Here is a 129,216-nt window from a genome sequence, read left to right as displayed (position 1 = left end):
TATGTTTATTAAGATATTTAATTTGGCCAGGGAGCAGTGCAGTCTTAGACAGGTGTCTGGAGAGGTTAGGGATCTTCACAAGTAAAAGTTTACAAAACTTGGCTCATCAAAGCCATGGCCAGCCTGGTCTAGTCTTGGAGACTACCTCACTGCAGACAGTACAATCTGTTGGAGGTTGCACTGGAGCCTCCAGAGGTCTGTTCCAACCGCGCTTGTGTGTTCTTCTCACCAGGATTTTGTTCCTTGCTCTGGATTTTCTCTGTTAAAATTCTCATGTTGGCCTTCTGAGCATCAGAGGGACTCCTTCCATCTAACCTCCAGATATCAGCATCCTCACAGACGTTTGTGTCCTTGCATAGTGCCCTATCCAGGCAACTCGATACTCTTGCCTTGCTTTCCCCTGTCTGTTTTATCTAAATTCAAATCATTACACTCAAACTGAGGAGATTAGGGAAGTTTTCAAGTTGCACTATAAAATCAGTCCACATGATCCAATTGCTTCTTCTAGCTGTATAATGTGCTAGTTCAGGATTTTCCAGATGGTTCAGGATTTTCACTACTGCCCATTTTAGATCCTCTACCAAGTACAGTTACAATCTCACTGACAATCTTCTTGATAAATCTACCAGAACTCTACACATAGATATAAGTTTACAATGACTCATTGTTATAGACAAGCTAATATTGTCTGGTTGCTTTTATAAGCATTTCCTTCCAGGCCTGGTATGTCCTACTTTTCAGTTTACCATTCTGTTCTAGATCCTCCTTTCATTGTACCGAAACATCCAGCAACACATTCTCTATCCCCAAAAAGAACCGATAAGGAAGAGGATCACTCTTTGTGATTAAAAGTCATTTGATATCCAGCCATTATTTTGGTCTACTTGATCTCTTTCCTCTGTGCTTGATACAAGCATCTAAATTTTATTGTTCCCTTCAGAATCAGTACTTTGAAACTCAACTTAGATTTCCAACCACATCCAGACCATGCGTGGTGCTTCTCAGTGCCAGGGCTTTGCAAGAAGCAGCATGTTTTTGAAGACTTGCTAGTGTGGAATGTTGCTGGCTACTTAATAATTCTACTACTTCATGACTAGAGAAAGAGCTTTTATATGTACAATGAGTGTATTTTGTTCCATTTAGGATTTTTCTAACTTCAAAAATGCAAATGGAATTTATCACAAGTTGCAACTCTTCCTACCCAGGGCATAATTTTGGACATGGTCCTTTCTTAATCACGGTGTCTTGTGTTCTTGCTCCTCTTGTCAGTAATGCAAATCCGTTTGTGTCACTTCTCTTTCATGACATTCAACAAAATATGGATCTTCCTCAGATCTCGGTGATACCCTTAACATTAGTAATGAGCTTTTGTTCCAGCACAGAGCTACAGGTATCTGAATCACTGTTAGGAGAGTGAAGACAACCACCTCACTGCCATGTACTCTTGGCACTGTGCTCCACATTGGTCCTTGTGAGCTAAGAGGAGATAATCAAAGTCCTGATGTAGGAAACATCTCAGAATATTAAGGAAAGGACTTTGCTGACCTGTGATAAGTTTGGAATTAACTGTGTCAAGGAGGTGTTCGTGGCAAGAGCTGCATTGGTGGCACACTTTGGATTTGCAGATGTCTGACAAGTGTGCTACCTTCAAGTCAGATTATATCTGGTAAGGACAGAGAAGAGAGGGAAGCAGAGAGTTTGCAGGAAGTCTGCAGTAAATCAGGGAACTGATCTCGGTTTGGTCTGAGTACGCTGAACTCAACTCATTGCTGACAGAGTTGCTGACAAGGCTATTGGCTCAACAGGACCTCAGGTTCTCCCTAGGCTTGTTGCAGGGGCTAAAACCTATAATTTGTCTCTGGTCTTCAGCAATTGGGACTCACAGTTCAATTTAGTAACTGAGACCATGAAAAAGCTGCCAAGAAGACAGACCTTGCAGAGCATGGGGGAAACTATCCAGTTGTCTGAGGTAGGGGAAGCAGCTCCAGGTTTCCCTTGGCATTTGCAAACCATGGAAGCTCTGCAACATGTGCTGTGCCGTCAGCCTGGAGCTCCAGATAGAGCACTTGATAAATGTTTAAAGCTGTCTGGATCACACGGAAATAAATCAGATGTAGCAGAGAGCATTTCATGAAAAAAAGATCTAAAGAGGACATAGCAGCTTTTCTTGATGCTCTTTGAATTCAAGAGCAATATCTCAGTGTCACAAGCCATTGGGTTGCATTAGGTGTTCAGCAGAAACATTCTGGGGACTCAGCATCTTTCTTCCATCCTCTGCACTGGGGACTCAGAAACTCACTTTTGGGCTCTAGCTATCTCAATGTTATTTCAAATTCCTGAGCTGACTTTAAAGTTGTTACACATTGTATTCTCGTGTCCCTCTATGTGTGCCGCTTAGTAATTTAAGGGCATCTTACAAAAGAATAGCTGACAATTTTTGTTTAAGGTTAATAAGAAGTAATGTTGAATTATCTGAAGCCCGTCTTGCACTACAGCTCAAACCAAGCTCTTCTAACCCTGTCCAAGCCTGATTTACTCTCTTTGCTGCCCCTGTTAGGGCAGAAGAGGACTTGTTAAGGCAGAAGTAACAGCAAAGATCCAGGCCATCAGAGCTTTCCCTATGTATGAGTCCTGAGGACAAGAAAAAAAAAATCCTCCATCCAAAGCCAGATGAAACTGTGTAATGTGGCCCCTAAATCTTACCCTTTTACCCCAAGAGTGAGGAATTAATTTCTATTGGCTCTGACAGCTCTTCCAGAAAGGCACATTTCAGATTTCTTGTAGAAGATCTGCAGCAAGTGCCGGCCATTTGTCCCATTCTTTGAAACTTGTGCCTTTGCATTTTGCTGGTCTGAATTCCCATTCACCAGGCATTGTCCTGCCCTCTTTTGCTGGACAGAAAGTCTTAATCTTCCCCCTTTTCTCACTGTAACTAAATAATCTCTCAGAAGTCTTTCCAATAGGCTAATCAAACTGTCAACATAAGGCACTGCCTCAGCTCACCACTCTTTTGTCCCCTTTCCATGTTTAACGTCCTATTTAGAGCAGGGAGGAGGCTTGCAATACTCCAGTTTCTGGAGTAACGGCTGCAGTGTCCTGTGTCCTTTACTGGGTAAGACAGCCATCGGACATTCTTGGCCAGAATTTGGTGAAGGCAACAGAAGCACAAAAATATCCTTAACATGTCCAAAAGAGAAGTTGTATGCAACCTTCAGAGACTAGGAGCCAAGTAATCCAATTTCGCAAACACGATATTATATCCTTCCCCTTTCAATATCTTATTTAACTTTGTGGATGGTCCAAGGAGATGGCTATACTCCCAAGGAGACACAGTTATACTTGGGTATGGCTCAAAGCCTACAGGAGCTTCATTAAAGCATTGAGCTGTCTACAGCATGGGGTAAGATTGCTGTCAAGTAAGTCACATTTGTGATCAGGCTTCAATATACCTCAACAGTACATGGCCATCATAACTTTGAGTAGATGGAGTAAACTTTAGATCACTGCAGGTATACACAAACTGATAATACACAAACAAGTGTCCTTTCCTAAAAGCTGTTCCAGCAGTGTCCCTCAGCTACTGCCCATGGGTTTTGTTAGTGCTAGGGAATCACGACGCCCTGGACCCCATTTCTGTTTCTCTGCTGGTGCTAGTGGTGGCCAATTTCTATCTGATTTTGTCCTACTTACATACTGAGAACAGAGGCATTGCCACGGCAAAGGGAGAGCAGAGTGCCCCAGAGTTACATGAGCAGTCCAAGGTTGTAGTGACCATCAGGTCACTGCTGAAGAATATCTTGCCAATATTACTGTTGAGTGTCCTTAGTTTTTTTTATGGCTGAATATGACTTCTACGTAGGGTGAAGGTGCATCAAAGCCAGTCTAAACTTTTTGCCTCTCAGAACTAGACAGACCAGCTGTCCCCACTCTCTTCCTTCTGTTACCACCTGCCCTCCCCGCCATGCACTCTCAGTCACTCACTTGTGTCAGGCCCAGCATTTCTTTAGATGGAGACCAGAGACTATTTAATTCCCTAAAGCATCAGAAAACCTACTCAGCTAAATCAAAACTAGAGGCAGTAGCGGGGAAAACATCAGAATTTGGGGAAAGAGCAGAAGGAGGAGAAAGGGCACGTGAGACATTCTGTTTTATTCTTATTGCTCAGATGCAGTCTGTACTATGAGAACTATGCAAAAAATAGTGGCAGAGGCAGTGCAAGATGTGGATAGTATCTGGGAAGTTCATACACAAAAGTGCATCACATTCCATGTCCACAGGAAAAAAAAGACAGTAACAAAAAACGAATTAAACAATGAGATTGAGCTTATCTGATGTGGCAGAAATCTCATCGCAAAGCTTCACTGGGGTCAGCCCTTGGAGGTCACTATTCTCTGTGGCTGGTCTCCAACCTATAAAGAGTATGTGCCTCTCTGGTCCTCAAGGAAAGACCTAACTGGAGAGGTACTTCCCTAGTGCCTCATGGAGTCAGAGAAGTTAATCTGGAGTGTGATTCCTCTCCTCCTGCAGTAACTCTGCACAGACTAGATCAGCTGTGCTCTGACAGTACCTATTTTTCTCCAGCAGCTGCCCAGGAAGTCTGAATACAGACACCTGGTGCTTAAAATAAAGGTGTGAACCTGGTCCCGATGTTAGAGAGGTCAGAACATCACCACTGTTTGATGTCAGACCCAGGTTAGAGGGAAACATGAAGAAATTAATATTTTCCAAAACTCTGAGTTTGGCTAACACCACTCAACATGTCCTGACCTTTTCACCTATCTCATCCCTTAGATGAATCTTCACACAACTAATATATTTCTGGTCTTAGTCTGGACCTGTCTGTACTGCAAATATTTGCATTTGCCTAAAACCTTTCACATCAAAGAACTTCTGGAAGCCGGTAGTGATCCCTGCGAGGCACTAGGCCCCCTCCCAGGCCCACAGAGCTGATAGTTCCCTGCCAGACCAGACCGCACAGCGCACAAGTGGCAGCAGCGAAGCTCAGCTGTGTTCAAGCTAACTGCAGCATCCTCCTTGCTCAGAGCTGGGCGTTAATTCTCTGCCTGAAGAAAGATGCTTCTCACAAAGGAGAGCTGCCATCTCCAGCCCATTGGAGAGCACAAGATGTGAAGAGGTCTTCACAAATAGATCGGCAGGTGAACAACCTGAGATTGTTTTTCCTCTTTCAAAATACGGTCAATTGTTTTGCCTTGGCATCAAACACAGGGAGAAGGCAGTTGCCACTGAAATGCTGACTTAAGGCAAGATCTCACCCTGATTATTTTGGGGTTATTTGTTCATTATCCTGTGCTTTTGTACAGCCATGTAGGGTTACGTAGCGTTCAGCCTTCTCCCAGGAGCTGTGCTCTCTCATTATTCTCCTCAGTCTATGTCTCCAGGTCTTCATGTAGCCTCTGCCAGCACATTCCTGCATCACTCCCAGAGATGACATCCCTGCCATACCAAAATTCTTTGCCATACCAATTCTTTACCATACTGAAATTCTTCCCCTTCTGCCCCCGTATCGGAACCAATTACACCAAATGGCAGAAATGCTAGTGGGGATATTCGTGGGTCTCTAGCTCAACCTCCTCCAGAGCCGGATCAACCCCAGCACAAGCCCAAGGCAGCCAGGGCTTCATCCAGCTGAGTTCTGACAGGCTGCAAAGATGGAGAACCATCCAGTTTAGAGAGGCCTCTAAAACTAGATCTTAAATGTCTGATCTTAAAATAAAAGTATATCTGTTAGCTGAACTGCTTCCTTCAGTTCAGGGAACATACTGGCCAAACTTTGTACACTGGTCACATAACCTTATCATTAAGTGTCTTCTCCTCATCTTGGGCTGGAAATAATATTTGGCATTTCTCTGTGAACAGGGCAGGTGAGTTTAACTAGAGGACGCAGGTACCTTCTAGAAAAGTTTGGTTCTGTGGTTCTCCCATTTCTCACCAGTTGGTGCAATGTAACAATGTGTCCCTGCACAACATGAGGGGCAACCACCCCTGGCCTTTGGAAGGATCTCCAATGGACCTGCCCAGGCACTGGGAATCTCTCTCTGTCCTGCAGTTCCCTCTTCCTTGGAGAAAGGATTAAAATTTTCTAGAAGAGCGTGTTGGAGGTGTCTGCACAGCTGGAGATAACAAGACCCTAGAGGAGGTTTTCAAGGATGATAAATAAAAATCACACAGAACTTGGAGGAGTCGACATGCCCTGAAATGTCCCTCTAGGATAGCTCCCAGAGAGATAGTTAGCCTATTTCTAAGCAGTCCCAGGTTTGGGAGTGCTTCCTAGATTAACTTCTATGTTTGTGAAGGTTCTAGAAAGGCTCCTGACCCTCAGGTCTGATTAAATTAAGGCAGAGTCTTAACTGACGAGAATCTGGCCTTGTGGGTTGCTGAATTTTGAGCAGCTCATGCAGCACTTCACACAAACTGCATACTGAGGTAATTTGCAAAAACACCAACTTGAAGAAAACCTCTCTTGTTCCAGAGTTCACCTCACACTGGTATGTAAAGTCCCCAGTGTATCTCAAGGGCAGAAGTGCAGATTAGTAGAGCAGATCTCTCTGCAGAAGTACAGCAGCTCTCATGCTAATGGGACTCATCTGGTTTGGGGGAATCAGCCTCTAATGCTTGCTTAGGCAGTTCAATCTCTTATTTTTAATGAAGTTCCTGTTCGTTTCCTAGAGCCCACCACTGCCTGCAACCTAGTGGAGAGCCTGTGGTGACGGTGACATCTCGTGTCAAGAACACAAATGCCTGGTCTACGGAAAAAACTCAAAATTCAAGACATGCTCTGTAGGGATTAAGTAATGGGTGGTTTATGAGCAAAGGCATGGGATTCATTAATAAACCCCAATTCCCTAGTAAATTGTTATGCTTTTTTCTTCTGTATGTGAATTATGCTGTCTTCTTGTGCAATCTGCATATTCAGTCAAGACCTGGCATATCTCAAGCTCATATGTGCATACATATTGAATGCTTTTACTTGCAAAAATATCCTTATGGGGCTCTTGATCTTCAGAGAAACCCCAAAATTTGTGTTTTACCCTGCTCACAAAAGACTATAGTCAGCAAATTGCAAGAATTAAAAAAAAATATGAATATTATTCCAGATATAATATCACCTCTAAGGTCAGGCAGCAGAACAGAGTGAGCAGCTGGAGGCAGTTGTCTGCAATGACACCTCTGTCAAAAGTATTAGCTGAGGTGAGATTCGTGATCTCTAATGTTAGAATGAACATCTGCTAGGTAAAAAAGCACTTGGAACATTGACATCAGGCTGAACTACCCAGACAGTTTGAAAGTACCAAACAAAGCAAAACAGTGTTTAGTTCTCTGTCTGAAAGACCTGTGCTTGAAATGCACCTCTGCCAGCAATGATTCTGTACAGCTTTTTCTTACTTGAAAAGCAACTAAATGATGGTGATGGCAAGGCTGTCAGGTTGGGATAAAGTCTTGGCAGGCTTTATCCTTTAAAGATGAGATAAATTTTGCAGGTAGGAAATGCTCAATGCTAAATACGGAGAAAAAGCCAGCATAAAGACAACTGCTTCCCCATGTGCATTTCAACCCTGGGCCAGCGAGCGCTGCGAAACAGCGGCATAGCAGCCTGTGCAGTTGTCTATTTTCAGCAGAACGTGGCCCAGAACTAGCAAATGCTGAATACATCTGAAAATAGAACACTGAGAAATTGTTCAGGCAGGGAGAGGTTTGCCCCGGTATAGCTGGTGGCAAATGAAATCTTAGTGGTGACCTGCTTTTTGTGCTACCGACTCGTAGTTTCCCCAATGCATTATAAATAGTGCACAGATCAATATGGGGCATTGTCTTAGAAGACGCAGGCAGAACTGGCTTTTGCCCCGCAACATTCTGCTGCAGGGATATGAGTTGCCGTGGGAGGAATGACAGTGGTTTAAAATAGCCTCATTGCTGCAGATTCCTTGGTGTCCTTACAGAGTGTTTCCAGATATGGCTCTCCAAGCATTTAAGAGAAGAACTTGTTGTTTCACTGATGGTGAAACGGAGGGAAGAGGCTGGAGGCTGTGCCCCAGCCTCCAGCACTCGCACAGCAGAGCCCTGACCTGAGCTAACTCGTTACACACGTCAGCTCCAGCTCCAGGCAAGAGGGAATCAGAAATCTGTGTCTCTGAGGACACGGCACTTCCTGGCCTATGTGTCACATAGGCATGGTGACTGCTGTGACGCCCTTCGTCACCAGAGTCTAACCTCATCACCGCCACCAGCATCATTTGTTCTATGCTCATAGTCATGTATTTCTGCAAGGGTTTTATGTCCTGTGCCCCAACACATTTGGGCTAGGAGGTTCCCAAGATGAAAATATAAGCACTTTTTGAGTTAGTCAAGGGGAATAGCTACAGGATCCATAGGCAGCATGCCTACATTTGCCCTTTACATTGGAGATTTCTTGAAGGAGGCAAAGAAAAGTTGCAATGTGAAGAATGTTTAAAGCTCCATGGGAAAAGACATATCCTTGGAGACATGCACTTCTACAACCCAAACTTTCCTACCCAGCTGGCCACAGGACTGGTGAGGACCAGGAAGAGAAGCAAAAATTGCTCTGCTGATTTGTCCACTTTCAGCTGCTGAGTTTGAGGCAAGAGCTCACTCCTTCATCGGCACGTCCAGGAAGTTTTCCCCCTGCATCTCAAGTTAAAGGATGCATCAATGGCCTCAGACACTCACAACAAGCAGAGATGCTGCACAGTTTTAGAGCTTGCCAGAGGTTGTAATGCATTCTTCGTGCAAATGTCAATATGTTCCAGTACAAAGAAAGGAAAAACAGCCAGGCTGCCAGAACTCATTAAATATGGCAACAGTTTTATGGGATTGCAGAAGAAAGAGGAAAGTTGGGAGACCAGAGTAGATAGTTTGTAGGGATCTAGGGATTCTACCCTAGATTGTTCTGTGGTGCACTGTGCCGCCTTGTCCAAAGTACTCCAAGCACTGCCACCTCCAGTCTCTTGCAGAGAAAAAACAAAAGGGTTCATATCCCAAAAGCTCTTGCCTTCATCAAATCTTTTTTGGTATTCATCATAAAACTTTTTATGCATTTTGGCATAGTTCTGACCAGGCCAAATCCTGCTGATTTCAAATAGTATTTGCTCCAACTTCTCTTGACACTGAGTGTCCTTGCTATTGATGGCCCAAATAGAAAAAGACAAGTTTGCAGCCATCTCTCCAGGAGGAATGCATTTGAGAGGGAAGGTGGGCACAATTCTTCCACACTGAGGCAGTACAAGGACCCAGTTGGTGGAGCACATCTTGAAATCCCTGCATTTGCTCCAGGTCAGCTACCCTAGTAAGAGCAGCCATGTGGAGATCAATCATTTGCCTATAGATTCACAGGTTCAGCTTCTCCCTCAGCTAGCCCCAGAAAGGCTGCAACTAATTGAAACTGGAGATGGATGATCGGCACCAGGCAATTTCCTCCCAGGGCTTTGAAAGCTCATTCCAGACCAACGTGATCTGTGGAAGATCAGCCGGAGGCTGCAGGATTCCCAGCTCTGCTATGACTAGTGCTACTGGATGGGAACAAAAGGAGTTACTGGCCTGACAGACCATGTTGGAACTCTTGAGAGATTTAGGGGATTAAGCAGAAAAAGAGAAAAGGGATTTCCCACACAACTGGCATGTGCACTTGTGTCATGCACTACATTTGCACACATACACACAAAACCCTACCTTTGTGTGCACAGATGTCTGCTCACACTTAAACACATAGAGGTGAAAGGGACTGTCCTGTCCAGATAGAGCTAAGTGGCTTTTATGGCTCTTGTCCTAGAGCACGGTTGTGAGTTGGTGCTGGGAAAACATCTGTCAGATCCTGCAAAAACATCTGTCAGATCCTGCAAGGAAAGCTGGGGATCAGGGTTGTGAAACATGGGCCAGAAGAAGGGAAGCTGACAGGACAAGCAAGGCGGGTTGCCTGGCATTGAAAAGAAGTTTGGGGTCTGGACATTGTGCAGCTGTGTTTTCCATTTTCAGAATTGTCCATTCCTCTTATCTATCCAAAATTACTCTTGTTATACTTCTTCCTTGATGAATGCACTTACTTTCCTCCTTGAGTTTTTCTCATTCTGCATTAGAGCCACGCAGAGCCAGGACATGCCCTTCGGATCTTGGATCTGGATTTCAAATAGGTTTTGATTAATCTTCACAGATTGGTGTCTTCACAGCAGACACCACATAGGGAATCATAGGTCCCTGGGACCCTGGAGGTCAGAGCAGAGCTGCAGTACTTTAGCCACAGTGCCCTGACACATGTGCTTTTCCAGAACTTGTGTATATAATGGGATGATGGATCAAGAGGAATTAGAAGGTTTTGATATCTCTCTGTGAAGGATCAGCAGACTGAGCTGAATAGAAGGTGCTTTCAATAACAATCAATGGGAAAAGTAAAGAACAGACTCAGGAATCATGGAGAGCTTCCAAAAGAAGAAGAAATGAAATAGCTGGGAAAGCTGATCAAAAACAAATGACCCATTCCAAGCCAGTTCTGCCAGAAAGTGAAAAAAAAAACAGAAGCAAGTTTACCAGCCCATATATGTGCGTAAGCAACCTCATGAGCTGCGTGAGTGACCGTATGCAACCAAGAGCAGTCTCTGTCCTTGCAAGGCGACATGCAGCATGTCCTTCCCTCTCCCATGCAACAGATCCCAAATCCCATCTCAAAGCAGACAGACCAACACTGGCTTCACACCTCCAGGTTGGCCTTCCGTGCAGGGAAGTTTGTGAAGACTTAACTCAGAGGAGCTTAAAGGGATGTGACAAAGTCTTTGGTGGAATGGGCAGGCGGTCCATTCCCTTCAGGAGGTCCCTAGGCCATTGTAAGGAGCTGCAGGTCTTACTCCTTTACAGTCATTACTCTTTTCTGGGATTTCCCTGAGGGACTGAACTGCTCATCCAAGCTAAGCCTTGGGACAGGTTTTACACCAGAGAGCTACCACATAAGCCTGCAGGAGTGGCATGATGGGGTGCTTACGGGAAGCACACCAGGCCAACCCTGTGTGACCATTACTGCAAGAAGCTGCAGGCAGAGCTACTGTAAGAAGCTGCAGGCATTAAATGTGACCTTCACTTCCACTGCTGTGCAAACCAAGGCAGGAGAAAGCATGTTTTGTGGTTGGTGGTGGAGGCATCTCCCCTGAGCTGGCTGAGCTGGTCACCTGGCATTCCCTGTACAACCTACAGCCTTTAAGATGCAATTAATTGAACTTTCAGCTTAACATCGTGCCTGCAACTCCGGACACCAGATTTCCCAGGGCTGTTTTGAGTGTCAAATTCTATCTGCAGCAAACAAGCTTCTCTACAATTCTGAGCCTACAGGAAGTTTGGAGATGGGGAATGAGATGGAGAACCTGCACTTTCTAGCTGGTGTATTCATCCTTCAAGGAGGAGGAAGACAGGGTGGGGAAGTCAAAAGCCCAGAGGAGACTCTCAGCTGGTTGGGGCAGAGACCCTCATTCTCTGTTTGTGCAACATCTGGCTGAGACACCTCTAGGGCAGTCCTGCTCTAGTGAGATGCTTCAGCATTGGAGCTGGGTACAAAGAAATGTTTGAATTTGTGCCACGGCCCATCTGGGCCCAACTGTGGAGTTATCTGGAAGTTCTCTGCAGCTGCCTGTCTGGCTCATGGCTGTGTCTAGAGATCACTTGCCATCAGCTGGATCCTGAGGTGGCTTCTGATGGGTACAATCCTCACAGGTGTCAAGGCAGCCTTGGCTGTGTGGCAGTGACAAACCTGATCCTAGCCCAACCACTGAATGGTCCAACTAGTGACTGACAATCTCACTACTGATGAACTTGGCGTGGGGCAGGACATGCCCTGCTCCAGCTGCAATTCAGGACGCCTCACATTGATGTTTGCTGACCCCTGAGGCACTCCATGAGACACTCCCATCTTCCAAAGGATAATGTTCATTGTAGATCGTTTGTCAGACCCACCAACTCCATGGGAATGTCTTGGACAATCCACAGTACCAAAAGTAGCTCTAGGTGTCTCCATTCACGTAGCTGAATTCCTCTGTGCCCACAGAGGAGAAGTTAACACATGCATTGCTGCAGGCCATGGTATCTCTGGGTGTAAAAGCCCTTTTCACTTCCATGCTATTTAATAGAAAGTCTCCTAATTTCTTATCAAATCCCTCCCTTTCTGTACTCTCATTGAACTTAAATGCTTGACTCATGAAATTCCCCCTGGGGAATTTTGCTGGGGCAGGAAGGATGGTGCCAACTGCTTTCCCAACCATCCCTCGCGCTGTTTTTTCTCCTTTGCAGGTCCCTTGCATTAGGCCAGCAGTACAGCTCCCTGGGGTCCCAGCCCATCCTTTGCGGCTCCATCCCTGGCCTTGTCCCCAAGCAGCTCCGCTTCTGCCGGAACTACATTGAAATCATGCCCAGTGTGGCTGAGGGGGTGAAGCTGGGCATCCAGGAGTGCCAGCACCAGTTCCGGGGCCGCCGCTGGAACTGCACCACCATTGATGACAGCCTGGCCATCTTTGGGCCAGTCCTGGACAAAGGTAAACAGCGACGCAGTCGGACGGCGGGGGGACAGCGTTGGCAGGGCGAGCATGTCCCCACTTGGCTTCTGGCTGTCACCCCAAATACCCCACCCCAATATGTGCTGTCAAGAGGAGTAACATGACAAGAGCCTATTCCCTTCCCAGAGGCTCAAGCAGATCCAGGAGAAAAGACATGGTTAGGGCCAAGAGCTGCCCCAGAAGCTGCATGATACCCAGGTCCATGGCAGAGGAGACTCCACCTCTTATGAGGAGTCTTCTAAGCCCTTCCTTAGGGTCAGGTAGGGCTTGCAGCACTGTCTACCCCTATAACCCCATGATCAGGGTTTTCCCCTGGCACTGAAAACCTGTCATTGAAGTCTGTGGTCCTGACTTGGCTCAGTCTGGATTTCAACGCAGCATTTTCCCAGATGTATTCCAAACAGAAGCTAGGAAACACTCCCCAAACACACAGGCCTGCCCCTCTCAGAATCACGGAATCACAGAATGATTGAGGCTGGAAGGGATCTCTAGAGATCATCTAGTCCAAACTCCCTGCTCAAGCATCCCTCCTCTCCACCACATCCTCATGAAAGGCCACTTTTCTAGATCCACTAGCAAGGATCAGGCCCACAAGAAGCACACTGATGAGGTGAGAAAAGTCTGGGAATTCCAACAATGCCCACTTTGGACATTACACTGAGAAAACTGAGTTAGTGGGCCCCGAGGCATCTTGGTACTGGTAACATCAGCTGGCAGCTGAATACTGGTTGCAGAGAGGGTGATGGAGGAACTAAGTGACAGATAACCTACCGCACATCTCACATAAGATCAGTTAGTAAGTCAAGACCTCAAATGAAATGGTATTCACATGAAACCGAATCATATGGCAGATAAAAACTTCCTCCATGCCCTTCCATCTTATCCCATGACTCTCACTGATGTGTGGAACCACCCAAGGATCACTCACCGATGGAGCTTTGCTCCAGTTGAAGGAATCTTCCCTGGAGATTTGATGTCTTGAGCTCTGCTGGCTCAGAAAGAAGTGCTGATAGCAACAGCTCGTACAGGGCATGGTCTACCATCCCCAAAAGCCTGCAGACCGTGTTGCCTGCAGAGTTTCTCCCATGCACAGTCTGGCACTGAACACAGATATTGTCCATGCCACAGCCATAGGTCTGAGGATCTCTTACTCCTCCCAATTTTCCTGTTCCCAGGAAAAAGGGGACGTGTTGCACATTCATGTGACTGTGCCAGCACCATGAGTCTCTGTTAGGATCAAACCAGAAACGCTTTGCTGTAGGCAGCTGCTCAAATGAAGGAGGGGAACTGATGGAAGCCAGGGTCTTCATCGCCTTTCACTGACTCCATACTCAGCACAAGTGACATCCCCAGACAATACTTTGGTTTCACAGTCTCATAAATACAACCAGTACCATTTCTGAAGCTTAGCAACACTGGTGTCAATACTCCCAGTCTCTGCAGTCCCATAAAGTCTTTCTTTTCAAATAAATTATTCTTGCCCTTGTTGCTACTTTGGAAGAGGGAATATACTGGTATGACCTTTTAAGAAATTAGAATGGTTTCCTAAGAGTGTCCTGGACTGTGCATATTTCCTGATGAGTCTTTCTTGCAAAACTACAACACTGTTCATACAAACAGTTCATGATATTTTTTGTTCAAGTTTCAGCCTTCCAAGAGTGGTAGTTTCCAGAGACATCAATAGTACCTTTTGGTAAATATTGCTTAATTGGGTTAAAGGCAAATTCATTGCTGAAATCAGGACTGTAAAGTCACACAGGTATGCTGAGATTCAGTTTGTTCTGCCTTGTCAGGGGGTGTTTCTGGACACCTCTTGTGTTTACAACCCAGTAGTTTGTCATCAGATCTTCTCATATTGCAACTTGCTGCCTAATAAACACGTGTCATAAACTTCAGCACTTACATGATGAGAAAGTTTTAATTCTTACAAAAGCAGCCATAAAAAACTTTTAAGTGCATTATGGAAGAACTGTTATAGCATTCAGACACTCAAAATCTCTCAACACCATTTCTGTCAGCATTAAAGGACTTAAAAATTGGATTAGACCCATTCTCTCTTAATGAGCAAACTGAACTTTGAATTTATGAAGAATATTTTAAGGTTATTTCAGCTGCAGGGAGTAGAGCAAAATCTCACATGCAGACATGCCTGAACATTTCCTTGCACTCTAGGCTGACAAATTAAAATATCATCCATAGCTCTGAAACTCTTCTGACATATGGAGGAAAATTATTGAGCACTTCTGTTACACTCCTTCCTTCACAATGACGTATCAATAGTCTAATGGATTGCATTGCCAGCTAATTAGCTTGAAAAAACTATTCATTCTCATGTCTAACTACTGAATGTGTGTGTAGAACACGTAAAATACACAGTATCATCCGCAAATGATGATACTTCTTCAAAATCCAACCATTTGATTGTGAACACTATTTACAATTTCAAATGTTGTTCATGTCTTTCTGCAGTGTCTTGAAAATTATTAAGCCAGAAAGGAACTGGACTCATCCCTGTAGCAATGAGTAACCATAGGAAATACGTAGCTATTCCTAAGATTTACAACATCCGGAGTTGCAAAGAAAAACATACCCTTTCCCGCCAAGTCTTTTCTCAGCTGATGAAAGAGCTAATGTTGGTAATAAAAATGTTACTATGCTACCAGGATAGATCATGTTTTTGTATCACGTGATGTCTCTGGAGAACAACAGTGCTTTTTCCTCCAAGAGGTCTTGGAGGTAGCTGTGGAGAGGGTTGCTGGACACTTCTGTCGCTTTCATAGCACCTTCTTCTTCCAGTCTGGAGTGCATCGCCCCTTAACTGCAGCAATAACAAAAATCGAGAGTTTTGCTCCTAAGAGCTGGAACCCATGTCCATGAGATCTCCGACTGCATGGTTTACACCTGTCTGGGCCCTGAGCATCTGCAAGTTCTTGTGGCAATTTCTGCTGTGTTCTCTTCTTGTTGGCTTCCAGGCAACCGCAGTCCTGGCCAGGGCTCACAAGAGGACATAACCCAACCAGCTAATAACTAATTAGTAGTAGAACTCAAAACTAAAGATCACAATCACTATTGCGGTTTGTACCATGCACAAGGTGAATAGACTTCACATACTGAGCCAAATATAGTTAGAATTTAAGCTATGGTAGATATCTAAATATATAAAAAAAAAAAGCAGCTCTAAGTATCAAAGGGTAGCATTTAGGTTACTCTGATTTAACTACTCCCTTAGTTTGATTCAAGTTGTTTTCAGAAAAAAAAAAGTTTGAAGATACCTTTTTCCCCACAGTAGCACTGAAATCATTTCTATTAATCTTACAAAGAAATTGAGGATGATTTAATATTAAAGGTGCTATAAAAGTATTAATCACAGGTGCAGTCAGTTAAGCAGAATTTAATTGAAAAAGCAAGGCAGAGTGTGAAAATGAGCAGAGAGCGGAGGCTGACTGTGCAGACCCTTCACACTGTTCAGGTGTTCAAGATGTGTCTTGGTTGCTCTTAGCTTCGCCTCTCTCTGGGCGTGTTGCTCCAGCTTGGAACGCTGCTGTCCATGTTGGATCACAGGGAATTGCTCCCTGCTGTCACTTAGGAGATTCCTGACCCTCGTGTCCATAACCTCCCATCCCATCTCCATCCCACAGAGAGCTCATTTCTTGTTCCACTCTCACTGTACATACGAACCTCATCTCTTCTTCCTCGTCTTCGGTTTTGCCAGGGTTATGGGACAAGCGAAACCCCCGGGGGCTGAAGTGTTCCTATTTATGAGCTGCTGAACGCCGACCTTTGCGGAGGGCTCTGCCTGGAAAGTCCTGATTCCCTCCCGTCTGCCCTTCCCAAAATTCAAATTCACAGGGTTTTTCTACCGTAAAATCCATAACAAGCATAGCTGGTGAGCCTTTAATTTCCTAGGGTCACTGTTTATCTTCCAGCTTTATTTTTGCATGTCTATTTTTTTCATTCTTTCTCTAATCTGGGCGACAACCAAGAAAAAAAAAAAAGCAATCTGGAATAAGATCATGTTTTTACAAGCAGATTCTCCAACATGATTTATACTGCAGGTGTGCAGTCTGGGGCAGCATTAGGACAAGGAGGGAGGAAAAACCTGCTTTCCTCTCTCTTCTGTCTCCCTTTACTTCATAAAACAAGGTCAGGGTTTATAAGAAGGTGACGTTTCTTCCAGCCATGTCTTACACCAAAGTCAATGTTGAGCCCAACAACCACATGACTCAAAGCTGCTCTGGGACGGTCACAGCAATTGTCATTCCTTGTGTTTATGATGAAATATGGGATTGCCTTCCAACTACAGGACCCCAAAAGTACCACTCATGAGCGCAAGGAGCAGGGATACACCAGAGACACTGAGAAAGGCGGCTGACACCTGGGGTGGAGAACAGGTCCCTGAGGAGCAGGCAGGACTGGATCTGCAGGGCTGCTTTTGGCAGGAGCCTCACCGTGCTCAGACATTCCCCTGCATGTTGATGAACCTGGGAACTGCTCCTCATCCTCCCTGCACGCACAGCAGCCGCCCTTCGCTGTGTCTGCTTCTCCAGGCAGAGGCCACCAGGTTCTCCAGGTCCTCCTCAAGCCGGGACGGGCTCCAGCCTCTCGCTGCCGCTCGGCTGCCCCGAGTGTGACAGCAGCAGGGCCAGGTGCAGAGGAGGCAGCTGGGCCTGGGCCGCCTCTGGGTTCCTTGTGTGCTTGGCTAAGCCCTTGACACGAGCTGTGAAAAGGCAGGAGCGCACCACGATAACCCATGGCTTTTCTCAGCCATGACACCCGCAGTCATTTGCATCTAAACAGGGGTGCGTGGGATCAGGGGCCGTCTTGATATAAACTCAGCAGCTTAAAGGCAGGGAGGGGGGAAGAGGGGGAGAGAAAAATAAGCTTATAGCGATGAGAAAGAGCTAAGCTTCCTCCCCTACTGTGAGGCAAGGCGAGTGATACGGGCCCGGCAGCGCAGTCGTTTCAAATCGCTGCACCATTCACACGCCCTTTAGCCATTCTGCGCCGGTGGCGGGGGGCTGGGGACAGCCATCAATAGGGATTTCCCAGCCAGGCTGGCGGCCTCGGAGGGTGACGGCAGGACAGGGGAACATTGCGCCGTTGCTACGCGGTGCTCCTGGGGAATGCCAGCGCTCTGTGCCGTGGGTACGCTGGCCGGCGGAAACATTCCGCATTATCCCGGTAATAGAGTGTGACACGGCGGGAACAATGGCAAATTGAGGGTCCCAGCAGGTAACGGGCCCGGCTGGGAGACGGTCGCGGCGGTGCACTGTCAAGAGCGCTCTAATCCGCCCTCGCCGGCCCCTCCTTGGTTCTGGGAACTCCGCTCCCGCCTTTCAGCTCTGGGAAATTCTCCCCACTCCTTGCCCGGAATCAGGGGAGAATTTCGAGGCAGACCAACGGGCGCTCGCGGCTCCAGCCCCTGACGCGCGCTGGCCCCGCTGGTGCTGTGCGCTCCACAGGACCCATGTCTGGCCTCTCTCGACCTGGCACGTGTGGCTCTAGCTCCAGCAACGGCCCTCCAGCAACGGCCCTCAGGAACCAAGTAAGGCCGGAGATCCAGCATGGATGTGGCCACCTTTGGAGCAGCCCCATGGGCTCCCATCAGAGGACACTGGACTCTCTTAAGTGTCATTTTCAAGCATGGAGTGGCTCTTAACTCTGTGCATCCCACTACTTTCCCCCTAAGGATGTTTTTCCATCCCCCTCAGGATGGAAAGCCAAGGCAGCAGCAAGGGGCTGTCCAGCCCCCTCCACCTCCAACCTGTCCTGGTTTGAGGCCAGAGGGGCTCCTGAGCTCATCTAATCTGATCTGCTTTATATCACAGGCCACCCAAATAGCCTTTGTCAGACTGAAAAACTCGGGTAGAGCAGTGATTTTTCAACCTGTGGCCTATAGCCCCCAGCAGACCCCTTTGAAATGGTTGACGGAAGGTAACTAAGTGAAACAATCCTGGATTTCTAGGTAGAGGCTGGATCTCCGGGGAATATTTGAGGCAGGGGAGTAAGGAGGCAGGAGTTTGGATTAAAAGAAAGTAGGAAATGCTGAGCAATCCCACTTGCAAAGGCAGCATTGAGCAGCCCTGATTTAGGGTCATTGGGCTTATAGATCTCACACCAGGAAGATGGTTTGGACAGAGGAGCTTTCAACCAATATGGCTGAAAGATGTTCCTGACTAGGAAATTAAGACTGAGATATTATTTCGGCAATGCCTCAGAAAGCTCAAAATCATCGTAATTGTACTGAAATCCATGGTCAAATTCTCATCAATTTCCAATCGACTGTCTGCTCTAAAAAATTCCAAGAAAGCTTTAAAAATACCCTGGACAGACGTATGTAGCTGAACAGTCAGGTCATTACTTGGAGAACACAGACTCCATGTCCAGAGACAAAAGCAAGTTCAGGTCACTGTGCTAAGCAGAAGAAGATGTTAAGATCCTAAAGGTCAATGTCCTAAAAATGGAGAAATTTCTAACCCATTCTGAGACAGTGTAGGACTTGCTTTCCGTCAGCCCCAGGAAGTCCTCAGAAGGAACAGAGCTTTAACATGGGCTGAAAATTGGAAGGAGTTTTGAAGAGCTGGAAGAGCCATTGGTGAAAGCACTGGGGCAAAGACTAGCTCAGTTCAGAGCTGTGGCTTCTCTAGGCCATTTCCCAATCTCTACAACAGTGTCTTGAAGAGTTAGCATACCCACACACATAGTCAGGAAGGGTCTTTTCCATTTGACAGCAGTGACAGCGTATTGTTCATCTACAGATAACCTGAGTGTAAAACTTCCGAGGACATGATATTAAACTCAGAGACATAATGGCAGGAATTCCATAGAATCATAGAATCCTTAAGGTTGGAAGGGACCTCTAGAGATCCAACTCCCCTGCACACACAGGGTCACCCAGAGCATGGGGCACAGGCTGCATCCAGGTGGGTTTGGAAGATCTCCAGAGAAGGAGACTCCACAGCCCCTCTGGGCAGCCTGTGCCAGGGCTCTGTCACTCTCACTGTTAAGAAACTTTTCCTTAAGTTGTTGTGGAACTTCTGGCCCTTCAGTTCGTGGCCATTTCCTCTAGTCCTGTCGCTGGCCACCACTGCAAAGAGGCCGCCCCCTCCTCCTCACTGCCTCCCGTGAGGTATCTATAGACACTGATCAGATCTCCCTCAGCCTTCTCTTCTCCAGGCTGAATATCTCACTGTATTAATTGGACCAGGCCACCCCGCTGTGCACACACCGATGTTTAGGTCTGCAGCTATTCTTATTCTCTCCCAGTTCTCCACGTTTGTTTTTTAGACTGCTATTCACTTTCACCTTCACTCATGTTGCACAAGGGGACAAGCGGATAGGGAAGTAAAGTTCATATTTACTTCTCCTTGTTCAAGTCCTGAGTGACCAAGAACCATCTAATTGGTGAAAGATTCTCCATTTCAGGTTTCCAAAAATGTTCCCTTACATAGAGGATCTGTAGTCCGGATCAGGAACTGCCAAAAAGGACTTCAATGGATCTGTTTTCCCTTATGGCATTGTTAGTTAGCATTTCATAACAATTTCATAACAATTCATAAGTTCTGTCTGATAGGAGAAGGTGAAGAAAGTCTGTCCAGATGGCTTCATCCCAGTCACTGCTTTGGATATACTATTCAGAACTGCTGCTCGTGCTGCCCAACCTGGTGTCTCCTACTCTTGAGGCCCAAGGGTGCACTGCAGTGCTGGACTTTGGTCGGTTCTACACCTAACAAGCCACTCTGAATAAGAGCTTCCTGTTTAGAGCCAGCTTGCAGTATCAGCCTGTCAATGAAAACAACTTTCTTTGCTGGCTTCTGAGACCTGTATGTCCTTTGGCTACTGTTGTCTAAAAGTCAGGTCATTCCTCTGTTAGGACCTCACACTTTAACCAGGGAAAGTGGAAGGGTGGAAGAGGAGGATTCCTGCTGGGAATTTAACCCTTTCTTGAGCCCTTGTAATTCAAAGATTACAGGGTTTTTTTCAGGTTTATTCTCCTGGGACTGCTAAAATTCATCCATTGCAATTCTGCACCCAGAGCAGGACAGACTCGAGTCTCATAGGCTTTGATTTCCTGTAGGACTCCTCCATGATTAATCAGCAACTGCAAGGTCATCCTCACACCGTAGGGTGGTTTTGGCCCACAGTGGAGCCAGGTGGGTGAATTAGATGCAGAGATGAAAGAGCAAGGAGATGAAGGTGGAGAGTCCAAAGGCTCTGCTGTCAACCTGGAGGGGCCTTTCAGCCTGCAGAGAGATTCTCACATGAAGTTCAATCAGAGGCGCCTCAACATCCCATCCTGAGCTCTCAGCCGCGCTCCCCTCAAGTTTACACTGTCTTTTTGTTTAAGCATGAACACCAGCATGAGATCAAAATCTGTGCCAAATACTACATTCGTGGTATGAGGAGCTGCAGTCATGCTGCTCTCCTACTCACTGCTCCTGCTTGCGTGCTTCGAAGGGCGATGCCAGCCCTCGCCACCTGACTCAGAAAGCGTTCACTGAAAAAGGATCAGATAGTTCTTATTTAAATAAATTTAGATGACATTGAAGGAGGTTGGTAAGGAAAACTAAGTGTGTTACCTTAGGAAATAATCCCCTGGGCTCTTTTTCTGCAGCCACACGAGAGTCCGCCTTTGTCCACGCCATTGCATCGGCAGGGGTGGCCTTTGCTGTAACCCGCTCCTGTGCCGAGGGCACCTCCACCATCTGCGGCTGCGATTCCCACCACAAAGGGCCTCCGGGAGACGGATGGAAATGGGGAGGATGCAGCGAGGATGCTGACTTCGGAGTGCTGGTGTCGCGGGAGTTCGCGGATGCGCGAGAGAACCGGCCAGACGCCCGTTCTGCCATGAACCGGCACAATAACGAGGCCGGCAGGACGGTGAGTGCTCAGCCGAGCAGCTCTGGTCACTGCGCGGGGTGGACGGCCCATTCTAGCTCCTGCTACAGCAACAGCCTCGTGCTGGTGTAACTGGACCGGGATAAAGCCCAGTCGGGAGCTTTCCGGGGTTATTCCCAGGTTACCAGCAAGTTTCCTCGCCATCTCTCTCCAAATAGATGCAGGGGAAGAGAAGCAGAAGGATGGCTAAAGCACAGCTTGTTTCCAGGGGAGACATCTCCCGAGACAGCACGGGTTTTCTCAGCTCATAGAAATGCAACTAACTTCCAAGATGCCCATAGAAACCCAGCGCTAACTTCTAAGGTGCCACGTCAATGGTGATCCAGGATTTCCTCCCAGGCAATTCCTTCCTAAACTCTCCCTGGGTGTTTAAGTGGCATCACACAGAGACGTAGGATGGAGCATGGGCAGGACCAGGGAGCTCCCCACTGCCCAGGCAGCCTCCAGGGGCTCTGCTGAGCAGCCGGCATCATACACAGGATGCCAGAACGTGCTCCAGGACCAGGGCTCGAGACACTCAAACACACCGGGCTATTCACTGCATTCCTGGTCGCACGTTATGGCCTTGTCCTATCTCATGATTCTTACTGAATCTATATCTTACTGAATCATGAGACAGGACAAGGCGACTTGTGAACTGAATGCACTTTAGACATGTTGCTTTTAAATAGTACTTAAACCAACCCCAAACCCCCAGGTAGGTATCACCTTTCCATAAACACTTGCAATAGAAGGGTCTTGAGAAAAGCATGCTACATGCTCTGCAATAACAATGCTCAACATTATTTACTGTGCTTGCAGCAGCAGGGTTCAGGTCTAACTTCCATGGTGGTCACCTGCCCTCTAGTTGACATTTCTAAGTGCTTGATGTGTTTGGAAAGCAATCGCAGAGCTGTCTCAGTTCAGGCAATGCATCCTGGAGGGAGAAAAGGCAACAGCAAGAGAATTTTGGCCTAAGTGGTGTGCCAAAGGGCATGGAGAGAGCCCATTGGTCAAGTTTGAGCAGAGCTAACACTCCTGAGGCTTGTTCTCATCCTGATGTTTCTCTAGAGCCTCATATCTGGCTAGGCTTGTTCCTATCATGTGCCATAGCTCTGGTGTGTGAGCTAGTCTACACACTCCAGACCAAGCTCAGATGAGACATCAATATCCCAGGAGCAAAGGGTAGATAAGCCAAGTGATAGGGGTGGTAATCCATTGCTGACTGCCTGCTTTTCCTCCTCCGGACAGACCATTCTGGATCACATGCACCTCAAGTGCAAGTGCCATGGCCTTTCGGGAAGCTGCGAGGTCAAGACGTGCTGGTGGGCCCAGCCAGACTTCCGGGCAATCGGGGACTACCTGAAGGATAAATACGACAGCGCCTCCGAGATGGTTGTGGAAAAGCATCGGGAATCTCGGGGATGGGTCGAAACTCTTAGGGCCAAGTACGCTCTTTTCAAGCCACCAACAGAGCGGGATCTGGTCTACTATGAGAACTCCCCCAACTTCTGCGAGCCCAACCCAGAGACGGGCTCCTTTGGGACCAGGGACAGGACATGCAACGTCACCTCCCATGGGATCGATGGCTGCGACCTGCTGTGCTGTGGTCGTGGCCACAACACCAGGACTGAGAAGCGGAAGGAGAAGTGTCACTGCATCTTCCACTGGTGCTGCTACGTGAGCTGCCAGGAGTGCATACGTGTCTATGACGTCCATACCTGCAAGTAACCATAGGCAGGTCTCCAAATAAGGGGAGGCCGCTCTAGAGACAGGCCAGGGGTTCATCGGCCCTGTGATCAGCATCCACACAGGGGCCTCACCCTTTCAGAGGATGACATAAATAATCCCAAAGCCTTTGGCCAGTTTGGCCAGGGCAAACACCCTCGTTACTGCCAGCCCCAGAGCTGCGGAGAAGACTCACACTATCACCAAGCCTCGGCCAAGCAAGGTGGTCTGAGACACTACGGACACTTAGATGTCGTATCACTTCTCTACTGACTTTTCTCACTTTATTTGGCCTGATGGAGGGACATCATGGGCCCAAGGGAGGCACCAGTGACCAGCCAGTGTGCCAGTAACAAGGCATGCCCAGGGCTTCCAGCTCGGTCCTCTGGAGATCTGCGCCATGTAGATGCTAATACAGGGTTTCAAGTGGCCATGAATTTAACACAGTGAAAGCAGAACAAATAGAGGTTCCCCTGCCTGCTTGCAGGGACTGGCCCAGTTTGAGCAGAGGGAGTATGAGAAGGAAGCAAAGGAGCCAGCTCCCCATGCCAGCCAGGCTCTTTCCTTCCAACTCCAAGGAGATGATTTCAGAGAAATAACTGGGTTTCAGGGAGCTTGCAAAGGGAGCCTGACAGCCAGTCTCTCCTTTCCCCATTCCTTTGGCCATCTCTGCTTCTTACCCTCTGAGATGACCTCTAATCCCACCGAGGAGGATGGCAGGAGGCCAGAGCTGATCCTCTGGCTTTTGGCACAGGCCTCAGCTAAGAGCGGGGGGAGGCTCACGAGGAGGCTGTGACCTCTTGTGTGAGCTGTATCACCACCCCCACCAGCCTCCCTCGTGTGTAACTGCTGAAAGGAGATCTTTAAGGTTTTGCTGCCATCTTTCCAGACAGTCCAAGATCAGAACCGGGCAGATCCACTCTGTTGATGCACCTTTCTGCCCTGCTTCCCTCAATATGATCTTTCATCACGAGATGAGCTCCTGGGATCTCTCTGGTAACAGGGACCCATGTCATCTTAGTTGCTACCCCCACTTTTAGTATCAGTAGCAGACCAGGCAAAAAGCCTTCTGTCTGAGCCTTCTCACTAGCATTTCTCCTGTCAGAATTGTTCAAGCCACCTTGTCCAGCAAGAGGTGCCAGGGCAGATGAGAAGGGTGTTCAGTGGTATCACAATTCCACCTTTCTTTCCCCTAGGATTATTTCTTGAGGTACTAGTGGTTCATTTATGAGGGCTTCAGCTCAAGCCTAGAAGCTCTAGAACAACAACAGAGTCAGGGACCACAGGTGTGGTCACACATGTCCAATAAAATATCTCAGTGAAGAGGAAGCCGTGATTGTCCCTCGTGCTGATCCCTGGTCTTCCTTGGCCACATTCCCCCTCTCCTGCTTGAGCTCTCATTTTCATGGTTTGTTGTCTCCTGAAATTTAAAAAAAAAAAAAAAAAAAAGTCATAATAAAACTCCCTGCATATGGAGCCCTGAACCTAGCCCGGCCACTCAAGGCTGCGAGTGGCAAAATTCAGACCTAAATTCTCAGTTCCTCCTCTGCAGAGCACGATGAAGAGCTACCGGATTCGAGCGGCCTTGGAAGCGTCGGCTTTCCGAAAGGAAAGATCACAGGAGAGCTAAGGAAAACTCTGTGTCTCCAAAATAAGCTGTCTTCTGATATGCATTCTATTTAAAAGTATATATTAAATCCTGTGTCTGCAAAGACTCCCAAGTACCTGACTTTAAACAAAATCCCTGTTTCTGTTTTGTTTTGTTTTTTAATCAAGAAAAGGTATTTAATATTAAATAGAACATTTATTGCCTTGTAATTATTTTACTGTAGCCAGGTATTCTAGCACTGAATGGAAGATCTTTTTCCATCAATCTGCTGTATCCAAAGTTTTGTATAAAGTTGTAGAGGTTGATTTTTTTTATTTTATATTCAGAAAATTTCTCTTTTTATAAGCATTATTTATTATACAATGTATATACTTGAGTTAACTAAGATTATATATTATATAAATATATATATTTGGAGAAAAAATATATTTCAACTTGCATTTTTTGTGGTAAGTCATTAAAAAGAAGGTAAAAAATGACCAAAAATATGCACTTGCCAGCTTGTGTGGTTTGACTTTTAAAGCTCTTTGAGCTGAGTACTGAAGAACATGTATGGGAGCAGGGGTGCTTCATCCAGTTACTCAGGCAAGGAGACAGTCAATGCAAGCCACTGATAGTAATGTGAATGGTGATGGTAACGTGAAGACATTTTACAGCTAAAAAAGTAACAAAAATGTGCTGTCAGTTTTGAATCATAGAATCCTTAAGGTTGCAAGGGACCTCAGAGGTCATCTAGTGCAACCCCCTGCACACGCAGGGTCACCCAGAGCACGGGGCACAGGGCTGCGGCCAAGCGAGTTTGAAACATCTCCAGAGAAGGAGACTCCACAACCTCTCTGGGCAGCCTGTGCCAGGGCTCTGGCACCCTCACTGTCTAGAAGTGTTTTCCTAAGTTCCTGTGGAACTTTTGGTGCCTCAGCTTGTGGCCGTTCCCTCTAGTCCTATCACTGGCCACCACTGAAAAGAGGCCGCCCCCTCCTCCTCACTGCCTCCCTTGAGGTATCTATAGACACTGATCAGGTCCCCCCTCAGCCTTCTCTTCTCCAGGCTGAACAGGCCCAGCTCTCTCAGCCTTTGCTCAYAKGGCAGATGTTCCAGGCCYCTGATCATCCTYGTAGCCCTGTGCTGGACTCTCTCCAGCAGCTCCACATCCCTCTTGTCCTGGSCAGCCCAGAACTGGACACAGTCTCCAGATGTGGTCTCCCCAGGGCTGTGTAGAGGGGCACGATCACCTCCCTCGACCTGCTGGAGACGCTCTTCTTAATGCACCCCAGGATCCCGTTGGCCTTCTTGGCCACCAGGGCACACTGCTGCCTCATGGTCAACTTGTCGTCCACCACGATGCCCAGGTCCCTCTCTGCGGGGCTGCTCTCCAGCAGGTCCACCCCTAATCTGTCCTGGTGTCCGGGGTTATTCCTCCCCACGTGCAGGACCCTGCACTTGCCCCCGTTGAACCTCATGACGTTTCTCACCGCCCAGTCCTCCAGTCTGTCCAGGTCCCTCTGGACGGCAGCGCAGCCTCAGGGCCATCAGCTGCTCCTGCCAGTTCCCAGCTCTCAGTATCAGCTGCTCCTCCCAGGTCGGTACCATCAGCAAACCAAGATTTTGACTTTTATAGAGTGCAGTGTCACAGTGTACACACATTGCTACATTATTGAACTAAACCCTTACACAACAAGTTCTCCTCCTAAAACAGCACTTACATGCTACCCCTGAATCACCTTTTGATTGTATGGACAGACAGAGACCCAAAATTTCTCCCTTAAAGACATCTTCTCCCAGTCATCAGTAATTCTGTGGGTGTTTCTGTAGCCTCTCCCATACATTAATACACAGTTTCCCACAACAGTGGCCTAAAATGAGGCCAGATGCAGGGTAAATTAATTAAATTTACTTTCTATTCCCTGTAGCCCAACCATGCTGCACACTACACACTTCTGCCAGTGTCATCTCCTACTGCAGGGCAGCAGTGACACCTGAACACTCTGCAAACACAGGTAATGTTTGGCTGAGCAATCCGGGTGACTGGCAGCTCTGCCCCTGCAGCTGTTTTTGTGCCTAGCAAAACTCTTCAGCATATTTTCCTTTGGAAGCCTTGTGCATGTCTTGTCCATCATTCCACCAGCTTCCCCACCCACCCCAGAACCCAACATATTCAAACTCACTTGACTTTGGCCAACAATTCTATTTACAAGATAGTTACATTTCTGTAAAGTTCAGTAAAAAGCAGCAACAAGATAAAGAAGGGAGGAAAAAAAATGTCCATTATTGTTTATAGTGATGTAAAACGGATCTTGTCAAGGTGCAGTGTCTTAGAGGTAATATGACAGAAAGGAGCTGAGAGGGGTCATTCCCCTGTCATCTCCCAGCTGCAGTTAACCAACTGGACAGAAAGTCACAGGAGACAGTGGAATGGGTGGGATGTTACACTAGTCAGTTGGTTTTGGCCTTCCCGAGAGTGCTGCATCATCTCCCCTCATCTTCTGAACTTCCCCAGCACTGCAGGGTCCAAGAAACTCTGCAATGGAGTGGACCAGAGCTCTTCTGAGCCAGCTTTCTTAGACTATCTACATTCAAGCTACCCCTGCTCAGGTTCAAACAGCTTAGCAGCCTTCTAGCTTTCAACAGCCTGGGAAGCAGTTTGCTACCTTCTCATGCCACACAGCAGCACCCCAAACACACATCTGCTCAACCACCTGCACAAACACAGCTGTCTCCCAGATCACCACAAGGAGTTGTGCTTTTTATTGAATCCATCAATGTGCAATTGAATGAGATATTTATTCATCAATATAGCTCTGGACAAAGACACAATAAGGTTTACATCATTTACTCTGAAAAATAAGTTAACGTGTGCTGTTGTCACTAGGACGAGCAGAGGAAAGAAGAAGACAAATAAAGTCACAAGATCATACACAAAATGAAAAGGAGTAATAACCACTGGGACTCGCAATGTTATCACAATACAACAGCACTGCCAAAGGAAAAGGAACCAGAGTGGAGTGGTTAAAATACTCTGATTGCTTTAAGTCTGCAAAATAAGGACTAGAGAACCTTCACCTTCAGACCTAAAGAATGTGAAGCAACCTCCTCTCTGCAGGAACATCTCTTTCAGTATAAAGCTGCTTAGTCCTTACAGCGTGTCTAGTCAAGTTTCAGAACCCACACTGACTAAGATCTCAAATGGCTTTGATTTTTTGCCCCACCAAACTGAGGTATGTTCTATGAACCTTATTAAACAGGTGGAGTCAATGAAACCGAGGGGAGTTTCTTCATGCAGTCATTGACAGCAGCATCTCCTTGATGCGAGATGACTCTTGGGCAAGGACCATGTAGCAAAGTTTGATACATTCCTGTGCTTTAGTGCAAAACGGTGGCAACGTACACCTCATAACAACGTACATCTCATGGGTGCCTGAGAGCTTGGCTTCCTCTCTCAAAGGAGGATTTCAACCTTTGGTAACATGGCAAAGAAAAGGAATATAATCAGCCTGGCTTACGCCAAAACTACCTTCCACACTGCACTCATGAAGAGCTTTCGGGTTGGAACCAGCATCTCTCAACTGTTTTTGAATTAACAGCAACTTCTGAAGCTTTAAATACTGGATTTGAAAGTTTTCTCTATTCTGATCAGCATATTTTTCTGCCTTTTTCCTATCACTAATGCCAATAGCCAGTCTCTTCCCCATAAGATCACAACAATGGGTATTAAATAAATAAAAAAGGTACTAACATCTAAAAAATTCTAGATTATCGTGGTCGCTGTCTTTAAGGATATCTGCCTGACTTTATAATTCAATGAGGCATATGACAACATAACTGAACAAGAAGGTATTCTTCAGATCAGAATAACACAGAATAGTACTTTAAATAAGGCTTCCCCAAGGACTATCAGATTTTCTCAGAAGTCACGTTTTCTTTCCTATCATAGCAACCGGATGCTGGACACAAGTGAGCAGTAGCTTCAAAACTTACATTTCTCCCATGCTAAAATCAAATGAGAACATAGCCTTGCCTGCACAGAGACAGAAGCACAGTGTTCTAGAAGACACTTCCACGTGACATCAGTATAGTAAAGACAAAGGATAAAGATACTGTATTGCACTAAACATGCAAATTCCACATTGGGTTCTTGGAAACAGGGAAGCATTTCACTTTGTCCAGTGTGTTGAACACAGAAGAGTAAAGATCCTAGTGCATATTCTCCAGATTGGTCACTTCTCCAGCTGTCCATCTTGTGCTTGGTCCATCTTCAGTCTAGGGAACTCCTGCAACGGAAGCCAAAGCCATCAGAAAAACACACACATATAAAAGCATTAAATACTAACATGTAGCAAGATGGACAGTGTCGTCAACTTCCCCAGGGTTAAGTGCTGCCATACATGGATTACAAGGACTTCTTCTAGGAGGTATCACAGTCAAGACTGAGCCTAACTATTCCCTGTGATACCTACAGGGCAAAGAGCTGGACAACCTTTACTCACACAGGAGAAAAACAAGAAGAACAGATTTTAGATAAATAGCTATTTAACTCTAGTGGAATCTCTTCTGATCCACTTTAGTTAAACAAAGTTGTCCAATATCTCATTAATGTTTTAAAAGTAAATAAAGAAAGCAGAAAGCTCAGACATGCCAGTCCTCAACAAGTCTTCAGGACCCCTCGCCTGTAAAAATCATAAGTAGAACTGATTTGATGTATAGGTTTTCATGTACAGGAGGACAATTTTCCCTCAGAGGGAAGTTGCTGCTTTGTTTCTCGACTCCAGAAGAGAATTTTGAACAACCTTTTACAACAAAAATACTTACGTTCCTTCTTCTCTCAGAAGAGCCAGGAATTTTTTCACCCGATACTCAGGATCCATCTATATACCAGACAAAACAGATCTCCATTAACACGTGGTGCAATCTCCTAAACAGCACAACAGTAAAAGGAGGCCACAGCCACAAAGCTTGCTTGAAGAACCCACGTGTTTGCTGTGGCCATGCTCTGATCTGGCCGGAGACAAATCTGCTTGTCCAAGTCCACAGCTAACCAACGCAGTGGACGCAACACTGCAGCACAACACAAAGCTCAGTGGCACCAGCACAGTATGTTCTCCGAGCCACAAGGAAAGACAGCTTAGAAATACAATTGTTTCTATCAAATATTTCTGCTTTAATTCACACTAGCATCATCCCACAGTGCCCCTTCTAGGCTGGATCTGCACAAACTAGTCCCATTGCACCTCATTCTCCCCGACCCTTTCCATAGCTGGGTGAGCATAAATTGTACAGTCAGGAGCAGAGAGGGTTCAAGCCCCCGCTCCATTTCTCCTCTCTGTTCTTTCCCTCTTACACACTCTAAATAAAGGAATAAATAAGGCTACTTTACCACCTAAGTTAGTATTCGAAGTGCTCATATAAAGGTACTAAAAGCAACTGTTATGCCATGTCCCAGGAGACCAGAGATGACTTCTCTTCTGAATTTCTGTATGTGCTGGGAACAGCTAGTACTTGGTCAAGGTGTGAACACAACGCCAGGTGGCCACGTAGAGTGTCCTATAGTGACACACAAGCTAGATTAGAGGGCAGTGCAGTAGAATGAACCCGGCTAAACTGCTAGGCCAAAAGGGTCTGCTCTACCCATCACATACTTAGGGAGAAGTTTGAAGTACAGCCATCTGTTGAGCTAGAAGATAGGCAGATGGCTGGCCACAACGGCCTAAATCTTCCTTGCTTCTGATGACACAACCACCATGAAATATGTCCTCTTCCTAGATGCCAGAAGGGATTCAGATGCAGGAGTTTAAAGACCCCCCAAGGAACACATTAGCACCAGATTTGAGTTCTGTGCTAAGAAACTGGCTGAGGGACAGAGCATTACGTCAAAATCAATCATCTCAGAAATCTGTGGACAGTGTAGGAACACAGAGACCTAATCAAATGGTTGACAGGATATTGGATAGATTTCTACAGAACTAAGGGAAATCCTAACCTCCTCCTATTTCAAGAGGTCCTACAGAGCAAACGAGGTCAGATGATACTGAAGCTGGAAAGACCGTTGAGCTGAACCTGATTTTCAGCATACAGAGCACATATATTCCGTGTCTTAGTGCTCTCAGTAAGACTCACACAAAGAGCAGGTCACAGCAGAGAACCAGACACCACCTGCAGTTTGAGACCGAGTCGGGAGCTGGATGAAGTTGCCAGTGCAGCTCCTGGACACGAGGTTCCAAAGTGATCAAAAATTCAAATTATGCAGCAAGCCTGCAAACCAAACCTGCCAAAGCCAAGTAGAAGCAAAAAACCATTACCTCTGCTCCATCTCTCCATACATTGAAGAAAGGGATTTGAGACAAAGGACCTCTCTTCTTTTTATTGCTAAAACATGTGTGCTGAGCCTACCAGCTGCAATGAATGCTGCCAATGCTGGCATTCCATTTCCCAGGTCAAAGATCCTGCCTCCTCGCTAGGAGGCATGCAAGCAGCTATAGTTGTAATAGTTGGTTCACAATCTGCCCTCATAGACATCCTACAGACCATAACAGCATCTGTCTGCAGCCAGAGTATCTTGTGCAAGATGCCAAAGCAGAAAGACCACATATCCACGAGCAGGGTAGTACTTCTGTAAACCTGCCATCAACCCCCAAGTGTCTTAGTTAAACATAAGTTACTGCTTCAAGATAAAAAAAGAAATATTACACAATGATCTTTCAAACTAACTTCCCATGCACATGAAAAGACATCCCACACAGCAGCTAAGGTTAACAGCTTTATTTATGCTGAACAAAAGCTAGCGGATCAGAAAATAGCAGAGATGAAAAAAGGGCTTCCCAGGAAGTTGTCTGGCTTAGTTTCCCAAGGAGAGAGACCAGACAATCAAATCAAGATCAGCCAGCTAGGCAGGCAAGAAGCTGCAGACAGAACTAGTCTGCCAGCTATGGAACAAGGAGGCTCCTAAGTCCAGCAGCATCCCAGGACAGAGGTGCTTTGTAGGCAAGGGTGAACTGGAGTGGCACCTAATAATACTGGGAGGTGTCCATGTACTGTAATTAAACTTAGTTTTAAACTCAGCCTTTCTAGCTTCTTTCTAGATATGGCAGATTATGAGTGTGTCCACTTTGATTTTGCTACTGAGGTTCGTTCAGCAAGACTTATTCTAAGACAAAGTGATTTATCAGCCTAAAAACATTGCCATAGAGAAAAAGACTTCCCTAGACAGGTGTGCATTTTTTTTCCAAAAAACTAGCTTACTATGGAATCCAATCACCTGAATTTTAAAAGACAAATCCATCACTTGAAATTCCTAAGGGATTTGAGACTTCTGATCCAGTCTCCTTTCGAAAGCTGTGCTCTAGTTCAGTTCGGAGAGGAAAAAAAAAAAAAAAAACCAAGAATAAAAATAGATTTTGCACTTTTTGCAACCTCACAAGGCTCAGAAAAAGGGAAATGACAAGTCCTTCACCCAGGGAGGAAAGACCTGATGCACCACTACATGCTGCAGACCAACCAGCTGGAAAACAGCTATGCAGAGAAGGACCTGGGAGTCATGGGGGACACCGAGTTGAAGAAGGGCCACCAAGGCACCCTTGGGGCAAAGGTAGCCAAGAGCATCCAGGACAGCAGTAGGATGAGCATTGCCAGCAGGCTAGAGGTGGATCCTTCCCCTCTGCTCAGCACCGGTGAGACACACACCTGGAACACTGTCCAAAACTGGATTCCTCGAGGCAGGAAAGCCAGATACCTCTGGAGAAAGTCTAGTGAATGGCCACAAAGATGATTAAGAGACGGGAGGATCTCTCACGCACGGAGACAGTTGGGACCGCTTAGCCAGAAGAGAAGGCTCCACAGGGCTAATCCCACCTAGGTGTATCAATATCCAATGGGAGAGAAACGGGAGAGAGTAAAAACAATGGGGCCAGGCTCTTCTCAGTGGTGCCCAGTCACAGGATAAGAGGCAGTGGACACATACTGCAAGACAGGAAAGTCCATCTAAACACCAGAAAACCCTTCTTTGCTGTGCAATTGGTTCCATATTAGAACAGGTTGTCCAGAAGGCTTGTAGAGCCTCCATCATTAAAGCTATTCAAAACCTGACTAAACACAGTGCGGTGGCAGCTGCTTTAGGTGACTCTGCTTGAGTAGCTGGGGTTGGACCAGATGAGCAACAGAGGTCCCTTCTAACCCCAACTATTCTGCAATTCCACATATTCAGTGTAATAACACATAAGGTGCATTGCTACCAACCATCCATATACAGTAGCTCAGAGAGGTGTTTACAATATTAGCAGCAGCAATCCTTCATTTTGTGCTTCTCCAACTGGCAGGAAATGGCATGAACCAAGCCAGAGCACTGCCTCTCTTCTCTCAGTTTGATCAGCTATGTATTGCTTAAAAACCAGTTGGTTTTGGTTAAAGAAAATGCACAAGTTTGTAGATAGCCCAGAACAGCATCGGGGCTGCATGCATGAAGATCCCCTAGCTAGGGCATTATAAGTGTGAAACCAAGGGACAACACTGTGAACCCAAATCTGGGCTATGTATCATGATCAAAATTCACAACTGCCCCCAATTTACATGGTCCTCACCTTCAGCTTGGAAAAGAATGAATAGTTAATACTTTGGGTCAAAGCAGTAAAAGAAAATGTCCTGTATGTGAAGAAGGAATCCATTGCCGAGGCTAAGTGAAATGGACTGCGACTGAGCCCGGCAGTCCCCGAAGGGCCTGCACCCTTTAAATACATTTAATACGTGTGAGCACTGACTTACTGACTTGCCTGTAGGTATGGAATTAAAAGCCAAGGAAGAAGAGGAAAAGTAATCTAGATAAATGACTTTATTCCCCGAGGTGACATCCAGTCAGAGCATATCCTTAGTCCTGTGCAAGTTTTAACAGAATTGTGAATAGTGAACAGAGGGATACATGACTTATATGCTGCTAAACTACATGCCTCTTAGCTTATGCCCAGCCTCTCCTAGGAAGATCTAAGGACAGTTCACTCAGCTGCACTAAACCCATTTGATGTGAAAGGAGAGCGTGCGTGGAGGGGGAGCTCGGGAGGGCGCCGCGATGTCAGGCGCGGATTAGGGCGGCCGCTGCGGCGCGCTCCCTGCCCGCCTGCACCTCCTGCTCGCTGGCGGCTGCCTCGCAGGCACGGCCGGGAACGGCCCACGGCCACATATTTCCACCCGCTGCAATTATTTTCTTTCAAGTGCTGAAAGTGGAAAATAAAGAGAGGAGCAGCTGAACAGCCTGACAGATTTATCTTCTGGAGGGAAAGAGCACATACACCTGCGCAGGTACCTTTTTCTTCAGAAAAAAAAAAACACCCTAAATGATCACTATCTGCAATCTTAACATGCTGTGTGCAGAGCAGAAGTTTCACTGAAGGTAAGGTAATCCAATCTCTCTGGCTGCCAGACGCCCTTCTCTGAAGTGCAGCTCTAAACAGCCCATAGGCACTGTGGTTTGTAAAGAGCTCTCCACAGACCAAGACCTGGCAATTTCTTTGTTTGGAAAACTTCTTCCTTTTTTTTTTTTTTTTGTCAGTTAAATCTATTCAAAGGCTTCCACAACACAGTCAAACTAAGAGTCTGCAGACAAGTGGGAGCCTCTGAGTGTCTTCTATGAGCCCCAGTCCTTCTTGGACCAGAAAAGTTCTTACTTGTAATGACATTTCTATGAGCATCAGCAGCTTCTTGATACCAATCCAGACGGATCTCCCTTTGACATTCTGGGCAATGGTGCTGCGTTCCTTGTCTTTGAAGTTACCCAGGAGCTGCAGGAGATACAGAAAAGAAAAATATCAAGGGACTGTCCATAGGAGAAATGCTACCTAACCCAAGGCCAAGAAAATGAGAAGCTCGTTTTCTAGCTTGGAAAGACAACTATTTGTTGTAAGATACCCAAACGAGGCAAAATACTTACAAGACTCTTTAACTGCATGATGTTTCTTTTCATAGCATTTCTAAACAGTTACTTGCTCACTCAGTCTTACGACCCATTCTAGGTTTTCTCCAGATTGAAGTCCAAAAGGAACACAGTGGCTTATGCTACAACTCATTTTCAAACCTGTCGCAAAAGCTGTAAAATCTTTCAGGCTTTTGTGTTTTTTACCATTGTGACAACACTGCAAGGTTCTGCCTGTTAAATTTATCTTAAAAATTGTTCATACGTGCTACAAATTCCAACACGGCACAGCATAAGAAGCCTTGGGAGCCTCCATTTATAAAGAACCTATAATCCCACCAAGCACTTCCATTTGATGTTGTTCCAGCTAATGAGCGCTCAGCACCCTCCGGGCACATTTCAGTTTAAGTGTCCCAATTATATAACTTTACCCACTTCCATGCCCTCTGAACTTTTCAATCCACTCCCTGAACTTTTTGCCTAGATCTTGTTTTCCCTTAATTCATCAGATCACAAAATAATGCAGGGAAAGCCTCACAATTGCTGTTAGGTCAAAATCATTCATTTTCAGTAATTTTCGAGCAGTTTCTTCATTCCTTAACTTTTCCTCACCTCCAACGCCTCCATCAGCTGCTCTCCTGTTGCAATGTTTGGCACATGAATAGTGGTACTGAAGGCGTTCAGCATTTCCATTTCCTGCAGGACATCCTTGCGACTGGTGGTTCCAATGATGAGAAGCTTGCGGCCCTGCCCACACAACAGAGAAAGTGTCAGGAAAGGAAGAACAGAGTGAGCCGAACCAGACTTGGGAAGCTCCAGCTAGCTACAGAGAAAATGACCACTAAAAAACAAAATTAAGTGAAATGAGCATTAACAGTAAGCATGCAAGACTAGAACCAGATGGCAGAAGTCAGAATAATAGCAAAGGGACCAAAAACTATGGTACACAAGAGACCCACCTGTACTCACTGCTTTCCTAACCTCTCTTTTCCACTAAATTCACTATTACAAATTGAAGCATTATTAGATTTAAAAGCATAAACCACTCCAAAAGCTACCTTACAGCGGATTTCTCACAATAACACTCTCCTTTTAGAAAAAGGTTGCCTGACATATGTGGAAGGATCAGGTTTAGGAGGTCTCTGGCTGACCCAGGATCCTCCTTATTTGCTGTACAGGAGTCTTGCTGATGCTCAAAGAACAAAGTTCTAGACTCAGCCTTTGCAACACAAAACCTCAATGCATCCCCGAAAACCACAAAACCCTTCCCCACGGGGCAGGCAGAATTCATTTTATGAATGCTTTGCATTCCTCTAATGAAGAATGAAAACCTCCTTAAACATAACACACTTCTGATGAAGATGATGCATCTTCACAATCCCACGTATGTTTTTTCCCCTGGTTGTTGTTGATTTGCTGACTTTATACTGGAGTATGCTCCATTCCTGCTCTGAGTGATGACCGATGAGAAGGCACCAGACTTGCTTCGGGTTTATTTTTAGCCTAAGAGAGCCCAAGGAAGTTCTGTCCAGCAAGCTGAACCCAAGCGCACCCCAGGCCATGAGCCTCCCTCAGGGGCATAGCCAGGACAACCCTGGCTAACACTTCTGGGCATTAATCACTGTCTGCTGCCCAGGAGGCACCATGCGCAGGAGATCGGCTCTCCTTGAGGGGGCTTCCCAAGAAACCCAGAGGGAAATTTAACAAGAAAAAAAAAAAAATCAAGGGCAGGAAAGTTCCATCAAGTGCTTGGGTTCAGCTAAAGCACTAACTGACTGAAAAAAATAAATGATGCTCAACAATAGATAGACTTTTTGCCTACCCAAACACAGAACTTCAGTTGTCTTCAACTCTGGCTAAAACACAGGTTTAACGTAGGCTTGGAATTATTGGGAAATCAATCCTCCAAAGAGCCTCAGCTGCCACAAACCACAAAAGTGCAGATCCTCCAGAGCACCACTGACATTCGCCCTCGAGCTACCACCCAACTCGCTAAGACGCTGCTGGGCTAGCAGCTTGCAGAATACAGTTGGCCTTGCTGACCTGGAAGGTCTTTTCCAACCATGATGATTCTATGGCAAAACTGGGGCCTGCTTAAGGTCTTCCACATGAGGAAGACAGAGATGGAGACCATCAGCAGACTTGATGGAGGCAGTTTCATCTGCATCCTGACCTACAATGCTTTTTGGTTGTCCTTTATTTCCCAATATGCAGTCATCAGTGTGATTTTGTTCAAAGTATCAGTATTATCCCTATATCTGATACTGTATATGCTCTAACAACTCAGTTAAAATTACAATCTCATAAGGAGAAAACAAGCTTTCTTCTTATAGGGATAAGGAGATTGAAGGACGTCAAAGACAACCAAGATCTCCAAATCCCATGTACCACCCCTGTCCCACAAGCACAAGTCTGATAAACTTCTACCACACTAGGCCAGTTGCCTCCTCCCAAAGAAGCTGCCTCCACTCTGCACTCCCACAACCAACTACATTCTGCACAACCACACTAGTTTCAGGCAACCGAACTGCTGGCAGCCACACTTGGTCAGATGAACCCAAAATCTGCTGTAAATGAGGCCAGCAGACAATTACCGTACCCACAAAGATGACTCCAAAATGAGTTATTATCATAAAGATGACTCCAAAATGAGTTATTACCATGTAAGCAAGCCATGAGAGTCGGTCACTGTAGCAAGTCCTCTGAAAATACCAGCTTAGCGCTGAGCGTTGTGCAAAACAAGCAATTTAGATATTTTTAGACTTGGGAAAAGAGTAAAACAGAAGATGTTGTTCTGCTGCATGAATGCAGGGTGCTTTTTCGAAGATGCTGTGCAATCCTAGCAATTGCAAGTACAATTTTGAATACAAGATTCCTCTAAAGGAAGCAGAGGACAGCAACAGGGACAGTGAGAACTATGGACTGATTTCCCCAAATAGACTCTTGGCAAATGGGTTGGGGGTATCAGAGAAGTCTTTAAATTGTCTATTATCTATAAAGTCCATACATTGCTTCGTGTAGAAGCATATTGGAAATGCTTTTTCTCAGAATAAAAACCACAAGGTAAGACATGAAATTGCCAAGCATCCGGTTTAAACCAAAGCAAAGGACGCAGGCCTTCACACAAAGTTGAGCTGAGCTCACACAGCACAACGCCAAGAATGACAAAATCTGACCAAGGTTCAAAGTTAACAGGACAAGTTAGCAGACGACAGGTCCATCAAGAACTTTTAGAAATGATGCTTTGGATCCACGCTCAAGATGCCAAACAATTGATGACTTAAAGTCAGAAAACTCATCAGAGCAGATGGTTACATTGGAAAACACTGCCTAAATATTTTATGTGCTGCACCCAAAATGAATGGGTTCTTCCCTATTTTTTTCAAAACAAACTATGCCCTTCAACCCACTTTAACCTGCATCCACTGGAAAATCAGTTACCACAATATAAGCGTAATCCCTACTGTATCAATTACTAAAAGAAAACGAAAAGCACTGGAACAGGTTGCCAAGAGAGGTTGTGGAGTCTCCTTCTCCAGAGATCTTCCCAATCTGGTTGGACGCAGCCTGGCCCACGTGCTCTGGGTGACCCTGCATGAGCAGGGGGGTTGGACTAGGTGATCTGTAAAGATCCCTTCCAACCTTAAGGACTCTATGGTTCTAAAACATATTAGGAATCTTCTGTATTTTAGTAGTTTCAGACAATTCATTCAGTAAAAAACTGGAAAACCTACAAATCAGAAATGTTTTGCTGTACCACAAAGGCATGAAAATCCATCAAACCACGCTAGGAAACCTGAGCCCGTCCAACTACTCTGCAGCATCACACAGACACAGATGGACTCATCCTCCCCACCAGATAGTCTGTGGAAGTATCTCCATCTTCAGAAAACCTCACATTTTTCACCCCTACTTTCTATAGCAGTCGCTGCAAGGGCAACGTGCCCTATGTGTTCAGCCTGTAGAAGGTCCAAGATTTGAGCTGAATGTCCAAAAATCACCGTTACCAATGAGTCATGTAACATGGACCTTCAGCAGCTTTGGATGACGTAGCTTCACATCCATCGTGGCAGTCTCAGAACTGGTTCTGTCATCAACAAGGATTAGATACAGACACGCCACTTAAGTCTGGATTCATCCTGCCCATTTTGAGGCGATTAAAGTATCCCAATTAGGAGCCCAAGCTCTTCCTATGCTCATGGGGAGATAGCCAGGTAGAGCAGTGGGTACTTTGCCCCCTTGTCTTCTCGAGGTAACCCTAGGCTCCAACTCTGCCTGCTGCATGGATTTTATCTGAATCCTGGATATAAACAAGCAAAGATTCAAAGATCAAAAGAAAAAGGTGCCTTTACTACTTTTGAAGCATTTCTAGATTGATTCTAACACAATATCCACCTCCTGATGGGCACCACATTATTGCCATGACTACCCAAAGCACGTACCATATGGATCATATAAGAATTACACAGGCTCTGCTGCACACCAGCGGAGTCTCAACATGCGAGCGCAGTCCCGGATTGCCTGAATTCAGAACAACGGCCCAGGCCCCGGTGCGGGAAGCTCCAAGCACGATGGAAGCGCCTTCGTTGGCTGCCCAAGGGCTGTTCACTCAACTCTGGTCCCTTACGAATTTTTAAGCAGACTTTGGGGGAGCAACAACAATGCTGTGTTGTTTTGTAGGAGATTTGTGTAATTCTTGTGTAGGGGGAAAAAAATGCAGCTCGCCAGTGCTACAGGTGTAAACCTAAGGTCTCTGCTGCCTGGGGCCGCTCCTGTTTCACACCAAGTCAAGGGGAATCAGGAATGCCTGTGGGATTATAGCAAACAAGGAGCTTATTCCCGCTTTCCCCCCCATCAACTTTCACAAAATCAGCAAATGCCTCCAGCGTCCCGGGGAGCAGAGGGGCTGGGGGCCTCCGGGAGCACTGGAAGGGCATCCCCGCGAGCACCGGGGAGCATCGCGCTAAGCCAGACATTGCATAGCCCTGCACAAATTGTACGTCCAGCTTAGCGCGGGGATGCCGCCATGGGCTTTCACCCTTTGAGCCGATTGTTAGCTTTTCACGGGAAGCAGCAGGGAAGCACATGTGAAACCTCTGCGGGGCTGGTGAGCGTCCCCAGGCCTTGTGTGACTCTGCATGTAGATGAAGCAGCTTCGCCTTTCGGAGCTGCTGCTGCTTAGTTCTCAGAGAAGTCCTTTTCTCCCGCTTGGCTCCCCGCTGCGACAGCCCTTTTCACTCTTTCTATTCCACCCCCCCAGTCTCTTCTCCTGCACAACACAGGGAAACTTGATTGAAATAAAGACTCTAAGAGCACATGGTTTATTTTCTTCTCTTCAAGCCATTTTAGAGAAGCTTTTTTAATTTTTTTTTTTAAGATGCTAAACAAAACACAATGTTTTTCAGTCTTCTTGCCCTAGTAATAGATACCACTATTCAAGCCTCGCTCCGAGGAACTCGGAATCAGGAGCTGTGACTGGGAATTTAAAGCAAATTCAGGGATGTGCCTTGTTTCTTTAAAGTCTTCCGTGTTTACTCCCCAAACTCCTGCAAATGTACAAACACGGCAGAAAGCCCAGGAAACAGGAGCTTGCAGCATCCGCGCTTCCCACAGCAAATTAAAGCAACACAGCCGTGACAGGGAGACGGGGAGTGCGGAAGGCAGTTTTAACGAGCCAATTTAGCGCAGACATGGAGCTCAATGCATAATTAATAACCTGTGATGCTGCGAGGGCTCCTCCTGCGCAGCCGCCCCCAGGAAGCGCAGGCCACGCGGGATCCTGTGGAAGGGCCGTTACGCCGCGTGTGGGGCCGCGGGGACGGACACGCCGGGCTCGCGGGGATGGACACGCCGGGCTCGCACGCGCCGCTTCCCTCCCCCTCCTTGCCCGCACCTTCAGCTGCTTCATGATTCCCATTGGAAACCTTTCCAATTGCCTGCGTCGTTCACACTTAGGCTCCTGTTAGCCTAAATATACTAACTAACAGCAACCAAAAACAGCTATTGTCTCCTCAGTGGCTTGACAACAAGTTTTCTCAGCACTTGGACGTGTGTCCCACTGAGGGGACTCAGGATTCAGGACTTTCCAGTTTTACAAGGAATGAACTTGAACCATGACCTCAGTCCGGAGGAGATTTCACGTCCCTCTGAGCTCATGCAGCAGGGAAGTAGCACCAATGCTACCCGAGGTCATTTAAAGTCCGTATTTGCACCTCGACTTACAATCAAAACTGGAATCAATCATTTAAAAAAAAAATCCCCAAGGAAACTAGTGATCTCACAGGAACATGGAAAAGCAAGGATTAACCAGCAACTCTATCTTCCTCCTGAGTTTGTAACTTTAGCTTAAAACTCTATGAGTCTTCATGCCAAATTCAATCTCTTTCAGGCTAAAGGTTCACAGTAGAAAAGCTCTGGCTTTTTTTTTTTTTTTTTTTAAATGAATTTTCTACCTGTATACATTTTTGTTTTGTTTTTAATGAGAAAAAACCCCGTATGTCCTGCTTGTCACAGGAGTGGATAAGAAACAAATATGCCAGTCTGCAAGAACCCATCTCCCAAATTTCCCAGCCATGTCAGATCAAAGGGTCCACCTAACCCAGTGTCCTCATTTCTACAGTAGCTGATAGTGGACATCTAGCCAAAAAAAAAAAAAGTTAACATCAATCAAACAGTGACATTTCCCAAGAAAACTCCCTCTCTACCTTCCAACAATTTATAGCTTAAGTCACCATAATACTGGCTGTCAACCCAAGTTTCCAGCCTCAGGGGCATTTCAAACATTGCAAAGTATGAATCTCTAGAAACATGCATAAACTTGGCAAATATCTGAGTGCTTCACGTTCTCCATTCTGCTTTCACAGAGACACGGGTGCCAACAAAAGTGCAACATAATCTTGGAGGATGCAGTGAAAAAACGAACAACTTCTGATATTAAGTTCTTTGGACTACTGAAACAAATTATCAATTTCCACTCTTGTTTTATGGGTGCAATCATTTGCTGATACTGTGGAACTATCCAGCATTAAATCAATGATTACATGAGATTACAACTATCTAAAATGGTTGTGCGGATACTGCCAATCTCCCTGTTCTTATCTGACAGAAGATGGGCACAAGAGGAACGGTATGGCCTGTGACATTACACGTCAGTTCAAAGTTCTAGAATTGAGGGATCTCTCCACCTAATTTTCTAACAAGAACAATTCCCATGCATACGCTACTCCATTTTTCAAGAGATTTGAAGAACTGAGTTCATCCAAGCCATGCTTCTCACTTTTTCCTGACACCAACCTTCAAGCTTTTCCAGTTGGTTTGGTTTTTATTCATGAAGACACTTCCAAAGACAAGAGATTTCCAATGAACTACATTAAAAATGCAGAAGGGTCCCTCCCTGTTCATCCCATTGAGCACAAACTTCAGGAGCAGCCTATGATTAACCTGGCTGAAACAGAGGCAATAGTTCTAACACCGTTGTCATCAAGCCACAAAGCCCTCCAATATCACAGTTATTTTAAGAATACAGCATCTTGCTCCTCAACTACCATCTTACCTGAGGGGGAGCCTTCTTTAGCAGTACCAGAAGGGCTTGCAACACCAGATTAGAAAAGCGTGGTCCAATTGGGACATAATCTGAAATGGAAAAATGTATTTTAATGCCCTTTAAAATGACAAATCTTTAAGCCACAGCTGCATCAGAAAGCAGCTCAAGGTTTCTGTGATAAGTGCTTCCATACCATTTCTGGTTGGCGATACTACTGTGCAGCCAACACAGCTCTAGTCATCTTGACTCACCTAGAAGTCTCTCAATGTCATCCACCACGACACAGCTGAGCTGTGATTTGTAGGCATCATCAAAGATCTAGAAAAGAGCAACACGTCTCATTGTTAAATCTCAGAAATAAAACCACATTAGTCGTGATAAAGACTTGTTGACTCATTTAACTAAACTCAGAAGTAGTCAGAAAAATAAACTAAGAAGGAAATAGCACCATGCAAGTAGACTCCACCCACATTTAATAAAACATCTCAAATTCAGAGCTCCATTTTGTTCTTTACACAACACACTGAAAAAAACATCTACTTCTGTGCTTAATTGCTTAATTGCAAGGACAGCCAAATGGAGCAACATCTCTCAGTTTTCAGGAGCTGGGGCTATAACACAGACACAACAAAGCCACAATTTCAATGCAGCTAAAAAGATTTATAACCAAGTTAGTTATTCTTTGTAACACCAGGCCAGAGGGAAAATAGACTTACTCAGGTATTGATTAAGCCTCCGTATCATCCTTTATAGAGCAGCAAAGCAGTGCCCTGCAAACCCTTGGGTTTGAAGAGCAGCACTAAGGCTGCAGTGGTATTGCAGGCCCACCTCCAGTGTGCCCTGAATTCAAGCAAGTCCAAAAGGCTCCTTTATGAATCTCAATGACAAATGGGGCTTCCAGCTATGAGCACATGGCTATTCTTGGAAGCTATGCAGTCTTGCAGTGAATTATCCCTTTGTTTTTAGGATAACATATTTTGTTCACATGCCTAAGTCAGTGTAATTCAGCTATAAAGAGAACATAAGTGTTGGCTTGCTTCCGGAAATGACGCTCAAGCTCTCCTTTCAGCTGACTACTTGAAATGATTTAAGAAGTTTTAAGAATTTATTTTTTTAAATGCTTTTTTTTTTTTCCCTCTTGACTCTTCTGTTTAACTAACTGTTACCACCTCAAAACTCATTCCAGTTTCATTCAGGTAAGATCTGATCATGTCAAGCGCAAATCTAAGTCCTTTCTACCTTCATCTTTGTAGAGAGAGGCCCAAACTTGCTAACTACAGAGCGGGTGTTTTGTCCCCCTGACGGTACCAATTATACATCTAATTCTACTGGGCAAGGCCTGGAAATGTTCTTTTCTAGAGCTCATGGCTAGGTGCAGACTTCACATTTCCTAAAGAAATTAAGCATCATAAGACTCCCACACAGTATCAGTGCTATGACAATATTCACTCAACGTTATAAATAAATGAGTATATGTGAACTTAGGACCTACTGACAGCAGAAAGCACAGCCACAAGGGAAATTCCCTTTTCAGTCTACTAGGGAGCATAGAATTGGACTGTAACCAAAGAAAACAGTAGGATGCTTCAGTACCTTTTTCATAGCTTGGCACTTGGCTGTTTCAGAAAATCCAATCATCTTATCAGGAGAACAGATTTTGATAAAGGGAAAGTTGGATTCTTCCGCTATCTTTGCTGCTAGGGCAGTTTTCCCACTGTGTGGGGGACCTGGAGCAAAGGACAAGCACAATGAATAAACAAATGAGAAAGCAGGTCTGGTAAGGCTCCGTGTACAGGATGCTCTAAACACACTTATAATCCCATTCACAGGGACCTGCTCTTTCAAACGACTTTTTTCCCTCTACTTGCAGAGGGCACGAGTTAACTAATTTCCCTCAGGAATACTGACAGGGACTCATTCTATTTTTCCTCTCATATATTACTCTTGCATGCAGTTAGAGGATAGAACAGGTCACCGCTTGGGGTAACTGATAGGAACAGTTCATAAACATGAGCTGTAGTTTAAAATGCACTGTCTTCCTCAGTTTACCTTCTAGAAGGACGCTAACCAGCGGAGTACGGTCACTGTTCTTAGTTTGTTGAACAAGCAGCTCCCCATCATCCAGCACTCGTGTTACAGGATCACCCCACTTAATAATACCGTTCATGATATAACTTGCATAGTCTTCCTGGTTGGTTCCAAATGCCTGTGTTTTAAGAGAGGAGACATTCATTCACTCAGGAATTTTCTATCATATCAACAAAGAAGGTGCTGGCTCATGTCACTGGCTGTGCTGTATGGCCCAACTTTGCTACAGGAATTATCCAGGTCCTACTCACTGGTTTGATATCATTCTCCAAGGACGCAAAGAAGTCTCCTCTTGTGACCCGCAAGCTTTCTGCCTTCTCCATGTCCACTTCCACTTTGTTGCTGGCCTAGAAAAGGCAAGAAGATATGGTGAAGTACAGCACCACAGCACAAGATCCCTTGCCAAGTTCCAAGCAAGGACTCAGCTCCATGCTTGGTCTGCCTGAATACAAAAGAATGGTTCTTAACAAGACCCTCGTTAACACACATGTTTGGGTACCACTGGAGCACCATCTTCAGAGAACCTTGCTCTGGCACCCATCAAGCCAGTAAATATCAGCTGCTGCACTCAAAGTCAAGTTCAAGAGTGTGTCCACAACTCTACTTTTCAGAGCAGCCAGCCCAGCTGAGAGCAGGATGGAAGCTCTCAACTAGCTCTATTGATGCTGCTCTACCTTGACTTGCCTAAATAAACCAAGTTTCTTTTGTTAGTGAGGCAGAAACTGGAGCCCAGTACAGGATTATCTCACTCACCTAAATTTGGATTTCTAAAGTTTACTGGACTTATGCAGGTTTCGATGGAGAACGATAAATTGTAGAAACACTCTTTATTATGCACTCTGGTTTTCCATATGACTTTTCACAGAAAGATAAAGTTTGTTTCAGCCCAACTCCAAATTGTCCTGCTCCATCTTTGGCAACTGAGCCAAAAATAAAAGCTATTCACACAGTCCTGTCTCAGGAGATCTGAGACTGCTATTCATGCCCTACTACTTCCTCCAAGAACAATCTTTCAGGGGATTGGCAAATACTAGATTTCTTTCTGCTTAGCCTTTATTTGCTTCAGATTGATCACATCCACACGTCTTCCTGAAGTGGCACTATCAGTATTGCTTAAATAAGTAGCAGTTAGCTCAGCTCTAATTGCTCTCCTTTACAAACGAGACATGTCACCTTTTTTCCCTCCTGCCACAGCCAAACCACCCAGCAACATCTAAAAGCTAATGACTGGGAGGAAACATACTGCCAACACCAGAGCAATCTTCTCCCAAAAGTGTCCCTCAACCACAACTGGAGGTGCTGCTGGGAGACAGCAGAAAACTGCTCATAATGGAGCCAAAAAAAAAAAAAAACACAACCAAAACCCAGAACTCCAAATTCTTGAAAACATCTTGAAAAAACCTTTGCAGTTGTAGACTTCTGGTCAGCTGCCTTACTGAATACGGCTGCAGCTCTGCAATGTGGGACAGCTGCACTTGCTCAGACTAGTTGTAGATGTGCAAGTATCTTCATTGCCCTGAAAGCCTTTTATTCCATACAATGTTTCTCCAGTTTCCAAAACAAGTAGAATTTTCTTTGGAATTTAATGTCGTCTAACAATACCACACGCTTCTGCGTGCTAGTTCGGTAGCCCTACATGAGCTCAAGACATGAAAATTTGGGATTTCATGGAGTTTCTTGGAAGAAACTCTAATTAGGGAATGAGTATGGAGTTTCTTGGAAGAAACCCTAATTAGGGAATGAGTATATTGGCACCTGTGAGAAGGAATTCCCATAAAAGATGAAGTGAAGGAAGAGGGCTTCTGGTGTCAGAGCACTGAGGAAGTTCTGCAGGATCTCTATAACACTGGTCAAAGACCAGAGGGACAGACAAGCCAAATGACAGTTGATCTCAGAGATGCTTCTCAAAGATGTTCTCTTTTGACCAGAATGATCCACAAGAATAAGGATATCACTTTGGCGTGGAAATTCACATTGTGCCAAATATATCCAACTAATGGATCCTTAGGGCAGGTTGCTTATTTTGCTACCACGTGGAGGGAAGTGAAGGTACTCGAAGCACATAGCTAATATATTCCTGAAGGTGCTCACACGTTTAGAACCACAAGCCTTTCTTTTTATTGTATGTAGCCTTTAAAAATTACCCACCGTATTTTTTAACCCACACTTTGAGAGATTACCAGCAGAGCTTAAATGATGCAGAGTTATTCCACTTGATTTTCAAACGTGTTTTGTCTTCTTGCTTCACGTAGGTGCTTCTGAAAACTAGGTCAGGCTTATGATGTATATTTTAAGTTCTGCAGCACTTACAGGAGAGAATGAAATATCTTAGTGCATCATTTGACTGCAAACAACTTCACAACAAATGATAAGAATATCCAAAACTACTATGTCAAAGTCTTTGGAAAGAAAAGTGTGCCTGCTTGACACTGTAAGGTGCCTGCATATTACCAAGTTGTTGATCACGTACTTAAAAAAGGAGGGGACTGTCTTTTTATATTTATGCATTGCCATTTTCTCTTCTCCCTCTTGCGACAGTTTGGCACGACAGGGAACTTATCAAAACACTAACAGTAATGAAAAAACATCAACTATAATGAAAATTAATTATTTAAGAAAAATGCTTTGTTTGTGAAGGGATGAAAATACAACTGGAAGTGCTGGAAGGTTTTTTGAGTGAGGAAAACAAGGAATTAGAGACACTGTTGACGTGTTTATGTTGCCATTATAAGAACCAGATAATAGCTTTTCAAATATCATGGTTGCAAGGAGAGAATCAGGAGCTGCTTTTCCTTTAAGCAGAGGCACTGCTACACACAAAGGTTTAAGGAGCCAAATGTAAATAGAAGTGAGGTTTCCTTTCTTCATATCTGAAGCTGAACAGCCTTTTTCTGAGAAACACACAAGTGCTGTTGGTCTCGATGTTGAAAGCTTTTCTCTGCAGTAATTCACACCAAATCTTGGCCACAAGAGTGAAGGGGCTGCATCTTTCAGCCTCTGCCTTTATGAACTAATTATCTCATATTTCAACACTGTCAAATACAACATTTGGGATTAATATAACATGACATTTTATGGTCCTGCTCTGCAGCTGAAGATACCCTGACCAAATAATCAGCAAACAGTAGGAAACCAAGACAATCTTCTAGAAGGGAGGAAACTGAGAACGCTACAGATGTCTCTGAACAGCAAGACTGTCACCAAGCCAGTTCCTGTTTGAAGGGGTTGTACGGCGCTTTCTGAACTCACAGTAGCTTTTAGCATCAATGACATTTTGGAGCAATGGTGTCCATACCTTAAACACTGCTTCATGCAATGTGCTTTTTGATTTGAACCTGGCCCAGCTGCTATCACTTGCTGTCCTCCAAGCTCTTGTTTTAGAAAACAGTCATTTTCTTTTCACTGATTTCAGTCTACTCGTGATGTTACAGACTTTTCATGCACTTTTATCGTATTTTTTCCAGGAGAAGTCCTAGTCTAACCCTACCAACACTCTCCAACAGCTCTGACCTTCTCCATTACCTCTGAGCATCCTAATTCCTTCCAAAGCCTAGTTCTACCATACCCTTTCCCGTATTCTTTCTGAGATGGCTGTCCCAGGAAGGCAGAGAGTAATGAATAAGCAAACAAACCAGGAATTTATCCGTGATACAATCAAAGCCTCATTTTCACTCCATCTCTGTTAGTAATTTCTAATGTTGCATTTACTTTCCTTATTTACTTTACTTTCCCTTTTCCTTTTTTTTTGGCTGATGAAGCTTAAGTTTGTAATATTTCAAAATTAGTATAACTTGAAGAACTTGCCCTGGAGCAATAGTCAGTTCAGTGCCTACCACTGCCCATACATGTTTACATTTCCTTTCTCCTTGTATATTTATGTACCCTGATTACATCTCGTTCAGCCACTCACTGTTTCATATGTCTTAAGCAGTTTGCCTCCATCATTATGGCCACAAATTGCTGCAAGCTTGTAATCCCCTCCCCTATTTCCCACACATTTATCAATATATTGAGATGCACAATTGAGGGGGGTCCACAATCGAGAGGCTCCAGCATTGATATCCCTCTATCATTGACTATTTTCACTTTCTACTCTTGTTTCCTCAGTTTTTCAGTTTTCACAAAGCACACAGAGACAATTATTTTCCATTGCCACTGAGGCACTAAGAACCACCAGGTCAGGAGATGAAAGTAGGTCACAGTCACAACACGGTGTTCACTTGAAAACCATCTCCTAAGCCATGCTGAGATGTAAACACCCAAGGAAAGGCTCCACAAAGAGCTATTTTCTCCTCTTTGCCCCAGTGAGAAGCAGTAGGACTGACCTTGATGTGTCTGTTCATAGCAGTTGACTGTGCAGCCCGAACTAAACCCTCCAGTTCAGCACCACTGAAGTTTTTAGTCTCAACCGCCAGTTCTGCAATGTCCACATCTTCAGCCAGCAGCTGATGTTCTCGCATCCGCACCGTGTGGATATGAAGAATTTGAAATCGACCCTTCTCGTCCGGCAAACCTGAGATTTTAAACAGAACATGGGTCAACAAGCGCCCCAGCACTGCACCTGCAGCACCATCTCCTCTTCCCACTCCCAAAGGCTGTTTCTCTGCAAACTAGCATCACCCTCAAACCAGAGAAAGAAACAAGATGCAGTTTAACTTCTTCAGGGTTCACAAATCAAGGTGCTGCTGGCTGCAGCTTGCTTCCTCCATGATGTCCCACTCCCAGTAGCTTGTTTGCAGATACCCAGACCAGGAAACCTTTCTTAAAGCAAGGTAAAAGGTAAACCTTTTTTAAATGATAATCTCCCAGCTTGTACTTTATCAAGCTCCTTTGAAAAGCATATAGTGGAAGAGAAAGGAAATCCTTCTATTTAAAGAATGGATATCAAGTCAGTCTGGCAGAAAACCCATCACTTTCCAACGTATGTTCACAGCCTTTATCTGCCTTTATCAGGTTCTGTTGAATTGATCTAAATAAAGACTTGCCTTACCTGTAATGTTTTTAATTACCTTATTTTCAACTAAAGGTGCAGGTCTTACACCTGCAATAGCGTAACACTCCCCCAGGATAGCAGTAATGCCTGCTTCCAGGCGTCTGTTTTCTAGTGTAAGATTATTCAGATTGGTCATCATGATTACACTTCTTGATCACTAAAACACATCTCCCTTCCAAGTGTTTCCTTCAATTCCTTGAAGCTGTGTTAGTTTGGAAAAACTGTGCCTGGCTAATATTTGTCACTGCTAATCCCTTCTCATTACTGCCTATCTGCCTGACCTCTATTATTTCTCTAGGCACAGTTATACACTTATTTATCCTATTTTCTTTCTGGAAGAGGCACAAGTCTCTTCTTATATTACTAGTTCATCTACAAGAATGTCTTGATTCCATAGTCTCCTGCATATTTGAAACTATTCATGTTGTCTGTGCTCTACATGTTTTTAAATCACAGCTAGTGCTTCAGTTGCATCTCTTGTCCTTCCATTTTCCATGAGCTACTTGTACATAATACAGCCTGATATAAAGAGTTTCCTATAATATTCTACCGTGGCTTTAGAATTATCAGTTCTCAGTACCTGGGTTATCTCCGTGGCTGTTTCAGCAGCCATCAGCCTCACTTCCTCATTCCTGTTTTTGCCCCAAATTTTCCTTTTTCAGTTATCTCAAAAACTCTTTGCTGTTCTGGCTGTTCGAAAGAGTAAAGCTACCCTTTAATGATAGGAAAAAGGCCCCAGTGAGCTCTCAAGATTAAACCAAGAGATCAGATTTCAAGAATTTCCCAACAGTTCAGACCAGCACAGACAATTATAATCTCTTTTGCCTTCCTCTGCAGTAAAATACTGTATGATTTTTAGTGTTATCTGGACATTTTCATCTATTTCTCTGTAATTGAAATGACAAGGATGTTAACGATGCTCTTAGCCTTGACTGCTCTTTTCATAGAGTTCATTACGGTTTGATTTTTTTTTTTTATATATATTTGCACTACGCAGTGCCTGGCTCAGAGCACATTTTGTGATGTGTGTGTGCACATGTGCATGTGTGTGTGCAGCATTAGAGGAAACTGCTCTATAGGTTCCTCTAAACTAAACATCTGCACCTGCAGGCATGAATTTAATTTGATCCGGGCCTAATTTCTTACTAAATCCTACATTATCAGATATTCTATTATTAGATCTGGGAATGGTGCCAGGCAGCTATGTGCAATTACTAAAATCCTTCTCAGATGCTACTGAAGAATATTCATGTTTTCCAGCTCACTAGAGCAACTGGCTAAGAAGGCTCTTTGGGCTGCTTTTTGAACCAGTGATGCACGTCACTCAGACACACCAATTTCAGAAGATCTAGAATATTTATTTAGCAGTTGCAGTTACTGAAGTGAAAAATCACCTAATGCAAATAAAATGATCTGCATTTTCCATAAAACATCACAGAGGGAGCTGCATAAAGTTTAGCAGCTTGCTGTTCTGGTTTATGGTTCACACTAGGATAGATGTCTATTCAGCTGTTTTAACTACCCGTGAGTTTACGTACTGAGATACATTAGACTTCTTACCAATCTCCATTTTCACTTCCAGTCTCCCTGGTCTCAACAGAGCTTCATCAATTAGGTCAGGTCTGTTGGTCATTCCTACACATAAAGTTGAAACCAAAATAAGCATTAGCCAAGTCTACAAACAAGCTTACAAAGAGCTCCCAAATACAACCCATAAATTTAAGGAGAGACTCAGAAAGTCTCAGTAGAAATCAGGAGAGAAGATGGCATCTCCAGAAATGCTTGGAGTGTCATGCACTAAAGTAAAGTGTCAGCAGCAGGGATCAAAACACAGTTTAAGCACAGAGACTTCCATGGCTTTAAGAGTCATGACTATGGCAGGGATCACAGCAGATTGTCTCCTTCTTCAAGTCCTGCCTATTGCTAACAAGAAGGGCAAGAGCTGTGCACCAAGAGTCACCCGCTCCACGGGACAGAGAAAGCAAAGCTCAGGCCACGCAGAGTAAGGCTGTAGTGCATAACCACACTTGGAGCATTTAATTGAGCAGCTGCTGTCAGAGGCAATGCTCGAGATGCCAAGTGTTAGAGCAACAGTTATCTCAGTAGGGAGACACTGAGCACACAGTGCAGCACTGAGCGCAGAGAACAGGCTGCCAGATCTGAGCAGGGTGAGACGCCCTCCACAGGGCTCCTAGGAGCCAGGGGAGCCCCGGGACTTCACATGCTGACCCACCTATACACACAATTTCTTGCATATTTTTTTCAGCTATGAAACACTTCTCCCTCCCCCTTCAAATAAAAGCAATGATATCCACCTATTTTACACTTTGTTTTAAGTCTCTGACTGATGCTTGTCAAACAGTGCTCATTTGGATAAGCCTAAACATATTCAGTACCACTAATGATCATTTAGGTGACCTGCAGTGAGCAAAGTATCACTGGCTTTCCACCAGACCCTATAACAAGACAAACAGGACCACTGTACCGATGACTAGGATGTTATTGAGCTGCTCCACTCCATCAATTTTCGACAGCAACTGGTTTACAACGGTATCGTGGACGCCGGTGCTACCTGCCATGCTCCCTCTCTGCTTGCAGATTGCATCAATCTCATCAAAAATGATGATATGGACACCACTGTTTGCTCCGAGCTATGGGAGAGAAAAACACGTCAGGAATGGTACAAGTCTTCGCTGAAGACAATCCCAACAAAGCAACAGCTTCTCAACCAGATCAGCCAGGGAGATGCAAAACACTGGTATCTCAGTGTGTTTTTTAGTACCACGTGCTCTATATCAACTCCTTTTCCAGAATTATGAGATACTATTCTCCCAAACTGGGCACTTGGTAGGCTTTGTCCAGTTACAGGACTTTATAGTTGGCAATGATACGAGAAACAGGCTCAAGGGACTAGGCTGACCAACAGCACAGTCCCTAAGTTGGAGCCCAGATGGGGGTCAGTCTTGGCACCTAGAAAAGCCCTTTGAAAGGGAGACAAAGAACAAAACACATCTGTGCAGAGATGCACCCAAGGCAAGACATATCCCAAATCCCAATGCAAAGCTTGCCAGAGCAGCTTTGTTCTCAGCGTTTCTGAGGAGCCCATCAGGAACAGAACTGCTTATTTCCAGCTTCACTCAGAGGTGAAGCACTTGCAGCTGGCTAGAGAACAGGATACTTTCTGTGATGTCTACGTATTACGAAGCTCTTCCCCTTCATATTCCACTTCTGAAACGTCTTCTGCGGACGGTGGCGACCACGTCGACACAGGGTGAATGCCCTGTCCCTGGCACCGTGCCCCAGCACAAGTCATTACAACACCAACCTTTGCGAGACCTTTCTAATCTCTCCATTTGTCATCAGGACCATCTCCTCCAGCCAATATAAAGTCTATTTTAACAGGTGTGTTACTGCAGGGGAAAAGGAGTCACAGATTGCAGCTATATGGCAACAGGCAGAGGGAAAGAGATTGTTTATATCTCTATGGGTTCCCATGCGAAGCCAACTTAATGATTAACAAACCTTTCACAGAAGAAAATTAAGCAATTATCAAGCCACTATGAAAAGCTGCAATGTTGTTGGGACCAACTCAAATTAAGGAACACAATGTTCTTTGCTACTGCCTTCTGGAAAGGCCTCACTATTTGTAACTGCACCCTACCTGAAACTGTCCTGCTTTTTGTTTTTTTTTTTTTTTTTAAAAAAAAAAAAAAAAAAAAAAAAAAAGAAAGAAAGAAAATTGGAAAACTGTATCAAAATTAAGTGATCTACAGAAGAAAAAAAAATTACCCGGGTACACATAAAGATTATCTACACCTTCTAACTATAGTTGGCTATCCAAAGCCCAATGCTACACAGGCAAAAAAAATGGTAAAAGCAGAGTCGTCTCCACTTCCATTTTTGAAAATCCATATTCTGTAGCTTGAAGGCAACATTAGTTGTCTAATATTCGTTCATTTTCTGCTCATTTTTACTAGTTCTCCGCTGAGAAAAAATAGTGAAGTAGTGCTTACAATAATTAATGTAGTATAAATATAATCAGGTGCTTTACTATACTGACACTATAATTCCGCAAGTCAAAAACTTGAAAAATTTTATTTTATATATATTATACATATATACACACACACACGTAAATATAGAGGAAATACAAAAGTAAGCTATCACTCCCTTCACTATAGGATACCTTTTTCAGCTTCCTAGATTTTTTTTTTATTATTATTTTTCAATCTGACACTGTGTTAAAGTGTAGAACACTAATACTCATCAACTTGCACTAAGCAGCTACCATCACAAGCTGAGCAGTGACTCAGGTTTTTTCTCACACAAGTAGCAATTTCCCGATTATAAACTTCCTTTCTGGTCATTCTTTGCACACATGCATGCTGCCCGTGCTCTCTGCCTCTGTTCGCATTACCCTTCTCTGCTCCTCTTCTGCATCAGCAAAGAGCTTGCGGATGTTGGCCTCAGACTCGCCCACATATTTGTTGAGGATTTCTGGACCGTTGACCACCTTTGGCTCCCTGGCATTCAGCATCTTGCCAATCTGTCTGGCCATGAGCGTCTTACCGCAGCCTGGAGGTCCATACAGGAGAATCCCTTTCACGTGCTTGCAGCCTAGAACAAGAGAAATCCAGTTTAGAAAGCAGGCTAACACAGCAAGTGCAAGACAGGGAAGAGGGAAGTGCTCTTTGAAAGAGGTTGGTTTTTCCAGAGAACTTGCAGAGATTTGTATTAGCCTCAGCTCTGTTCAATGTCTTCATCGGGAAAATACAAACCCAGATTTGTCAGACAGCATCAACATCAATCCAATGTTTGCAAGGGCCAGCAAGGCACTGCAGACACTCTGAACGTCAAAGACACATTGGCAATTTAGGACGAGCATGTGCTAAATCTGGTTTACTTTTCTTCTTCTCCTACAGGGACATGCAGCCATATGAAGGTAGCCTTCCTTTTTCAGAGGTTTCGGCTGAGTTTTATTTTCAGGCATACAAGGAAAGAAAGCAGCAGCTCCTCAGAGCTACTCAGCTGGAGATGAACTCCCAGGGTAGGGTTAGATAAACCAGACTGACTCCTGAATCTGAAAGTGAGGGACACCTGTAACACTGCCCAACTTCTACTCTGCCTTTAACAAGCCCCATACGGAAAACACACTGCTCTAATCCCAAGATTTTAAGAAAAATATTTGGAAAATTGCAAAAGGCTGCATAAGAACCATTATAACTATTGAGGCCCAGAAAGTTTGACCTGTCAGTAGATAGAACTGAAAATCTTGAATTTATTCGAATAAAATTACTTTAACTGCCATGTATGAGCACTAATATTAAAATCCTCTCCTCTGGCAAAATGCAAGAGCCAGTGGATGCAGCCTAATGGGGGAGAGGCTCAAGTTTATGAGGCTCAAATATCCTAAGCTTACACGCAACTGCCGAAGGGTTCCTAAATGAAAATAGGGAAGACTTTCCTGGAGGATTAATGCAATTTTGCATACACAGCTTGTGAGTCCCACATGCATTTTATCAACCGGCTGAAAGTCCTTGTACCCAAATACCTTACACTCTTAGACAGGGCTGGCAGGTAGGGAGGTGGTGGTACAAGAATGTACCTGTGATGAAGTAGTTTTAGTTATTTAATATCAGGACACAGCAGCTACTTTGGTAATTTATTTCTTCCTACTTCATTTCAAGCACAGTAAGACATATTACTCCTGGCTCTACTCATCTCTTCCCCTTACCCACAGAAAAGCAAGATGTGCAGACAGCAAACTAGTCAGTCTATGAAGGCACAAGACCAGGGGATTAAAACTTTTACTTGGCTTCCCTCTCCTGCTGCACAAGGTAGGCACATATGTACAGCAGAAAGCAAGCGAGGAACACAAGGTAGCACACAAGTCTTCATCTTCCAGTCTAGTTATCTCTCAAGAAGAATCAGATCCACCTACAATCTTAAAATCCTTCTGGTGTTAACTGAGGGGAAAAAAAAAAAAGCTACATATTTGTGGAAATAGTTCCATGAAGTAGACAACATTCACACTGTTTATTTTAAGAGATTACATTTGCACTGATTGACTTTTTTAAGCATGTAAACCACACAACAAGAGTCCTGCAGTGCTCAAGAGATGCATCAACAGCAGCAAAATGAGGCCATCTGCGATGGGCCTGAGCTCAGGCTTGGAGGGCCCGAGCTTGCCTCCTAGCATCAACGTTTAATGAGCTTAGGCACATACAGTTACCCATCTGTCACTTGGAAAAAAATATTTTGAGAGAAACTTCTGGTTTCCAGCTTGTCTGAATCATCCTGTAAGTTCCTCCCCACTTGGGTGCCTCACTAGCCCCAGTCCTCACTGCTGCGGAGCCCTCAAGGCAAGATCCGCATTGAAGGAATTCGGACATTTCTCCTGTATGCACTTTGCTTTGACTCATTTCATTCCCAATCCCAAACAATAGAAATTTCACTCGGAATGAATGCTGAGTACAAATGACTTTCTATGATCTGCATGTGCTGCTCTCCCTTTGTGAGGTGATTCAGGATGGACTGAAATGAAGTTTCAAGAGCGAAGCAACGAGCTGCTCCTGGCCCCACCGAACCCTCAGGCCTGCCTCGGTAAGCAGCGCGATCAAGCTGCTCCTAGCCTCCTCTGCAGAGCACAGCCTTACCACAAAAGTAAAATTAAACCAACACACACAAGACAGGCAGTTTAGAAGAATTCATTAGTCAACTTTCAGGAATCCAGGAGCCAAAACACACGAACAAAATACACACTAATTTCACACACGAACGAATGGGGCAGAGATAAATTAAAAGCTGTTGCTGTCAAATCAGTGTCACCGGAGTTCTTGTTGAGGCGTTTTGGGGAGGAACCCGATCGCCTCTGTAGCCAAACAGCACAAAGGAGGATTTGGATGATGAGTGATACTTTGAAGGGAAATCCCGAGTACAGAAATGTGCTGATGCGCAGACAGCTCCTCTGTGCTCCGGCAAGAAAGGCCACGGAAAGGCGACCGGCAAGTCAGGACGCATACACAGCCAGGCCCGGGAGCAGCCCGAGACAGGCACAACACGGTGCTGCACAATTTCATTTTTTTCCTCTCATATCCTTTCCACAGAAAAGGAAAGAGACATAACTATAGGGAATGGTCTAATCCTACTTTTTCTAGTTTTCCTGCAACTAAAAGTTCTCTCCTAGGAGGAGTTATAACCTAGTTATACCTGCTAGAAGTTTCTCTTCTACAGCCCAAAGCAATGTGAACTTTTTGAAAAGCCCCAATACTCCTCTCATCCCTTCCCCTCGTCCCTCATGTGAATAAATAGGCTTAACAAAGCACTAGCACAAGGCACCTCAGCCTTTGGACAGATTTGTTTAAAAAGCCTTGCAGGATCTTCCCCTCTCTATACTCGAACCTAGCCTGAGAAAGTGTCATATCTCATCATGATAAGCCCAAAGCAGGGAAAAAAGATGAGCTGCTGAAAGGACAGAGGTTGTTGCAAGAAGAGCACAGAAGAAAAGGAGCTGGACAAAGCTACCTGCTGCTTCAGCTTCCTCCCTGCCAAGGTCCTTGCACTTTACTAGGCCATTAGCCTCTCATCCCACCAGAGCCGAAAGATCAACCGCAGGACACAGCAGGTGCCACATCCCAGAAACAGCTTGGCATCTAACTACCAGCCCTCACAAAGAGGAGTTCAGGCCACCACAGGGCAGGTCATGGGTAGTCTTCAGCAAGAGAGAGCACGCACCCGCGTTCCCCACCACCTGAACATCAAGGACGTTACAAACCATCCGCACTGGGACTTGGCCCAGCCTCAACGTGCACTGGACAGGGACAGCGTTGGGAAGGAGCCGAGCCGCAGGTGGCAAAGACCTTCTTGGAGCAAAGCCGCTGGTTCCTCTTAAAATAAAACTCCGGTCAAGATTTCCTTCACCTGGCTCGAGAAGTTTTCAGCACAAGCAGGACTTTAGTAATAGACAGGTGATGACAAACTACAAATGTTACGTCTCGAATCACAGCAGGATCCTCTGCACGGCACAGGAATTTTGATTAAGTTTATCTCCACTTTGCTGATTCCACCAGTACGGCCAAATGTCAATACTATTATGAGGCCATTACAAACACAGATGATCAGCGGTGCAGACATCTCTAACCTGTTCAGTCTCCAAATCAAAGGTCATTCCCGTAATGGGATACTTAATTATACAATTTAATGACATACGGTTAGAGGCTGAACAGGTACGTCAACAGGAACTGCAAAGCCTGTACAAAAAGCATTCTACACAAAATACTAGGGGAAAAAATCATGAAAACTGTTATGATGGCTAACAACTACTGCTATTAAAAGTCAAACACTTTTAAACCCGAATATCATTTCCCCAAAGACAAAATTAAGTTTGTTTGCTCTTTTCTCACTACTCGTCTCTTTGAAAGATCAGAAGGAATGTTTTAGTATAATAGGGATTTTCTACTTGAGAGGAGAATTCCCCTTTTAATTAAAAATCAAAGCATTTTGGTGTGATTGTATCATTCAGATGCACCTATCGGGAATCTACATTGATAGCAAAGTCCTGATCCTGAATACATCAGGGACAGATGCTGATCTCTGCACATTAAACTCCAAGAAGGTTTGAACATGAGTAGAATTCCTGGACTTTGCCTGTCACACAGGCGACATTTGCCATTAACAGAGGTAGGTGGAATTTTCCCCTCCTCTTAATCCATAAACCCACATTCTTCCAGCTGAGATCGCTGCCTGCAGTTTAACCTTCGTGTAGGACTTACTTCTGCTTTTAATCCATCGCTGGGACGAGCAAAGGGCTACCCTCTAAACAGAAGTTTTCATTTTAATTGGGCCTTCAACAGCCAAATGTCTGAGGCAACAAATGCTGCTCTATTCCAAAGAGAGGGTGACAAAGTAGGCTTCTTTCTAGACCCTGGAAACCATCTCCCAGCTTTCTCAGCATGTCATATAGAGATGAAAAATAAATAAGCACGCATGTGTAATGAAGCAATAATTAGATCAATGAAAACAGTGAACTATTTATCAGTTGCTGATGGAACTTGATAAAAAATGAAAATACACCAGCTCTCAAAAGGCGCCCAAAACAATGCCTTTGGCTACACAAACAAAATCATGACTATCAGGAAAGGGACTGCGATAAGAACGCACACAAAACAAACTGATCTCTAAAAGAAGCCATCAACGAAGCAAAACAAGAGCTAACACCTTTGCTTCTTAATAGAGTTACATAAATATAGCTAATGTAAGACGAAGATTATGCAGAATCGTCGGATGGACTGCCGAACGCGGCAGCTGATGTTTATAGTCATATCCCACCTGGGTGTTAATAGCCATAAATCTTCTCGGCATCCTCTACCTTTTGAAGTAAAGCTGGATCATTTCTGTGAACTCAACATAATGCAATTTGTAAATGTTTTATGGAATACTTATCCACAAAGCATTCCAGAGCAAACAGGTATGAGCATAACAGGGTCACTGCATGTCCCAGGGCCTGGTTTTCCAGCTAGAGCAAATTACGGCTGCCAAGGACTGGCAATGGCAGCTGCTCCAAGGACCTGACTGCGGCCACAGGAAGCAAGAGCAGAAGTCCCCACAGCCCAGGCCGTGATGGGGACGACCGGCCGGGTACATTGGAGCACACAAGTCCAGGACAAGCACCTGCTGGAAAGGTCTCTCTCTTCCCCACCTCCTACCACACAGCACAGACATCTCTTGAAAGACAGTTCCTACATGTGAAATAGCTACCAAGGGATTTCTCTCCCATGCCCATTTCTAGTTTCCCTTTCAACCTTCATATTCACGTTCCTGTGCTGAAAGAGCAAGTATTTTTCCTTCCTGGATAGGCAGAATTGTGCAGATCTCTCTCACCTCCTTCCCACTTCCAAGGGTGAAGATCCTCACATCGATTCACTTAGTAAATCTGCACATCATGAAACCACACCAGCTCCAAGGCCACTGACAGGCAGAACTGAACTCATTTGGAAACAACGTTATTTACAAGGTACAGGTTTCTAAGTCTGAAGACAAGAAAGAATGAAGAAAGAAGGTATGAAAGAAGGTAAGAAACTGAGATCTAGTCTTGAGAAGGCTGAACAGAAACACGATCAAACAAGTATGTAAAAAGCTTTTAAAAAACACAAACACTTCATTTATCTACAGTATAAACAACACAAACACTTTATGTGCAGTATAAACTGCTGCAGGACTGGGAATAAATATTTGGAATATTTTGACAGTAAAGATACTTTTAAGCAGCAGAATAAGTTGTCTTGGGACAACAGCTTCTTCTGGCATTTCTGTCAGCCAGTATAGACGGTAGATAATACATCTGACATTGAATTCTCACAGAAATTTTCCTGACTTGGGAATGGACTGGATGAAATCCTCTCCAACCTTATCTTTCTCTTACAGCATTTGAGTACTTCAAGAACATTCACATATTAACGTTAAGACAAGTGAATACTTCACCTATGGAGTGAAGACAAGAAAGAAAAAAAGATCTGAGTATCTGCCAAGCTGAATATTGAATCTGCGTTTGTCGATGCTTCACTGTTAGATAGAGAGCTGAACTTCTAATGTAGAGTCCCGGGAGCTCAGAGCACAGGTTAAGATGGTTACTGAGAACAAGAAATTGCCTTCCAAACACCCGATTTAATCATTTTTTGATGTTAACACAACAAGGAACACGACTTCCACCTCCATCTCTCATCAGAAGTGTGATCTGTAAGGCTAAACATTTTACTAGCTATTATTAAACTTAAACAAATTTTACATTTAAACAAGCATGCATACATGTGAAATCTACTTTTTTCGAAGTGGATGAAGCAGTAGAAAGGCTGTAAGATGTGTGAAGTTGATGTGTAAAACCTACGTATGTTAACATGTGCTTTGTTCAAGTAATTGGTGATAGTACAGCCTTAAAAGCTACCACCTTAAATTGGTCTATTATTTCTCTGCAGAACCATACAGGCCCAACGCACCCACGGATGTCATGCAGCTGCACGAGGGAAAGGAACGGGTCAAGAAAGGGAAATTTGCCCTTTCAAATTTCATATTACCAAAGCAGGAGGGAGCTCCTGCTCATTGAGGTTTAATGACTAACTGAGCCCAGTCTAAGATTTCTCCTCCTGGATAAACTGCACACAGAGGCATCTGAGTAGCATTTACATCCTTGGACGACACGGTTAACTGAAGTTGATTTATATGCTCCAAACCCCGAGCACTCCTTGGAAGTTAGATCAACCACACACAAATCGCAAGCAATTTCTGAAGGGTCTCTACAGCCTCTGTACAGTTACAGGACAGAAGTATTTACTGCACTCGGCATGGAGGCTGCGGCCTGTGAGCACGGGGCAAAACCCAGTCGGGGCTGAGCACCGGCAGCACCGTTCAGCAAGCGCATTCCTTCCTTTCCTTTCCTGATAAATTATGGAGAGGTGAACAGCTGTCACACTGACATTTCAGATCTGAAATATAGTTAAGAGCAAGTTATAACTAAGGCAAAGAAAATGAATGTCAGAAAGTTTTGTTTTTTCAAATTTCAGATAAGCTTTTTAGCCCTAGGGTTTATCGGAGAGCTAAAAAAGTCTGTTTGGACTCTTAACTTCTTACAAGAAAAATGTTTCTTTGTGCAGTATGTGCGTAAACACGCACAAGTGAGGGTATATCTATTTATGCAAATACCAGGGCACACCTTTGATTCATTGCTCAGGGTAATCAAAACATGAGAGGCTCTTCAGGCGTTTTTCTTCTCCTTGTATTAAGCAACAAGAGGAACCATCTGAGCACCACGACCTTGCGTGGTAGCCATCAGGCTTCCGGCCTTCACAGGAGGTACCTGTTGCTTCAAAAGGTCTAAATATTCCAAATAAAGAGTGCTGGTCTGTCTAAATGCCTGCTGGAAGGCACATTTCTGAACTGGACATAACATAGAGTCTATAGGCAAGAGAACAGCTTTTCTTTCCATAAATAACCCCATTTTTCTCACTGCAGAGTAGATAAATATTAGCAAAATTAAACATTTTACATTTTCAAACCAAGGCAGAGAAGGTGTGACTTGTTCACAGCCGCCATATTCAAGAGAACCAAGACCAGCCCACAAAAGGCTTTCGCCACTACATCGAAAGGAAGCAAAACGGCAGGAGAGACGGGCACTAATTGGTTTCGCCGCCAGCATTCCTTCAGTGTTTCTCCCCAAGTGCTTAACTCACTGTAAGAAAGGACCTAATTCACGTCCCAGGAAAGTTTATTTTGACACCACCAGCACAAGCACTGGGCACAAATATTCTGTTCAAAAGAAAAACCTGCTTTGCAATCAAAGTCTTCTTTGCTTTATTTCTGGGGAGAGGGCAGGTTGGTAGGCAAAGAAAAACAAAAATAATAATGAAACCTCCTGATCCAAAGTTTAAATACAAATCCAAGTAGACTGTATTTAGAAAAACAAAACTAGTTAAGACATTTATTTATAAAATAAGGTTGCAGTAGCTGTGTACCACTCACTAAAGGGTCCTTTTAAAAGTAACATTTATCTGTCTGCCAGCAAGGTACTGGGACTGTCGTACCTTCTTCCACCTTGCATTTATCTTCTGTGCTTTGTAACACAGACTCGTGCTGCCTGTGTATCCTCTCTAGCATTTCAAATGTGACCATACACAAATGACACAAGATATTCTATTTTTTGGGCTAATACCATGAAAAGGACGTATGTTTCTGGTACAATCACCAGAATAGATACTATATGCAACGCAAAATTATTAAACCCAGATGCTTTGATTTGTGCAGAGAACCCACTGCAGACAGGTCAGGAATGGGACCATTTAATCTCATTGCTATGAATAAATGAAATATTCAAGAGCATAGAAATTGTTGGGATTCCAATGGAAAAGAACTGAGTTAAACCATGTCATCTGCTCACATATTCCATCTGTGGTGCTGACATTCAAGCGCTTTCTCTGTCCCCCTTCTCTAGCCAAGTAACAGGAGCAGGGAAGGAATCTGGGGGCTTTGCTAGTCTACTGCATCCCTAAGCAAGTGCCATGTCACAGCATCATGAGGTCCTTGGCTGATATTAATCTTTCCAGACCAAAAAGTGTCCTGTATCCCGCACTCCACTACAGTGCCCTGCATCACACTCACCCATTTGCTCCACAATCTCCGGTGGAAAAACACGGGAAGCAAAAGCTCGTCGGAAAATGTCTGAGAATTCCTTGTCGAGGCCTCCAATGCCCATTTTCTCAAAATTCCAGTCTGGGTTGATGATTGACTGGCGGTTCTCCTTGGTCTTTGATTTACCTGGGAAAAACAAACAAACCAACAACCATTTCCACCAGCTCTACAGGGACAGTCCCGTGTCCACCTAACTCAACAGGCAGTTTTACACCCCAGTCAAGTGGATTCACTCCAAATGCAGTGGTGCACCAGACACTTCCCCTTACATTTTTCCTGGCCTTCCACTGTTCCTGTTCAGCAACAGAGCCAGATGTTGCCCTTACGTATTTCGCTTGTCCTGCATCCATCCCTGCCGCAGCTTTTCCAGACAGAAGAGACCTACCCAGTTACTAATTCCTTACCCAGCAGTTGCTCCACACCCGAGCATCTCTGTTGTTCTCCTGCAGTCTTCTCTGCTTCTCCTACCTCCTTTCAGAGAGGGGCAGGGCAGAACACACAGTGCAGTCTGCCTCCAACTGAATGCAGATGCACAATTACGCCCTGCTTTGTTCCAAACATTTTTAAGAAAATAACGCACGCCGATCTTAACAACTGTGCTTCCCAAGCCTCAAGGAGAGGGCTCAGACTGCTGAGCACGGGGCATAACCAGGATCTTGGCTCCGAACAGCAATCAGTTTTGACCAGTAAAGAGTGTTTTCCTTTCACGCATCACTTTACTGAATTTCCTCTACTACTTTATTTCCTACTCACTTAGCCCCATAAGGGCAAGTTCTATCTCTTCATTATCCAGACTTTTTATACAGGTTATTCAATAATTATAACAAAAAGCAAAGGCCCTGGCAGAGGCTCATGCTGAACTCCACTGGAACTGATATTTTCTTCTACCCTTTCATCATTCATCCAATCTTGCAGGGACCTTCTCTCTGACACATCTCTGCTAAGTTTCTTTTTAAAGAAACTCTGAAAAGGAGCTTTGCTGGAAGAGCTTTGAAAAAATAGGCAGACTAGGTCAGCCACCATCCTCGAGCTTTTTGAGTCTTGTAACGAACCTCCAGGAGGATCTAGGACTTCTCTTACCGATGACACGCTGACCTTTCCCAATGTATCATCTTTACACAAATATCCACTAATTTGATTCCTTCCTACAGTTTCTGCCGATTTGTTCGGTATTTCAGGTTTAAAGACCTGTAGCTCCCCAGACCTCTGACTTCTTTTTAAAACTTAACATTTGCCAGCCTCTGATACCAGAGCAATTTAAACAAGCTGATAAATCAGTATTATGGGGCCATTTATGTCATCCTTCAGTTCCTTTATGAGTCAGGTGAATAAAGGCCAGTCTGACAAACTACCACTGCTCTTTTTGCTACTTATTCCATAACCTCTTCTGCAGCTATTTGCAACTAGGCCAGACCCCCTAAGCACAGGCTTTGTATTCGCTATGCAATAGGGTAATAGTCTCCCTTTCTCTTCTGTTGACAAAGTTTTCATCTTTGAGAGCTCCAAGCTCCCTTTTCATTGGAGCCTGAATGAAATCACTGCATTTGGGAGGCAGGCGGTAAGAACAATACAGCTGCAACAGCAGCAGAGCCACGGAGCCCCCCTAATGCATTTGGGAATTTATAAACAAGCACCAACACTCGTATTGCTCAGGTCAACACTTCCGAAGGGCTTTTAGCAAATCACTTTACAGGGCTAATAGAGAAACTAGTAATAATATAAAAACCTGGAAAGGAAGCAAAGATCCTCAAGCTATTCCTCAGTTCTCGCTGAAATTGGACATTTCAGGCTTTCTTATTCACCCAGTTCTTTACAAGATTGTAATAACTGAATAATAAGTTCTTCATAAACTGCATTTGATTGCTGTTAATCTTGACCTATAGACATCTCAACTCAATATTTTAATTCCACGTGTGACAAACCAAACAAGAACACGTCCCTAACTATCATGATAGTGACAATGTGGTGCTTTGTATAATATAATACCATATAGGGCAGCAGGGAGCATGATTCACTAATTATTGGGTATTTATTATCTCATGGCTCTGCCGCAATGTTTAATGTTTTTCTTCCTCTAGAACTTAGCCTATGTCCCCCCCTTCTGGCTGAAACTGATAACAATAAAATTCAGATTCCACTAAAACCTTATTCACGGGTTTTAATACATCATTTCAGGCTCAAGAGAAGAAACAGAACTGGCATTATTTTTTAATGATCCCAATTCTTCTTCTACTGAGGAAAATAAAGGCCCGTTATTGAAGGTACAGCTCAGCGGCACTTGGCTTGACTTTTATCTTCCCTCTCAAAAATCTAATTACTCACAACTTTGCAATTCTCCAGAGACTAACAAAGCACACAAAGCAATTCTGCCTCAGATCGGTAAGGAGATTAAATAAAGTACCAATCTAACAGAAGGAAATTGAGGCATAAGCAGCTCTTTGGTCTTGTCTGCAGGCAACGAAGTAGAAGCGCAGTGAAGGATTCCTACTCCCACTCAATTGCCTCTCCCCAAGGACCATTCTTCATACCTAGCCATGCTAGGAGGAAGATCACAGGTCATTACATGGCTTTGAACACTAACCTAGTAAATATCACTGCTTCCTCTGAGGCAGTAAATTGGATTATGTTAATACCCACCTCAAGCTGTCCTATCAAAGGGCTATAATCACCCTCCTGCAAACTTCATTCTGTGCTCTTAAAAAAAAGAGCATCCTAATTAATGTGCTTAATGACAGTGTCATCCACAAGCAAATGTGCCTGTTCTGCAGGACAGCCACACGGCTGCACAGGCAAGTGCAGGGCAGTGCTCTCCCTGCCCACATTGTTGTCCAGCCACTACCACTCATGTTGCAGCCCTACAGGAACGTATCAGAGAGCCCTTTTCAACCTGTACAGCAGTTTTCTACCTAAACGAATACGTGGAGGATGCATCAACTCTTCTCCGATTTGTTTGCTATTAAAATTCATGCATGAAGATTTTGCTGAGGATTTAGATAGCTTTTCTTTACAAAACAGACTGTAGTTTTGCTAATAACCTCATTGCATGAAAAGTAAATGCAAACACACAGAGTAATGTAATGCTCTGCACTGAATTTTGCAACTAGCATCAGCTTCTGAAGAGCAGGACTTGCCTAAGATAAGAAAACCAAAGTATTCTTCACACACTGTTCTCTAATCCATCAGGTTAGAGACATGGTATTAAAGAGGGGATTCTCAAAAGCTTTGCAGTTGTTTTGCAAATTTGACTAACATATCAGAAGAGTTCTTCTCACCTTCCCATTCCTCTGCTGTTTGAATTAAAGAGGTATTGGTTTATTACTCTCCCTGAAAATATCATTCCTTGATGTAGAGTTAAAACATTTCCAGGAGCTGTTGTCTTTGGCTGGAACGACTGGCCAATGCCTCCTGAATCCAGGTGCACGAGCACAGCGTGACTAGGCGACCTTCTCTACTCGCATAACTCCTCTTGGTATGGTGAGCGCCTTGGAGAGACTGACATTTCTTCCTCCTGTCTTCTCCCCTTGTATTTTAGATAGACTGTGGTAATAAACATGATATGAAGGCCCACCAATTAGCTTGTGTACATATGCCTGTGGTGAAACTGTATACTTGCACGATACAGGGATGTCTATAGAGTCTGTGGTTAGAAGAAGCAACGCTTGAAGGAGAGCTATCTTCTTAGGGCTGCAGCTTAAGACTCTCGAACATGCAGCACCTGCTTTCTACAGGGTTTGTGAAAGGGTCTTAAGAGACCAAGCCCAGACATCTGCTAGTTTAATCAAATACTTGGGAAAAATTAAGGGATGTCGTTCTCAGTCAACTTGGTCAGATGATATGACTGGCAAAACAAACTTGGAAGCAGACATGTCCTTGAGACTTGAAAAAGTAGCAAACTTGGGGCTCTCTTTTTCATCTCCCTTGGGATATAGCAGCACTTACCAATCAGATTGAGAGAAGAGTTCTCAGCTTTCTCAAAGGCAACTTGACTGTTCCCAAGAATCAGACCAACCTCAATCTGCAAAAGGGAGAAAAACAAATAGTTAAATCCAACTATTAGGCTCAACTTCACATTCCTCTTTGGATATTTCCATCACACCTCTGAAAGCCAGCAACAGAGGCAAAAGCTCCACAACTGAACTCACTGGTAGGAACGTGAAACATCAACACCTCCTCTAACACTAATTTTGCTATCAATCGCATGACACTGAATTCACTTGATTATACCTATAAAACTCCTGTTATAATAAGCTGGGCTTTTGTCAAGCTATTTGTTTAGTTTAAAACCAAGCATTTTATTTCAGCAAGATTAACAAATGGAGATGAAAAAATGCTTCTATAGAAGGAAAAACAACAACTGGACATATCTTGAGGACAGAAGGTGTCAAAAGAGACTGTTTCCAGGAACAAGTGCATAAAATCCAAACACCATTTATGTATCCGAGTCCCACCTCTGCACTCCAGTGTGTGCAACTTTAAGCTCTCAGATCTATAAGCACAGGAGACTTTATTTAACCAAAAATACTGCTCCTGATCTCCTCCAAGGCACAACCAGCACAAATGCACAGCTTCTGCAAATGCAAGTAACCTAAGTTCCTCCTCATAACAACATCTGATGAGTAGTTGAGTCTCTGCTGTTCCTACAGAATGAACATGAATTCCTTGGCCCCCACCTTCTGCTTTTTGCCTGCTCCACTCTCTCCTTTGAGGATGCTGGGATCCATAGCTTCCATGTCCTTTACCAGCAGGCCAAAGAGTTTGTCATTAAAACTGAAGACAAGCTGTGAAAAGAAGCAGCAAAAAGGGGATTTTAACTCATTAAAAAGACAAAAAGGATTCTAACAAGGCTAATCAAATTTGAAGAGAGAGAAGTCCAAAGAGTCTTAGGATTACCACCTAAGGTTCATAGAACTTCTCCCTGTGAAGGTCTAGTATACTAAGGACATCCCTTCCACAGCTCATACTTCACTGCAACAGGGCAAGAGTAGCCCAGCCTTAAGTGAAGGTGGAAAATTCAAGGAGTAGCTTCCTTCCATTGAATGTTTTTCTCTCTCCTCCTTTTTCCCTCTGGGAGGATGTTCTGCAACATCTCTTGATGCTTTAAACCCTGGTGTTAGGCCAGGAGAGCAACTTAGATCAAGCCTTTTTGATGTTTTGGTTTAATAGTGATACCTCAAAAGTCGTTCTGGAGCAGATAGCAGGGAGAAAGAACAAACACTATCAAAAGGAGGGTCCCACCTTGCAGAAGAAGGGGCTTTGCCTTTGCAGCGCCTTTCCTTCAAAATTACATTTGCCACTGATTTAAGATTCAGGCCCGGCATGCTGTAAACACCCCGAAGGACAGGCCAGTCTGTGCTCAGAATGTCACATGTCAGACATTTTCACAATAATTCTTTGGGACATAAACCCACCGGTTGTGGAGCTGAAATGCCCAGTTACAGGGACACCAGCTTTCAGAAACCTTTAAGCAAAATGCGTTGTGTCTAATTTACAACTGGAGCCAACAAAGTAGTAATAAACGTTTGCAGCAGTACACACTTCACATGAAAGGGGCTACTGAAAACTAATTAAAACAGTGTTTATAGTTTTATATAGAAGGAATACAAAGTTACTTGTCAAAAGGTTCTGGATGCTGCTCCATTTATATTCAACCAGGCTGAGATGGAGAAATATCCCAAGTTTCTTAAACTTAAGGATTTTCTGCACAAAGATATATTTCTTTAGCTAAGGAAAAAGTAGATTTTAAACCACTCTGTTCATGCTCTCAGTTAATGTCATGAGAGTTCAACTATTCCTAAAGAAACTGTCCACAGATTAAGTGATTTCTGTCTATAAGCCATCCTCTGCGGCATTAAGTACTGTTTGGTATTTCGCAGCACTGCATACACCAGCACACACAGCTATTTGCAAGGCTAAAAGAGTCTTTTTATGGCTAAAAGAATCTCACCTGCTGCCCTATGGAGAAAGCTTGGCTGTTGAACTGCTGGATAAATTCAGCAGCCATTTTGTCTGTGTCGTAGGGGTTTGAGTCAATGTTCTTCTTCTGCAGAAAATCTATCTCGATCGTCATCGTGCCGATACACTGCTTCGCCTTGTCGAAAGTGTATAAAGAAACTGTTAAAAAAAAAAAAAGCAGCACATTTCAGCACAGCAAGATCTTCACACAAACTATTAAATAGGCTGTAAGTTTGCCATTGCATGTTTCTTCCAGTTATATGGGATTTCTCACTTGTCAGATGTTAATGTTACTCAAAATTTTTAAAAAAATTCTTCTAATAAGTAGAAATATCAACTACCTGAAATACATGATTATGTAAATTAAATACCTATTTTTTTCAAATCTATTATTTCTGACAGAGATCCTCATTTCTTTTTCATGGTACAGCAGAAAATGGATACAAAAGTATCTCCACTGAAAATCCTGCATTTCTTTAAAACCTCTAAATGCTCTCAAAACAGTTTCAGCACTGTAGGAGTTTGGAGATGAGGATGATGAGGACCCATATAGCTGGATCCTCTGGGTAGATAATGGGTAGTTCTGCTACCACGATGGCTACACGGATGGCCTAAACAGGATGTGAAGGGCACATCTTCAGAAGGCCCAAGAGGAAGCAGCAAGAGGAGTCGACCCTTCCACAAGCCAGAAAGAGGCATCAACTACCTCTCTGGCACCAGGAATCAGCCTGCACCACAGAAGTGCTCTGAGCACTTCTCATCATGTCTCAGCACACTTCCAGTGATGCAGAATCAAAAAGGGAGGAAAAAAAGCAACAAGGCATTGAAGGTGCCATGTGTACTCGAGCCCAACTGTGCTCAGATGACACCATGCCAAAAACAGTAGGGCACTCGGGGCTGTTGGAGCTGGAGAAAGGAGGCTACAGAGGAGAACGTGCTTCACATCTGCAGGGCTTCAGGACAGTTGATTGGAAGGACAGGGTAAAACATAGCAGAGAATCTTAATATCTAGCAGGTCCAGACTGCAGCAAAGGACAGAAGCAGACATTTCTCTGGGACACTAAGACATCTTCCAGGTTTGCCTTGAATCTAGAGAAAGACTTATCTGATGCAGACGTCACAGCTAAAGACGTGGTCACAGGAGGTGAATAAGGGAAACGCACTTCCCCCAGAGCCTGCTATTTACTATCAACTTTCTTGGCTGTGAAAAGGCTCCAGAGTAAACTTGCAAACTCCTGGGAAGATGCTAAGCTGACAAAAGCATCCACTGAAGAGAAGCATCAGCTACAAGAACAGATTAATTCAGGTAAGAGGAATGAAAAGAGCCCATCACTTGTCTAAGATGATACTGGAAGTATGTTCATGATAATACACAGACTTACAGTCCTTACTTGTATAAGAACAGGCAACTTAGAAACAAACTGTTATAGAAAGAGACCGGGATGAAGAAGAAACAGCACCAGTCCCTTAACTGAGGAACATTAACTGGTTCTTTTGAATTGTGACATGGCACCAGGAGTAACACAGCACTCAGAGCTGATGAGTGAGGGACACTGGCCCTGCAAGGCCGTAACAGGACTCCGAGCCTTACAGCTCACCTCAGAGCACTTCCTTTGTTTTCATTCCTTAATCTCAAGGCTTTGCCAAAAAGAAGTATCCAGAAAGAGCATTAGCCCCTGCCCACAGACACCTCACAGAACAGGAGGATTCCACAAGGCTCTTTACATCCAGGTGCAAGTGCTGGATATATCTGGTGCAGAGGCGGGTAATAACCGTCCGCCCTGCATGTGCCCCGGGATGCAGCGCTCTGCAGCAGCTCCAGAGCCAGCAGCTCCCACAGGTTCCAGCAGCTTCAGAGCTGGAACCCGTGAGGAGGGCGAGAAGGCAGCAGAGCAGCGACGTCCTGCTGCTGAGCACGGCCCAAGGGCCCATAAAGCTGGACTGCCTTAAAGGGCAAGAGGACAACATCACTTGGAAGCCCCCAGCCCCAGATCGCCTTCCATGGAGTTATGAGTTTGACCCCCCTGCAAAGCCTTACGCATTTGGGGCCTGACAGAACTGAGCTTCATGCTACCATTAAGGAAAGAACTGCAAACTGCTCTTTAAGATGACATTTAAAACATAGTTTTTATGTTATGAGAGGAACAAGACAAAAAAAAGAGGAGTCTTGGTAAGTCACCAGCTTTATGGCTATTTCTCTCCACCTGTAGCATAGCTTTACTAAGTCTTTCTACTCCCAAGGGAGTCATATGATGTTTAGTCACTCTGCAGGAAATTGCAGCAATTTCTTTTTTCATACATATTCCCCCACACTCGCTAAGTTTGCAGTAGGATGTAGTACAAGTATGATGAGAAATCTGCTCTGACAACTCAATATTAGTGTTTATTTAAAAAAAAAAAAAAGAAAAAAGAAAAATAGTAGTACAAAACCCAGGTCTGTAAACCAGCTGCCCCATGGAGGCCTTCCTGCAGTGGAAGCTGCTGCCAGCAGTTTGGTCAATACTTGAAAAGCTGCAGACAGAGCAAAGAGCAGCTCCTAAAGCTGAGAGCCACAGCCTCTCTGGGCAGTCTGTGCCAGGGCTCTGGCACCCTCACTCTCTAGAAATGTTTCCCTAAGCTCCTGTGGAACTTCTGGTCCTTCAGTTTGTGGCCATTTCCTCTAGTCCTGTCGCTGGCCACCACTGAAAGAGACCGACCCCTCCTCCTCACCGCCTCCCTTGAGGTATCTATAGGCACTGATCAGGTCCCCCCCTCAGCCTTCTCTTCTCCAGGCTGAACAGGCCCAGCTCCCTCAGCCTTTGCCCATAGGACAGATATTCCAAGGCCCCTGATCATCCTCATAGCCCTGCGCTGGACTCTCTCCAGCAGCTCCACATCCCTCATGTCCTGGGGAGCCCAGAGCTGGACACAGTCTCCAGAGCTGAGTACAGGGTGAGGATCCCCTCCCTCGAGAGCCATTTTGATTCCACTTCAGTCTGGACACACGGGAACCAGCTTTTATAAACATACATCATGACCACGCTGCTGTCTGACTGACCTTCGATTTCTTGTCCAATGGAAAGTCCAGCCCATTTTCGCTGTAAAACAAAGAGAAAAGGTTTCACAAAGCCTGTTCTTCATGAAAAGCAGAGCCTGCTTGAGAGATAACAGCCTCATTTAGATAACCAAGCCTCTCTGCCAGAGGCTTGGCAGAATAAGGCCCTACAAAACTCTACAAAACGAAAGATTCCCCAATTGCTCAAAGTATCATCATGACAATTCATGTTCAACACCTGGTAATTCAGTGACCAATTTTGGAATCACAGCCCACATCCTACACTAAAGACAGGGTTACGTTCATTAAAGCAGACCTGACATTCACATTGTTGGCCAACCTGCCATGTACACAGCAGACGTCGCTGTACTGGACATTTTGGGGCCATTCTGCTCATTTCTCAGTCAAGCCCAGGGGCTGACCATGTAGATGTGGTCCATGAGGCAGGAAAAGCTCTGCCCTCCATGACCATTTTAGAAGTTTACAGGTAAAAATGATTGCAGGAATTTGTTACAATATGAACAATTACAGATCTCCCAAAGAACTAGAAAGAACTCTTTACATCTCTCCTTGCACATTCTGTCTTTAAAAAAAGGTTTGTGCAGCACAAAACCACAAGAGAAAAATATTGAATCATTTTCAAATCTATGTGCCATGAAAAATCTATAACTTCTTTTAGACCAAAACTTCTGGCTTGATTATTGATCTCCTTCTAATGCTTCTTGTGCTAAAGATTGGCTATTACCTGTACAGTCCACATTTCTGGCTACTCAAAAGTCATGGTCACTTCCACACTCTGTACTAAAAAAATAGGACCTCCTACTTTGAAATGGCTTGTGAGTCATCACAAAATATGTTTAACAGCCAAGCCCTCCCTCCCCCAGAATAACTGCAATACACAAAAATGGCCCTTCGCGCTGACACTGGGAATGTCATTTGCTTGATAGCTTCATTCTGGGTTTCATTCATTAGATTACAGCTCTTTCTCTCAAACCTATTTCAAAAATCAGAGTAATAGCAAAAGCATGTAACATTTACAGAAACAAGAAACAGCATTTAGTAAGATAATATGCAGCTTGTAAGAACAAGAGGCAAGAAGGAGAGGCACAAATCATGAGATATTATTAGGATCACTACGCAGAGGTCTAGTGACACCTCATTTGAAATACTATATTTTATGGCCATTTACGTTTGGGTTTTTATGCTTCCATATTTAATCCCATGCTGCAGCACCTTTGGTCTTTCATCCTCTGCAGTGTATGAACATCTTGGGGTCTTTAACGCTAAGAGCAAAATTATCACAGAATGATGGCAGTAAAGAATTTAATATACATAAGCAATGTAGAATAGAAGTTCTCAGTACTGGGTCTTAGTTTTTGCAAACTGTCTGCTACGTGACTGTCCACAATTGGTGGAGATGGGAGTTGACAGAAATATATACATTTTGCCTAATTCTGGATGTGGTCATCAAAGACTTCAGGAAATACTGGAAGTCTAAATCTAAGCATCAGGAATACTCAAAGTATCCATCCATCAACAAGTGTAGAACTATCAGTCACATTTTAAGGATATGCAAATTATCTCAATTCTTAGCAGAAGTGTTTCTTACAGCTACAAAAACTACTGGAATCTAGAAAAAAAAAAAATCAACCCTAGATAATGAACTCACCTACTTTCAACCTGCATTGCCAATATCTTGTATTGGAAATTTACTTGATCACTTTTAGCATCATAAATCATTACTGGACATATGGCAACGTTCTAGTCACCCACTCGTCCGGACAAATCTGAATTGGAACATCATGTCAAAAAGCAAAAAATGGATTTTGGGGCCTAGGCCAAGTCATCTGTTGTGGAAGAAAAAAAAGTCTTGCACTTGCAGCACTGAGACTCGACCAGTTACTGGCAGGGAAATGTGAAAGCATTAAATCAATTACCATGATTGTTGCTGCTATACGTTACGCAACCGAGTCTGTCAGTTAGAGGCTACATGTCTCCAGATTCACTTCTCTGCAACTGCATCAATTATTTATTCCAACCATCATTTAAAATGAAGTAACTTGAGTCGATAAATTAAGAAAGAGGAGACAACTCAAACCGATTTTATGCATTTCATTGCACTTTTCATCTGGAAATACAAGCAATGACTGCACACAATCAATACCATTTCCTGCATGTCTTGGAAAGTGCAACATGGGAAAAAAAAACCTCTTACAGCCCAGGGAAAACAGAGGTCGATAACAATTCACAGCAAAACAGATACTGCTTGGACTTTTTTTTTTTTTTTAAGAGTTTGTTGCTTGTGTTTATTTTAAAGGTTAGTGCAAATGTTTTGTAGTATATTTAAGCTCACAAAGATCAAAAAAATAAAAGAAAGTTTGCTCCAGCTATAGTACATGTCTCTACAAAATTCTCACATCAAAATCAAGTTTGCAGAATATTTTAAATGGGCCAGATAGGACAGTTATTGTCAATATCGATCTCAAAACACATCTTGGGTTATTCCACAGCAAAATGGTAACTCAAACTGCACAGTACCTGGGGCAAGCTGAACGCGATGCTGCCAGGAACAACTGAGGGATGGGTTCTCAGTGTAAAAATGTATTTGTGGTTGGGAGAAGTCTTCACAACAACATGCCTAGAAGAGAAAACAGTATTTTGGTTCAAAACACCCCTAGAAGAACTTCAGGTTGTCCCCAGCACTATGGGAATTCAAAAGGAACAAGTCAGCTTACATTCTGACCCTATAAAGGGGGAGAAAAGGAAAAAAAGGTTTAAATCTACACTATGATTCAGGAGCACATCAGTCTTCTTCAGGAGTCCCACATCTTCAGTGATGAAATATTATCTCAAAGCTCAGCCACAAGCATTTTAGTAATACTTATTATTTAAAACCATCATCTTTATCTCAGGAATTGCACCATAAAAACTTGACCAAACCAAACTATAACCACAAAAATCAAGGTTTCCATATCTTAGACAGAACCACTGTTACATCTTAAGCTGCTAACATCAAGGCAACGATATTTTACCAAAATCTATGTAATTACACCATTTGAGATTTTAATATGAGAGAGAGGCAAAGCCTATGAAAGGATCACAGTATGTTGTCAGAAATTTGATCATAGATGAAAAGAAATGACCGAATTTCTGAACAAGAAGCCAGATCACACATGGTGTGATCACACATGATCACACATCACAGCCCAGGCTGCCCAGGGAGGCTGCGGAGGCTCCTGCTCTGGAGACCTCCCAAACCCGCCGGGATGCGCCCGGGTGCCCCGTGCTCGGGGTGTCCCTGTGGAGCAGGGCTGCACTGGGTGAGCTCTAGGGGTGCCTGCCAACCTCGGCCATTCCGAGGTTTGTTCTGGCCTTATATCATCTGTTAGGTGCTTACAGTTCTCCAAACATAGGGATGTGCAGCCCTCCTTTTCCATCTCCTGCTCCAGAGGCAAATCCGAGGTTCTGCGATCTATGTGGCCACCGACTCCTGTGGTTCACACTGACCTGTGACACCTCTCGCACCAACTCTGCTCCCCAGTGCGAAGCAGGGTCAGGCAAACAGATCCAACAGTGGCAGCCCACACGCCCGGTCGTGCTCCCGTCCTAGCGGGAATGCCGTGCACACACATCTGCTCAGGATATCTTCACTTGCAGATGACCTTCAATCCAGCAGCATCCCAAAGTCAATCTGCTGCATGAATATGCACTCACACTGTGTAGATTTAGTATTTTCAACAACACGGTCGGAAAGAACATATGGCCCTTTGAGACTAGAGGAAACGCGTGGCTGGCATAACCAGAAAGACTAGACATGACTTGCTCACTTTAGCCCAAACACACAGGAAAGCAAGGGAGGAAAGCATCTTAAACACCTCACCCACAGACATACACCCTGTCTTGCAGGTGGGCAAGAGATCTGATTCTTTGTTCTGGCCTTATATCATCTGTTAGGTGCTTACAGTTCTCCAAACATAGGGATGTGCAGCCCTCCTTTTCCATCTCCTACTCCAGAGGCAAATCCAGAGACCTATCCTAGGCGGTCTGGCTCCCTATACATATGAATGAGGAAAGCAAAGCATCTAATGAAAACTTCCTGGTGATCAGAGGAGGTCCCTGAGGATTGGAAGAAAGCAAATGTCATTCCTATCTTCAAGAAGGGTAAGAAGAAGATCCAGAAACTACAGGTTGCTCAGCCTCACTGGCATTCCCCAGGAATGTGATGGAACAAATGACCCTGGAAGCCATTTCCACATTTGTTAGGACAAGGAGGAGATCAGGAGCAGTGAAATCACATCTGTCCATTCTGATGGATGTGGTGAAGGGTGTAGCTAATGGATGAGCAGAGGGCAGCGGCTATAGCACAAAGTCCAGCTGGAGGCCAGACAGCAGTACTGTGGCCCAGGTGTCCATACTAGGGCCAGCACTGCTCAGCCTCTTCTAAAACGATCTGGATGGTGGGACTAAATGTATCCTCAGCAAGTCCGAGACAACACTCAGCTCGGAGGAGCAGCTGATGCACCAACGATTGTGCTGCCTTTCAGAAGGACCTCAAAAGGCTGAAGAGCAGACAGGAACCTCATAAAGTTCAAAGTTAAAGGCCAAGTCCTTCACCTGGAAACCTCACCTGAACTTCACTAAGTCCTTCAGCAGGAAAGGCATAAAAGCAGCCTTGTAGGAAAAGGCCTGGGTGGCCCTGAGGACACCAAGTTCAACATGAGCCAGTGACGTGTCCTTGTGGCAAAGATGACCAGAGGTGTACGTGGCCACATTCGGAGGAGCGTTGCCAGCAGCTCGAGCGAGGTAACGTTGCCCTCTGCTTGGCACCGGTGAGGCCACATCCGCAGTACTGGGCTGCCCCGTGCAGGAAAACACGGACATCCTGGCACGACGCCAGCAGAGACCACAAAGCTGATGAAGGGACTGAAGCTTCTCTCATATGGGGAGTGTCAGAGAGAGGGGAGACTGCTTAACCTGGAGCAAACGAGGTCCACAGAGATCCCACCAGGGTGTATAAGCCTGATCTAAAAGGGGAATAAAGACAGAGCGCGACTCTTCGGAGTGGTATCCAGTAACAGGAGAAGAGGTCATGGGCACAAATCGCCCACACGCAGGAACTTCCACGTGAACATAAAAAAATACTGTTTGTCTTTTTCTTTTTTTTTGTGTTGAAGTGTTCAAGCACCATCAGAGTGCTCAAACCTGCCTGGCCACAGTGCTGAGCGAGCTGCTCTAAATGGCAGTGCCCTGAGCAGGCAGGTGGACTCAGTCCCTACAGGTCACTTCCAAACTCAGCTATTCTGCGACTCCGCAAAAACAGCCCCCAAAACCTGTATGTTCAGGATATACCCTCTGCCTCTAACCAGAAGGAAAGGCCAGAGACAGAGGCACACCTGAAATCCCACCTTTTTGAGCTTAGGGCACCTCTGGAGAGCACAGGAACTTAAAATGCCCTTAACCTTTTCAGGAGGCAAAGGACTGGACCCGCCCAAATCACAATGTTGCTCTAAGGACTATTTCATTTTAAATGTACTACTAGATAACACACAGAGGCTGTCTGGGATCAGCAACTTGAATCTGAAGGATTACAGCATAGGTTTAAAATCACATTAACACACAGTTAATTCAAGAACAAGATATTAAACTGCAGAGTATAAGGCAAACATGTCTGTAAGCACTATGCAAGTTCTGACTGTGCTACAGGAATAGCTCACAGATAAAAATGCCCAATGAAATCACCACTCTACTAAAAGCTGCTCATAAGACGCAAAAGATTCAACATTAAAATCCCCTTAGACTGGGGTGGGTCCTGAACAGCACCTTGAATGCAGCTCAAAGCATAACAGCGAGTGTCGCTTACATAACGCTGCACCCCTGCAGGAAGCAGAGAGCTCCGCTACCGCTGGGCTCATCCCAAAGCAGCAACATGCTGGAAAATGACAGTGCCTGGGAAAAAACTATTATAAAAGGAACAACGTTATCCACAGAGATTTGGCACAGAAATCAGCAGTATTATACTGGAGAGCACCATCCATCAGAGTATTTCCAGAAGGCCAGAAAGATAACACAGCCCAGCAGTAGGCTAAGGGATGTGAGAAGAAGAGAAAAAAAAGAAAAATCAGCATTCTGAAAGGGATCTATAGCTAAACAAGAACAGAAAAGGCCGAATCCCGACAGGCCACTGGAGAAAAATCTGCAAAAGGCATGTAAATAAGCAAATAAATAAATAAATAACCGGCAGCAAAAAACCTCTCTCAAAGACAGCAGGAACCAGCAGCATCCCAAAGGCTGCAACCAAAGTATTAAGAAAAATGTCCAAAATTAATGCGATTGAAGGGAGGAAAATTGAATTGAAAAATTAACATCGCACCAATGTTCACCAGGAAGGAGCTTGATGAGTTCATGGAGACACATGGGCAAGTCTCACTCTCATTAACACTAGCTTCTGCTTATAAATTAATAAGAAGAGCAATGAGTCACCAGGGCCAGATATATCCCAGGAGCCCTGAAGGATAAAACTGCTGATCTACTAATTCATGTGTAAAGCCTTGCCGAAAACTATCAACACCAAAACGAAGCGTGAGGCCAATTTTTAAGAATAGCCTCAGGCCAGGCTCAGGACACCCTTGGCTGCTTAATTCTGCTGAGCAGGTTGAGCAAACCAGCTGAAGGGGTAAGAGCTAACGGGGAGCTCTTGGTTTTTATGTTAGCGAAGGCATTTTGTAAGGGAGAAGATACCTCACACCTCTGTGTAAAGGTCCCAGCAGCATTTGGGTAATACAGGCAGATATTCATCTAAAAGACAGGAATTATCCGCCAGTTCCCATTTATCAGATGATAGATTGCTGCTCAGATACCTTACCCTGTTTTCCTACCAGACTCCTGTTCCCTGCACTCTGTCTGCTTTCAGCACGTTTCTCCTTCCAAATTATTTTAAGCTCTCAGAGTAGAAATATGCACAGGAACTGAAGATCTTAACCCTTAAATGACCAACACTGTGTCTACAATAATGCACTACATCCTGCGACCTCAGGCATCACAAGACTATGACTCACACTCATCCAGTTTACAAGATGCAAAACAAAAACCATGAAGCACGACAAGATGTGCAGCAGCATCTCGGGGATCAGCCGCCTCCCCGATGCAAGGTTAAACTCCCAGCTCCAGGGCAAGGAGCATCCAACAGGAGCATGAAAGCACCATCCACTGTGGAGCTGCTCCAAAAAACCTTCTGTGCAGCCAGGCCTGGCTAAGGTAGCAGGAACTAAAACAGCTGACTGCAACTTACTGCAGCAGATCGCAGCACGGTCTTGCTCAGTGTATCTGCAATGCAGCAGAATGACGACGGCTTTCAGGAGTGGCTGAATATCGAGATATTTCTCTGCACTCCAGGCTTATAATTTGCAAAGCAATTTATAGCATCTGTTCCCCACCAAACATATGCTGCTTTCTCAGGAAGCCCCAATTTCTAGAAATAGGCAAAGCTCTCGGGAGGATGAGTGCAGGCAGAGGCAGGGCCAGCCTGCTCAACAGGGAGGGTGGTGGGATCGCCTCCTGCACCCTCCGTAACGGCAGCGGGAGAGGTTGGCACCCAGAGTGAAGGGAAAGAGGTTGGTTGCTGCAGGTCCAGAAGCTGGGGCCCTTTGGGGCATTTGTATTTCAGACAATTAATATCTGTAGGAAACACGTGCTAATGGTTTTAGGCAAAACATTCGGTTTGGATCCTTTTCAGAAGCACCAATAACTCTGATAAAATCTGTCATTAACGGGGCGAGGAACAAAGAGACCATAACACTCGTTCTGCCAGGCAGACACTTCTGCCTCCTCCCGGCTGTAAAATTTCTGCTGGTTTTCTTTTTTCTTCCCTGAAGACGGGGCTGTGAAACTCGAGTTCTGCCGGCGGACGGGACAGCGCAGGAGCTCTCCAGTCGCAGCGGGAGCACGAAGGGAGGCAAGTCCCCAGGCACCCCCGCTGCCTCCTCCCCATCCAGCCAGGATGAGGCTGCTCTCCAGCCTCAGCAAAACCCACGCGGTGACCGAGGCCCTGCAGCCACCATTCAAACCCATTTTCAGCTTTCTGTGGAATGTGAAATTCTGTTGAAACCAATTATTTCAGTCGACAGTCTGCATACTGCAAGGTTTTATAGAGCCACCCTACTACTGCAGCAAAGCAAGGAAACAATCCATTTGGTGGGTTTTTTTTCCTGTTTTAAAATAAAATGTGCTTCTGTGTAGGCTTGGCTGAAAAAATAATGTGTCCTCTATCCTAACAAAAATAAAACCCAGAATCAGCCACTGTTAGTCACCGAGAATCATAATTAATGTATCCGAATTGTTGCTCCCACTTTTTGATTGTTCCCCTGTTGGACTTGGGCAGGAAAACCAGATGGAGGGGTCACTGACCCGACACAGTACTCCAATACAATGGAGAAGAGAGAAGCTGGTCCTAGTAACACGGTCACATTTTTAAAATCTATTTGAAACTATCCCTTTAGTTTAGTAGGATCCCATGTCTTTCATACGGTTGCTATAACTCAAAGAATTATTACACTTAGTTAAGCAACTCCAGGTCCTAAGCCAGAAAGACTTCAAAAGGAAAAAAAAAAAAGAAAATATATCATTTTAGAGTATATCTAATACATATTTTAGAGAGGTACACATAATATTTTAAGCCTCTAAACATGTAGAACTACAGGAATTTTGTTAATTAACCTACTGCATGCAGTATACAATAACATATACCGTGCTGTGCTCTCCAAGTCAGAAATTCATCTCACTTCCACCCAAATTTTGAAGACAATTAATTCTTTTTAGTTAAAAGCTGGAAGAGCAACCGCAGATACTCACTGCCCAGACTGGAAGTCCTTCTCATTCACCACAGCACAGTTGGTCAACGACAGTTCATCTGTGGGACATCTTGCCGCTTGCATAGACTAGGAGAGAAAGAGAGGGGAGGAATTATTAAATAAAACTTGATTTTTCCTTTTGTCTCCAAGTCTCAGGGCTTCTTTTAATCCATAAAACAGCACAGGTCTCATCAGTGCTGATACACTCTCAGGGCATAATTCACCATCACTGACAAGCTCCTGTCTCCCTTCACCGTTTCTCCAGATGCTTCTAACGGTCACAGATGTTTATATCCAAAAATCTCTGCATTTCGTAAGTCCAGAGTGGGAAAAATACCTAAAAAATAACTGCGGAAAAAAAGTGCAAGGCAGTTGATATTACCTTGGCAATGGATCCCATACCCAGCTGCTCCTCTGCTGCCAGCAGCAATAACCAAACACGAACACTCAGCCCAGGCTGCCCCTCTCCCCATGGCAATAGGTCAACATTGACAGATAGTTTCTAAAAATTAACTCAAAATGTATTTTCTCGAGACACCCCTAAATGCCAGCAACAAGAGGAGGAAAAGCCCTCATTCTCATGCACATATCTAGATGATTTCTCATGATTTCCATCCTGTTCAATCCTTTGAACGCTACGCCTTCAAGCCATTTGAGAAAAGAATCAGAGAAAATCCATTTCTTCATAGGTTTAAGCAAGTGCACTCTACAGCTTTTTATGCACTAATGTATTTTTTTCCTAAAAAAACTTGCTATTTAGAAAAAGACTAGCAGATAATTTTATTAAATGATTGAGTTAATTGTCCTTCACAATCTGACAACAGGAAAGGACGCTGTTTAGCAGCCTTGAAACAGTTTCAGCTCTCTGAATCAGAAGTGTAAAAACAGAATTAAATACTTTTATCACAAAAAGTCACATATTTTCCCAAAGCTCAGTGAAGTCCAACCTGCCTCTTCAGGTTTACTGTCGTTCGGCATGTAATACAAGTAGAAGAAACATATTTGCCACCTTAGCACTCCTTTTGCTCATGACGGGACTGTTTCTGGAAGAGCACCCCTGCTAAACGCATTAGATAGGATATTTCTGGAGAAAATTCGGTACCTGGACCCGCGGATTAAAGGTTTTTACAGCCCCAGGACTCAAATGCGTTTTTAATCCTCGCTGCCAAAGCGCATCCTGCACGTAACGCGAGCTCCTGGCAAAGGCCATGCCACGTTCCTGCTGGCAGCGTGCGAGCGGAGCTGTGAATGCAGGGATGTGCCGAGACCCGCGGGGATGCGTGCCCAGACCCGCACAGGGATGTATCTGCCCGCTGCGAGCTCCCCGCGTGCCGAGAACGTCCTCGGCTCCTCGACACATGCAGCACGACATGCCGAACACGACGTGGTTGCGTCGCCGCAGCGGCAGCACGGGCCGTGCAGGCCAGGCCGTGCAGGCCAGCCCGCGGCTGGGCGTCTCCCTCACAACATCCCCGCCGTATCTTCACAATACCCAAGGCTTCAGGGCGGCTCTGTAACCCACACTTCGCTCCCAGCTCTCTATAAACGCCCCCATGCAGCCCCAAGCCAGTTTTTAATGCGTCTATACATCAGCATTTTACAGCAGTGGTTCAAAAGGAATAGAGTCGAGCCACAGCAGCTTGTCCTTCAAAGGCAAGCAGGTTTTTGGGAGCGTAAGGGACAATCTGGGCAAACGTAGTTATGTAAAAGATGCTATTTGAGGTAGAAAGCAGCCAGAGCCGGAGGAACACGCAGTGCTAGAGAACCCGAGGCAACACGAGCAAAGGGATCATCTCCTCGTAGCTCCACTCTCCAACACACCCCCAGCACCACTGCCCGCGGGATACGGGCTGTGAGGACACACGCAGGGGCTGCTCCCAAGTCAGTTTTCCGGCATAAAAGCTGTAACCCAGGGCTGTAACACGAGCCACAGGCCTGGGGAGAGCAGCGCCCAGGGGCGCTCCAAGCTCCTGCACTCTGGGGCCCAGCTCAGCAGAGGAAGCAAAATCCCCAGGAGTGTTTCTAGGAAAGCGTCAGGTTCTCAAGCACAAGCTGATTCTGGCAGCTCAAGGCTCAGCTCTATCCAGGCACTGGAGCAGATCCTGCAGCCAACAGCAAACGCCACCTGCGACAGCGACACCGCTGTCCCCACTGCGTAACGGGGACCCGTGAACATCTCAGTCACTCCTGGGCCCAGGACAGGGACCCGCTGGGCTTAGGAGAGCAAGAGATGCCTCAAGCCCTGACATGGGTGCAAGAGGGGAGGCCAAGGACAGCAGATAGGAGGGGGTGACCCCACAGCTCGGGCAGCGCCCATTCCTTACGGCCCTTCAGCCCAGGGACCCACCGTCCCCGCCGCTCTGCTGCCCAGCTGGGGCCAACCAGCAAAACCCAGGGGCGGGAGGCTCCACCACACGGCGGGGGTTTGCCTCTACAGAGCGTTTTTCAGTTATTTCAAAGAACAAATACCCTCATGATGGAGACAAACGCCCTAAGGGCTGATCTTTCAGGAATCACTAGGTATGTGCAACCTAGTTTTCCTCTTCTGAAAAATGAAACGATGCTGTCCTTAGGTTTTGGGAGATCTCATCTGCTTCAACACAGAGACCACGCCAAGTTGTTCGAGTATTTTCATACATACGTAGGAATGAAATTTCTGAATTGCAAGACAAGCCTCCTAAGCATCAGCAAAGCACTACGGCTTTGAACGCGACTGCAGAGAGAACAAACAATGACATCTCCGGAATATTCCGCCTAGAGAAGGAAGTGTGAGCAGACAGCACAACAAAAGTCCCTAATATTTGTGCATTGCTGAGGCTGGTGATAGAAGCAGCTGAAGGAAAAGATGTCTGCTGCTCCTCAGACTCTCCAGGAGGTAACGTGGGGGGCACATCACAGAAATGTGCTACTACCTGTCAGCTGCTGCTGAATGAAAGAGCTAAAACAGTCAGTGCTCAGGCCAAGATGCTCTTCATTTGACACGGGAAAGCTTCACTCATTGAATTCCTAATCCCACCCCAGAGATTATGAAACAGCTTTTAAAGCAGAAGCAGCTTTTGCTCTGCATTTTCTCATACGAGACAAGTACTGTTAAAGCATCATATAGCTAAAATTTTCCCTTATGTAATACACATGCATATATAAATATACATTCCTGTAGATATATGCATGCATTTTATATATTTAATTTCTGCTACGCAGTTTTTGGCAAACAACTGTGCAGAAACAGGACAACGACTCGGTGTTTTAGAAACTGAAGTGCCCTCTGCAAACGCCACTGCTAGATGTACAGAGGAGGGATCAGCATCTCTAAGGGCACCCAAGCTCTGCTATAGCAGCTCCAGGCACCAAACACCCCTGAACCTGTAGTGCAGTGAGGAGGGCACCAAGAAACCTGTGGAGCAGCTGATACAGGGAAGGAGTTGGGCTCTACTTCCTAGGGATGCAATGTCCAGCTGCCCCATGTGGCCCTTGGCAGCACAGGGGACGCAGGCAAGGGGGTTACAAGCCAGATGCTCATTCATCACTAGAGATCTGCAAATAAAAGATTTTAAAACGGAGGAATATGCCAGTGGAGGAGAGCTGAAGAACAACAGAGAACCGAGATGATGCTATGTAGACCCTGCAACATTATTCCGTTTCCTGCTGGAAAACAGCCATGCCTGAAGCTTTGCCTGCTACAGCTTGTTCGGAAAGACCCAATGGGTCAAGGACAAAGAACTGGAAGAAAACAGGACAGGGGAGAGATGAGCATCAAAGCTGCAGCCGCCCACAGCCTGTGGCACAGAAACCAGCACACCCAGAGTGCCGAGATGAAGCAGAGCTGGGTCAGCGACAGCCTGCGAGGAGATAAATCAGCCCGGAAAAAGCCCAAGGAGGATTATGACGGCTCGCTCCTAAAATACACGTACAAAACACACAGAGCGGAGAGGGGAAGCAAGGCTAAGCGACGGGGCGAGCAGGAAGGAGAGGGGCACAGCGAGCGCAGCGGCACCGCTCCGAGCACCGGGAAGCGCTTCCCAGGGAAGGGCCGCTCCAGCGGGCAGGACCCAAACTCCCTTCAAGGGGGTGATCTAAGAGGTGGTGCACGGTGCCTGCAACGAGGACCAGAGTCACCAACAGCAGATATCCTAATTCTGTGTTTCTTAAAACATATATTCTGCTAAATCTTGAAGAGTTCTGCATGCTGCTTGCACAGGAAGAGACAATTCTTAGAAACCACCAGTTTGGCAAAACAAGTTTCCCCTTCCAATCTCTAATCAGGGGCTCACTGGGCACAGCGGGTCCAGCACCACGCCAGGACAAGGCATCTGCTCCGGACCCTCCTTTCCACCTGCTCCCTTGACCTAGAAGCTCTAACTCCGATTTGGAAGTAGCTGCTGCTTTGTATGTAACAAGACCATAAATACTGGTTTCTTCTACTACAAGGGGAACGTTTGCCTTGGGAAAGTCACAAACGCCTCTCCTGCCGGGACCCTCCAGCTCCCCACACCGCCTAAAGCGACCAAGGGGGCACCAAGGCACCACTTCCACCTTATGAGGTGAAAGCCACTTTATTAGCACGGAATTACCCTCCGTCACTATCAGAGAAGGTGTTTTTTTTCAGGGCGGTGGCTGCTGTCTGCAAAGGCCACAGCGCCAGGAATTCAGTTCTACAACAGTTTGGCAGCTTCGAGGCTTTTGCACCCTAAGCTGTTCAAAATGAGCATAGGTTGGGTTGGGGATCTGGCTGCACTGTTCTCATTTTATTACAACGTTATCAGAAACATAATTGAAAATTCCAAGACTTAGGTCTAGCAAGCCTAGCTCAAATGCAGTCAGGTTCCTTCCTGAGCTAATGAACAGCTGCTTCAAGTCTAGTCCTTGCTAGATTTCTTGTCAACAATTATAAAGAGTAGAACAAAAATACCAGCACACCCCTAAGCAAGGGACACTGGAATAGTAAGCCGGCAGCCACTCGGAAATGGCCAGAACCTCATAAAACTGTTAATAATATCAAGGCAGCATCACTCACTAAAAGCTTCATCTGATAAAATCACTCAGGAGAGTCAAGTGTCTTAAAGGAGAAATTCTATAAGCCATTAACACAGTATGTATAATTTAATTAAATAGCTTGTTCTGTCCAGCAAAGACACCCTTCTCTGCACGTCTTCACAGTGGTGTCAGTGAGGCGCTGCACCTATAGCGCTGGCTGTGTTAATCACAACGCTGCCTCTGGTTCACCACCAGCATCGACCCTGCTGCCCCGGCCAGCGGGAACGGCCCCCAGGATCTGCATTTGCATCAGCACAGGTTATTTCTGCAGTCAACGCTACCTCTGATTTCTTGTGCAAGCCAAGACAACCCACAATTTAACACCAAGGAACCCTGACTTGCGACGTTTCATCCCCACCTCTTCTAAAAAGCCTGAATGGAACAAAACGCTGCACAACCATCACTAAGGCTTTAACTGCAAATCGCAGGATTTTGACCCGCTAGCTGCAAGGACTCCTACAGGGTTCACATTTCTCGACGTTTATTTAGAAAAGATACCCAGCAGCAACAGGACAATATCTAAAGCAGAGTCTTGCCCAAGGCCAGGACGCTGCTCCACGGCAACAGCGACGAGCCCTGTCCACCAGCAGCCTTCCCGGGCACGGAGGCCCCAACGCCACCCAGGCAGCAGGGCCTGGAATGAGGAGCTAGCACCACAAACTGCAGGTAACTTGCTGCACCTCGAGGGCACGACACATTCATGAACTCCTAGCAGAGGGTCACTCCTCTATTTGCATCTCACAGGAGCAGGAAAAGAAAACATAGTGCTGCATCCTTTTTTTGCCTCAAATATTCGACCTTGCTGGTCAGATCATCTAACATTTAAACACAGCAAAGGACTGGTGCAGGGCATCCAAAGACCCACATACCCTTGATAGACCCTTGATATAGCAAGCGGGCATATCCACTGGCCCAAAACAGTAACAGGATAATGGGGTTTGCCGTTCATATTAATGGCAGCATCTTCTCCAGCATGACTCCAACTCCTGCAAGCTGAGACTTCTAAAGAAGGCCATTTATGAAACCTATGCTCAAAAATCCACAATTTCACATGTGTTCCCTAGTCCCCAGCCAAAGGGGACATATCTTCAACGTATGACATATCTGAGCGAAGTCATTCTGTCCTGCCCATGTGGAGAAGTGGGACATATCAGCACCCCAAAACCTGGCTATGGGGGAGACAGTGCTGACATCTCCTCGTCGCCTCCTCCTTCTCGGTACAAGGTTTGGAAAGACCCTCATTCCGCAACATTTTGTGGAGCACAGGCCCCTTTTTGAGACAACGTAAGGTTAAAGTTAACAGAGTAGGACTGAGGAAAGCATCCCCACGATCAGCGTTACGTGGCAATGAGCAATGACGAGCGGTGCCTTCAAGCTTCCTGCTGCATCAAGAAGCTCTCCCGAGAGGAAGGACGGAAACGGGGCCGCTTCTGTGACACAAAACTGCCCTTTTCTAACACACAGGTTAGCACACCTCTGCTCTCCCTCACACATCTAACACAAAAATCATTTTTCTCATATTTCTTATACTAGAAGGGGACAACCAGCCTCTGTGGGCTCCTCAGTGTTGGCACTAGACCAGGATGTGAATCACAACATGAGAAAAAAGCAGCACAGACAAGACAGTCTCTTAAGGCTTCTCTCTGACCATTCATCCTCTTGCTCTTCCACAGCTAGTTTTTATTTAAATTTTGATTTCTTATTCTAATAAGTAAAATAACCCAGTAAAGCTTTGCTGTAGGCACAGAAGACATTAACCAGCAAAGATGTGCAGGACACATCCGTTCCAGCCACGTCCTGCTTACCTGGAGATGCACCAGGAACCAAATCCAACTGAGGGATGCCAGGACATTTGTGCTTTTAGTGACTTGTTTGAAAAGGGAACATCTCCTTCACTCTCAACATCAAGTTTCCTTAAATTGCAACAGTTCTGTTGACAGAAGGTAATGAACTTTAATTCTATTAAATTTTATTAATTCTAACTGACTTCAAATTGAACTATTTCTACTGTGGCAGCTGCAACGTCAAATTAATCAAAGGTGACTGATGGGCGAGCAATGACGAAGTCAGATAATCCCCACTTGAGGGAAAGGCAAAATTTAAATAGCCACATGACTGACAAAGTGTTACCTCAAATAATCTCACGCAGGTTTCTGCAATGCAGACATCCTGTAAGAAGGACACAAGTGCATCGGGGTGATTTCACAAGGCAAGTGAATAGCTGCAGAAGTGATCTCAGTGACCCTACATTCAAATCACAGATTCAAAGTTCTCTCCCCTTCCCTGAAGGTACTGCCAAAATAAGTATTTCTGTATATTATATGCTAGGAAATAATGGACAAAATAGGCAGTGCTAGACAGTGCTAGCAGCATCAGCACCACTACCAGAAAGGAGCAAACTGATTCATAAATGTTTTGTTAGGTGCCCGATGACTCTTTAAAGACTGACTACTTATGAGAGCAGAAAGAGGGAAAATGAGACTTTCCAGCATCACAAAATAACATAAAACCCACTGTAATTATTTCAAAGCTTTTACCAAACTGCCCTACTTCCAATCACCCTTGTTTGACCGCAAGGAGCGCGCGGCGGAGAGCAGGAGTCCAGCAAGGTCTCCGGCACCCGCAGCGCAGAGGGGCCGAGCCGCCTCTCGCACCGCTTGCGCAGGCGCTGCGGGCTCTGCGACCGACGCGCCACGGCAGCAGGAGGCTGCTGCAGGCACAGGCTCTTCCAGAGTTATGCTCCTGTTCTGCAAGGTCACTCAACAGCTGCTGGAAGCCAAGGGAAAGCCACCTCACTTCTAGTAAGACAGACACGGAGCCCTTTTGCAAAGGGAAAAGACTAATCCTTCCTGTCACTCTGCTACAGAATTCCTCTTTTCGGTCACCTGCTCTGAGTATCACCTAGCAAATTAAAAATAAAAGAAAGGTTGGGTTATACAAGTTACAGCTCTTGTGTAACTTACACTTAAGTGTAAACTTAAATTCCTTCAAACGAGGCACGCGGCGAAGCCCTCGCTCTGGAGGCGCAGCCCAGCGGCAGCCAGACCGGCTCCCTCCTCCTCGTCTTCCTCCTCCTCCTCCTGCAGCAGAGCGAGCGAAGCCTCTGCCCGCCCGCTGTCCCCGCGCGCAGAACCAGCGGCACCAGGAACCGTCAGCAACAGCCGCTATTTCCAGTCGTCCAGAGCCGCTTTTTCCTGCAAACTCCAGTCATGGTTAATCACTCTCTCCCTTGCGACTGAGGAAAGTTGGTACAATTACGGGAGCGGGGTAACATCGCTGGAAAAGCTCTGGGCAATTAATAACATTCAGCCTCGCATTTCTCTAGATTTTTTAACATATTATTTATTAACATGCTTCATATTTTAACAAATTACTGGAAGTTTAAAGATAACGTCTCACTTCTACTACATGGGAGTCATTATTTTATCTGTAAGCACACACACACACACACAAATCAAACCATACTGGGCTAATAAAAGAGACGGAGCCCTGAAGTTCCCTGTAAGGCATTTTCTCAGGCCACAAGTGTCCCTGCAGCTTAATGCACCCACTCCCTGGGTTCAAGCACGGTTAAACCGCTGAGAAGAGAACATCGGCAGCGGCCTCGCACGCGGCTCACCTGCTGTGCCCAGGGCTGCCACTCGCTGCCCGCCCACCCGCTCGCCCCTGTTTAACACAGGGAGCACGAGCCAGGCAAGGACCGCGGTGTCATAGTCCTCGCAGCCTGCATGAGCCGCCGCTTTCCCACGCAAGCAGACAGTCTGGGTATTAATTTGCATTAACAGCATTTGGCACCAGGCACGGCTGGACCAAGCTCACACTCTGCCCAAGAACTCTCTTCTCAGCATTAAACAAACGGATAATTCTGCAAATATGTATTTATGGATAACTTATGAAAACACCTAATAGCAACGAGGTTCCCGATAACCTCACAAGAAGCATCACACGCTTCAAATGCCAGATTATGTGGCCATTAAGCACCGACTGTTCTCCTAAATGAGACGTCCAGAAGCAGCTCACAGCAGCAGGGAAGAGCTGGGACAGCTCCTGCCTCCCCACGTGCTCAGCTCCCACCTCGTAGCTCCCAGACCACTCACCAGGACTTTTTAGCACATTGGCACGATGAACACTAACCCTCAAACCTTCTAGGTGGTTCTCTGCCAACTCGACATCCTGAAAGCGCTTACTGCAGGTTCAGGTGGGCAACAACAGCGGCAAGACCAGACCCAGCTGGGTGAGAGCAAGCCACAGGTTCAGGGTGATGCCCATTACTGCCAACGTGACCTTACCACTGATAAAAGTGCCGAGACTTTTCCAATATAGAGAGCTAGGAAAAAAAAATACTAGTTAAAAAATGAGAAGATTTTTCCAGGCTTAATTGGATGAATCAGCTCAGAGATGAAAACAGCGAGGGGAAGCGAGAGCTCCTAGGAAGACGGTGGTCCTAGAGGAGGCTGTTTCCAGAGACACGCAGCACGACGCGCAGCCCTTGCTGAGCAGCAGCATCTCCGCGGGGCTCTCGGCCGCCTCGGCTCGCGGGGCCACAGGCAGCTCGCGGCACCTGCGCCCCGCGCCGCGGAAAACAGGGTGCTCAGCACGTGAGAAAGAAAGGGATTTGACAGATTTGATGTTACGGTTAACCTTACGGTTTTACAGTCCTGCAGGCCAACTGTTAATTTTATCTAAGCAGTCAGCAATATAGCACTACATACACATCCGCACCCGCACACACACAATAAAGGCAGGGGACGGTGTTTCAGGGGTGCGTCAGGGCACCGCGGCGCACCAGCACCCCCCCGGCGCTACAAGCTGCCACCTCGCGCCCTCCGCGGGGTGTCCCCAGGGCCCGCGGCGCTCGCCAGGCTCCGCACACCCGCCGCGCACCGCCCAGGGCCCGGCTCCCCCGGGGGACCCCAGAGCCCCAGCCCACGCCTGCCGGGGGCACCGGGGGTCGCGGCGCCTCTCGGGGCACCCCCCGGCGCGGCGGGCACGGGGAGCCGCCGCCGGGCAGAGGCGGGAAGCGCCGGCGCGGACGGGACGGGACGAGCGGGAGGGCGGCGGGCGCGGACGGGACCCGCGGCGGGGACGGGCGAGGAGGGAGCGGCGGGAACAACCCCCTCCCCCCCGCCCCGCTCCCCGCCACTCACCCGCGCCGCCATCTTGCCGCTGCGCCCGGCCCGCAGCGCCGCCCCCGCCGCAGCGCCGGCCCCGCCCCCGCCGCCAGGGGGCGGTGCTGCGCAGGCGTGGCGCGCCAGCCCGGCCCGGCGCGGGCGGTTCCTGGGCCATCGCCGGGAAGGGATCTGATCCACAGGGAATGCGATCCCCCATTCCTTTCCCCACGTCGGTCCTGTTTTGACGGGCTGGCGCCTCCTGGCCCTTGTTGCGCAGCCCTGAACAGCAGGAAGAGAGGCGAGCCAGTTAAGGCTCAAAATGGATGGCGATGGGACAGGGTGAGGGGCTTCTAGATCTTCCTCTCCGCTTCTCCTAAGCTGTTACCTTCTAAGCATCCTAATCTGAGGGCTGTCTTACTGACTGGACCAGTATCACAGTTACGTTTGAGGAGTGCGATTTCCCTTAAGTGAAGAAATTTAGAACTGTATTTTTATATATATTTAGAATATAACAAAGACATGGCTTGTGTATCGAGACAAACGCTGCGCTCCCACCACGGCTGCAGAGGAACCAGACCGGCCTCTCCGCGCAGGCCGGCGCGCGGCGCCAGGTCCCAGACAGGAGCCCGCGGTTGAGGGGCTTGGAGGCGGCGCCGCCGCCGCCTCGGCACCAGCGCCCCGCCCGCCTCGGCCCCGCCCTGCAGCCCCGGCCGGATTGGCCGGGCCCGTGCGGGGCGCGCAGCCATTGGCGGATGCCTGCAGCCACCGCCCGCCCCATTGGCCGAGGGGCGGGGCACTCTGCCTCTGGGTAGGGTATCTACTTTTTACGTTAGCGGGCGCGCGACTGGAAGCGGCGTCCTGATTGGCCAGGATGGTCGCTGGGGGGCGGGGCGAAGAGCCGAGCGGGGCTCGGGGTGGCGGCCACGAGAGGAAGGCAACAAAATGGCGGCAGGAGGAGGGCGCGTTCGAGGGGGTTGTGTCCCGGCTGGGGGTCCGTTCCGTGTCCTGGCACCGCGGTGTTACCAAGGAACGGCTGGGGCCGAGCTCCGCCCGCTGCGAGGAGGGGGGCCCGACGGCAGCGTCCCCCTGAGGCAGCGAGCATGCCGTGAGGCACCGTGCCGGCCTGGGCCAGCAGGAGCGCGGCGCTTGGTGCCACGGAGTACAGCCTGGTGCCCCCAGAAAGGCCCAAGCGACGCGGTGCGGGAGCTGCTCGCTGTTGTGGGGCTCTCGACACGTGTCTTAGCCCAGCGCTGCCCTCGTCCTTGCGTAGGGCCTCGGCCCGGCTCACGGTGCGTCCCCTGCCAGCAGGGCCCTTGGCAGCCGCTCGTAGCTAGTGGATCTGCGTGCGGAGCTGGGGTTTGGCTGAACAGCCCCTGCAGGCGAAGCTGCCGCGGACAGAGCGGTGAAAGCAGCTTGTTCTGAGTGATGTTACCCCCGCCCCGGGCGATGTCCTGGGGGGAAGGAAACGGCAGCTGCTGTTTTTCTGTTTTGATAGGATGGCAAGTTGTTGGACTCCAAAGCAAGGTCCAACGCTGCCTCCGGAGCAGATGTCGGCAGCCTGGGAAGCAGCTTAGCCCATCGCCTCCTGCTTCATCTCCCTGTGCTCGGCTTTGACAATATAATGAATTATTAATATTGGTAATTGAGTGGGGATTCACAATCTGTATCTCTTCCTGCAAAGAAATCCCTGCCACAGGAAACGCCTTTGAGAAGAGGCTCCCCATAAATAACCCAGCTGCTTCCTGCTGGGCTGGCCGTGCTGCTGGGGTTCGGCTTTCCAGCCTCCCTTAGGCATGAAACAGGTAGTGACTTTGAGGTGTAAACAGCAGGGGCTGAACGGGCCCGTGGCCTGGCAAGAGGCCCCCGGTCTGGGGGGATTTGGTGCCACGCGGCTGCCTCTCCAGGCACTGAGCTCTACCTCAGCCATGGTCTTAGCGTTTTCTCACCACAAAATGCTTCACAAATCTCTACCATTTGGCCTTGAGCTCATACCCCTGAAGAGTCTCCCAGGGGATGTAAACACAGGAAAATAAAAGCTCTGGGTGTTTATGGAAATAGCGAGCTCTACCCTGGACTGTTCAACAGCTCATATCCTACCTGTACTGAATTCTCACAGTGCTTAAGGCCTTGGGTAAGTCCAGACTCTTGCCCAGTTTTCAGCGCACAGCATCTCTTCCTACCTAAGCTGAACATTTTTATGGTTCCTCATAAATGATTCCTTTCTGGTGTGTACAGTTCACACAGTAAAGCTGTTGTCCCAACTTCAGAGGAAGTTTGAAGTCTCAAAGAAGCAAAATGCCAATTAAGTTTCACTGAACATGAGCCCAGCAAAGCTACCTGAGTGGTATGAACTTAATCCAAGCAGCGGAGCGCTCCGCGAGTGCGATACCCAGGGAATGCAGAACACCAGGAAGAGCCCTTCCAATTTGTGCATCTGAGCCAGAGCCTGGCTCCCCAGAGAGAGGGCAGCACATCTAGTGTGTCAAAAACAGACCAACTCTTACAAATTTCATCCTCTGCTTGAATAGAGGCAAAAGCATCCGTGAACAAGCAGGACATCAGTTACATCCCGATCATATCACCAGCTACCGGGTAACTAGTAACACATTGTCCCACTAACCCTGTGTCCCAGGGTCCTTAAAACTGTATTGGTAACAGCGCCTCAGCCCGCTGAGCTGCTCACGTGTGCGCTGCAATAAGCAGAGGCCAAGGCTGACCGCAGAACACGCTGCCTGAATTCAGTGGCCTCGGAAGTGCTGGCTGCTCCAAGCGGGGACTGTTCCTCTGGATGCAACGGGAGATGGAGCTAAGCTCAATGGGGAAATCCGTGGGCAGCTGGATCCAGGGAAACAGGAGCAGGGAAATAAGTGTGGGGCTAGAGAGCAGAGATGGAGGGAGAGGGGGTGGAGGAAGGGATGGACGGAGATGGGTAGGGATGGATACACAGGGGGAATAGTAGAGCAAGGCGGGGAATAGAGAAAAAACAGATGGATGGATGGGTGGAAAGAGGATGGGATGGAGGAAGAGTGTGGTAGGAGAATGAAGGAAGAGATAGAGGAATGGATGGAAGATGGAGGGGAGGTACAGGAGTGGAGGGAAGAGTAGGAGGACGGACAGTGAAAGAGGGGAGCAGAAGATGCAAGGGTTAGAATGAGGAGGGAAGGAGCGAGGGAGAGACGGGTAGGAGATGGATGGGCGGAGTGGTAGCGATCACACCTGGCTGCGAGACAGCCATTACCAGTTAACGTGTTTGTCAGCAGGTCGGGGATGGTGCCAGGAGCAGCCCGGGTTCAGTCGCAGCCCAGGTGCCCTCCAGCAGGGCTGCCCTCTCCGCGCAGCTCCGGCTGGGCCCTGGTGCCCACAGCCCTGGGGTGAGCGGGAAGGAGCCCGCCCAGCCCGAGGACAAGGGCGGCTCTGGTCTCTGTGCAGACACTGGTCGAGTCCACGTCCTGCCCAGGGCTGTAGGGAGAAGGGCTAGAGCTGGGATATGGCTGTGGAGCTTCAAGGTAGGGCCTTGGGAGCCAGGGGCAGGCGAGGGGAGAGCAAGGCGAGGGGGCCATGCAGGTGTGAGCACAGAGCAGCATGTCTCTCCTCAAGGCATGAGCTTTCCAACCTTTTCAACAAGCAAAAGCAAAGCTTCCCAAACCAAACAGCAGCAGATCCGGGACCCCTGGCCATTCCCTATCTCACCCTGAGCTCCAGCTTGCTTCCCATGTTAGCAGGATTCCAGCCCAAGGAGCTCTGGACTGCGGTGGCCGAACCTGTGCGGGACAGGGTAGCGGGGAAGCAGACGAGAGCCTGCAGCGCTCCCCAAACTGCGGCTGCCGCACTGCCCTGGGGCAGGGCCTGGAGCGCAGGGGCAGCGTGTGGAGCCAGGGCCAGGGCTGCCAACCCCTTGGCCGTTTCCACTGCGAAGGACCAGGCAAAACCTGGGAGCAAAGGTACCTGCTGCTGCCCCCAGGACAGAGCCCTGCACCTTCCCCAGAGCAGCAGCAAGACGGGACTTATAATGAAACAAAAGCTGGCAACATTGTGACCCTGCTCTTTGACCTGGCCGCCTTTTGTCTCTCCTTCCTTGGCTTTCCTTTCTAGCAATTCTAGCTTTTTTTTTTTTTTTTTTTTTTAACCCCAGTTTTTATCTATTTACTCTTTAAACCCACAACACTCAGCTCCAGGAGTCTTTGACCATCGACTCGGTAATGAGGGGCCCAGTCAGGCCCATGGCAGGCAGCTACAGAGCAGCACTGAGGGCAGGAGCTGCTGTTGCCACAGTCAGGCAACGGAGAAATCTTTCCTCCGTTCGCAACGTGGTGGCCGGGCGCCCAGGCAGGAGGAGCCGCCCGGGAGCGGGGTCGGGCGCGGGGCCGCTCCGGTCCGCGCCGCCCGGCCGCGGGGGGCGGCGCGCAGGCGCCTCAGCGCTGTCTCCGGGTGAGCGGCCCCTCCGCCGCTCCCCATTGGCTGCCCGGCAGCCAATCAAGCGCCCGACGCCTCACGGCCTCGTGCCGGAGCGAGACGCTCACGCCGAGGAGAGGGCGCGAGGGCGCAGAGCGGTTCCTCATTGGCCAGGCGGCCCGAGGCGTTGGCCAATGCCCTTGGAGCGCGCCCGGGGGGCGGGCTCGGCGGTTGGCCCGCCCGCGCCGCGGCGCGAGGCTAACGGCCGCCCGCGCCTCAGGCCGCCCGCGCCGGCGACGCGTGAGGGGCGGCCGGGCTCGTTGCCGCCGCCGGCGGGGCGCCCATGGAGGTGAGGGGCGGGGTCTACACAGGGCTGGGGAGGCGGCCGTGGCGGCGCTGGGCTTCGCGAGAGGGTGACGGGAGCGATCCCGAGCACCGAGCTTCACCTGCGCGCCCGTGCCTGAGCGGGGCAGCGGGTTCCCTGCTCCTGAACCTGTTAGGTGACGGCTGGCGCTGCCCGTGCCCTCCCCAAAGGGCGTCCGGGGCTGGCCCGACCTGAGGCTGTCCCATGGCACAGAGTGAAGCGAATCTCTAAGGCCTGGCAACACTTGGAAAGTGTTGAGGAAAGCACCCTGTAAAATGCTAATTAGTTAGCTTTAATTAGGATTTAATTTTAAATTAATCAAATTTTGAGTAACAAAATGAGTGTATTTGGTGGGAAGGGCACAAATTCCCCGGGTGTCTATGTTTCCTCATTCTTAAGGTCAGAGACTGTCACCTTAATATCCACAGACAAATGGGTATTAAGCACTGGGTGTCCTTGCTAAATGATCATAAAATAAGGAGAAAATATGGCATAAATGGTGAGAGAAAGAGACTGTGTTCCACAATAATTAATTGTCTTTGCATGTTCATATATGTAGAATATGTATGTTAAAACCGTTATGTTAAAATCCGTCACTATAACTGTTCATTTAACCTGGAAGGAAGATCAAGCTGTAGCCTGCAAATGTGAGATACAGAGCAGTAAGAGGAGCACTTAAAAAACACGCCCCTACTACTGATGTTCCATATGAGGCAGTAATAAGGGCAAGCAGTTAGCACTGCATGGTTAATGATCTGCCAGTCTATAGGAGTTCTTTTATGTTGGGACTCTAATGCTGTGAAGCTTCAACTTTTCCTAAATTCAATAACCATTTCAAATGAGGGACAGCTGTCATATTTAAAACATGAAAATAATCCTTTTTTCCCCTATTTTACTTAGTTTTAATTTTAATTTTCTATGTACCCCAGCCTTCTAAATAAAAGGGGAGAAAGAGAAGCCCTATTTTTGGTTTCTTTTCATCCCCTTCTTCCACCAGCCACTTGTTCTTCAGGTTGACTTCAGGTTGGCTGGCAGAGAGCAGAGTGGCGGGAAGGAGAGTGTTTCTTATGTGAAAGTCGTTACAGATCAGACCAGACTCTCAGGGCAGCTCCTGGCGTGTGTATTATGGTCCAATCCAAGTTCCTGGAACATGGATGTCTGCGTCCATGTAATTTCTGTAGTAAGAACAGTGATAAAAGGATAGTTATCAATAGGAGGCATCTTGCGATACAGAAATGGCCAAGTGTCTCCTCCACTGCTGTCGATGAAAATGATGAAAACATTAGTGCTTACCTACACGATCTGGTATTTTCCTGTTGCGTTTTCAACTGGTTCAAAACTCAAGATAGCTAGTGTGACGCAGACAAAGCAGATTTCCCTTTGCATCTCCCCTGTCTTTGAAATCCTTATGAAATCCCTGTATTTTGCTGGAAGGGGCCTTTAACTGAGACTAAATATGAAAGTGCTAAAATGTCCATATATAGAAGATCTGAAAATTCAGACGAGAGTCTGCAGGCAAATGGAAGACCCGAAGTATATAAAGTCTGAAATTCTTAGATCTATGTGTAATTATGTCCTACTTGTTTTTGTTTTTCCTGTGTCTTACATAGCCTAAAGTTGCATTCAGAGGCGGCAGTCGCTGCTGGAGCAGCGCGGAAACTGGCGGGAGGCTGACTGATGTGTTCAGCAGTGTAATGACAGGCTCTGGCTCACTATATGATTGCTACAAATCACAGGTTCAGTTGATTGTAAATGAGATTTTATATACATATGAATATGTTTTATAGGTACATATATGTATTTTTTAAGGGTTTAGGTTATTTGTCAACACAGCAATCAAAAAGTATTTCTAATACAATTGCTTATGCTGTAGAATATAATAGCTATGTTTGATTTATTTGTAATATCTTAAGGTAATATTAATCATGAAAGATGTGGGGTTTTTTAAATACAGTCACAATACAGGTTGTTCACCTATTGTGTATTTCATCTTCTGTTTCCCTACATACTTTGTCTAAAGTAGCATAGATCTCTTTATTGTATAATGTCTGTTTTCTGATAGATGAAGAAATTATTTCCGTCATCATATCCAAATTTAAAAAAAAAAATCCTTCAGAAGAAACTTCAATTTAACAAATATTTCAGAATAATGATGGAATTGCTCTCCTTTTCTGTTTGTCTGATCACTTTCATGGTTCATATGTTAAGTCTTCTGCTTTGTTTATTGTGCACTTTTTCTCTTGGTTTATTGACTGGTCCCTTGAGAACATCACAGCAGAAATGGGACTTAAAATATTTGAAAGAGGAAAGGATGGTAGATCGGTTCAGGTTGAACTTTTAGTTTTGCTAAAACTAAAAAAAAAATGAAACTTCCAGTTCAGTTATGAAGAAGAGTGACAGACCATGCAGGTGGTTGTGTCGAAAGCTGGCAAATGGCTAAGAGGTGACATTGATCAGCATGAGAGAATGTGTGGAGCAAAGAACAGTGTGGGAGGAGAAATCAGGACTTCAGATTTAGGTGTATTTAGCCAAGAGGGAGCCATGCGAGACTTTAACTTTGTCATGTTAAAATGTGGGACTAGTTAGGGCCAGCTTGGGGAAACAGTTGAGAGAAAATAGATCTGTAGCTGAAGGGTAATTACTGAAGTTATTTGTATTGGGTTCACTATTCGTGCCAGGTTCACCTAGAGTGAAATCAAGAATATAGAAGCTGGAGGTGGCTGTGTGAGGAGTGAAAATGATGAAGAGTGAAGGAAAAAGAGGTGTCATAACAGCAAAGTCAAGAGGTTGTGACTTAAAAGAACAGTCAAAAAAAAAAAAAAAAGAGGATGAACAGAGGGAATTGGGGAGAAATTAACAGAAGCCGAGCTTTTAAAAAGAAAGGTTCAGAGGTGATAGGAGCTGTTGGAGAGCTTTAGAGATGAAGGCATGTGGCAGTTAGGGAAGCACGTGGCAATTTTTTTTTTTTTTTTTTACTGAAATGTTTCTGTTAGCAGATAAGTTGGTGAATAGGAGAAGGACGTGTACTGAGCAGATATTTCTATGGTATACCATAAATTCCGAATCCAGACATTCTGCTTACAGAAAGTAGTCTGCTGAACAGCAGTCTTTCCAGTCTTTTGGGAACTGGAAAATTCTTCGCAGTAGAAAATGTCAAGAGAATTAAGCACGTTGGATCACTCCTTTTTGGCATTTGTAGCCATAAATCTTCCCTGAAGTGAAAAACTCAAATTAATAAAGCCTGTTCCCCATTATCTTCAAGATCCATTACTTACCCTGCAGGAGACTTGTGTCTTCACCTCTCTCTGTTCAGTCCCATGAGGGGCTGTTTTTTGCTCACAGAAGTGTTTTACAGACATGGAAAACGGAGTTGTGAAGTAGAGACCAATTGGGCAAAAAGCCATATGGAACTGAGAGTAAAATCTCTTTTTGATATTGCTTCTTATAGCCATTCTGAAATGAAATGACAATTTGACGTGATAAATGTTAACATAAATAATTCTATTTTATCTAAAATGTAGAATGAAGATAGTATAGAGCTACCTCAGACCTACAATTCTCCCCTTTCAACATCAGAATATTCTGCACCTGTGGACTCTTCCCTTTTATACGCACCGTGGTCTATATATGGAGACGATACTAAGCAGCCTCCAGGTTCTCAGATTAATGTAAAGTCCAGGTACTCATTTTTGCCAGATAGAGATTTTATGTCAAATGAATCGGTGGATTTTTTTTTAAGCTTGATTAAATATTTTAATATAAATAATTATTTTCAGGATTCAGCCTGAAAGGAATGATTATGGTAGTGAAACAGATTTATATGGACTTGTGTCTAACATCTTGGAAGAACAGGAAAAATCACAACCGTATTTTGCTGATGGGTGAGTAAGCTGCTGTGCAGGCTCTAGCGGCATTCTGCTTTTTTTTCTGAATAATATCCCCCTCACTTTTATGTGATACATAGAAGTTTTTTGTCTAAGCATTCAAGTTACTGGGTGCTGCCCAGGGCCATCATGATCTGGGCTTGTCCCATGGCACAGGGTGCAGCAGATATCTGAGGACTGGGAGCACTTCGAAAATGTTGAGGAAAACATCCTGTAAAATTATAATTAGTGAAGTTTAAATTATAATTAATCTAAAATTAATAAAATTTGAAATAGTGAAATGAGTGGTGGGGCAGGTCGCAAATTCAGTGTGCGTCTATGTTTCCTCATTCTTTAAGGTTACAGATTGTACAAGTGGATGTTAAAAACTGGTGTCCTTGTTAAATAAGGACATTCATGAGGTGAAAATATGCCATAATTTAAGAGCTTATGGCATAAATTGTCAATGAGGGTTCTGTGTTCCTGCACAGTAACTAGCATCCAAACGTGCTGGTAACTTTTAACTGAGGATAGTAGTAGATGGAGGTTTGGGTGAGATGCTTTTGGATCTCAAGAGATGTGGTCGGTTCAAGAACAAGGTTTTTAGAGGTTTTGCTGCATTCCTTCTGGCAGAGGAAGAGCAGAGAGAGAGTTCTAACCATGCGTTCCTTGTTTTTATTTTGTTTTCAAGGAGTTGCTCTTCCAGCTTAAAGTCAGCATGGCCTGTGAACACCACCAGAATTCCAGAGCACCATGACCTGCTGCCAGAACCCAAAAGACCAGTTGTAGCTGCTGTTTCACAACAGGCTTTTTTTACTGGTGAATCCACTCCTGCTGACAAACAGTACTTGCAAAGTGGTAATCTCGCATCCCAGCAGAAAGCAGATGAATGTTACCACGGGTTTGCGAGCACGGAGTTTGAAGAGCCGTGGTTATACCCTTCTCGGAATGATCATGCCACCTGTTACAACATGCAGGCTACGGAGAATATTAAGACAGCACCCATATTACAGAACTTCCCATATGTTAAAAACACCTTTACACCTCAGGCTGGGTTTTCAGAAGCAATCAAAGACTCAGGAGCTGATAATTATTCTTACGGAAGAGAGAAGGGATGTCCCAAAGGAGCAGATGTGCAGGTACATCAAAAGCAGGCAGAAACATTTCTTCCACAATTTCACAGATATAATGAAAATGCAGATTATAATAGATACACTGAGTATTCTCATCCTAGTAAAGCAAAAGCTAGCAAGAGTAGCAATTGTAGCCTCCAAGAAAATAAAAAGTTAGTAAATGGAACAACTGAAGCACCCTCTATGGACACAGAAACCTACACTAAGTTATTTCAAGTTAAACCAGGAACTCAGAAAAAAATGGAAGATATAATTCAAGATCAACAAAACTTCACATTTTCCAAGGCTGGAGGACTTATGTCAGAGAAACAATTTGCAAATAAACTTTCTTTCTGTACTGATTTTGGCCAAAAATCAGAGTATGGACTAAAATCTCTTACATCATTTCCAGGGAATAGTGACTGTACAAATGTTGTAGAAAAGCAGCAGTTTTCCAAAGGTGATGTACAGAATTCTGAATATTGTAAATCCCTTACATTATTACCAAGCTCCGCAAACACTTCAGTGAATACTAACGTGAGGCCAAGTTGGATGAACATTCAGACTAAAACCACTGCATCGGTCCCGTTTCAGAATCCAAGTCCTTTGGTAAAACTGAATAATCATTTATCTAGTCTTTCAAAAAGTTTCAGTCATTCGAATGATTTTTTTCAGTTGTCACCTTCAAATTTCCCTTTAAATAGTAATTTATTTCACAAGTGCTGCCAAGATAACCCTTCACTTTTTTCCAGTTTTGATTTTGGTTATAATACTGCAGATCGAGCTCAGTCCACTGCTTATGTGGAATCACTAGTGAAGACTGGAGAGGAGAATCTCTTTGAGTCTGTAAGTGACAAGAAATTAAAGCAGAATCCAAACGGATTCTGTGAAAATTATTCGGCGCAACAATTTGAGATCACGGAAAATGTGAGCAAACACTGCTTCCAACTGAAGCCGCAGGATGGACATTATGACCTGGAAGAAGGACAGAAGCACCCCGAAGGGTTGTTGCAGAACGCGTACCAAGAGTTAATGGAGTCTCAGGGTCAGTTTAACCTCAGACAGGGAGGTGGAGACGCTAATGCGGTGACTCGCGTGACTCGCCCGCAGATTTCAAGCTTTTCCAGCAATTACCTGATGAGTGACTTGAGGCCCAATCAGCAGCTGGGCTCAAATAGCTTCCCCCTGAGAGCAGCCCGTCCGTTCAGCCAGTCAGTTGTGCCTTTGATGGAATCTTACGGCCTGTTTTCTTACGATGATTTAACTCACTTCTATCCATATTTAAATGATATGATGTATGGTGACAGCGCGTTCTCTGGTTTTGTACCAGCATTTGGATTCCAAAGACCGGTTAAAACACGAAGTGGCCTTGCCAGTGAATTATATGTTAGGCTAGAAGAATGCCACGAGCAGTGGAGAGCTTTGGAGAAAGAAAGGAAGAAGGTAAAGAATAAAATGTTGATTTTATCCTGCAATCAATATCATAAACATTGATTTAGATCTCATCAAAGTCCAGATCGGTTAGATAACATGTGGGTAATTCTCACTATTATGGGTTGGAAATTGAAACACTTAATGGCACTTAGAAAATAATTTACTTTGATTACTCACGTGGGGAAATTTGTAGCCCTGGTGGTAGCATAGTTAATTTTATATCAAATATTGCACTTAAAGCAGGAATTCAGTGTCTTTTTCAACCTCTTTGTGTCGGGGTAGGGGAAGGGGGTGCATGTTCCACAAATATCAAAATCGTGTTACTTTTTTTTTTTAAACATATGAGATAAACACTCTATCTGGAAACTTAGAAAGCAAATCCATTAAATGCATTTAGAACAAGGACTGAACTTTAATCCTTTTAAGAATTAATATTCTTATGCCCTACACTTCTGTGCTTTCAACAAATCCTTCAGACCTCTTCCTGTTATCGTGAACTTTTACATTTAGGATATACTAAATATGAGCTGAAAAAACAGCCTAGTAATTAGTAATGTAATAAAACATTAAATTTAAAATATCCAGAGAGTTCTGTTTGAAAGGTTTACCTTACTTAAAGCAATTTTCTTTTTTGTTAGACTGTGCCTCAGTGCCCTTTGATGAATGTAAAAAGTGTCTTCATTTTGCCAGTTCAAGCTGGTATTGAACTTCGAAAAGGCAGTTGGAGCCACCACTTTCTGTGAGAGAAATTTGACCAAAAAATACTTAAGAATAGCTCTGCTGTGCCAATCCTCTAAAATAAACTTAATTATGAAAGGAAAATAGGAAACACATTGATGGAAATCTACCTTAAATGCTGTCAAAAGCCAGGGGTTGCTCTGAGTAGAGCAGTTGGAGGGAGATGGAGTTTGGCATGAGGAGGAGAGGTTGGTATCTGTACTTGGCGAGGAAAAATGCCAAAGGGAAAGTGCTGATGCGCGGAGGATTACAGGGATGCTGGGAAACAGAAGGCCTGGAGAAGATTAGGTTGCATCCTTAACTGGACCACCAAAAAATAACCTAAGAAGTGCAACTTTTTAGTAGTTTTAGCTAGGTGGATTGTTCCAGAGTGACAAAAGAAAGTGGGGTGAGTAAAATCATGCTGAAATTTGAAATTTTATGATCAGGTTTCAATGTAAGTTTCCGATGACTAAGTAAAATACTGTTTGATTGAAAAAAAAAATAGTTTCTCAACTAATACATACAAAATTTAGATTATTTGCTGACTTAAATACTTTGAACTTAGTGGACGAAGTTCCCATCTCTTTGCTTGTTCTTTCTTGCTTTGTGATTCTATCCTGCCACCATTTCATTTGCAGACAGAATTAATGTAGGATGTCATCTGATACAGCAGTTCTGAATCACATTATCTTCACATTAAGTATTTTATTCATACTGCTTCACGTAAAGCTGTTGTCCATTTAAAAGAGGTTATTTTATTACTGAGTGGTTAAATTTCAAATGACTATATCCATATTTATCCACTCTTTAAGAAAAAACAAAACCCTGAGGGAGAATCTAATTCAAGAAAATAAAAAATCAGGTACCTGATATTTCTTGTTGTTATAGTAAAGCACAGTTTACAAATTCTGATTTTTAGAGAGTAAATCTTCCTTTTTTTTTCTTTTTTTGGTCTGCAGACTGAATCAGCTCTTGCTAAGAACTACCCAGGGAAAAAGGTTTCCAGTTCTAACAACACTCCGATCCCAAGGCTGACCTCAAACCCATCAAGAGTTGACCGCTTAATTGTGGATCAGCTACGTGAACAAGCCCGAGTGAGTTGCAAAATGACTAAAAAAACCATTGAATTTACCCCGCTGAACGTAGAGTACTGTGTAAGACACCCAGGATAACAGAGCTGCTCCTTACAAATCAGCCTTGTACAAGTGTGCAGGGAAGAGTACTTGGAATTTTTAGGATTGTTAGATTTTTTGCATCTCCAGCTTCACTGCTGCTGTTAGGAGGGCACACACTGAGTACCTTAATGCACATACGTGCTAGGGGGATGTATATTCTAGCATGCAGGCAGGGCCAGAATGCAGCTGACTAGACTATACCCAGCTCTAGGACGCAGTTAATGTAGATAGTTACATGACACAACATGAGCCTGAGTTGCTGCCTTTTGTGGATTTTGCCTTTAGACCCCTTGCACTTCTCCCAGGCGTCGTGCAGAGAACGCAGGCACCTAACCCAGGACACCAGATCCCTTTGGAAGAGGGTGGTGCCCAAAGGCGGCCTCACAGAAATTGTCCTGGGGTGGCTCCGGACATTCTCTTAAGCAAATCTGCAGCATGACTGTCAGATTGATCTTGCTTGATTTCACTTGCTTACAAAATCCTAATATCCAGCTCAGGGATGGGTTTCTTTTCTTCAGAAACAAGTCTAGTTACTTTCAAACAACTTAACCCAGCTCCATCCCATATCCTAGTGACCGATTGCTCAGTTGTTTGTGCAAAATTCCACCCACTCTTTCCACTTTGCTTTTCCAACCTCTCAGCTTCCTTATCAATATGAAGCGTGACCATTTTTGGAGTCTGCTGGTTGCTGCTGCTGCCACAGTAACTTGTGTAGTTGATTCCTGCCTACAGGTATTTTCTTCCAGGCTTTTGCCAGATACAAAGGAGAGCAGGACAGTTCTGGGAACTGGAGGCAGCTCTCGATTGCTTTTGCCCTGAGCCTGATAACCAGAAACCCTAGTGCCAAGTGGGCTGCTGTCTTCTGTTCTTCTGGATGCCGTTGCCCAATAAGCATCGTTTCCTTTTCTGGTCTTTTTGTTTGTTTGTTTAAAACCTGTGAATGATCATTAATCACCAGGCTTCCTTACAGGTCTTCAGTGATCTGTTGGAAATAGTTTGGGAAAGCACTGGCCAAATTCATAGTAAGGTGTTTAAGATATGAAATAAGACAAGAAAAGACAAAGATTTTCAAGTGAACTGAATAAAACTGAAAAAAATTGGGGGTTTCTTGTGCTTGGTACTCTCTGAAATAGCACCTTTAGCACTGGCTGAAAGTCAGTGTGTAGCTATGTTTCCACAGCAGCTTTAGCCAATCAGGTATCCTGATATTTGGATATTTTAGCTTAAAAAGACCTCGGTGTAGCTGTGTTACAGCCAGGTTTTGTGCACCTTCTGGCTCACAGAAGATGAAATCCTAGGTAAGAATTTAACTGTTGTGAAGTATAACTTGAATACTGCTCTCAAAGGAATGCAACTGTTATGTGAAGCTTTTCTTTGTAAACCGGTTAGTTTTCGTTTAAGTCTTGAGTATGAATTCTTGTAACAGATTTAAACTATTGAATTAGGTTGTGACTTTACTGGGAAAAATGGAACGCCTTCGCAGCTCTCCCCTTCACGCTAACATTTCCACTGCTCTCGATAAGCACCTGGAGGTTATTCACGTGGTGCAGTCTCGTCGAAAAGATGAAATTGTGAACGCTTCGAATCGACGAAGGCAGGGAGCTCCCAGGGGCCAGGATGACAGAGGTATGAATACGTTTATGTGCCCTTCTTAGGTAGCTGAAGAATTCCGTGCATGTGGCAAGTCCGGAGCATTTTTTGTTGTTTTTATGTGTCTAGAGCTTTGAGGAAAGGAGACTGCATTGCTTTCAGATAATGGTTTTGATAGGCTAGTGAAAATATTCATTGAGGGAAAATGGTTAAATCATTTATCTCATAAATAAACTAGAAAGTAACGAAGTTACTATTTTTTTCCTTCTCTCTCTCTCTTTCTCTCTCTCTCTCTTTTTATTTTTTCACTGCATTTTGGAACTGGAGATGACATCCAGCTATTATACCCCTCTTCCTCCAGTTCCTCATATTCCTGTTACCGTCTTCTCTATCCCATCTGTGTCTCTGCTGTAAAGCTTGCTTTACAGTCTCCATGTGGAATCTATACATGGTCTTTTCTTTTAAGCATTTCTCTCATAAAATGTAAATTGCATCGTGGATGGAAATGCAAACATTAAGGGGTGGAATATTTTTATGGTATCCAAAACATGCAGAAAATTCAGCTTTATCTTTCACTAGTATCTAGGCAGATGTGAATCAGAGAAAAATCCTGCTGTCTGTTGGAAAATGTCTTTGTGGGGGAAGTTTCCTCAGGCTTTTGCGGCTCTCTGGGTTCTTCCTTTGCTGCCTTTGTCCCCGCAGCGGAATTCCGTGGGTTACAGGCTCCTCTCAGGTGTCCCCCATGCAGCTCTGCCACTGGGTTTACTTCCAAGGAGACACTGTAGCGATTTTTCTTTCACCTCTTGACAGTCTTGTGGGCTTGTTTCTCTTTCCCTTGAGGACTGAGTTATTTGCTTGCTCTTTTAAGTATTTGAGGGGTCTTTAAGTCTATCCAAATAACTGGCATTGGCTTTAGCACTACTGCAGACCAGATCAGGGAGCTGTTTGGAGGCTGTCTGGAAAAGACGCCTGTCAGACCTTGAGATCTTCCCCGGTCCCACTGCTTAAGGAAGAGGTTTCACAGCACCTTCCTGTTCCATCTCATACTATACCAAGTACCTTAAAAGGCAGAACCTACCAACTATGGCCTCTGTTTTGGCAAGTTCTGTTTAAACAAAATTCTTACTTTACATATGTGTTGAGTGCTGAGCTCTTGAGTAAATGGACCACTTGGCCACCTCTTCATTTTAAGGTGATGGTTTCTGCCACAGTTTATGCAGAGCCTGGTCTACATGCTTTAATAAAATGCTATGGAGCAGTTTTTCCTCCAGCTCTCTTGCCTGAGTAATTGCTTAGGCGAGATGGGTAAAGGCTCCAGTTGATGGATCTGAAGAGGTTGCTAAGAATACGGAGCAGAGACTTTGTGCAGGGAGGAAGGAGCTTCCTGCAGCACGCGGTCCATGCAGCGCCCTCAGAAGCAGAGGTGCCCACAAGCACCTTATGCCACAAGGCATAAAGTGCTGCTGTTAAACAATAATTACACAAATTCCATGCCTATTCTTAATCAGAGCCTAAAAATTCCAGTTTTCTTAGCTTCGACTTACACAGCCCTTTAATGACAGAGAAACAAGGCACTGAGAGGAGCCCGACCAGTTTTGCTCTTGGGAATCCCTGGGGTGAGCTCATTTCCAGCGGCTTCCCTGCACTAAAGCTGCACCGTCTTGCCCTCCCCGCAGATGTTTTTGCCCTGGCCTTGGCCATCAAGGAGATGAGCGTGGCGACGCGCAAGGTGCGCACGACGCTGTGGTGCGCGCTGCAGATGACGCTGCCGAAAGCCGCCGCCGCCCCCCACGATGCCGAGAGGGCCCTGCCGGAGGCGGCGCCGAGCGAGGACAGAGCGGGCGACGGCCCCGCGCCCAGGGCCGAAACGGGCAAGCGCTAAGGGGCCGCCCGCGCAGGCCGAGCGCCCAGCGCGCCTTCTCTTTAGAGCTCGTGCCCCGAGGAGGAGTTGAACTTGCTTTAAGGGCTCCCAGGTTCGCCCCAAACTGTCAACGTTGCAGCGCTGTCAGCTAGGCTTTACAGAGCCTGGCTGCTGTAAGGCCTAACTGATGGAAGTGAGCTTAGAAAAAAATAATGAGACTAATTAAACAATTAACAGCCAAATATGGTTTCCCTTCTGCAGCTGGGCCCTGGTATATAAAACTCTTCTGATAAGTTCTTTTAGGTTTATTTTAGTAAATAGGTTTTAAAATAATGATTCTTAAATACTGTAATCGAACATACCATACAGTCTAGTATCAGACAAGATTGTGATGTAAAAGTGTCTTCCTTATCAAACTAATACCTGGAAACAGGAGGAAAACAATGCTAAAAATACCCAGTATTCATGTAAGATTAAATATTTAAAATGCTAATATTTATGAATTTGCAATTTTAGAATACAAGTTTGTGAAAGGAAATGCACCAGGTTCTGCTAAATTAGTGATTTTATTAAATTGCTGTTGAAACCATACAATTTAGTAAATATGTTCAAATCATTTGAGCATGTGCTTAGGAAAAAAAAAAGACCTCTGTTTTAAAGTATTTAAATGTAATCAAACTACAACATGCACACAGTGTTAACCTTTAAAAAGCTGTGCAGCAGCTGAAATAATGAGTATTGTTTTTAATACCTTCACTTTAAAATTTGAAAAGAGGGTATCACAAAGTTATGAGATTTAGATTTTTTTAACGTTACTCTTTGGCTAGTTTGGTTTGAGATTTGGTTGTCATATTTTACATTTATTAGTTTGCACCTGTGTTTCTGGCAGCTTGGGGTTGATCCGCATATCTTATCTCACTATCTTTGTACTGAATACAAATAACTTATTGATATGAAATGTTGATATTATGTGGCTCAGGAGATAAAGAGGGTTTTAACAATTCTAGCATCGAGTTTAACTATAATGTGTGGATTAAATTTATTCAACTATTCCTTGCCTAGATACATTGATATTTTAAATGTCTGTGTTCTTCCTACTCGTAGAAATCCTGATGTGCAAAAGGTGTAACCACACCACAGAAATTGTCATAGGATGATGTGAGAAAGAAACTGAGAATGCAGGAGAACCTAAAGTAACCGTTTTGATCAGTGATAGGAGCAGAACTCCTGCCGGGGTGAATTCATGGGGCAGGAGCACGGTACATCGTCACAGCACACGTCACAGCTTTGAGGTTTGTTACGTTAAACCTAGCACACGTTGATGTTACAAACAATACTGAATTTAGTCTGTCTGGTAAGAAATAAACTGACTCTTGTTGAAAAGCGTTTGTGCTGCATTTCTCTTCATTGTCTCCGTTCCTAAAACTCTGCCTGGTGACGGGTTGTAAGGTTTGAGCTCACTCCTGAAATAAGTTAAGAGATGCAGAGCAAGCAGTGCTGACACGGAGATTGTCCTCTTGAGCCTGCGAGAGGAAATCACTGTAACTTTGCTCCAGGCCAACAAGGGCAAAATTGTATCGCTGTCAGGAGCCCCAGGTGGGGGATCCTTTCTGCCCTATAAGTTTCTTGGGTTAATCACCAACTGACCCCCAGGAAAAGGCGCTTGGGGCCTTTCAGAAGCTGCAGGAGAGATTTGAGTTGCGGAGCACAGCCGGAGTTTTCCTGCCTTTCAAACCCCTTGTCAGTGATGCCAGGACACGGAATGGGAAGCACTGTGTTTAGTCGCTTGCTGTGCTCTGCTCGGGCTCGGGGCTCCGGTTGGGGCCGCGGCGGCTTCTGCTCTCCGGGCACTGTCCTGCTGGGCACCGGGGCAGGGGCAGTCGCAACGGGCGGGGTCAGGAAACGCCGGGAAGGGGCCCGGGCTGGTGTGACCCACCTTGGGGTTTGCAGCCCGGGGCTGCGGCTGGGGGGGCGGGAGCCGTGTCCAGCTGCCGGCTCCGTGACACAAGGCTGGACGTGGCGGCTGCAGGAGGGTCTCAGTCCGGCCTAACTGAAGGTCTCGCGGTTGGGGAGCTCCCCTTGCAGTTCAGGGACATGGAAAAAGACTTTCGGCTCCTGCTGGTTGCAGCCAGCCCAGCGACTGCAGCGCAAGGGGAGCAGGGAGTGTTAAAAAGCACTAGGAGAACCAGAGCGGAGCCAAAGCTGCTCTGTGCACCCACCTGGAGCCACATCCAAGGGACTCACAGAGGCCCTTGTGGCGTGAAGGCCCCAACGCCCTCAGGTCACCTCTCCCTCTGGTCACAGTCCCGTGCTCCACAGCAGTGCCCAGGAAAGAAATCTGGGATCCACGAGAGCACTTGGGACTGGGAAAAGGGGAGGTCCTGAACACAGGCCTGGCCCCAAAGCAGCACTGGGATTTTGTTCCCACGGGGAGACACAGGGAGAGGTGAAGAGCAGCAGTCAGGAAAACAGGGAGGGGATAGAAGAGGAACAAGCCCAGGAGAGATGGGGACGTGGGAATATTTCTGCAGTGTAATAGGGACAGAGGGTGTGGGGCTGCGGATAACGGTGCCGCTCGCTCAGACACGGAGCACAGCACCACTTCTTGGCCAGACAGGTTTATTATTCAAGTCCAAAGATAAAGCCGTCACTCACACTCGCAGTTAGTTTAACAGGACGCGTTACCCCGCAGCGCGCCCGGTGCTGAAGCAGGTGACAAGGACAGATCCCGAGAGCAGCTGCCCCACGGCAAACGTGGCCCTTGCAAGCGAATGCGCCGGCGGCACCTCCCGCCCGCTGCGCCGCGGCTCTCCCTGCTGCAGCCGTCAGTGCTCGGGGCGAGGGGCCGCGGAGCCTCCTGTGTGAAACCAGCGCTGCTGCGGGCAGGGAGCTGCCTGGGCACCCGGGGAGCTGCCTGGGCACCCAGCGCATCCGAGTGCTGCCCGGTCACAGCTGCTCCGCGCGCAGCCGGCACCAAAGCTTTTGCTACGGCAGGAATCACAGCCCGCGTCCTGGCGCCCAGCACCCAGCCGTGCGACTCCAATTTGCTGCTGCTCAAATCACGGCGGCCCTTCCCTCCCGAGCGCCTCTGGGTGCAGCGTCTCACAGCTGGAGCTCATAGGTATTTCATGGCGTTTCCTCTCCACTGCTGTGGAACAGCCGTTAACGCTGACGAGGTCAGAGCCAAACCCTATTCAGTCCGTGTAACAACGCGGTGTTGTTCTTGGCAGTGCAGAGAGATGAACTTGCAGGTACATTTTTCAAGGTTAGTGTAAATTCGCACGCACCCTGCGGCAGCGGGTCCCTCCCTGCAGGGCACGAAGGGGCTTTGCTCTAGTCTCGAGCGCTGGGAGGCCGGTGCCGCAGGGGCGAGGCCGGCGCGCGGCCAGAGCGGAGCCTCCGTCCTGCACCGCGTTCTGCTTTGCCCGAAGCTTCTACGAGTCGAGTCAATCAGACACACGGACACCACCACTCCACCGTCCCTGGAATGGACGTTGGCCACAAAAACCGACTGGGACATTTGACACCACAAGCATATGGCACATCTGGAGGTGAAAGAGATGTTGATTTTTTTTTCTTTTTTTTTTTTTTTTTTTTTTTTTTTTTTTTTTTTTTTTTTTTTGCTATGTAAATGGAAGAAGAAACGCTTCCAAAGAACCGCTCATCGGCCACGTGCCCAGAACTTCTGTTGCTTTTCAAACACACACCACACTCATAATTAATTTTATGATTTCTGAGTCCGGCTGAAAATCTCCAGCTATCGCTTCCGCTCTCCTTTTTGTGTCCTTTTCTTCTCCTTCTCCTTCCGCTCTTGCTTGGCGAGCTTATCTTTCTCTCGCTGGAGCTTGTCTTGCTCTTTTTTCTTCTGGAACTCATCCCGCAGCAGCTCCCGCTCCAGCTTCCTGGCGTTCAAGACATCTTCCACGTTCGTGTTTCGGAACAGAGCTGGTTGTGAGTTAAGGGCAGCCCTCAACACACGGAGCTTCCCCTTTCCGGTGATTTTGGGGGGCCTGTGAACTAGACAGTGCATTTGGCAAACGCGAACTGGTTTATCTGATACCCCCACCAAAGACTGCCACCATCTCACGTCCTCCCTCCCACGATGGCTTTGGGAAGAGCAATAGAGAGCAGGGGCCTCCCCATGCGGCTCTTCTCTCAGTAATTCAGGAACAAGAACAATTTAAGCTCCAAACTTTACTTGTGTCCTATGAGAAAAAAGGCTTCCATTCCAAACCTGTCAGCTGAGGAGATTAAGGACTGAGCCAAGCTAAAGGGTTTGCAGAATCCAGAGAAGACTGGTCCTTGTTCGCCAGCGCTCAGTGCACTGCAGCCTCACGCAAAAATGGAAATGTGACGCTTTCAAAGTAGTTTTTAGCAATTCCCAACACGATTTACTTCTCTGGAGACCATTCAGTACCGAGCTGAATATTCAAGTGCTATTATGGGTAATTTTCTATGTTCTGCACAGCTTTGGAGGGGGTGGAAGGAAGGAAGAAAAGAAAATGACAGGGTTGGCCTCAAAAGAACACACAGGATAGGGAAAGGGGACCAGGAAAGCAGACAAACCTCTAACTTTCATTACGAGTTAGGTCAGGCAATGTGGAAAAAATGAATCGTGAAGACTAAAAGGTGGCACTAAAGAGACAGTGAGTGGAAATACAGAGAATAAAGGTTGGGAAACCCACCGTGGAAGCTGCCCTCTTTCGACAAGGAAGTGATCGAGAACTTAAAGGATACATTTTTCCGATCCAATATTTACTGCTGTTGCAGAGGATCCATCATGTTCATCCTCACCGGTGAGAGAATTAAGGAAATTTGGACCTCAATAATGAGCTTCTGCCTCTATACCTTTACATTTACCTTAAAACATAGCCAAATATATATATATTTCAAGGCCGCAAGGAAGAAACTAAGGACTGATACAGGCAACCAAGGGCCAAGCAAGCACAAAACCCACTGTTCAACCTTTCCATCGGCTCAAGCACCACGTGAGACCCCCTTTTACTCAGCTGCGACCTCCAGAGAAGAGTCTGTTCCTCAGCACTATAAAGAAGTAACTTCAGCTCTCCCGCTCGCCACAGGCCCTCTCCAGAAAGGACCTTTTCACGGGCCCCTCACCCGAAAGCAGGAGATAAATTCACTGCGTTAAGCAGCACGTGGGCATTACAGCCACGCCGGAGGTGACACTACGGCAACATGCGCAGTCTAAAAAGCCCCAGATGGAGCCAAGCAGGGACTGGTGGAGGAAGCTGCTCAAAGGGGCGTCTTCTGCACGTGGCACACCACAAGCTAGGAGCTTCCATAGGAGCTTCATGCCTTTTTTTCCCTGTTTTTTTGCATCCAGTTATTTCTCTGTGGAGAATGAAGATTAAGAAATCCCTCCAACCCTGACACTGAAAAGCAGAAAGACAATTTAGAAGATTCTTAATGAAACATCTTCTTGAGATTAGATAGGGTCAGGACAAGGATATTCCTCCTCATCGGTCACGTTGGCGTACTGGGCCAGGAGGGCGGCTTTCCTCTGCCGCTCCTCCTGGGAGACCTCCCTCGGCTTCACGACGATCCTGGCCTGCTTCTCCATCATGCTGGCGATCGCCTGCACCTCATCTGCCAAGGAGAAGGGTGAGGAGCATCAGCCTGGCCCACAGACACCACAGACTGCTCCCAGCTCCTGCTCCCGCCGTTCCCAAGAGGCGCTCGGAAGAGCCGCAGCTCCCGGCGGAGCCGCCACGGAGGCGGTTCCGACCAGGCGCCCTCTCTGCCCGGGGAGGAACAGGCTCTGCCGGCATCGGATGCTGTTTTCCCTGGAGCAAGGGAAGTTCTGTAACAATATGTACGTGTCAGTAAGACTGTAGCTGATGAAAAGCCACTTCATGCACTGTGATCCACTTAAAAGATATCGAGTGTGTTTATTTAATTATACAGTTACATCAATGAGTACTTTCAATATTCAGAATTTCAACTTAACATTGTTTTAATACTGCATCTTTTCTACCTACCTAGGGAAACAGTTGATTCACCTTTCAGTATGACGGTCTGCCATCCATCTTTTAAAATGATGTTTTGTTTTTGGCACCAAATGACATTTGTTTAGATGGTAAACACCACCAGGAACTTCTTAGGGTTTGGCTTTCAATACAGAAAGGCTGCTGTATGTTGCCTGCTTGGTAAGGTCAGGTTTCCATAAGGCTTTGATCTTGTGCCCAACTTAAAAATTAAAAGGTTCCCTTCCCAGCTTTCTCTTTCAGACATTTCATTCTCCTACTGAGTACAAGCACCTGAAAGATATTTTCAGGAAGTTGCAACACACAGGTTTTGACTCCAGTGGGTATTTATCCTGTTGGGGAACCACGGTGAAGGAAGTCAGTCCTTCTTGGTACCTTCCTTCTGGGACTAACAAGAAAAATTCTTGGTTTCCCAGGAGCAAACAAGAGCAGCAGCTTGAGAATCCCACCCCCCCACCCCGGAAGAAAAGCATTTATTGGGCGGGGAGCGAAGTTTAAACAGAAGATCTGGAAAGAGAAAAATAAGGACGGTTTTTGGGGTGCGTTTTGGGGTTTCCTGGCAGCAGGGCAGCACGCAGCCTCTCCGCAGCTGCCGTTAGAGCCGTGTAAGGGTTTCCCAAATGCACACCAACGGGGCACTCTGAGCATTTTACACCACAGCTGCATCTGCCATCAGAGCTACAGGTGCACCATTTAGTGCAAAGTAAGCTCTATTTTTTTTAAAACAAACAGAAAAACATTAAATCCTGCAGAAAGAAATTAACTTTTTTCTCAGCAGGATTCTGAGCCCGAGGAGCAGCAGGATGCTGGTGAAGCCAGGAATGAAACTCCCCAAGCGCATTTCAGTTTTCCAGACAGAGAGCAGCGAGGGCAATGAGAGGCAGGTCACACCCGCAGCCAGAGGCGCAGCAGTGGCTTTAACCGTGCAGAGAGCCGCGGCGCAGCAGAGCCCCGCGCGCAAGGCGCGTGCAGCACCCCCTCTACCTTCTTTTTCCTCTTTGGCGTCAACAACCTGGGCTTGGGACCACTTCTCCACCACCTCCCTGCAGACGTCGCCCAAGAGATCTTCTTCCTAGGGAGGGAAAAGAGACTTCTCAGCCCATGGGCAAAGCCAGTCTGCTTTAAACAGGGACAAATCACATATGAAAAGTATCAGCTCCAAAGCCCCAGGCCACAAGCCCAAGAGGTAAAGCTTTTCCCCATAAAATCCACCTAATTAAATGCACTTTTATTAATTGGCGCAGGGCAATACAAGTCACGAGATGCACGTACTTGTTTCCACAGCTCAAAACCCGGCACGGCCTCGATGGCCAGGGTGACCGCAGGGCGAGGGGGAAGGCGCCGGGGGTGGCCGGGGGGCTCCGGCAGCAGCCGGGTCCCTCCCAGGGCCCACGGGCAGCCGCACGGACCCAACCAACACGGAACCCCAAATCCCCGCGGGCGGCTCCGCGCGCCGCGGGAGCCCGTGACAGTCCGTGCACGCCCCGGCTCCCACGGCAGGGTGAATTACTAACGCAACGCTTGGCCACGGTTTCAAAGCGAAGGGCTCTGGAGCAGGAGGCTCCCGGAAGGTTCCGGCGCCTGCCGGCTCCGCTGCCTGGCGCCCGCGCGGGGCCCCGAGCCAGGGCCCGGCACCGGCTCCACGGCCCCGGGGAGCGCCCAGCGCCGCGCGACGGCCTCCGACACCCTCCTCCTCCCCCGGGCAACCCGCGCGGCGCCAACGGCCGACGGGCCCGAGGGCAACGGGGCGGCAGCGCGGCCGAGAGCGCCGGGAACCCCCGGGCGGCTCCGCCACCCGCGGCCGCCTCCTCCCTCACCAGGCAGGCGGCCAGGACGCCGCGCAGCGCCTCGAGCCGCTCCTCGTCGCTCTCGCCCTCGCGGAGCAGCCCCTGCACGTAGGCGCCGTACACGGCGCGGTCCAGGCCCAGCGCCTCCAGCCGCGCCGCCAGCCAGGCCGCGAACCCGCCGCCCGCCTCCGCCGCGCTGGGCGCCGCCATCTTGGTGCGCCGCCGAGAGGGGGCGCGGCCGCGCGCCTGCGCACCGCGCTACGGCGGCCGCTGGGGCCAATCTGGTAGCGAAGGCGTTGGGAATGCGGCGGCTCGGTATCCGCTTTCACGGGGCAGGCGCTGGTGCCGCCGCGCCCCGTGGCGGCGATCACGGCCGCGGAGCCCCCGGTGCTGCGGCGGCACCCGCAGGAGCTGAGGGGAGGGGACGAGGCGGGCGCTGAGCGTCGCGCTGGCTTCGCGCTCGGCGCGTGTCCCTGCGCGGCCGCCGTCGCCCGCCGCCGTTGGGGGAAATTTAAACGGCGCGTGGGGGCGGGGCGCGCGGGCGGCGGCGCCGGGCGCCCCTCGCGGCCGCCATGGCGGGCGCCGCGCGGCCGCTGCGCGGCCAGTCCTTCTACCTGGACGTGCCGAGCGGGCGCGGCGCGCGGGAGCTGGCCCGGGCCATCCGGCACCTGGGCGGGGTGAGCCCCGCGCCGCGCCGCGCCCCTTCCCTTCCCTTCCGTTCCGTTCCGTTCGGGCCCCGCCGCGTTCCGCGCGGGCGGCGTTGCCGGCGCCTCCACCTCGGCCCTTTCGCTTCCCCTCCGCGCGCCGCTCCCGGGTCGTTTCGCCACCCAAGGACGTGGCGTTTCGCTCCACGCCACGGGGGTCACCGCGTCCCCACAGCGGTGCCTCCTCTCTGCTCTTGCTCGGGCTGTGCTAGGATTGCCCTCAGTTTGAGGCGAGTGCTCCCATGCACACCCAAAAGCTTCCCGCACTCCTCCAAGTGCTCCAGACTGGTGTAAAATCAGGTTCAGCATTAGGGTAAAAACCTCCACGGAAAGAGCGGTGAAGCATCGGAGCAGGCTGCTCGGGGGAGTTGTGGGGTCACCGTCACTGGCAGCGGTCACAAAATGTGCAGAGGAGGCGCTTAGGACCTCATCCATGGGGCTGTGGTTGGGCTGATCTTGAGGGTTTTTTCCAGCTGCAGTGGTTCCATGGAAATCTTCCCTGTGTTGCTGCCCTCTCTGTCGCCTCCGGCTCCAGCTCGCCCTGCACGGGAGCTTTATCTAGCCTCGGAGGTTCCGTTTTCCCCTTTCTGTGCTTGCAGCGCAGGTCTCTAGAGTAGGCCCCAGTCTCAGCACGGCAGCCAGGAACAGCTGAACAGCTCTTCATGTGGGCCTGGGATCTCAATCCACAGGGATTCTGCGGCTCTGCTAGCTTGTTCAGCAGCTCCGGTTTGAAGCTGCCCAACTGCTGCCCCTCTGCCTGTTAGTGACTGCTTCCTTCCCCTCAGTATCTGATCTGCCCGTCGTTACGATCCCAAATCGAGCGTTTTGACTTTCCACCTCTTCTTCCAGCTTTTCGATACCTTTGCGGAAGGTTGCATTGTGGTTTTCTGATTCTCTGCTCCCTGTCCCCACGGAGCTGCTTTCCCAGCTGTTTGCTTTGTACTTACTTTGCCCAGTTCTTTCCAGTTCTCCCGACGTCGGAGCTCTTCCACACTGGCACGCTGGTCACTTCCAGGGACACTTTCCCACCTGCTGACTTTCTTGGTTTCTTCCTCTAATGCGGAATGGCTGCACAGCTCTTAGCACAGATCGATCTGCCTTAATAAATAACCAGCTCTGCTCTAGCTTCCCTGTCAAGGTTCCAGCTGCTGAAGAGTTTCCTTGGTGAGGCAGAAATAGAGCAGCCTTCCAATAGAAATTCCTGCCTACGAGATTGTATCCCAGGTGTCCAGATAAGTGCCCTGCTGCTACAAGACCTCCTTCCTCAGTATTATGAGTCTTGGTGACTTATGAGGGGGAGCAATGCAGTGCCTGGAGCATGAGATGCTCGGAGTGATCTCAGGGCCCTGGACAGACTGTTGCAGTGTGAACAGGAAAGTGGCAACCTGTTCAATGTCAAAATTGGCATCCAGATCGAAGGGGGTTGGTGCTGGGTCCTTGGCTCTCAGAAGCTGTATGCTACTGGAGTAACTAATAGAAACTTGAATGCCTGGAAAACTTGGGTTTTTTTTTGTGCTTGAAATTGTTTGAAGAGTAAATGATATGAGACGGCATCCTGTCAAGGAAGTCTCAATCTGAATAAAGGCTTTAATTTTTCCTCAGCTGGCCTCTTTCAAGCCCTAGAGCCGTTGGAGGGTTTTAGAGCTAGCGCTGTTTTGTCTCTGGCTCTAGGTGACAGAGAGCTTCCTGAGCAAAGAAGTCACCTACGTGGTTTCCAGCAGCAAGGAGGCCAAGCGGGACAAGGCCAGGGCTCGAACTGAGAAGTGGAGCAGCGTTACCTCAGAAGGTGCAAAAGCCAAGAGCCCGGGGCCTTCCACCTCCAAAGGGAGCCATAGCAGACCTCAGCAGAAGCCACCAGACACCGTAAGAGCTATAAGTGATTCGGTCACCTCTGGGTTTAACCCAAAGGCTGTACAGAGTAAAAGCTTTCTACCACCACAGTGGTAGCAGCTTGTGTTCTGAGCAATCACCTTGTGCTTGTTCCAGCCTGGCTGTTTATATTTTTGTTAATGTTCTTTATATCTGTCTACTCCCAAGTGCATGTGATGGAGTTGGTAAGAGGGCAGTGAAATGGCAGAGAAAATACAAGGCTTGGTTGTCTTTCCAGCAGAACAGATAATCTGTCCTGCTGCAGAGGTGCATCTGGAAAGACCAGAGTGGTGAACAGGTAAAACGGGCTCAGAGCTGCGGCAGACTGTGCATGTGTCCTTGCAGAGAGGAGCAGTTTTAATCTGGGAGGGGGTCTACAAGCCCAACTTGCCAGAAGGGATTTCTCTAGGCTCTGATCGCCAGCCTGAGCTGGGCTTCCTCGTCAGCAAGGCTTGTGGCCAAAGTTTCAGTGTCCTGTGCAGAACTCAGGGTTCTGGTGGCACCCGTGACCTTGGGGAGCAGCAAAGCTGGTGGAGTTGGCTACCCCAAGGCAGGCTGCAGGCACCTGCTCCGGCAGGTCTGGGCCCCCGGCAGTGCAGCACCTCGCCAAGATGCCGGGCCTTGTGCCTGAGGCCTCCCTCACGGCGTTCCCCTGTCCTTCCACACAGTGCCATCACTTGTCTTGTAAAGAGATTAACCGTCTTGCCAAAATCTACCAAATCATAGGTAAGAAAAGGGACTTCCTTGTTGGCATCAGCCTGACAAGGATGTTCCTAAGCCCTGGCCGTGTGATGGGATGTGGCACATGGTGCTAAGAGGCGTCTTCCTCTTGGCTTCCACCAAAGCTCTCACTGCTGTTCAATAAGAGCCGAGCCTTGGCTGCTCAGTGTGGACCTTAATGGTGCCCTTGGGATTTTGATTCCCTGAAAACACTGTCTTGTCCTCTTTGAGGCGAAGTCCTGGCCAACCTCCTGCCTGCAGCAGGGTGTGTGTCCCACTAGGTGCCATTCCTGATGGATGGCTGCGCTCTGTCCTCCGCTCGCGGCTGCCTGGCAACTCCGGCTTCCAGCACGTTACCTCGTTCCTTTCTTCCACAGGTGCTGATCAGCCGAGGAAGGGAACTGCTGCAGAAAGCCATAAAGAACCAGGTGGGCACCCATGGGTGAGCTTTCTGTCTGGCTGAATAGGTTCAAAGTCCTGCTGAGCTTTGCTAGGGTGGAAATGGCCAGTCCTGCAGAGCTCTTGACAGATGAGGACCAGGAGCAGTTAAAACAGTCACCTGTCCTCTGTTTTGTTGTGCAGCCTTTCCAGGCACTGGTCTTCACAGAACCATTTCATCCTTCCGTGTTCACTACCTCTGCAGCGTGTCCCGGAGCTTTGGTTGTTCAGCACTAGGGAGTTACTCACATTAAGATCGCCATTAGAAGTGTTTTTAGTTTGGGAAGATTTAAAGCCATGTAGCAGGGGCAGAAGACTCCTCAGGAGACTTTACACTAATATCACAACAGCCGAGAGGATCTTGGTGTCCACCTTGGAAGCTCTTGTTATAGGAGGAATTAAAAAATATGAACTAGATGCTTTTCTTGATTTGAGGTACATAAAAGTATGAGTTTGAACATTTTGGCTGTGCCAAAACATTTAGGCATGTTTTAACGATACATGTTGGTTTGGCAACTAAGCAACAGAAAAAAAATGCTCATTAAACCGGATTTAGAGCTGCATATGCTCGCAGAGCCCTCCCTCTGAGCTGTACCTGTCTCAATCCCTCCTGTTTGCGCAGGACACCTGCGGTGGCAGCGGTATCCTCGCCAGCGCTCGTCTGTGGGGAGTCCAGATCGTGCACGTCGATGGTATCCTTCTGCATTACCACAATTTAGGTCTGGTACATTAGTGATTTAAAGATAGGAAGGGCAGAAGTGATGTGATGAGTGGAATATATGGAAGAAGAATGAATTTGGAAAGAATGTGTAGTACTTGACTGATGCTCTCCTGGCTGTAGCTACCTGGCTCTGGCCTTCAAAAGCCAGATGAGCTCTTTATATCCAGAACCTGATACTGTCATGTATGCAGTAGGAAACATTAAGTATATTTTAAAATACTGAAGCTATGCTGCTGTGAGAAGTTAATAGCTTGGTCAGTGCGTGGATCTGTTCCAGGAAGACTGTTCTTGTTAACTGATTTGCAAATGGAGCTAACAGTAATGGCAGGATTTAGCTGTTTTCATTAGGAATTGCTGATGTTTGAGGATGTGCTTTGGAAGGAGCTTCCTGTCTCCATGGCAAATGGGGAAGGGGTGACAGGGGAAGACAGATGGTGAAGTTGTGATTCTGACAGCAGGCCTGGAGTAAAAGGCTCCCGGTATCTGCTGACAGGGACCTGCAGGCCTGGCTGAACCTGTCTGGGTGTGTGATGGAGGCTGCTGCTGCTCGTGCGTCTTCCCGGGCAGCCAATTCTGCTGAAATTGCAGCAGTTCTGCAAGTCTTGGACCAGAACTGCCAAGGCTTCCAAGTGCCATCTACTGCGGAACTCCTAGCAGTGTCTAATTTAGCAGAGGCTTAAACAAGCCTCCTGCTTTGCAAAGGAGTGAAGTGGGGAGCCTTCCCTTAAATCATTTCCTTGGGCTCCTTTTGGGAGAAGGAACCGTGTAGTTGTGAAGTGTTGCCAGATGATGGCAGGCTCAGGTGCTGTGTGATGTCCTCGGGAGAGGGGGACAGAGGAACCGCTGCCCTTGTCTTTGTGGCTCTTTGACGTCCCCCTGCACAGAGATGTTGTCCTATGCCCAGCAACTGCTCAGCACCATCGCGGCGGCGAGGAAACGGGGCCACAAGACGGAGGTAACACCCAACTGCTGCTCCCTTGGAAGGTCGCGGGATCCCCCAGCAGCTCTAACCAATTCTCCTCGCTCCCTGTGGGCTAATAAGCAGGGTCACCTTCTAGGTTTTGATTTGACATCAGCTAATCCGTTGCTTCAGCTCATGATGTAGACTACAAAACTGAAAGGTTTTTCCCTTTTATGAAGTAAGGAGGTAGCTGTTAGCATCAACCTGTTCTGTAGCACAATTAATACTAAATTTTGATTTAGAAGGAACTGAGGGTAAAACCAAGGTATGTGACTAGGATTGTGGCTTTCTAAACTTCTTTGTTACCCTGATAAGGTATAAGATTAAAGAATGCCATCTGTGTGTCACTTAACTCTAACTGGGAGACTAAATATTAGGGGGAGGCGATGCAGTCTGTGGTGCAGGAGCTCTGAAGTGGTGGGTGAGGCTGCTGTGATTCCAACTTGCTGCTCTGGGATCAGTAATTAGAGCTCTGCCTGCACTGGCTCCTATACTAAATATGTCACCCTTTCCTTTAGGCAAAATGCCTTGTGTCTGGATCAAAAGTTCACAAAGGTAAGTCTGGAAGTTGTGTTCCTACTTGCACTCGAATGCAGAATTGCTCAAAGAAGCCTTATTAAGAATTTCTTTTGTTGACATTTTACATGAGTTTTCAAAGTCAGGTAACTGCTAAGGCAGTTTCTCTTGAATGATACTTGTAACTCCCTGTCTGAGCCTAACTGCAGCCTCCTGACACATTCAAGAATGTTGTGCCTTTGATTTTGGGGACTGTTTTTAAGAATTCCACAACTTGTTTACAGTTCAACTCCCAGAATCCTGAGGTGCCTCAGTACTGTGCTGCTGGCACTGTGTGTTGAATCCACTGGTTCAAGCTAAGTTTTGAATAAAAACACATCTTAGAGAGAAGAGCATGTTCCTCACAACCCACTCACTTCTGTTAGGCTGAAATACTGCTGAGACACCAATCTAGGGCTCACACTTCTAAAGGAGGATGGCAGGGAGAAAAAACAGGTTCTCATCTGCAGTTTGACCAGAGCCAACTGTGGTACTAGAATTTGCTCTGCTGATGTAAACCTATTTCTGACTAGTTTGACTTGGTTTATTGGAGAACAAATTCAATAATTCAGAGCTTAGACTGAGCTCTAACCTGGATTCTATATGTGATACTTGGAACATTATTTTCCAGTTTGGGGTAAAGATGATGAAATAAAAGCTTGAGACGTTGAACACTCTACCATGAGAGCTTTGGATCTGCACACCCGCCTTGCTTTTATATTGAGCCCCTAAATGAGGCTTTGCTCTTGGAAGTGCCAAGAGCTTGGCAGCATTTATGTGGAAACATTGATCCAGTGTTTAAATAGCTACCTCGGCATTGCAACAGCACATTTGATGCAAGCTCGGAATGAGGCTCCAGGAACTGTAAATAGTGGGGGCAGGTGGACTTGGCCCTTCCAGAGATCAAGGCTAAAATTTGGAGAAGGTGAATTTGAGCTGCAGGGTTACAACAAAAAACAGCCTCTCGCCCCTCAGAGGCAATGAGGGAGACACCAGAGCATTGGTGTCAGGATCAGGCAGGTGCCTATTGACAGTATCTTGATGTGTGAAAGGCTTTGTTTGTTTCTTTGTTTTGCTTTAAGTAAGGTGTGCACTGAGATTTCCAGGCTGACCATAAAGCTTATCACCCATGAGCTGAACAAGTCTGACGGCGGGGAGGCAGCATCTTCCCCAGCCTGGTCATCTGCTGGCATCCACCTGCCTGTTTCTGCGAGCCTTTTCGCCGAATGCCCTGCTGAGGCTTTCTTCAACTCCCTGAATATATCCCTCTGTAGGAAGCGTGGCTGCTGTTTGTCCCCCTCAGGGAGCAGGCTGAGGGCAGGCAGTGCTGTTTAGCAGTATTCCCATGCCAGACTTGGCTGTGCAGCCTCTTAAGCGTACATTGGTTTGGCTCCAGCAGCTTTTAGCTCTTGTAACTTTCCTAGACATAAGAGTCCCACTTTGAGCCGTTCTGAACTCCAGGCTTTTCCAGGAAGATCCAGGAAGAAGCTGGCTTGTTTTGGTTTTTTTTTTTTTTTTTCTGCCAAGTTTAATAGTGAAAACAACAACCCACTATTTTATTATATTCAACATTTTATCAGTTTATTGAATACTCTGGAGATGAGGCTGCTGTAGATTACCCAAAGTTTTGTGAATTCTGTCTTAAGTGGTGCTTTACCAATAACTTGGCATTCACAAGTGGTAGAAATATTGACAGGCTTAGCTGTAGAGCCCTGTTCAGATGGGGAACTACTGGCAGAGTATTTGGCCAGGGCAAATTCTAACCAATTGTCTTTCTAGCAGGAAAATTGAAGCTTCCTTTTCTGAAGGTTGAAGACCAAAGCAGGTAAAGGAGATTTTTTTTTTTTATAAATATCACAGCTAAACTATTAAAAATTCAAGGGCCCTCGTGAAAGGGATCCTGTATCATTTCTGCCCTTTACATGGAGAACAGTGAATATTTTGTCCACAAAGTAAAGTGTGTTGTCTTTGCAGGCTGTCTCAAATACCAGGAAGATGATGCTCCTCTAAAGGAGACAAGGACAGTTTGGAGAAGTAATCTAGGAGGTTCATATGTCAGGAGAAAGGTGCTAAGCCAGGCTTGATAACAGTTTATTTCCTTGCTCAGATTCTTTATGTGATCCTGGCAGGTCACTTAATCTGCTTGAGCCCTCTGAAGTGGGGAACAAGACTGAAGTGTGTGAGGTCAGGGCCTGTAACTTGATTACAGCATCCTGTGCAAAGGGGATCTGATCTCTGTGGTGCTTCTATCTCTGAAACACTAAAGTATCTAGAGCACTAATTATTCTGAAGACAACGCTTAAGGCAGCTGCAGGGTCAAATACTAGGTTTACGTGCTGCGTGCAATAAAGCACAAAGAGGAGGGATGGCATCTGGGAGCTGAAACGTGCTGCTATGTAGCTGAAAATACCACACTGCCTGCCCATGATGTATACTGGGGGAGAAAAGTGGGTTTTTCAGCTGAGCAGTAAAGCCTGCCTTCTGTTCAAAGCATCCTCACCGTTGGTGCTGTACCAGGAATCAGATTTAAAGCTTCCTTTCCCCAGTGAGAAATGTGGAATCTCTGGGACAGCCAAATGCATAGGCAGCAATGGCCAGTGTCCCATCCTGGATGAGTCGATGCATTGAACCTGTTTGAGGGAAGGATGACAATTCTAACCATGCTGTTCCTGTCGGAAAAGTGATGTCCTCATCTGTTTCTTCCAGGCAATTCCGACCCTTCTATCACCAGTTCAAAACCTTTCCTGACCTGAACTTTCTGGCGCCCAAAAACTCCAGCCCATTTGAGCCTCTGAAAAGCCTCTCAAATTCTTGCAGGCCCAGGTAGGTTGTAGCTACTTCTGTGCAAAAGTTCACCTCCCATGCTGGCTGTTGCCTGGGGTTTGGAGAAGCACTTTGTCTTCTGGATGGTGGCAAAAAGAGCTTTATTGGTTCCTACAGCTCCCACTGTTGCTGTTTCAGTTAAAACAGCTCAAAAACATCACTGTATCCCTGGCCTTTGTGTGAGATCTGGGTGTCTGCTGCTCCAGCTCTGTTGTGAACTGGGATCAGGGAAAGATTTTTACTGCTGCCTTGCAGGGACCTGGAGGGTTGTCCAATGCGCAGTGAGGGAGAAAAGAGCCACCGGTCCACGCCAGTCACTGTGCCAAAGAGGAAGAGGGGATTTTGCGAGTGCTGCCAAGAGACCTTTGAAGAACTGCAAAATGTAAGTGCTCCCCTGGGACCTGATTCCTTGCAGAAGTCTATGGGACTCGCTCAACCGCTTAGTTATAACAACGTGTCTGTTATCAGTGCAGGGCCTCTGAGAAAGAAGGCAGATTTTTTTGTATGTGCAGCCTTCCTGATATCTGGTGGGATCAGTGTCACAGATGAAAGTCACAGTGTATCTGTGCTCAGGCTTTGTGCTCTGTGCAAGCAAGAGTTTTGTGGAGCCAAGTGTGATGTGGTGGCTCTCTGGTGGTAGGAAAGCCTTGAGGACCTGAGCTGCAAGGTGGGAAACCTTATTCCGTGGCAACTGAGGGACATTAAAAGTAGGAAGAGGGTTTTTACCTTCCACAAAATGCCCAGTGTTTAGTGATAGACACTACATTTGGAGTCTGTGTTTTCAGTTGCTGCTGGGGAAAGCCGTAGGCTGCTGTTAGGTACAGACACAACCTCCTCATCAGCAGGTGTCTGTGGGAATAGAACATTCACTCTAAGTGTCCTGAGGTAACAGGGCTGCTGTTTGGAAGCAGATTTGGGAAATGTAGGCAACATTATCTGCTTTAAAGACCATTTGCACTCTAGTATGCGAGAGGTGGGTATTACTGTGAATTTCCCTCTGGTGAGAGGGTAAATGTTGCTAAAAGGGCCTTTGCCACCTTGCAGCATCTGCAGAGCCTCCAGCACAAGCAGTTTGCACTGGACGACTCTCAGTATGCCCCTGTGGATCACATTGTCTCACAGCTCACCAAGAACTTCGTGGAGCAGTTGGCCAAGTAAGTCTTGATGAAGCTGCTGACTCGTGGAGCAGCAAGGCAATCTGCTGCCACGTGGGCAGGTCACAGCACCAGGAGCTGAATCTCCATGCAGTGGTGGCATCGATTCCTGCTTTGTGCCCCATGCCAGGAAATCTGCGAGCAGAGAGCAGGGCTGCCCCTGCCCTTGTACTGCACAGCCTGGCAAGGCTTAGATGAGCTGTGGGAAATGCTCTTCTTGGAGTTGAGCTTGTGGGTTCTCTTCATGAGACTCCCAATGGGTTTTCAAACTGCCTGGGGCCTTTTAAACTGGAAAGGACAATTGGGTCCCTTTGTCCCCTTGTCTGCCACAAACCCCGATGCCCTGCAGCACGCCTGTGCCCAGGCCCCTGGCTGTCAAGATGTCTGAAAGATCCTCTGTGCTGGCTGTCTGCTCTGCCAGCAGTGATATCAGGAGAAAACCTGTCTAAACAAGGGCCTCAAACACCCTGCACTGCAGAAAATGCTTTGTCTTCCTGGGGGAAAGAGAAGCTCCCAAGTCTGGAGAGCGAGCGTTAACTGATGCTTCTTCTCAGGGTGCCATGGTCCTGCTTGACAGATGAACACTTAATGCCTCGAGCACAAGTTACCGGAGGAAATGAGATGCTGACAGCCGAGCCGGGCAGGGAGAGCCAGCAGGCTCCTGTGGAACTGGTTACTGATGCAGACGCTGATCCTGGCCTGAAGATGAAGGGTTGTACTGCTCACCTGCCCAGTAACAGGGTTGGGAATCTCAGAAAACCAAGGGGATTGTCTGGGAGCTGCTCTCCAGGGCTTCCTGTTGGAGCAGGACTTGGAGGAGTCTGTGGTGTGCAGGGCACCATGGATGGGTCTGTTGGGGTGCTGGGCAGAGATTCGGACAAGGCTCCCAGCCTGGGCAAGGAGTCTCACGTAGAAGCTGCTCAGGGTGGAATCGCGTCGCCTGAACCTTGGAAACAGCAGGTGTTGGGGCCTGTGGGGTGCCTTGTGCGAGAGCTGCCGGCCGCCAGGAAGCGCCAGCTCTGCAGGCGGAGCAGCCGGGTGGAAAAGAAGCCCAGGCTGGAGCTGGGTGGTGACTTCTCTCCCTACGAGCAGACGAGGCAGGTGGGTGGTGGGGCGGGTGTGGGGGATGCAGGGCACAGAGCTGGCAGCTTCGCTGTATGCCCAGAGCTCTCCACCAGACCCCGCAGCTTCCCTGCTTCGAAGCTGTGCCCGTGCAGGGACCCTGGGGGCCCTGCAGCACAGCCCCCTTCCCTTGAAGCTGCTTCTGCAGGTTTGGGTGCCACAGAGGTGGCTGCAGCAGGTACCATCGGCCAGGTTGGAGGCAATGGAGTGAATGCCTGTTCTTACGGGAAGCAGCTCGACGAGGAAGAAGAAGATGCAGCTTGGAGTGTGGATGGTTGTGGCCGGGAGTGCAGGGCCTCCATGGTGAGCTGTCCTGCTCACCAGCTGTCCTCCCAAAAGCCGCCTGTGCCTGAAGCTGGATGTTGCTGCGCGCTCTGTGTCAGAGCAGCGAAGAAAGTAGCCCCTGAACTGCCTGATGTCCCAGGCCATAGCAGAGAGGAGACTCCCTGCCCTGGGCTCCCTCTTCCTCTACCTCACAACCCTGAGGCTGACCCTGACTTCAGGGCACCTTCTGACTCTGACTGGGGCATTCAGCTGCTCTCCTCGTTAACGGGCGCCCCGGGCAGCAGGATTCTGCCCATGAACAGGGACTTGCTCCGGAGGACACATCTCACTGCAAGGGACAGTGACTTTGAGTCTCAGCTCTGCTCGGCACTGAAGTGGAAGCCAGAACTTAAGTGGGCAGGCAAAGATGATCAGACCTGCTGGAACTGCACGGAGAGGGAGGGAACTTCTTCCCCTGTGTCCAAGATCTCTCTTGGGGACTGGACTAGTTAAATCCACCTCTTGGCTGTTTCTGCGCCTTCAACGGAAACTGTGAAATGCCTGGAAAGTTGCAGCTATTCTTAGTGGCTCTGTTTCCCTAGAGGGGTGACACAAACATTCTGCTCCTGAGCCCAGGTGCGGCAGTGTGGATGGAAACGTCCTCGTGCAGTCAGCCAAGGTGTGAAACTTCACAGCGCTCCTGCTGGAAACCAAAGAGCCGCCTTGCTAAGGGCCAGGGCCTTCCTTCCAATTTGGTGATGTTCATGCCTGGCAGCCTCATTGTGTAGCTCTTAACCAGGCTGCAGGCAAGAGGCTCTTTCTCTAGAGGCAAGGCTGGGAATCTGTGCCCTGCTCTTGCAGGTGCAGAGAGCCCGGCCCATTCCTTCTATCCTGGAGGTTTTGAGGGGTAACTACACGTAGTTGTAATTGGTTTTAAATTGTGGTGCTTTTATCGATCTTTTAAGCTTTGGAATAAAAGGGAGGGGTGCTGTGTGGTGGGAAAAATTTGTGTGGCCTGAGCTAACTCAAGATAAGGTGAAGCAAACTGGTGCAAGCTGGGGAAGAGCTGGGCCTGAGTGGACATCAGCTTGAATAAGAGTCTGTGATGGCTCTAATCACATAACAGCCCTGGGTCATGGCCACGCTGCCACCGTCACGGGTGGCATGACCACATGCAGGAATGTGGTCACCAGGTCGAGGAGGACTTGGCCTGGGAAGGTGACCCTCCCTTGGGGCTGCAGACGAAGCCAGGACTGAGTCCCTCGAGATGAGGTAATGGACGTGGCCACAGCCCCTGGAGTCATCTCTTCCCTGCAGCTCCGCTTATCCCAGAGCCCGGGTGCTCTGTGCAGCGGAGCTTCACCCACGGTGCTGGCAGGGGCGTCTCCGCGTGCCCCGCGCTGGGGCAGGGAGCTGCGGGCGCCCAGCCCTCCTTGCGCGCGGGGAGCAACCCTCGCCGGCCGGGGCTGCTGCGGCGAGGCCCAGGAGACGACTGTGGCTCCCGGGGGCCGTCGCCAGCCCCGCGCTCCCCGCGTGCCGCCTGCCAGCGCAGCATGGGAGAGGCTTCCCAGAGCGCTCGCGTGGGCCCGGCGCCACGTGCGTCCTGCTGCCGATGAGCGGGAGTGGGTGGGGGCCTGAGCCCGACCCCCTCGGTAGCCCCTCTCCAGGGAAAGCGCCCGAGGCTCCGCGGCTCCCCGAGCCCCTGCAGGTTTTAGTTCGTTAATGTTCTGTGCAAAGCACCCAGGCCGAGCGGGTTGTGGGAAGGGTGCTCCAAAGCAGCATCTCCCTGTGGCAGGAATTCAGCTAGGGCACTTGCAGGAGAAGGAGGATCGGGTTTAAATGGTTCAGAAGAGTTTAAACAACTTCCCCTGGAGGGCTGGGTGGTGAGGGGGCCGGGGCTCTGTACCCCTGTGCCAGGCTGAGCTCGGCCCCGGCACCACGGATTTCTCCAGCGCTTCCCTCCAGCATCTATTTTAGATGAGCCTTGGCCAGGGCCAGCGCGGAGCCGGGATGTTCTCATTTATCCTGGGAGGAAGGAGGTGGCTGCTGCTCCCCGGGAGGCTCTGCTCTGACCCACTTCTGCAGCACACGGGCTGTGTTGCATGAGACGGGCACCGGGGGCCGTGGTGGCCGCCGCCGCGTTCCTGGGTATCCTGATGGCACTGCCAGCACCCCCTTCTCTGGAGGGAGCCTTGCTCTGCTGCAACGCGCCCCTTTCCAGGAACAGAGCCCAGTTTTCCTGCAGGAAGCCCGGGTGGTGGAAGGCAGCAGTCCGACTGCCACCGGAACGGCCCCCAAATTCTCTCCTGCGGGGCTGGCAGCGGGTGCGAGATGCAACCGGGGTGCCAAGAGCCCCCTGTGGCCTCGTGCTGCTGCTCCAGGTGCCTCCGGCCGGGCAAGCTCGCGCAGCCTCGAGGAGGGCGGGCGGCCCAGCGTGACTGCCAGGAGGGCGGGGAGCATCCTGCACCCAGCTGAGCCCGCAGGAGTTGAAGAGCAGCCAGAACCGTGTCCTGGTGCCTCTGTCTTGCACATAGGACAGCCACAAGGTTAAGGTGCTTGAGGCTGCACTGGCACCCGGGCACTGAGCATCCAGTCCCAAGGACAGAGCCAGGGCCTCCCACCGGTGGTGTCACCACTTGCCAGGCAGCTGATGTCCCCCCAGCCCAGCTCCCCCTGCCTGGGTCATTGAGGATGAGTTGGACCCTCTGGGAGAGCCTGGTTCCTGTGGCCTCCTGTCCCTGCTCCCTGCTGTCTCCTGGCTGGACCACGGAGCTGCGCTCCGGGTGTGTTGTCTCCATCCCTGTGCCCTGGCTGCACCTTGGACCCACGTTGCAGCTTTGCCCCGCTCTGTTCCCCAGTCCCATCATGTCCCACCACCAAAACCACCCAGCAAGGTCAAAGCCTCTATGAGCGGAGCCTCTGCCCGGGCAGCCCGAACTGGGACGGGGAGCCGGAACCAGCCCCAGGGGCTTCACCCGGTGCTGATGTCCGGGGACGGAAAAACGCAGGTCCTGGAGACCTGGTCCCCGCGGGGGGGCTGCGCTCGGTGCCCCCGGGCAGGTGGGTCCCCCCGGGCAGGAGGGTCCCCCGGGGGGGCTGCGCTGGGGCCGGGGGTCCCGCGCTGCGGCAGGCGCGGGGC

General features: G+C 46.8%; 5 protein-coding genes and 1 long non-coding RNA gene across 7 annotated transcripts in view; 4 read left to right on the top strand and 2 right to left on the bottom strand.

Moving 5' to 3' along the window:
* The window catches only part of WNT3 (Wnt family member 3), a 41,853-nt gene extending 18,682 nt beyond the window's left edge, over positions 1–23,171 (top strand). Inside the window, exons 2-4 of the mRNA XM_026043680.1 lie at positions 12,301–12,542; positions 21,178–21,443; positions 22,692–23,171. Coding sequence (XP_025899465.1) covers positions 12,301–12,542; positions 21,178–21,443; positions 22,692–23,171 — 988 coding nt within the window. The remainder of the gene's footprint in view (positions 1–12,300; positions 12,543–21,177; positions 21,444–22,691) is intronic.
* A 4,466-nt stretch (positions 23,172–27,637) lies between these two features.
* Positions 27,638–90,497, bottom strand: NSF (N-ethylmaleimide sensitive factor, vesicle fusing ATPase). 2 transcript variants are annotated; one of them, XM_026043690.1, is made up of 22 exons: positions 90,480–90,497; positions 80,300–80,385; positions 73,991–74,090; positions 71,456–71,495; positions 68,411–68,577; positions 67,137–67,244; positions 66,406–66,481; positions 62,437–62,592; positions 53,708–53,907; positions 51,776–51,941; positions 50,851–50,925; positions 48,623–48,810; positions 44,549–44,644; positions 44,259–44,415; positions 43,803–43,936; positions 42,461–42,527; positions 42,219–42,298; positions 35,279–35,413; positions 34,422–34,535; positions 29,584–29,639; positions 29,037–29,045; positions 27,638–28,982 (listed from the first exon to the last, which is right to left on the bottom strand). In XM_026043690.1, the coding sequence occupies exons 1-22, from the start codon at positions 90,489–90,491 to the stop codon at positions 28,742–28,744; spliced, it is 2,463 nt and encodes an 820-aa protein (XP_025899475.1). In that variant the 5' UTR covers positions 90,492–90,497; the 3' UTR covers positions 27,638–28,741. The 2 variants fall into 2 exon arrangements, with proteins under 2 accessions (XP_025899475.1, XP_025899476.1); XM_026043691.1 differs by having other exon boundaries at positions 28,870–29,045.
* Positions 90,498–96,825: 6,328 nt separating this feature from the next.
* Positions 96,826–106,975, top strand: MEIOC (meiosis specific with coiled-coil domain). Its single transcript, XM_026043707.1, has 7 exons — positions 96,826–96,935; positions 98,721–98,878; positions 98,976–99,080; positions 99,754–101,617; positions 103,288–103,422; positions 104,949–105,129; positions 106,770–106,975. Exons 1-7 carry the CDS (start codon positions 96,894–96,896, stop codon positions 106,973–106,975), a joined length of 2,691 nt encoding a protein of 896 aa, XP_025899492.1. The 5' UTR covers positions 96,826–96,893.
* A 3,611-nt stretch (positions 106,976–110,586) lies between these two features.
* On the bottom strand, positions 110,587–114,956 carry CCDC43 (coiled-coil domain containing 43). Its single transcript, XM_026043682.1, has 5 exons — positions 114,777–114,956; positions 113,944–114,031; positions 112,426–112,561; positions 111,692–111,750; positions 110,587–110,899 (listed from the first exon to the last, which is right to left on the bottom strand). The coding sequence occupies exons 1-5, from the start codon at positions 114,954–114,956 to the stop codon at positions 110,712–110,714; spliced, it is 651 nt and encodes a 216-aa protein (XP_025899467.1). The 3' UTR covers positions 110,587–110,711.
* A 1,958-nt stretch (positions 114,957–116,914) lies between these two features.
* On the top strand, positions 116,915–119,156 carry LOC112951068. Its single transcript, XR_003250133.1, has 3 exons — positions 116,915–117,313; positions 118,417–118,467; positions 119,100–119,156. It is a non-coding gene; the product is annotated as an uncharacterized LOC112951068 (long non-coding RNA).
* Positions 119,157–122,485: 3,329 nt separating this feature from the next.
* DBF4B (DBF4 zinc finger B) lies at positions 122,486–126,998 on the top strand. Its single transcript, XM_026043706.1, has 6 exons — positions 122,486–122,539; positions 123,421–123,537; positions 123,793–123,919; positions 124,582–124,691; positions 125,246–125,792; positions 126,939–126,998. The coding sequence occupies exons 3-6, from the start codon at positions 123,812–123,814 to the stop codon at positions 126,996–126,998; spliced, it is 825 nt and encodes a 274-aa protein (XP_025899491.1). The 5' UTR covers positions 122,486–122,539; positions 123,421–123,537; positions 123,793–123,811.
* Positions 126,999–129,216: the final 2,218 nt, after the last annotated feature.

The sequence above is a fragment of the Nothoprocta perdicaria genome, unplaced genomic scaffold, assembly GCF_003342845.1.
Source record: "Nothoprocta perdicaria isolate Ctin4 unplaced genomic scaffold, notPer1 scaffold_336, whole genome shotgun sequence".
In the NCBI taxonomy this organism is placed as follows: Eukaryota; Metazoa; Chordata; class Aves; order Tinamiformes; family Tinamidae; genus Nothoprocta; species Nothoprocta perdicaria.
Note: the sequence above shows the minus strand (reverse complement) of the source record. Positions and strands in the feature narration are given on the sequence as shown.

Excerpts from the sequence above, each read along its gene's own strand:
- DBF4B (XM_026043706.1), top strand. The coding sequence starts at position 123,812 with ATGCGCAGTGAGGGAGAAAAGAGCCACCGGTCCACGCCAGTCACTGTG. Across the intron at positions 123,920-124,581 it reads CCTTTGAAGAACTGCAAAAT|CATCTGCAGAGCCTCCAGCA; the intron begins GTAAGTGCTCCC and ends GCCACCTTGCAG. Across the intron at positions 125,793-126,938 it reads CCTACGAGCAGACGAGGCAG|GTGCAGAGAGCCCGGCCCAT; the intron begins GTGGGTGGTGGG and ends CTGCTCTTGCAG.
- MEIOC (XM_026043707.1), top strand. The coding sequence starts at position 96,894 with ATGACAGGCTCTGGCTCACTATATGATTGCTACAAATCACAG. Across the intron at positions 96,936-98,720 it reads ATGATTGCTACAAATCACAG|AATGAAGATAGTATAGAGCT; the intron begins GTTCAGTTGATT and ends TCTAAAATGTAG. Across the intron at positions 103,423-104,948 it reads AGCTACGTGAACAAGCCCGA|GTTGTGACTTTACTGGGAAA; the intron begins GTGAGTTGCAAA and ends CTATTGAATTAG.
- NSF (XM_026043690.1), bottom strand. Across the intron at positions 71,496-73,990 it reads TCGCGTTCAGCTTGCCCCAG|CGAAAATGGGCTGGACTTTC; the intron begins GTACTGTGCAGT and ends TTTGTTTTACAG. Across the intron at positions 29,640-34,421 it reads TCATAGAAATGTCATTACAA|ATGGATCCTGAGTATCGGGT; the intron begins GTAAGAACTTTT and ends TCTGGTATATAG.
- CCDC43 (XM_026043682.1), bottom strand. The coding sequence starts at position 114,956 with ATGGCGGCGCCCAGCGCGGCGGAGGCGGGCGGCGGGTTCGCGGCCTGG. Across the intron at positions 111,751-112,425 it reads AACGTGACCGATGAGGAGGA|CGGTGAGGATGAACATGATG; the intron begins ATATCCTTGTCC and ends TAATTCTCTCAC. Across the intron at positions 110,900-111,691 it reads AAATATTGGATCGGAAAAAT|CTCTGTTCCGAAACACGAAC; the intron begins GTATCCTTTAAG and ends ACTCACAACCAG.